Here is a 101,962-nt window from a genome sequence, read left to right on the forward strand (position 1 = left end):
CTTTCTCTTTAACCAGTGGGGTTTTTTTTGTTGTTTATTTTTTTACCAGCTTCTTTACCAGCTGGATTTGTCCTGGTCACTTATTTCATTAATAATTTCCCTAAGGTTCTAGATTTCCTTTCCCCGGAAATGCCTCGCATTTCTAGAGAGTATAATGAATGATTATACTGTACATTCATATCCAACTTGAACTATTGTATTATGTTCTCAATTAGGATCTTTTTTCATTACAAATATTTAATTTATGTTGGCACCATTTAATAAATAAACCATGCCTTTCAAGTACCTACTCATCCACATTAATTTTAAAATCATTTTTATCTAACTGCAAGAAAGAAATCTTACTGGGATTCATAAAGGAATTGCCTTGAATCTGTATCTTTTTTTCTCCTTCATCAGTCTCAGCACAGTTATTGTTCAGGGTTTTTTCGCTGTTACAAAGAAGCAATTTTGGTCTTTTGTTCATTTTCTCTATTATAAATGTATTTTCTTATTTTAATTAAATCAGACTTTTAATAATTAAGAGTGAATTAAAAGTTATGAAATCTGTAAGAGATTCTACTCCCCAGCAGATTGGGAGGAGGCAGATTAGCAGAGCACAGTGGTAGCAGTTATTGAAAAAATAGTTGTCAATGTTAATAGGTCAATGAGTTGAGACTTCACCAAACCAAAATTAATTATCCCTCTGCCTTGTTAGCCTAGAAATTAAAACATGTATGTGTAACTAAGTCTAAAGTTAATCAGTATATTCACCCTTCTATCGATAATATGGGACCTTAAAACACTTTTTTTTTTTTTAAGTAAGCTCTTAGACCCAATGTGGGGCTTGAACTCACAACCCCAGGATCAAGAGTTGCATGCTCTTCAGACTGAGCCAGCCAGGCTCCCCTAGGATCTTAGAATGATTTAATGCAATCCCTTTGAGATAACATGGTAGAAAAATACAAAAACAGAAAGTAAAAAGGATAGTACCAATAACTCAAGGCATAATTATTATTGAACTTTTGCTGTATTTTTGCCAGGTTTTTTTTTCCCCTGCTGAATTTACTTTATGACCCATGGTATTTTCTTCCAGTAGAAACAGGTCAGTTCCTGCTTAAAGTATCTCAGACTGTCTCTTCATGCATTCTGTTTAGTGAAGAATTGTATGATAACCCAAACCCTGAGTTCAGTGTTACATATTTACATTAAAAAGATGTTATTCACAGTGAGAAATAGGGAGATGCCAAGAACATGTCCTTTCCAGGCACATGTCTAGTGAGAAGGGACTTTTTAAAACTTTCTTCACACTTTATCTAATCCCTGTTTCTTCAATATTTTAACCTCTGAATATTTATTTTATATTCTTTGTAAGCTTAGAGTTACTGTTCTGTTAGCCTTAATTTCTTTTCATATACAAAATATCACCACTTTCTATATAGCATTCAGTGAACTAGCCAATTCCAAATCAAAGCACACACTTCACTTATAAAAATGTCAAATTATAAAAATGTTATAAAAACTGAATGATACAAATAACCAAGTAGGATTAAGAGTAGAAAAGGATTAAGATTGGCTCAGTCGGTTAAGCATCTGACTCTTGGTTTCCGTTCAGGTCATGATCTCACAGTTCATGAGATCAAGCCCCACATTGGGCTCCACATTGACAGCAGGGAGCCTGTTTGGGATTGTCTTTCTCCCTCTCTCTCTGCCCCTCTCCTGTTCCTATACGTGCACGCACACACACTCTCTCTCAAAAAAAACAAAAAAGCTGGAAGTGTAAAAGGACTTGGAACATTTGTATAACAATAACTACCACCACCAACAAAAGCAAACTTTCCTCCATATTTCTCAAGATGTTACCTAGATCGGTAAGAACTTTTTGACATGTGATACCAGAATTCACAGATAACTTCTGATTTTTCCATTTACGCAAATCTCTGTGAAAGGTGTTAGAATTTTCTTCCTAGATATTCTGATTCCTAGCAAAGTTTTTGCTACATGTAATGGCATAGCCTTACAAGTTATTTTTTATCCTAATATGAAGTATAAAATATTCTACTTTCTTAAAAAATTAACTTTTGTGGTTTTTTGTTAAGATAATTTCATTTTATTAAGTTTTTATTTTAATTCCAGTATTCTTAACATATAGTGTTATATTAGTTTCAGATGTACAGTATAGTGATTCAGCAATTCTGTACATCATTACTCAGTGCTCATCATGATAAGTGAACTTTTAATTCCCTTCACCTGTTTCATCCATCCCTTACCCACTTCCCCTCTGATAGGCTTTATTTTAAGTGAGTACCCTCAGTTAAAGTTATTTTTTTCCAATAAGAACATGTTTTACCTGAAGCATACTTCTCAATACATGATCTAAAATACATATATGCACCACAGGAACTAGGATAAAAAAAGTAACTCTCATTTAGTGGAGGAAGGAAATAACAAAGAAAAATCAGAAATAAATAAAATAGAGACCAGAATAAACAATAACTTAACTTTTCAAGTAATGATCAGTTTTCCAAAAAATAAACAAAATTGGCAATGATTTAACTACATTAAGAAAAAAAGAGAAAAGACTCAAAAACCAGTATGAGAAAACACAGAAATACATAGTGTGATAATAGATTACTATAAACAATTATATACTAACAAATCATGTAACTTAGGGAAAAAAGCAGATAATTCCTAAAAATGTACGAGTTAACACGACTGAGTCATGAATCTTGAGTCCAAGAAATAGGAAATCTTCTTATACCAATAATAAGAATGAAAATTGAATTTGAAATCAAAAATCTCCCAGCACAGAAAAGCCCAAGACCATATGATTTCATTGGTGAATTCTACCAAACATTAAAGAAAATAACTAATGACAATTTTTCTCAAAATCTTACAAATAGTGAAATAGAGGGAACACATTCAAAATCATTCCATGAAGCCAGTACTATTCTGATACCAAAGCAGGATAAAAACAAAACAAGAACAAAAAAAGGGTAGTTCATCTGATAGAAGCATTGCTACTTGCACATAATTTCAAAAAGTCATGATACTAAATATATATAATGAAAGACAGTTGTCTGTTGTCCCATTCTCTTCTGTTCCTAGTTATACTTCCTGGGAGCAGCAACCTTCAACTTCTGTAGTTACTTTCCTAGGTATTCACCTCCACACTTATAGGTAATATGCTTTTACTAGTGTTTCTTGATTTATCAATGATAGAAATTATCTATTGATTTTTGTCATCATTGTAGATAAGAACATAACTCCTAACCACCACCATCTCACTACCTACCTTCATCCTTCCAACATATTTATAATTTTTTGTTAGAAATCAGTGCTCACATTATTATGATCTAGATACTGTTTTCTACAACTGTGATCATCTAACTTTTTTCCTTAGAATTAATAATAGCTTTTTTAGCCTGCTTTTAAATGTAACATTTTTTCTGCAAATGTGCTAGTACTTGCCAGTAATGGTTTTTGGGGTGCTAAGATACATAAGTTCCTTTTTCTTTTTAAGTTAGAGAATTTTTTTTTAATTGAAGTATAGTTGATGTACAATGTTATATTAGTTCCAGGTGTGTGGAGAATTCTGTTCTGGAGCCCTCCATTGTCCTGCTTCAGTCTATACTGAGGCTTTCCTAGAAATTGTGTGCCACTTTCATCCATCCTAAGGTCACTACTGTGGGTTGGATTCATTCTTTTTTTTTTTTTTTAATCCCACGTCATCTTTATTTTAGATTCATTCTTTTTTTTCCCACCCCAAAGCACATCTTCCAGTAGTTTTCTAAGAAAGGGTATATGTTAATACTTGCATGTATGTTAACCCTTGCACACCTGCCAAAGACTTTCTCTTACCCAAGTACTGACATCATGTGAGCCAGGCAGGGTAAAAGAGTTAAGGATTCTATAACTTTCTACCCAAGTCCTGTTTTTCCTGGTGTTACCTGAGTTGTGAAACTTCAGTCTTACCAATACGAGCAGCTGTATTCTGGTTGCACAATCCTCATCTCTGTCTATACCAGTTTCATATTTGGAATATTCATATAGCCAAAACTATCAAAGACAACAATATTTGATCAAAGCATCCTTTGTCTACCAATTGTTATTATATCATTTGATAACAGTGGTCAAATTAGAGACTTGATTTCACCTTCTCTACATTTCACCTAATCAGTGAATTTTAGAACACTGAGATGGTTCCAGTTAGAATGAACACAGTCTAATTATATTACTATTTTAAAATTTATTATTCTTTAATAAAGTTAAGAACTCAGGTTGATAAAAAATTTTAAGCTCATTTAAATAAATCATTAAAAGCCAAGTTTCAGTATAGTAATATAATTCTGGTTGTACAAGTTCCTCCTGAAACATTCAGGCCTCTGTTTTCTTTGTCAGTAATGGGCTGGGTATTAGGTCAGGATGAGTGCCAGTTTGATACTTTAGGAATTTTTTGTTTTTTACTTTAGGAAATTTATGAAGTGTAATAGTTACAGTATGGAATGCTAAATGGAGAGTATTGGGATTATTGAAAAATAGCAAATGTTTGGTGGTCACATATTTTTTGTTAGCACCATTCAGCTGCCTACCACTCAGTTGTGTAACATGTCTATCATTTTTTTTCTGTTGTAGATTGCCATACTTTGGCATACTGTTGTCAACTTAGTAGTAATCTTTGGTGGGGGAAATAGTAAATAGTACATTAAAGTTCATAATTGGTAGTTGTTAATTTTTAAAAAATTCATATTGATTTTAATAAGTGTCCTGAAATCAGAAACATTGAAATTTGAAAAAAATATGTTGCCTAGAAATGATATAACACAATTGTTATATCAGTCTTCAGTCACACACACATAACAAAACCCCGTGAATGAGTGGTCAGAAAGAGGGAGGATATTACTGTAGGTATGTGAAGCACAAATTTGTCTAAACCCTCTGTGTGTGTTTTTTTCTACCCTCACTTAGTTGTTCACCTGGTATAGAATTGAAAGTTTTCCTTTGAAACTAACAAGGTTGTTACACACTGAGCTGATGACTTGCCTGCTATCATATTTCTTCTTTCCTAAATTGTTCAGTTTTGCATTTTTTAAACTTCATATAAATGGCACCCTACTTTACTCTTTCACAACTTGTTTTGACATTACGTTTCATGTAGCTGTAGTCGATTCATTTTCACTCATGTTGTTTTCCCTGGCATGTTGTATACCACAGTTTATCCATCCTGCTGGTTAGTGATGGACATCAGCAACAATGCTGCTGTGAACACTCCTCGGTTTGCTTTTAGGTGTACATGTACAGGAGCTTCTCTAGGATAATGGTTGTCAGAGATGTTGGTTTTAAAATTTGACATTTCCACCCTAACTGCAGTGCAATACAATCCAGTTCAAATGCTGACCATCTGTATTTAGTGGCAGACTCCACTAGAACTAAGTCTTCCGTAAAACTGTCCTTACTTCAGATGTCAGTCACAAGTGGTTCCCCAAGATGCCCATACCTGTGACCAACTGCTTACAAATTCAGAGGTTCCCACGAACCCCCTCAGTTTCAATAATTCACTAGAACAACACCCAGAACTCGAAAAGCACTGTACTTAAAATTAGTTTTATTACAAAGGACATACATAGAATGCAGTCCTGGGAGGGTCCTGAACAGACCATGTCTTCCCTCCATGAAGTCTGGAGGCATCACCCTTACAGCACATCATTGCGTTCACCAATCAGTAAGCTCCCTTGAGCTGTAGTGTCCAGTGTTTATTGGGGTTTTATTAAGGAGGTGCAATTGATTAAATCATTGGACATGTGATTGAACTCATTCTTAACCCTTCTCCCGGGTGGAGCAACTGAAAGTCCTAGCCGTCTAATCACGTACATGGTTTTCTGGTGACCAGCCCCAATTTTGAAACTATGTAGGGGCCCACCATGAGTCACCTTTTAGCATAACAAAGTCACTCCTGTCATTTAGGACATTCCAAGGGTTTTTGAAACTCTTTGCTGGGACAAAACCAAATGTATTCTTTATATAGGATCCCTTTAATCACCCTTCAAATTTAAGACCGTAAAGAACTTTTGTTAATGAGGATTGTATCTCCTGTACCTAGTTAAAATCAAGAAATTTTTAAACATATTAATTTTTCATTTAGAAATAGAAACACATCCATCATATTGACATAAGTAATATTTTAATGAAGAATAACTATTTCCCAAAAAAGTGCTGTTGTTTTCTATTACTGCATATCAGGTTAATAGAAATCAGGTGTGGGGCACCCTGGGTGGCTCACTTGGTTGACTTGTGATTTCAGCTCAGGTCATGATCTCACAGTTCATGAGTTCAAGCCCAGTATCAGGCTCTGCGCTGACAGCATGTTTATTTTTGAGAGAGAGACAGAGTGCAACCAGGGGAGGGGCAGAGAGAGAGCAGGAGACACAGAATCTGAAGCAGTTTCCAGGCTCTGATCTGTCAGCACAGAGCCCGATGCAGGGTTTGAACTCAAGAACCACAAGATCGTGACCTGAGCCAAGTCGGACACTTAACTGACTGAGCCACCAAGGCACCCCTAAAAAAATAAACAAACATTTAATAAATAGATAAATAAACAAACTTAAAAAAAAAAAAGAAGTGAATTCTCACACCTGCTTCTGCATTTAGTCTTCTGCAGTATTTGTTGTTTTGGTTGAAGAATATGAAGATAATATGACCTCACAGATATGTAGGTGAAAAAGAGGACCTGCTGACACCTTGAAATGCTCTTAAGGACTCCCAGAAGTTTTCGGATTACACTTTGTGAATTGCTTCTTGAGTATTTATACCTAGAGAATGGAATTACTAGGTCAGAAGATAATGCACATCTTCAACCGTACTAGATAATGCCTAGTTGTTTTCTAAAGTGACAGTACCAGTTTACACAGTCACCGGAAGTATATGAGAGTTCCACTTGCTCTGGCACCTTTTTAAGCATTTGATATTGTCAGACTTTAATATTTTTTGATCTGAGAGGTATGGAAAAATATTTCATTGTAGTCTTAAATTTGTGTTTTTGTTTTCCATATGGCTAGGTTCTGTTTGAATACTGTAGATTGCCTCACTGATTTGAAATACCATTATTAACATCTGCAAAATCTTGGGGACTTTTGGTCTTTTTTCTCACTCTGGTATTCCATTGTTTATTTTTTTGTCGATAACTACAGTTTTAAATTGCCTATTATTTACTATCCTCTCTCTTATTAATAAAACCTAAATTTAATTGAGTGATATTACCCAGCTAATTATAATTGCTATAATTATTGAATAAATTATAATATTTAATAGTGCCAGTTTTCTTCCTCCAGTAACTTTCTCATAATTTCCTTGATTGTTTCTTTTCCATATAACCTTTAGTATTATTTTTGTCAATTTCAAGATTGAATCAACTTTAGAGGCTTAATGTAGGACAATTTTAAATATTCACCATAATAAGTATTCCTCAAAAATAAAGTATGCTCATTCCCTCTTTCAGCAAGTCTTTTATGACCTTCAGAGTTTTTAGAAGTCTTCCTATCAGCCCAGACCATTTCTTCAGTTTATTCTTATGTATTTTATATTTTTCGTTGCAATAGTGAACAAATTATTTTCATTTTTAAGAGTTTATAAATTTATGAAGATAAAACTTAAGGTAATAAAAATATAAACTGATAAATTCCTCCACATTCCTAAACCACCTAGTATTCTTTTCTCCATAGACAACTAACGTTATCAATTTCTTTTAAAGATAATTTCAGGGTGCCTGGGTGGCTCCGTCTGAGTTTGGCCCAGGTCATGATCTTGCAGTTTGTGAGTTCGAGCCCCACATCAGGCTCTGTGCTGACAGTTCAGAGCCTAGAGTTTGCTTTGGATTCTGTATCTCCTTCTCTCTGCCCCTACCCTGCTCACACTTTGTTTCTCTCTCTCTCTCTCTCAAAAATAAGTTAACATTAAAACAAATTTTTAAAGATAATTTATGCACATTTAGCCACTTTTATGCTTCTGTTTTTATTCTGGAAAGTTCCAAAATATATGAAAATAGAATACTATAATGAGTCCCCAAGTACCCATTTTCAAGCTTCAGCAGTTATTAACTGGATAATTTTAAAGCAAGTAACCCAGATATTATATCACTCTTTGTTTTGTGTGTGTGTGTGTGTGTGTGTGTGTGAAATCAACTATTGATTTTAAATCAACTTTATTGAGAATGCAACCTAGGAAAAAGAGATGAAATATATGAATTAGGTGTTAAGAAACATGAAAAATAAAGGTGTAGAAGTTTAAACACAGGTAACTAAAATTTCTATTCCAAGGAAATAGAACAATGCCACAACAATATTCAGAGATAAAGTTGCAGAAAATTTCACAAAAATGTCAAAGATACCAAACCTTAAATACAAGTCCATGAAATATTTACACTAGAACATTATAATGAAAATGCAGAACACCAGAGATGAAGAGATTTTAAAAGCTGTCAGAGAAAAAAGATTTGCCCTTAAATGAGTGACAATTATATTGGAGGTGATTTCTTAACAGGAGCAGTGGGTCACAGGAAGTAGTGGGATAGTATCTTAAGAGAGCTGAGAAAATAGCAGTCAGTCTAGAATTTTATACCCAGGAAAATTTAACCTATACAGGATGTCTTTCAAAAAAAAATAGAATTTGTCATTCAATTGTAAAAGATTTAAAACTTCCCCTTTAGGTTCAGGGAAAAGACCAAGGCACCTGCCATTATCACTTATATTTGACATATGTTAGAACTTCTAGCCTGCGCAGTAAGGCAAGCACAAGAAATAAATGGTATAATAATTGGAAAAAAGAAACATGCTGAAAATCATTATAATATGCCCTTCCTCATTCAGAAAAGTTATGATTGTTCATGAAGACAAATTATTAGAATCAATAGAAGCATAGCAAGGTTGCTGGCAGTCAGTGTACAGAAATCAGTTTCAATGAAAGTCATTTTGCCTAACAATTGAGTGTATTCATGCCAATGTCAGACTGCCTGGCTTTGAATTCCAACAAACACTTCCTAGCTTTCTGTCCTTGGGCACATTATTTAACTTACACTTTTTCCCCTAATTTAAAATAAGGGAATCTTATAGGGATATGATGATTAAGTGGATCAATATATATCTAAAGCACTTAGATAAGTGTCTGGTTCCTAATAAGTGTTACAGATAAATATTGTCATTATCATGAACACCACTTTAAACATTAGCAGTGAATAAAATACAACTTTTTAAAAAGATAATGTGTAGTGATTTAAAAATTATGACAAACTTAGAATAAATCCTTTGTTTTTTTAATGTTTGTTTACTTTTGAGAGAGAGAGAGAGCAAGGGAGGGGCACAGAGAAGGAGACAGAGGATCCAAGCAGGCTCCAAGATGTCAGCACAGAGCCTCACGTGGGACTCAAACACCATGAACCATGAGATCATGACCTGAGCTGAAGTTGGACATTTAACTGACTCAGCCACCCAGGCACCCCAGAACTTACAATAAATTCTTTAAAACATGTTATACCCTTGTGGAAAAAAGAAATCTTTATTGAAAGATATAAAGGACATGAATAAATAGGAAGATAGCCCATGTTCAAGAGAGGAAGACTCATAAAACAATATCATTGATCAGTAGTAGATCAGTGAAATTCCAATTAAAACCTAAACAAGATTTCTTATTAGACAAACTTATTTTACATGTATTTATTTATTTATTTATTTATTTACATCCAAGTTAGTTAGCATATAGTGCAACACTGATTTCAGGAGTAGATTCTTTAATGCCCCTTATCCATGTAGCCCATCCCCCTCCCACAGCCCCTCTAGCAACCCTCTGTTTGTTCTCTATATTTAAGAGTCTCTTATGTTTTAGACAAACTTATTTTAAAATATGTATGTAAGAGCAAAGGTGTTTCAAAAAACAAGATTTGTTTTTTATTTTCTTTTGGTTTTATCCTAACATATATCAAGATTTATTATTGTGTGGTGTTGGTGCAGGAATGCAGAAAGACACCAATAAAACAGATCAGAGAGCCTAGAAATCATACATATGTGGAAAGTTGATTAATGTCAGAGATACCAGAGATAAATAGGGAAAGGAAAGATTTTTCTAATGCTACCATGGTTTGATACTCATATGGAAAAATTGAGCCCTTCTTACCTCAGACTAACATGAATTTCAGGTTATTTAAGGACTTGAAGGTAAAAGGCAAAACTATAAAACTTTTCATAGAAGAGAATAGAGAGGATATTCTTTATGATCTTGGGGAGAATTATTAAAGTTTATCAAAAGCAAAAACAAAATATAAGGAAAAAGTGCATAAATTCAACCACATTAAATATTTTTCAAAAAAGTGAAAAGATAAGTTTAAAAAGTGAGGGGAAATTATTTGCAACAAATATGATTGATGAAGTGCTCATATCTCAAAAAGATTTTTTTGGGGGGGCGCCTGGGTGGCTCAGTCAGTTAAGCGGCCGACTTCGGCTCAGGTCATGATCTCACGGTCCATGAGTTCAAGCCCTGCATCGGGCTCTGTGCTGACAGCTCAGAGCCTGGAGCCTGTTTCAGATTCTGTGTCTCCCTCTTTCTCTGACCCTCCCCACATTCATGCTCTGTGTCTCTCTGTCTCAAAAATAAATAAACGTTAAGAAAAATTAAAAAAAAAAAAGATTTTTTTTTGGCAAATACATAGAGTAGAATAAATAGCCTCATAAAAAAGTGGGTAAAAAACATGAACAGGCATTTCACGGGTTTGAAAACACAAATGACCAATAAATATACACAGTCTTATGAAAAATCAGACAAATGCAAACTAACCACAGTGAGATAGCATTTGCAGATATTGAATCGGCAGGAATTAAAGTCTGGGCCAGTATTATGTGAGTTGAGAATATGGAACAACTGGAACTCTCCTACACTGCTGGTGTTAAGATAAGAATCCAGTATAATAAAAGGTTGAGAAATTAAACTACACAAAAATTAAAATTTTGCTATGGGATACAAATGCCATAAATGAAATTAAGACAAAAATATTGCAACCTTTATTATGACAGACAAAAACTAATATCTCTGTGTATAAAATCCTTACAAATCATTAAAAACCATCTTATTTGTAAAAAAGAAAAAATGGAGAAAAAGATAGGAGGAACAAGTGACAGGAAAAAAATGACTCAACCTCACTAGTAATGAAAGAAATGCAAATTAAAACCACAAGATTTTGTTTTTGTTGTTGGCTAAAATAAGTTTGATAAATACTACTAAAAATATCTTCAAAGAGAATATTCTCTTATTTCCCTTATAGAAGTAAACATTAAAACAATAATGTTTTAGTGTTGAATTATTAAGAGACTGAGAAAGGACCACCTGAAATCAGGATTATGAAGTCACAGCAATCAGGGAAGAGTGGGGCAGATTGGTCAAGAGTATCAAATGTAAACAGGCCAAGTAAGTTATGAGCCAGAAGTGTGCTTACGTGAGTGAGAGACTGATGTGAAAAAGGTAACTGAAGATTGCTGTTGAGGTGGAGTTGGAAATCAAAGTAGATTGAGGAGGAAGTAAGGTGATCTAGATAAAGACATGTATAACCCTGGTAGAATCCTATTTTGGTTTTGAAATGATCAGGTTTGAGCCTGTTTAAATGCTGTTGGGCAAGATGCAGAGAAGCAAAGTGAGTAGGGATTCACTCACTTTGAAATTCATAATACAGTAGAGAGATAATTGAGACAATGGGAGTATGGGAGAAAGAGCCCTGAAATGGAAATCATAAGACCTAGTTTTTATTGTCCCAATTAGTTGTGTTGCTTCATCTCTGACAGGGGTTGGCAAACTCTTTCTGTAAAGGGCTAGGTAGTAAATATTTTAGTCTGTGGGCCCCAGAGTGTCTGTCACATTTACTCAGCTATGCTTTTCTAATAGTAAAGCAGCCATAGACAATAGATAAATTGGTGTGGCTGTGTCCCGGTAAAATTTACTTACCATGGACCCTTAAATTTGAGTTGCAGATAATTTTTTAAGCAACAAATACTATTCCTGACTTTTTTCCAGTCATTTAAATTTCAGTCCCTATGAAAACTAATAGTGGGCCAGCATTTGCCAATCCCTGATCTGTAAAATGAAAGATACGACAAAAATGTATTTTATTTCTCCATTGTATAGTCTTAACTAAGGGATTCTTGGCTTAATTTCACTAAGTGTGTATGCAGTTTATCATATGTGTGATCTGATTTAACCATTTGCTTATCAAATAATTCTTAGTCTGAACCATTTAGAACTCTGCAGAAGAACTCAGAAATTACTTTTGTGACTTAAGTTCTGAGAGTATTCTTTATTCATCAGGAACTCTTTCTTGAGATTACTAGAAGAGGAATGAATGATCTTTGCCATATCTGCATATCATCATTACAGTAACTTCTGTAATATTCTAAAGTAGACTTATTTTTTACTTGAGTATATTTTGGGATGGAAAATGAATAGGAAGTCAGTATTATTTGGCACAAATAGAAGGTAAGTGTAAAAATAAGTTAGAACAGTATTATTTGCCAGAAAATCCTGAAACTGAGGCATTGCTTTTGTTGTTGTTAAAGATCAGCAAAGTTTTAGAGATTTTAAAGATAAATTAATAACAAGCTGATTCATACAAAAGTTTGAAAGAGAACTAAAAAAAACTTTCTCATTAATGCTTTTGTGTATCTGCAGTCATCCTGAGTTACCTTGTATAAAGGACTCAACTGATAGCAGTTGAGTCTCATTAAAGAAACTCTAAGGCTAAGTTTTTCACTTGAAACAGGTTCTGTTATTAAGACTCTTTGACTGGGGCGCCTGGGTGGCGCAGTCGGTTAAGCGTCCGACTTCAGCCAGGTCACGATCTTGCGGTCCGTGGGTTCGAGCCCCGCGTCAGGCTCTGGGCTGAAGGCTCGGAGCATGGAGCCTGTTTCCGATTCTGTGTCTCCCTCTCTCTCTGCCCCTCCCCCGTTCATGCTCTGTCTCTCTCTGTCCCAAAAATAAATAAACGTTAAAAAAAAAATTAAAAAAAAAAAAAAGACTCTTTGACAATCAAGTTAAAGATTTTGCAGGTTTATTTAGTAATCTCTAATCTCCCAAACATGCAAGTCCTTAATGTTTGATGATGGTCTTCGGAAACCCAATACAAATATTCTTCTAAAATGGACTTCAAGAGGATCAAATATTTAGCCTATTTGACATAAAAAGTATCTATTCTTTGGCCATTACTTGTCCCTGAAAAATGTAATACAATTCATAATGCACACAGAGTAACACACTGCAGAAGTTAGTGAATTGTTGGAGGTTAGTTGAGTAGTTGCTAGTATTAGAGAGCTATTAAGAGCTAGTATTAGAACCAACATCACTTGACTTCTAAGCTGGTTATCTTTGCAGTCCTGTGTTTCTTGACAAATAGTGTAACTTGGTTCCATAGGATAGACTTTAGGAATGTACAAATAGTTAATTGTGTCCATTATAGCATACAGGTGCTACAACCATGTGAAATATTATTGATATTATCAGCCTCAGAGAAGTTAGGCATTTTGCCTAATATAACATTGTTAATTAATGGTAGAACCAAAATTTGAAACATTATGATTTTTTTGCCTTTCTAAGTAAAATTCATTCTTCATCTAAAACTTCATCTAAGTTTTCCCTTACAAGCTGAAACACTCTTTTACTCCCAAGAAATTCCCAAGCCCTTTTCTTTTTTCCCTTTAACTTGCCTTTATACCTTTTATTTCTTGACTTTTGCCCTTGTGAGCACCGCCAGCCCACTGTTACAGGGAAGCAGAGATAAAGGAAACAAAGGCATTCTTATTTAATTGAAAAGGTAGTGCTCCTGATATTTAGCAATTTGCTATAAATTTTTGGTGTTCGTTACCAATTTCTCTGTCGCTTCCTCTTTCCTAAGATGTTTTTAAAAAAAAAAAATCATGTCTATGAGATAATCATAGTCTATTGAGAGAATCACTTGATTTTTCTTTTTTAGTGTATAGGCAAAATACTTTTAAAAGGTTTATGTAGTAAATGAGATGTACATATTTCCTATTGATAAATCTCCCTTGCATTTCTGGGGTGAACTCAGATGGTTTGTGATATATTAATATCGTTTTTACTTTAATTTTTTTTATTTTTTAAGTTTATTTGAGAGAGAGAGAGAGCACGAGCAGGGGAGGGGCAGAGAGAGAATCCCAAGCAAGCTCCACATTCCGTGCTGAACCCAACATGGGGCTCGATCTCACAATTGTGAGATCATCACCTGAACTGAAATCAGGAGTTGTATGCTTAACCAACTGAACCATCCAGGAGCCCCATAATATCATTTTTACTTTTAGAATCAGTTTGTAACTTCTAATTTAATTTCTTCTTGACAGTACTAAGATGATGAATTCTTGTAATTCCTTCTTAAATCAGTTTTAATAATTTTTTCCTAGAATGTATTATTTTGTATAATCTTTAAGTGTGTTAGCTTAACATTGATCATAATATACATACTTATTTTTTAAGTGTTTATTTATTTACTTTTGAGAGAGAGAGCATGAGTGGGAGAGAGGCAGAGAGAGAATCCCAAGCAAGATTCACACTGTCAGCATAGAACCCGATGTGGTTCTTGATCTAACAAACCACGAGATTATGACCTGAGTGAAAATCAAGAGTCAGACACTCAACCATTTGCATACATATGTAAAAACATATCCTGTTATATACTACAGAACAGGATATGTTTATGGGACTGTGAATATGAATATAAAGATTTATATGAATTTGTTATCACTTTAATATGGCTAAGTTGTTTAGGCTGAAGTTTTTCAAGTATTATTCCTACTTGAAAAATTGCTGGGTGCAACTTAATAAAGAACATTGAAGGGCGCCTGGGTGGCTTAGTCGGTTAAGCGTCCAACTTCAGATGCTCAGGTCATGATCTCACAGCTTGTGGATTTGAGCCCCACATCAGGCTCTGTGCTGACGGCTCAGAGCCTGGAGCGTGCTTCACATTCTTTGTCTCCGTTTCTCTCTGCTCCTCCCCTGCTCATACTCTTCTCTGTCTCTCAAAAATAAACAAACATTAAAAAAAAATTTTTTTTAAAGAACATCGAATACCATTGTGCCCTGAATATTCATTTTTCACTACAGTTTTTAACTTAGCTAATTTGTGACTTAGTGTTATCCTAAGCACTAAGGAACAAAACCAGTGAATTTCAGAGACCCACTTTATTAGTAAATTGTACTAGAGGAACATTGTATAAGAAACCATACAGCTAAAATAGTATCCACCTTTCCTGAAAATACAATTTAACTATAGTTAAAGGCAGTATTGAGGATTGTTGCAGCACTTGGCCCTTCAAGTATATTCAAGTGATGGTAGTATCCCTTTGTGTACAGTAGGTATAGGTCACGATTAATTGACAAGTTTTCTTGTAATTTAAGTCATTAAATAAATTATTCTTCCTTTTCCCCCTTACCAGATGAACATGGCTATCTTGACAACTATCTCTCAGGCTGGTATATCTTGGCAGCAGTATTTCTTTTGTTGTTGCTTTAAAGATTTTATTTTTACATAATCTCTGCACCCAACACAGGGCTCAAACTCACAATGCCAAGATAAAGAGTCACGTGCTCTACCAACTGAGTTAGCCAGGTGCCCTGACTCAAGATAGTGTATCTTGTGGGTGTTCTTGTTAGGTGACAACACCACTGGTGTCTATCAGTGAAGCTAGATGAGAGAAAGGCTGATATTCTGTTTCTAGAGATTTCTGTCTATTCAGATTCCCTATTCTGATCCATGTTTGGGAGATTGTAAGATTATCTCCCATAAAGGGTGGAGTGGGGATTGAAGGGAAAATCTTTTGTGAACCTTCTGTAGAAGTTTATCCTTTATGATCCTTCTGTAGAATTTTGGCAGCTCTTAATGTAGATTATGAGCTAAGTTGGAACTAAGCAGTTAATAGCTATCAGGAGGTCCATGAACCATATTATGAAATGGTATGAAAAAATCCATGTCTACATATATTTCTGTGTGTAGACTCCATAACTTTCCTTCAATACCTAGTATGAGTTCTACTTGAAAGGTTAAGAATTAACTGTATGTGTTGGGTGGGAGGGGAGGGAGGGTTGGAGAGAGAAAGAAGGGAGGAAAAGAAATCTGTTATAGTATGACAATATATGAGGTCTTAATCCATTTATAGAGTGATACTATGGAACATTAGCCAATGATTGACTGTTTAGGCAGTCCACTGTAGGGATAGTCCTGTAGTAGTTGATTTACAACTTTAGGTTTTTCCCACAGGCAGAGATTCTGATTTAGAGAATTCATTCTGTTCACAGAAGTGTATAGACAAAATGCTTTTTTTTTTTTTTATAACTTTTTTTTTTTTTTTAATTTATTTTTGGGACAGAGCGAGACAGAGCATGAACGGGGGAGGGGCAGAGAGAGAGGGAGACACAGAATCGGAAACAGGCTCCAGGCTCCGAGCCATCAGCCCAGAGCCCGACGCGGGGCTCGAACTCACGGACCATGAGATCGTGACCTGGCTGAAGTCGGACACTTAACCGACTGCGCCACCCAGGCGCCCCACAAAATGCTTTTTAAAAACATAGTATTTGGCAAGAATTTTACCAAATGTTAATAAAAAATTGTTGTTCAGAGGTGACTGGGTGGCTCAGTCGGTTGAGCATCTGGTGTCAGCTCAGGTAATGACTCACAGTCCGTGAGTTTGAGCTCCACATTGGGCTCACTGCCGTCAGCATAGAGCCTGCTTCAGATCCTCTGTCTCCTTCTCTCTCTGTCCCTACCCCATCAAAATTAAATAAACATTTTTTTAAAATTGTATGGAAGTTATTAAACTTTTCAGGAACACACACTTTTAGTTACCCCATTACAGTTTTACAAATTACAGAGAAAAGGTTTATTAGAAGCTACAAAATAAATATTTAAAACATTATGTAAAAGCTAAAGCTGTTAATTTTTTATTTTGTGTGACCTGACAAATTGTGATTGGAACCTGTTGTGAGTGTGACCAAGACAGTGTGTTCAATTCCATGTAAGAAATTTTAAAGTTTTGGGGCGCCTGGGTGGCGCAGTCGGTTAAGCGTCCGACTTCAGCCAGGTCACGATCTCGCGGTCCGGGAGTTTGAGCCCCGCGTCAGGCTCTGGGCTGATGGCTCAGAGCCTGGAGCCTGTTTCCAATTCTGTGTCTCCCTCTCTCTCTGCCCCTCCCCCGTTCATGCTCTGTCTCTCTCTGTCTTAAAAATAAATAAACGTTTGGAAAAAAAAAAAATTAAAAAAAAAAAAAGAAATTTTAAAGTTTTACTGCCATTGCCTCTTACTTATTAATTGACCTTTTGTTTAATAATTTCGGGTTGATTTTAGGCCACCAACAAAATGGAAATGAAAGATATTGCTAAACACAAGACACTATGGAAAATGAACTCAACCAGTGAGCCTTTATTACTTGCTGGTGTAGAAGTCAGTCCTTTGAAGAAATTCACTATTCCCAAGATCAGGAGGGCAGCTGGGAAAGGTAAATTTACTATTTCCAAGGAAGACGGGGTTATTTCATAACTATTACTGCATTTTTCTGATTCTTAGTTTGTGTTCATCTTCTGTTTTGACTATATAAAATTAGATGAAGTCATGCCTTTAATTCCTTAAACACACATGTACCTTTGGTTCACACACAATGAAACAGACATGTCTCCTATCCCTTTCACTAAGTACACTTAAAATTGCTGGACATTATACACAAAACAAATAGAAGACTTTGGAAGGTGTAGAGAAGATGGACCACTTAAAAACCCTGGGACTCAAGGAATGTCACTGCAGTAAGTTCTCTGGATTTTATGTTTTTGTTTCCTCCATGTCTCAGATCATATGCCAACAGTCCAGGAATACCAGCTGGAATAGACACAGAAAGCCCCAAGAAAAGTGTCTTCTCCCTTGAAAAGGACTAGGAAGGGCACATCCTAGAAAAATAGAAACTTATTTGACAGTATATCCCTTACTCCTACAAAAAACTAGGGGGAAAAATATAGCCGGTACACCTTTGTTAGCAAAAGCTAAGTGGAGGGCTTAGACTTCTATCCACTCCTCTCCCCTTCATGGCAGTAACAGGTTCCCCTCCCTGGCATCCCCTCCCCTGCAGTGTCAGTGGTTTTCCATCCCTGCCCTGTGGTGATGAGCCACCCCTTCTCATTTGGAATAGAGTCCATGAAGACCAAGTATGGAGCCTGGACTGCTATCACACCTGTCAGTTACAAAACACCTGTCCCTTTCCCACATTGTCATTGGAGGCTGAGTCAGGAGGAGTGACTTCTACCCCTTTCTCATGGTAACAAAGCACCCCCCCCCACACACACACAGTGTTGTTGGAGACTCTGTAGGGAGCCAGGACTTCAGTCCAATCTGGTGGTAAAGAAATCAGTCCCTCCCTTTTCTTACTGGCAGTTTCCCCTGTTAGCTCAATTTCAGTAGAGGCTTGGTAAAACCCAAGATTAAATATGATCCAGAATATCTTAACAATATCCAAAATGACCAAAATAAAATTTTTTGAAATCACTCATTTTCTACCAACCAGGAAAAATGTCAACTTGAATGAGACAAAGTAATCCATAGATGCCAATACTCTGATGAAACAGATGTTGGAATTAATCTGACAAGGCTCTTAAGGCAGCCATTATAATGGTGTTTCAGTAAGCAACTATGAACACTCTTGAAACAAATGAAAAAATAGAAAATCTCAAAAAAATGCAAAATGTAATAAAGAACCAAGTAGAAATTTTGGAACTGAAAAATACAATAATCAAAATAAAAACTCAAAGGATGGATCCAGAGAAGAGTTGAGAAGAAGACATTGGAAATAGTCAGTGAATTTGAAGATAATAACAATAGAAATTACTCAGTCTGAATGACACGGGAGAACGTACACATGCACACACACAAAAAAATACCAGAGCTTCAGGAATGTGTGGAACAATAATATAAGATTTAACATCTTTGTCCTCAGTGTCCCCAAAGAAGAAGAGAAAGAGTGTAGAAAAGTACTTGAAGGAATATTGGCTAAAAAATTTCCCAAATTTGGCAAAGGGCATAAACCTGCATAGTCAAAAGGCTGAAGGTTCCATAAACCCAAAAAGTCCATGCTATAGCATAGCATAATCAAACTTCTGAAGACTAAGGACAGAAAAATCTTGAAAGCAACTAGAGCAACCACATATCTATAAGGGAAAAAAATTTTTTTAAGTAAACTCTATGCCCAACAGGGGGCTTGAGCTCATGACTCCCAAGAGTAAGAGTCATGTGCTTCAACCAACTGAGCCAGCCAGGTGCCCCTATAGGGGAAAATTTTTTTGAATGACAGAAGATTTCTCATTAGAAACCATGGAGCCTAGAGGAGGTGGCATAATATTTAAGTATAGAAGGAGAAGAACTGTCAACCCATAGTTCTGTCCCTGGCAAAAATATCCTTCAGGAATAGAAATGAAGTAGACATTTTCAGATGAAGTAAATTAAAATTTTTTCATCAACACATGGCTGAAAGAATGGCTGAACAAAGTTCTCTAAACAAAGCAACAGAAGAAGGAAGCTGGGAACATTAGGAATTAAGGAAAGATTCAAAATACAGGGAAATATAATGAGCCATCCTTCTCTTGAGTTTTATAATTATGTTTGACAGTTGGAAAAAAAGTTGTAACATTCTCTGATGTGATTCTCAGTGTATATAGAGGAAATAATTATAAAGTGAGATGTTACCATTGGAAGGAACTGGGTGAATGGGAATATAGGTGCTCTCTGTATTATATATTACAACTACATGTGAATCTGCAGTTACATCAGAATTAAAAGATTTTTATAAAAATAGATCAAAATGGATTTTTTTAAATGTTTTAAATGTTTCCTGACCCATAGGAAGTCAGGAAAATGAAATCAAGAATTGAACAGTGGAGGAAAAAACAGATAAATGGCAGGCTTAAGCCCTAACATACCAATTATATTAAGTGTAAATGATATATACCAATTAAAAAAACGGGTTGACACAATATATTTTTATTTATTTATTTTTAATATGAAATTTATTGTCTCATTGGTTTCCATACAACACCCAGTGCTCATCCCAACAGGTGCCCTCCTCAATACCCATCACCCACCCTACCCTCCCTTCTACCCCCCATCAACCCTCAGATTGTTCTCAGTTTTCAAGAGTCTCCTATGGTTTGGCTCCCTCCCTCTCTAACTTTTTTAGAGTCAGTGGGGGAGTTCTCCTCCCCCATGGTCTTCTGTTAAGTTTCTCAGGATCCACATAAGAGTGAAAACATATGGTATCTGTCTTTCTCTGTGTGACTTATTTCACTTAGCATAACATTCTCCAGTTCCATCCATGTTGCTACAAAAGGCCATATTTCATTCTTTCTCATTGCCACGTAGTATTCCATTGTGTATATAAACCACAATTTGTTTATCCATTCATCAGTTGATAGACATTTAGGCTCTTCCCATAATTTGGCTCTTGTTAAAAGTGCTGCTGTAAACATTGGGGTACAGGTGCCCCTATGCATCAGCACTCCTGTATCCCTTGGGTAAATTCCTAGCAGTGCTATTGCTGGGTCATAGGGTAGATCTATTTTTAATTTTTTGAGCAAGCTCCACACTGTTTTCCAGAATGGCTGCACCAGTTTGCATTCCCACCAACAGTGCAAGAGGGTCCTGTTTCTCCACATCCTCTCTAGCATCTATAGTCTCCTGATGTGTTCATTTTGGCCACTCTGACTGGTGTGAGGTGGTATCTGAGTATGGTTTTGATTTGTATTTCCCTGATGAGGAGCAACGTTGAGCATCTTTTCATGTGCCTGTTGGCCATCTGGATGTCTTCTCTAGAGAAGTGTCTATTCGTGTTTTCTGCCCATTTCTTCACTGGATTATGTGTTTTTCGGGTGTGGAGTTTGGTGAGTTCTTTATAGATTTTGGATACTAGCCCTTTGTCCGATATGTCATTTGGAAGTATCTTTTCCCATTCCATCGATTGCCTTTTAGTTTTGTTGATTGTTTCCTTTGTAGTGCAGAAGCTTATTATCTTCATGAGGTCCCAATAGTTCATTTTTGCTTTTAATTCCCTTGCCTTTGGAGATGTGTCAACTACGAAATTGGTGCGGCTGAGGTCAGGGAGGTTTTTTTCCTGCTTTTTCTTCTAGGGTTTTTATGGTTTCCTGTCTCACATTCAGGTCCTTTATCCATTTTGAGTTTATTTTTGTGAATGGTATAAGAAAGTGGTCTAGTTTCATTCTTCTGCATGTTGCTGTCCAGTTCTCCCAGCACCATTTGTTAAAGAGACTGTCTTTTTTCCATTGGATAGTCTTTCCTGCTTTGTCAAAGATTAGGTTGGCCATACTTTGGTGGGTCCAATTCTGGAGTCTCTATTCTATTCCATTGGTCTATGTGTGTCTATTGTTTTTGTGCCAATACCATGCTGTCTTGATGATTACAGCTTTTTAGTAGAGGCTAATGTCTGGGATTGTGATGCCTTCTGCTTTGGTCTTCTTCTTCAAAATTACTTTGGCTATTCAGGGCCTTTTGTGGTTCCATACAAATTTTAGGATTGCTTGTTCTAGCTTCAAGAAGAATGCTGGTGCAATTTTGATTGGGATTGCATTGAATGTGTAGATAGCTTTGGGTGGTATTGACATTTTAACAATATTTATTCTTCCAATCCATGAGCGTGGAATGTTTTTCCATTTCTTTATATCTTCTTCAATTTCCTTCCTTAGCTTTCTATAGTTTTCAGCATACAGATCTTTTACATCTTTGGTTAGGTTTATTCCTAGGTATTTTATGATTCTTGGTGCAATTGTGAATGGGATTAGTTTCTTTATTTGTCTTTCTGTTGCTTCGTTATTAGTGTATAAGAATGCAACTGATTTCTGTACATTGATTTTGTATCCTGCGACTTTGCTGAATTCATACATCAGTTCTAGTAGACTTTTGGTGGAGTCTGTCGGGTTTTCCATCTATAATATCATGTCATCTGCAAAAAGTGAAAGCTTAACTTCATCTTTGCCAATTTTGATGCCTTTGATTTCCTTTTGTTATCTGATTGCTGATGCTAGTACTTCCAACACTATGTTAAACAACAGCGGTGAAGGTGGACATCCCTTCGTGTTCCTGATCTCAGGGGGAAAGCTCTCAGTTTTTCCCCATTGAGAATGATATTAGCTGTGGGCTTTTCATAAATGGCTTTTATGATGTTCAAGTATGTTCCTTCTATCCCGACTTTCTCAAGGGTTTTTATTAAGAAAGGATGCTGAATTTTGTCAAATGCTTTTTCTGCATCAATTGACAAGATCATATGGTTCTTTTCTTTTCTTTTATTAATGTGATGTATCACATTGATTGATTTGCGAATATTGAACCAGCCTTGCAGCCCAGGAATGAATCCCATTTGATCATGGTGAATAATTCTTTTTATATGCTGTTGAATTTGATTTTCTAGTATCTTACTGAGAATTTTTGCATCCATATTCATCAGGGATATTGGCCTGTAGTTCTCTTTTTTTGCTGGGTCTCTGTCTGGTTTAGGAATCAAAGTAATGCTGGCTTCAGAGAATGAGTCTGGAAGTTTTCCTTCCCTTTCTATTTTCTGGAACAGCTTGAGAAGGATAGGTATTATCTCTGCTTTAAATGTCTGGTAGAATTCCCCAGGGAAACCATCTGGTCCTGGACTCTTATTTGTTGGGAGATTTTTGATAACTGATTCAATTTCTTCACTGATTATGGGTCTGTTCAAGTTTTCTATTTCTTCCTGTTTGAGTTTTGGAAGTGTGTGGGTGCTTAGGAATTTGTCCATTTCTTCCAGGTTGTCCAGTTTGTTGGCATATAATTTTTTATAGTATTCCCTGATAATTGCTTGTATTTCTGAGGGATTGGTCATAATAATTCCATTTTCATTTATGATTTTATCTATTTGGGTCATCTCCCTTTTCTTTTTGAGAAGCCTGGCTAGAGGTTTATCAATTTTGTTTATTTTTTCAAAAAAACCAACTCTTGGTTTCGTTGATCTGCTCTACAGTTTTTTTATATTCTATATTGTTTATTTATGCTCTGATCTTTATTATTTCTCTTCTTCTGCTGGGTTTGGGGTGTCTTTGCTGTTCTGCCTCTGTTTCCTTTAGGTGTGCTGTTAGATTTTGTATTTGGGATTTTTCTTGTTTCTTGAGATAGGCCTGGATTGTAATGTATTTTCCTCTCAGGACCTCCTTCGCTGCATCCCAAAGCATTTGAATTGTTGTATTTTCATTTTCATTTGTTTCCATATATTTTTTAATTTCTTCTCTAATTGCCTGGTTGACCCATTCATTCTTTAGTAGGGTGTTCTTTAACCTCCATGCTTTTGGAGGTTTTCCAGACTTTTTTCTTGTGGTTGATTTCAAGCTTCATAGCATTGTGGTCTGAAAATGTGCATGGTATGATCTCAATTCTTTTATACTTATGAAGGGCTGTTTTGTGACCCAGTATGTGATCTATCTTGGAGAATGTTCCATGTGCACTTGAGAAGAAAGAAACAAGGGCCCTGAATGATACAATATATTTTTTCTTTTTTTTGATACAATATATTTTTTAAGATGACTTAAGTATATAATGTTGATAAATCCACTGCAAATATAGTGATACACATTTTTTAAAGTAACATAGGCAGAAAGGCCATGGAAACAGCCAAAATAAAGCAAGACTAGCTTTATTCATATCAGATAAAGCAGAATTCTGAGAAAAAAAAATTACCAGGAACAAAGAGGGATGTTGCATAATGATGAGAGAAAGGGTCAATCTACCCATAAGACATAGCAAACCTTAATGTGTATACATCAAACAACAGAGCTTCAGTATGCATGAATCAAAATTGTTAGAAGTTAAAGAAGAAATGGACAAATTCAGATTTATAGCTGGAGACTTTAGTATACCTGTGTCAACAATTGGTAGAACTGAACTATTAAGGCAGAAAATCAGCAAAGATACAGAAGAACTTGACACCATCAAACAACAGAATCTAATTGACATTTATACATGACTTCACCCAACAACAGCAGAGGAGATATTCTTTTCAAACGCTCATTTGACACTAATCAAGATAGACAATATGTTGGGCCCTGAAACACATCTCCCCATATTTAAAGAATTGAAGTCATACAGAATATGTTCTTGGACCATATGCAAAGTAGAAATTCATAGAAAGTAATAGGTCTCAAGACACATGGAAAATAACACATTTCTAAATATTCATGAGATTTCAAGAGAAATAAAATGCATTGAATCAAAATGAAAACGCAACATAGCAGAATTTTAGGGACACAGCTAAAGCATTGCTAACAAATTTATAGCACTGAATACTTAACATTAGAAAATAGAAAGGGTTTCATATGATCTAGTAATTCCACAACTGGGTATTTATCCAAAGAATACAAAAACACTAATTCAGAAACCTGTATGTTTATTGAAGTTAACTCACAATAGCTAAATTATGGAAGCAGCCCAAATGTCCATTGATAGATGAATGGATAAAGAAGACGTGGAATACTCTCTCTCTCTCTCTCTCTCTCTCTCTCTCTCTCACACACACACACACACACACACACACACAGTGGAATACTATTCAGCCATAAAAAAGAATGAAATCGACATTTGCAACAACTTGGATGGATCTAGAGAGTGTAATGCTAAGCAATATAAGTCAGAGAAAGACAAATACCATGTGATTTCACTCATGTGAAATTGAAGAAAATTAATGAACAAAATTAAAAAGAGACAAGCCAGTGGGGCACCTGGGTGGCTCAATTGGGTAAGTGTCCGACTTTGGCTCAGGTCATGAATCTCCATTTAGGAGTTTGAGCCTCCTGTCTGGCTCTGTGCAGACAGCTCAGAGCCTGGAGCCTGCTTCAGATTCTCTGTTTCCTCTCTGCTCCTTCTCTGCTCATACTCTGTCTCTCTCAAAAATAAACAAACACTGAAAAAATTATTAAAAAAAGAGAGAGAGAGACAAGCCAAAACCAGACTCTTAACTATAGAGAACTGATGGTTACCAGAGGGGAAGTGGGTAGAGAGATGGGTGAAATAGGTGAAGGGGAGTTAAGAGTACATTTATCTTGAGGAGCACTGAGTAACGTATAGAATTGTTGAATCACTATATTGTACACCTGAAACTATATGTTAACACTGTGTGTTAACTGTTCTGGAATTAAATTTTTTAAAAATAGGAATGATTTCATAACCAACTTCAGCTTCCACCTTAAGAAAATAAGAACAGAATAACAAGCCCAAAACAAGCAAAGAAGGAAAATCAATGAAAAATAAGTTGGTTGATTGAAAAAATAAAAAACTTGACAAACCTTTAGCAAGACTGACAGAAGGGACAAATATTACAAATTACCACTATCAGGAATGAAATGGGGTATCATTTCTGACCCACAGCATTAAAGGTTAATAAGGGAATATTATGAACAGATCTACTTACATAAACATAGATGAAATAGACCCATTTGTCAGAAACTACAAAGTAACAAAACATTGTTGGAAAAGAAGTCTCCAGACCCAGATGGTTTCACTGGAGAATTCTAAACATTTAATTAATTAATTATTAATTTAATTATTAATTTAATTATTTTATTTTTGAGAGAGAGTGAACACAAGCTGGGGAGGAGCAGAGACAGAGGGGGACAGAGGATATGAAGTGAGCTCTGCACTGGCAGCAGTGGGCACAACGCAGGGCTCAAACTCATGAACCATGAGATCATGACCTGAGCCGAAGTAGGACACTCAACCGACTGAGCCACGCAGATGCCCCAGAATGCTATACATTTAAAAAAGAGTTAATACAAATTCCACAGAACCTCTTCCAGAAAATAGAAAATAATTTTATGATATTACAAGCAGACAAATGCAATACAAAAAAAGAACAACACTTGCCAATATCCATCATGAATATTGGTGCAGAAATCTTATACAAAATATAAGCGAATTCAACAGCACTGTATATAAAATGAATTAGACCAGAGTACCAAAGAAAATTTATTTGAGGGATGCAAGCCTGGTTTTGTATTTGAAAGTGAATCTATATTTGCAGGATAGAGAACAATTGCATAATCATATTAATTAATGCAAAGAAAGCATTTGACAAGTTTCAACACTCATGACAAAGACCCAGCAGACTAAGAACAGGGCAATTTCCTCAACTTGATAAGGAGTATATTAAAAATGACTGTAGCTAACATCACACTTAATGATGAACAACAAGTTTTCTCTGTAAGAGAAGAAGGCAAGAACATTCTCATTTACCATTCTTATGAACATAGTGCTGGAAATTGTAGCCAGTGCAAAAAGTGAATGAAATTGATTTAAAAACAAGAAAAGGGGGCGCCTGGGTGGCGCAGTCGGTTAAGCGTCCGACTTCAGCCAGGTCACGATCTCACGGTCCGTGAGTTCGAGCCCCGCGTCGGGCTCTGGGCTGATGGCTCAGAGCCTGGAGCCTGTTTCTGATTCTGTGTCTCCCTCTCTCTCTGCCCCTCGCCCGTTCATGCTCTGTCTCTCTCTGTCCCAAAATAAACATTGAAAAAAAATTTTTTTTTAAAAATAAAAACAAGAAAAGAAGAAATAAAAAAAAAGAAGAAATAAAATTTTCTGTTTGAAGATAACGTAGGGAAACCCAAGGAATTTAAAAAAAAAAAAAAAAAAGTCCCCAACTAGTAAGTCCAGCAAGGTCACTGGATGCATGATTAAAATAGAAAAATCATAGAAGCAACTAAGTGTCCATAGATGGTTGAATGGATAAAGAAGATGGAGTAGATGTACACACACACACATACACACAGGAACATTAGCCATAAAAAAGAATAAAATCTTGCCATTTGTGACAACATGGATGGACCTAGAGGGTATTATACTGTGTGAAATAACTTAGAAAAACACAAATACCATATGATTTCACTTAACATGTGGAATCTAAAAAACAGAACAAGTGAACAAGAAAAAAGCAGAAATAGACTCATAAATACAGAAAAGAAACTAAGGGTAGCCAGAGGGGAGAGAAGTTGGGGGAATGGGCAAAATAAGTGAAGGAGATTAGGAAGTACAAACTTCCAGTTATAAGTTAAGTCATGGGAATGAGAAATACAGTCTAGGGGATATAATTAATAATATTGTAGTGACTTTGGATGGTGACATATGGTAACTATACTTATTGTGGTGAGCATTTTGTAAAGTATATAATTGTTGAATCACTATGTTGTATACCTGAAACTAATATATTATTGTATACCAACTCAGCTATGTCTCAATTTTTAAAAAATGGAAAAAATCAGTTAAATTTTTATAGATTAGCAAGGAGCACGTGAAAATTAACACGAATATCAAACATAATGCCATTTATAATAGCTCAAAACATGAAATACATATGTAGAAGTCTAACAAAAACATGTATGGTGTTTTTTGCTTTAAACAATAAATGCTGATGAAAGAAGTCAAAGAGAATCTGTTACTGGGGAAGTGTACTTACATTCATGGATTAGAAGACTCAGCATAATGAAGATGTCAGTTCTCCACAAATTTAGATTTATTGCCATTTCTCTCAAAATCCCAGCAAGTCTTTTTGTAAATAAATTTATTCTCAAATTTGCATGAAAAGGCAAAGAAACTAGAATAGCTTACACAATTTTGAAGTAGAAACACAAAGTGTAATTACTCTGCTCAATACTAAAAGCTTACTCTGTAGCTACAGTAATCAAGACAGCATAGCATTGGCAGAAGAATAGACATGAGTGGAACAGAATAGAGACTCCAGAAATAAACCCGCATTAATACACTTGTTTGATTTTCTTTCAGTTAATTTTTATGAAAGTATATTCAATGGAGGAAAGGTAGTCTTTTCATCAGATATTGCTGGAGCAATTGGACAGCATCCATAGGCAAGAAAATGAACTTCTCCCTACTTCACACAAAACATAATTACAGTTGAATCATGGGTGGGGCCTGGCTGGCTCATTTTGTAGATCATGCGACTCTTGATCTTAAGATTGTGAGTTCAAGCCCCAAACTGGGTGTAGAGATTACTTGAAACTAAAATCGTGGAAAAAGAATCATGGGTTTAAATGGAAAATGTGAAACTAAAATTTCTAGAAGAAATCTGAAGAATCTAGAATAGTTCTCAGAAGTGATGTCAAAAGCACAAGGTATATAAATTTGAGCCCCACACTGGGTATAGAGATTACTAAAAAAAAATAAATAAACTTTAAAAAAAAAAAAGGAAAAGTTGATAAATTGGCTTCATCACAACTAGAAATTTTTGTAAAAGACTGTTAGGTAAGTGAAAATACAAGCTTAGTGGGAAAAAAGGTAGGGTTTTGTTTTTTTGTTTTAAGTATAGTTGACACACAATGTTACATTAGTTTCAGGTGTACAGCATAGTGATTCAACAAGTCTACATTATGCTGTGCTCCCGACAAGTGTAGCTACTATCTGTCACCATACAATGTTCAACACTGTTAAGTACCATTGACTATATTCCCTATGCTGTACCTTTTCTCCCCATGACTTATTTATTCCATAATGGGAAACCCATATCTGCTACTCCCCTTTACCCATTTTGCTCTTCCTTCCACCCCCCTTCCCTCAGGCAACCATCAGTTTTTCTATTTATGGGTCTGATTTTTACTTTTTGTTTTTTATTTTCCACATATAAGTGAAATCATATGGTATTTGTTTTTTCTCTTTCTGACTTATTTCATGTAGCATAATATCCTCTAGGTCCATCCATGTTGTTGCAAATGGCAAGATCTTATCCTTTTTTGTGACTAATATTAAATTGTAAATATATATACCACAGCTTTTTTTAAAAATTTTTAATGGTTTTTTTTTTTTTGAAAGAGAGACAGAGCGTGAGCTGGGGAAGGGCAGAGGAGACACAGAATCTAAAGCAGCTCCAGGCTATGAGCTGTCATCACAGAGCCCGACGTGGGGCTGGAACCCATGAGCTGTGAGATCATGACGTGAGCCGAAGTCAGACACTCAACCGACTGAGCCACCCAAGCACCCCTATATACCACATCTTTATTCACTCATCTATCATTGGACACTTGGGCTTCTTCCATACCTTGGCTATTGTAAATAATGATGCGCTAAACATAGGGGTTCATGTGTCTTTTCACATTTGTGTTTTCATTTTGGGGGGTAAAAACCCAGTAGTGGAATTACTGAATCGTATGGTATTTCTGTTTTTAATTTTTTGAAGAACTAACATTCCCACCAACAGTGCACAAGGGTTCCTTTTTCTCCACATCCTCGTCAACACTTGTAAATCATGTATCTGAGAAGAACTCAGATCTTGAGCATGTAAAGTGCTTTGCAAATTCAATAGTAAGAAAAAGACATTCCAATAGTAAGGAAAAAAACATGAACAGACATTTCACTAAAGAGGATGTACAGACAGCAAATGAGCATATAAAAAGATGTTCAACATCATAGCCATTAAGGAAATGGAAACCACAATAAGATACCACTACTCATTTGATGAAACAGCTAAAATTAAAAGAGTAACAATGCCAAATGTTAGCAAAGATGTGGAGAAACCAAATCAGTCATATAACCAGCGGAAATGTAAGATAGCTCAGCCACTCTTTGAAAAACAGTTTGATAGTTTCTTAAAAACACCAAACGTGCAATTATCATATAACCCAGAAATTGCACTTTTGGGCATATCCCAGAGAAGTGAAAACTTAGGTCCACACAAAAACCATACACAAATGTTCATAGCAGCCTTATTTGGAATAGCCAAAAATTGGCTACCACCTAGGTTTACAGTGAGTGGATGGTTAGACTATGGTACATCCATACCATGGAATACTTAGCAATAAAAAGAAACCATCTACTGAAATAACAACTTAGTTGGATCTCAAAGGGATTATCTTGAATGAAAAAAGCCAATGTCCATAGGTCACAAATACAAAATTCTACTTAACAAAACATTCTTGAAATGACAAAGGTATAGAATATGGAGAACAGATGAGTAGTTTTCAAGACTTAGAGGCAGAGAAGGGGAATAGGGTTATCAGTATGATTCTGTTTATAAAACAGTAAGGGAGATCTTTGTGGTGATGAATCTTGATTATAGTGGTTGCCATGAATCTATACATATGGTAAAATTACATAGAACTATACACACAAATACAAGTATATGTAAAACTGATAAAATCTTAAGATCTGTGGATTGTACCAATATTATTTTTCTGGTTTTGATATTATATGTCATTGTGTAGATGTACAAAGATGTAATTTTAAAGTCAAATAACGACTTGCCCTTTTCTTTATCTTTAGCTTACTTGTCACCTTGTTGCACCAACACTAGAGAGTATAGTTTCATACATGATACTCTTAACCAGTGCCGGCTTGATGTAGGCTGTGATCTGCAATCATCATGGCAGTTTGGGGATACAAAACTGGTTCACAATGAGGATCTGGAAAAAAAATTTACTTCTAAGAGGTAAGTTATTATGACCTATAAGTTGAGATTTTTTTTTCATTTTTACTATAAAGTTTTATATAAATTAGTAATTTCTACCATTTGAGATTTGGTAAGTACCACTAAAAAAATAAGTACAGAGATTATTTATTCATTATTTTATTGGCTTCTCATGGCCTTGTGTAATAGTGAAGAGCTAAGTGTGATATTTTGGTTAATAAATTTTACAGGTTAACGTAGCCAGATTTCAGACACATGTAGTTTTTTAATCCTGATAAATTTTTCAGAAGCATATATCAGCACATTTATTGAGCAGCCATTGTATAGATTCTTTGTGCCTCCTGGATAATATAAAACAGCAGTTAAAGAATTCAGAAAAATGGGGGCACCTGGGTGGCTCAGTCGGTTGAGCATCTGACTTCGGCTCAGGTCGTGATCTCACAGCTTGTGAGTTTGAACCCCGAGTCAGGTGCTGACAGCTCAGAGCCTGGAGCCTGCTTCAGAATCTGTGTCTCCCTCTCTCTCTACTCTTCCCCCCACTTGTGTCCTCTTTTTCAAAAATAAACAAACATTAAAAAATTTTAAAAAAGAATTTAGAAAAATAACTTTTTTTTCCTTGACTCAACCATTCAGAGACTTAGTTGATGTTTTAATTTGGCAAGATTATATCTGGCTATTTCCAGCTATTCCACTAGAGCCACTATTTTTTTTCTTCTGAAAAACTTTTGAGTGTAGTTAACACATAGTATTTACATTAGTTTCAGGTATACAACTATTTCTGATACTAATTTTTCAAAAGTACTACTTGTACTTTTTGGGAAGGCATAATCCATTATGTTGTTTTGATAAGAAAGAAGAAAAGCATATGCAATTTCTCATTATAAACATTTTGCATTTATAGGTCTAGATCTTATGTGAATACAATACAGCTTTTTCATTTTCTGAATTTTTCTCCTTTATCAATTTGCATTTAATGTAAAACCTAACTGTAGTTTGATGCAAGACCCATACTTAGAACTCATTTTGGAATGTTTTTTGTTTCTTTTTTTGTTTTAAAATTAATTACTCTTGGGGCGCCTGGGTGGCGCAGTCGGTTAAGCGTCCGACTTCAGCCAGGTCACGATCTCGCGGTCCGTGAGTTCGAGCCCCGCATCGGGCTCTGGGCTGATGGCTCAGAGCCTGGAGCCTGTTTCTGATTCTGTGTCTCCCTCTCTCTCTGCCCCTCCCCCGTTCATGCTCTGTCTCTCTCTGTCCCGAAAATAAATAAACGTTGAAAAAAAAAATTTTTTTTAAATAAATAAATAAAATAAAATTAATTACTCTTGACTTAAACATACATACCCCCTGGTATCACTTTGAGAGAATTGGTGGGAATGACAGATATAGTTGATAGCATATTCTTTCATCTAGGCACCACAGTTTTGAGCAAAAGTAGAATGGACTGGATATATCCTGCCACTTTTAAATTGAAGTAATAGTTTGATCAAAAATTAATTCCTGGTATTGCTCTTTGATTTTGGTTCTTCTAGGCTTTTTAAAATTTTACCCTTTTTTGTAATGCCCCCCTGCCCAACACTTAATTTACAACCTCTTAAAGTTAGCAGAGAAATTAGAACCATGCAACAAGACATGTAAGAACATTGCAAATAACCAACAATATAGATTTATTGGTTTCTTAGGTATTTGCCCAATTAGACAAACTCATTTGTTTCCCATAGTACTTTATACTCATTTTTCTTACTACAAATATTGGTTTTGTGAGATTCTCCTGTATTGTGAGTTTTATCTCATTTGTGTTTATGTCCATAGCATGAAACTGGCAACACAGTGGACACTTAATTGTTAAATTAAGTTAAATTTTTCTTTCTTTTTTTTTTTAAGTGGAATTTTCACCAATTTGCATATCATCCTTGCACAGGGGGCCATACTAATCTTCTCTGTATCATTCCAGTTTTAGTGTATGTGCTGCTGAAGTGAGCACAAATTTTTATTTCATATTTTAAAACTCCATAGGTTTTAAAGGGCCCTTAATTAACCTTAAGGCACAAGTGGGAATAAAATAAAAGGAAAAATAAATAAGAATGGTTAGCAGAAATCAAAAAGAATGAAATCTTGCCATTTACAACTACGTGGATGGAACTGGAAGGTATTATGCTAAGTGAAATTAGTCAGAGAAAGACAAATGACTTCACTCATATGAGGACTTTAAGATACAAAACAGATGAACATAAGGGAAGGGAAGCAAAAATAATAAAAAACAGGGAGGGGAACAAAACGTAAGAGACTCCTAAATATGGAAAACAAACAGAGGGTTACTGGAGGGGTTATTGGAGGGGGATGGGCTAAATGGGTAAGGGGCATTAAGGAATCTACTTCAGAAATCATTGTTGTACTATATGCTAACTAACTTGGATGTAAATTAAAACAATAAAAATAAACTTTAAAAAAGAATGGTTAGCAGAAGAAAATAATAGAATGAAAAGAAAAAGTATAGTAACATTGACTGCTTCTGGCTTTTCTTTTTATCACTCACCTTGGAGGAGTTAATATGTCTATGGGCTCAGCAAAAGCAAGTATCTCCAAAAGGACACTACTTTCCACTTCTTATCTCCATTCCATCTATCACTTCTTAAATCTGAAATAGGTGAAAGCGTTAATAATCTAAACATCTATGTATTCGATCATTCATTAAACATCTGAGTGCCTATTGTGTCAGACACGATTTTTGATACCCTCAGAGAAAATGAGTGTTTGTTCCTCAGCCTTAAAGAGTTCACATTCTAGTTTAGAACACATACAGCTAAATATAAAATACAGCGTTATCATAAACATACAGGTGCACAGATGAGGGACTGATTATTCTTAAGAATTTTTTTATTTTTTTTTATGAATTTTTTTTTTCAACGTTTATTTATTTTTGGGACAGAGAGAGACAGAGCATGAACGGGGAAGGGGCAGAGAGAGAGGGAGACACAGAATCGGAAACAGGCTCCAGGCTCTGAGCCATCAGCCCAGAGCCCGACGCGGGGCTCGAACTCACGGACCGCGAGATCGTGACCTGGCTGAAGTCGGACGCTTAACCGACTGCGCCACCCAGGCGCCCCTATTCTTAAGAATTTTAAGAGATGCTTTAAAGAATTAAACTTGAGCTGGTATTAATGGGTAAAAGAGAAACTGAATTATTCTTAAGGCCATTGCCTTATTTGTATCAGTTTGACCCTTTTTGTTTTAATATTACTTACTTTTAAACATTTCAAATTTATTGAAAGGATGTCATTTTAAAGATTGTCAGTACCCAACTTAATGTTATTGTTGAATTAGTACTTGACATCTCCATTTCTGTTTCACCCCAGATGTAGTCTGAGCCGTCCGTGGTTTACTTCATTTACTTTAACGGTAATTGATTCCAAGGGTGGGCTACTAAATCAGTTTGGGTCAGTAACACACTGAAGATGTGTTGACGTGGGGGTCTCTAGGAAAGAGAAGCCAATCTGATGTGAACAAGGAAGCATTTTGCTTAAGCTACTGATAGCACCACTGAGGTAATAAAGAGACTAGTGTTAGGACGACCCTAAAGCTGAGGACAGCAGGACAAAGAGATGGAAAAAACCTGGATCCTTGATGACATCTGGAGCCACAGAACCCATCAACCCTGATAAAAGCTGCAAGATTTCTGAATTTCTTGTTATAAGAAGTCAACTTATGTTTAAGCCGGTTTGAACAAGTTTCTGTGCTTGATGCCAACAGCATTCCAGCTGATACTGAATTTCGTACTGGGACAGGGGTACTTGCAAGTAAGAGATTGTATACTATGGATTTAACTTGGAGAGAGGGCAGTAAGGGTGCCAACTTGAGATGTTGGTGATATTCCCTTATACTTTGGGGCATAACCATTTGCTTCCTGAGGCTGTGGTTTGGAAGGAAATTATACAGAAATTTGAGGATATTGAAGTGCCCTGACCGTGTCCTACTTAGATCCAAAAGACCTTAAACATTCAGATTGCAGATTTGGTAAGAAAGGTTGTTTCTTCATGTGGTTTCACAGGTCAGCCTCATAAAATTAGATTGAGGTAAAGAATTCATCTTTTCTGAAGTTAGTTTGAATTTCGGATTAGAAAAGAGATTTAACAGGAGATAAGTATGCTATAGAGCACATACTTTCAACCTTCCCGATACCTTCTTTAAGTATTTTCTACTGGGTAAATGGAAACTACTCAGGTTTATACAGTAAAGGTATTTTTTATTTTTTTATTTTTTATTTTTTTATTTTTTAATTTTTTTTTTAACGTTTATTTATTTTTGAGACAGAGAGAGATAGAGCATGAACAGGGGAGGGGCAGAGAGAGAGGGAGACACAGTATCTGAAACAGGCTCCAGGCTCTGGGCTGTCAGCACAGAGCCCGACGCGGGGCTCAAACCCATGGACCGTGAGATCATGACCTGAGCTGAAGTCGGATGCTTAACCGACTGAGCCACCCAGGCGCCCCAGTAAAGGTATTTTTTAAATGCAATGGGGGAGGAAATGGATAGTTTCTAATTGGAATGCAGTAGGTAAAGGCCATTCCAAATTCAGAGCCTTGGAAGATGGGAAGATTTAGAGGCTTGTTGCCAGGAGACAAAGTCCTAATTGCAACCATTGTCTAACCGTGATCTTGCTATGGTTACTAGCCTTTAGAATTTTGAGGGTAAAGAATACTAGCTGCTTCTTTTCAAAAGGACATACTGTGTGCTAAGGGCCAGTTAACACTGACCACTGCTGTATCATTGTTTACTTTTCTGAATTTAATTGTAGTTACCCTATTTTTTTCCTTTTACCGATGTATTTTGGGTGTAGATAATAATCTTATAGCTGTATTACCTTAATGGATGTTAACTATAGGGATCTATATCCAGACCTGTTGGAAATGAAGGCGTGTTAGTCAGATCATGGATCTGAAGTTAGATGCAGTAACTGGATGACATTTTGGCTTGTTCCCTTTTTGTGAGGTAGGTTGAAGTGTTTTGTGTGAGCCTAAGCATTTTTGAAAGTATATGTGTTAGAAGAAGGGTGTGTGCAAAGGGTAACCAAGTTAGTAGACTATAGTCTTTCTAACAATTCTAAATCATCTTACATAATTCAAACTATTTTTTTGTCCTATTCTCCTTTATTGGTTTACTGATGTACAGGCCTGGTCTGTATGGTTCACTAGGATACTGTATGAGACCTGCCTGGAAATCCTGAGATGAAGGCAGTGTCTCTATTAAGGACCGCAAGCAAGGAAGCTATAGGTCTAGTTGCTGCTTGGCAGCCTTCTTAAGACTTAGAGGAGCCAAAGATAAAAGTAAAGCTATAGACAGCAGTAAGGAGAGTCAAAGCAAAGAAACTTGAATCCTTAATATTTTGGGGGAACTGAGTAAATTCAGAATCTGCCTTCAGTAGGCAGCACAGTACATCCCCAAAAATGCCCACATCTTGATTCTTAGAATCTGTGAATATGTTATTTTACATAACAACAAAGACTTTGCAGATCTGATTGCGATCACAAACCTGCAGATGGGCGATTACCTTGGATTACCTGCGTGAGCGCAGTTTCGAGATATGAGCTCTTAGAAATGTAAGAGGAAGGCAGAATGGGTCAGAGAGGAGACAGGAAAAATTTCAGAGGGATTCAGCCTGCTTTTCCTGGCTTTCAAGATGGAGGAAAGGTGTTATGACTCAAGGAATGCTGGTAACTTCTAGAACCTGGGAGCAGCATTCAGCAAACAGCTAGAAAGGAAATAGGATGTTAGTGCTCCGTCTGCAAGTAAATTTTGCCAACAAGTGAAGAGATCCTCCCCCAGAGCCTGAGACAGGAACACAGTTCAAATGCCACCTTTATTTTAACCTGATGAGACCTACATTGGACTTACGTCTTACTTAACTATAAAATAAACTTGATTTGTTTTAATCCACTGAGTCTGTGGTAATTTGTTCTAGCAGCAATAGAAAACTAATACCTGCCTTTATCATCTCCAGACTTGTGTGAGTTAGAAATTTTTTCCAGGGCTCCTGGGTGGCTCAGTGGGTTAACCATCCGACTCTTGATTTTGGCTTAGGTCATGATCTCAGAGTTTGTGGGATTGACCCCCACTTGAGATTCTCTCTCTCCCTCTCACACTGCCCCTCCCCCACTCACACTCTCAAAATAAATATTAAAAAATTTTCCCTCTAGCTTTATTGAAATATGATTAATATATAACATTGTGTAAATTTAAAGTATATAATGTGATGATTTAATACATAGGTTATGAAATGTTTACCACAGTAAGGTTAGTTAACTCCTCTTTTACCTCACATCATAAACCATTTTGTTTTGTTTTTATGGTGAGAATATTAAAGCTCTTTTCTCATAGCAACTTTCAAATATATAATACAATATTGTTAACTGTAGTCACCATGCTGTCCCATAGATCCTCCAAACTTATTAATCTTTTAACTGAAAGTTTGTACCCTTGACCAACATCTCCCCATTTCCCCTACACCCTAGGCCTGGCAACTCCCATTCTATTCTCTGTTTCTATGAATTTGATGTTTTTAGATTCCACATGTAAGTCAGATCAAATGGTATTTGTCTTTCTCTGACTTACTTCACTTAACATAATGCCCTCAAGGTCCATTCTTATGTCACAAACTGAAGGATTTCCTTTGTTTTATTGGTGAATAGTATTCTATGGTGTGGGTGTGTGGGTGTACCCCATATTTATCAATTCATGTGTTGATGGATACTTAAGTTGTTTCCATGTCTTGGCTATTGTGAGTAATGCTGCAGTGAACATGGTGGATACAGATATCTCTCTAAGATAGCAAGCTCATCTCCTTCAGATACATACCCAGAAGTGGGATTGCTTGATCATATAGTAGTTCTATTTTTAATGTTTTGTGGAATCTCCATACTGGTTTCCATAGTGACTGCACCAATTTATGTTCCCATTAACAATGCATCAGGGTTCCATTTCCTCCACATCCTCACCAGCACTCTTTATCTTGTCTTTTTGAGAATAGCCATTCTAACAGATATTAGACAGTGTCTCATTGGGTTTTGATATGCATTTCCCTGATGCTTAGTGATGTTGAGCACCTACCTTTTCATGTACTTGTTGGCCATTAGTAGATTTTCTTTAGGAAAATGTCCATTAAAGTTCTATGCCCATTTAAAAAAAATTTTTTTTAATGTTTATTTATGTTTGACAGAGAGAGAGAGAGACAGAGACAGAGCATCAGTGGGGGAGGGGCAGAGAGAGAGAGGGGGACACAGAATCTGAAGCAGGCTCCAGGCTCTGAGCTGTCAGCACAGAGCCCGATGCAGGGCTCGATCTCATGAACCTCGAGATCATTACCTGAGCTCAAGTCAGATGTTTAACTGACTGAGCCACCCAGGCGCCCCGCCCATTTTTTAATCAGATTGTGTTTTTGCTTTTGAGTTGTTACGTACCTTATGTATTTTAGGATATTAACCCCTTACTAGATACATGGCTTGTAAATATTTTCTCCTACTCCGTAGGTTGTCTTTTCCTTTTGTTGGTTCTTTCTGCTGTGCAGAGTATTTTAGTTTGATATAGTCCCACTTCTTTATTTTGCTTTTGTTGCCTTTGCTTTTGGAGTTAGATGCAAAAAATCATGGCCAAGACTGATGTCTAGGAGCTTACTGCTTATGTTTTCTTCTGGGAGATTTATGGTTTCAGGTCTTACAGTCAGGTCTTTTATCTGTTTTGAGTTAATTTTTATGAGTGGTGTAAGAAAGTAGTCTATTTTGCATATAGCTGTCCAGTTTTCCCAACACCATTTATTGAAGAGACTGTCCTTTTCCCATTGTATGTTCTTGACTCCTTTGTCATAAATCAACTGACCACATATGCCTGGGTTTATTTCCAGACTCTATTCTGTTCCATTGATTTATATGTCTGTTTTTATGCTAGTACCATGCTGTGTTGATTACTATAACTTTATATTATCATTGAAATCAGGGAGCGTTGTGCTTCCAGCTTTGTTCTTCTCTCTCACGATTACTTTGACTATTTGGGGTCTTTGTGGTTCTATATAAGTTTTAGGATTATTTATTCTATTTCTATGAAAAATGCCATTGAAATTTCGGTAGGGATTGCATTGAATTGTAGATTGCCTTGGGTTGTATGGACATTTTAAAAATGTTAATTTTTCTAATTTCATGAGCGTGGAATATCTTTTTACTTGTGAGTTCTTCACTTTGTCTTAATAGTGACAATAGTGTCTTAATAGTTTTCAGTGTACAGGTCTTTCCCCTCCTTGATTAAATTTATTTCTAGGTATTTTCTTCTTTATAATGTAGTTGTAAATGGGATTTTTAAAAAAGATTTTATTTATTTTTTATTTTCATTAGAGAGCATGTGAGCAGGGGAGGGGCAGAGGAAGAGAGAGAGAATCTTTTTTTTTTTTCAATATATGAAATTTATTGTCAAATTGGTTTCCATACGACACCCAGTGCTCATCCCAAAAGGTGCCCTCCTCAATACCCACCACCCTCCCTCCCCTCCCTCCCACCCCCCATCAACCCTCAGTTTGTTCTCAGTTTTTAAGAGTGAGAGAGAGAGAATCTTAAGCAGGCTCCATGCTCAGCACAGAGCCCCGCACTGGGCTCCATCTCACAACCATAAGATCATGATCTGGGCCAAAATCAAGAGTTAGATGCTTATCTGACTGAGTCACCCAGGCACCCCTCTTCTCTTCCTGATAGTTGTTTTTAGCTTATAGAAGTGTAACAATTTTCCGTATATTGATTTTGTGTCCTGCAACTTTGCTGAATTCATTTATTAGTTCTGAGAGTTTTTTGGTGGAGTCTTTAGGATATTCTGTATATAATATCAAGCCATCTGCAAATGTGACAGTTCCAATTTGGATGCCTTCTTTTCCAATTTGGATGCCTTTTATCTCTTTTTCTTGCCTAATTCTTCTAGGTAGGACTTCAATACTATGTTGAATGTGTAGAGACAGTTTGAATTCTTAGGGCAAATTCTTTTTTTTTATTAAAAAAAAATTTTTAACGTTTTTTATTTATTTTTGAGACAGAGAGAGACAGAGCATGAACGGGGGAGGGGCAGAGAGAGAGGGAGACACAGAATCGGAAGCAGGCTCCAGGCTCTGAACCATCAGCCCAGAGCCCGACGCGGGGCTCGAACTCACGGACCGCGAGATCGTGACCTGAGCTGAAGTCGGACGCTTAACCGACTGAGCCACCCAGGCGCCCCAGTAGGGCAAATTCTTTGTCTCCATTTCTTTGTGCCAGTTATTAGAGGTTTACTATATACCTTTGGTGGAGTCATGTTTCCCTGATTCTTCATAATCCTCATAGCTTTGCGTAGGTGTCTGTGAATTTGAAGAAGTGGTCACCTCTTCCAGACTTTATACATTGAACGTTGGTAAGTGTAGACCTCACCTGCAAGTGGGGGCAGGGTACCACGGCTTATGGTAGCTGCAGATCTGAGGGGGGTGGATGGCAACTCATTGGATTAGGTCTTGGCCTGCAGAGTATTGGCAGTTTTGTGGTCCTTGGTGAGTGTTGCCAGACATTCACATAACCTGCATGAGCTCTTGGGGTTCTCAGTGTCTTCCCCTGGTCTGTCAACTAGGGACCAGAGCAAGCAGCAGTAGTGGCCTGAGTCTGTCATGCGCACACACTCAGTTGCAGGTGCCTATGTTGTAACAGGGGTCAGCTGCTGACACACGTAATGGTGGAAGTCAGGACAGGCAGCACAGGCCAGCCACCAGCATGTGTACTGGCAGCTGGATCTGGCTGTGTTCACTACCATGTTGGTTGGATCTTGCCCTGGACACATAGCAATGTGGAGGTCAGTGATGGAGATTGGGCCAGAGGGTATGCCCGTGCATAGTTGGGAGTGGCTATAGGCCAGCGACAGAAGACAGGGCTTAATCTGGCCCCACATGCAGCCGTAGGAGCCTTCACTATGGATGTGGTCTGATGTGGCTGCAGGATCTCTGCATGGTGTGCACACAGCATTTTAGGCTGGTGACAGCTGTTTACCCAGCAGCATATAAGTACACAACTGGAGGGGGCTTGCCCTGAGCACCTGCATGTTGGTGAATGTCAGCTGCAGGAGTCTGCATGGGTGTGTTACACTCTCGGAGCCAGAGGGTCTTTGGCTGGCTGCTGGCAGAAAGTGGGTAGAGAGACTTGGGCAGCTGGTGTCAGCAAATATAAATAGGTGGGTCTGAAACTAGTGAAATTTGCAGGGGTATGCCACAGCTTTGTGGCCGTTGGTTTCTTCAGTAGTGAAAGCTGCTAGTGTTTGCTGAACAAGTCAGTAGGAAGGTGGTTGCTCCTGTTGTATGGCTGCTACGGGTAGCCTCTGCTTTTCTTCCTTGTTCCCAGCAGTCTCTATATGTGTCAGCTTTGCCATTCTCTGGTTGGGTAAAACCAAAGCAGATCCTTGATCCTTCGTGAAGTGCCCCAGAGGGGTAGGGAAGCTGGTTACTCACCTCACTCTCACTTTTCTGGTGAGGGGAACTCTTTTTTACCTGGGAAATACCCTTTTGGGACCGAGCAATGCCAGCTTGATTTGTGTGCTGATACAGGCAAACTGAAGCTGTTCGTCCTTCCCTTTTTGTGCAATTACTCTCAGGTTTTTTTGTGCCACCATGTTGCTGCAGTTTCTTAAGTGAACGCCAAAGCTCTGCCAGAGCTGTTTTTGTTTGTAGGTAGCTGTGTAATTGTTGATCTTTTCTTAGGAGGCCAGAGGGTGGGGTCTGCTACTCCACTGTCTTTGTGACATCACTACCCTTGAATCAAAGATGTACTTCTGGGGGCGCCTGGGTGGCGCAGTCGGTTAAGTGTCCGACTTCAGCCAGGTCACGATCTCGCAGTCCGTGGGTTCGAGCCCCGTGTCGGGCTCTGGGCTGATGGCTCGGAGCCTGGAGCCTGTTTCCGATTCTGTGTCTCCCTCTCTCTCTGCCCCTCCCCCGTTCATGCTCTGTCTCTCTCTGTCCCAAAAATAAATAAACGTTGAAAAAAAAAATTTAAAAAAAAAAGAAGATGTACTTCTGTAAACTTAGTTAAATCCCCATTTTTCTTAGTTTGACTATGCTTCATTTCATGTATTCTGCTTTTTGCCAGCTAGACATTGATCACCTGTCAGCAATCTGATGGATTTGAAAACATTTAAATTCTTTTTCCAGCCCTCCAAAACCAGTTACTTCATTTTATTTAAGTATTTCCTAAAGCACATACTTAACTGAATACTCTCATTCTCTCCTCCACATACCCTAGTAGCTAAGTAAATAGCATTGTTTTATTTCCACTTAAACTTTGAGATAATGATATACTTAAAGTATTTCATTTACTCAAAAAAATTCACTACCTATTATATACACGGTATCTTGGAATCTATTCTGTATAATGTAATTAACTGTGACTTGGGCATTCTGTCTGAGGCACCTATACCTTGTACTCTGTAGTAGTTAATTTCAGTAGATAAACATCATGGTAGCACACCATCAGTTCTAAGTTCATGGTCTTCCAAAAGATATCCAGATCATATCTTGTTTCTACCACTCATTTGTTGTGCTGTGTTAACTTATACATCTCTATCCATGTGAATTTTCTTAGCTAATAAGTCTTTTACATTTATTTAATTAATGTATAATCAAATAGTGGCTAAAAAAATAATGATCAACCCACAACCAAGAGTATATCTGCAGATTTAACATTTGACTACTGAGTTGTTTTTGAACTTTGCACTTCAGAGCTTTAAGTATGTGTAGGGTACAGGGGCTGACAGATTGTGACACTTCTTCCTCATCAGCATTGTGGCATAAAAACAGAAGAAAATATTTCTGGAAAATTATTCTTAACTGTTAGGTATTTTTTATATTTAAGATAATATAAATATCATGTTGGCATAGAATCTGCCTGCTTCTTGGTAATGATGCAGGCAGGCTGGGTTCTCGACCCTGGAGAGGGGTCCTGCAGGACCATCCAAGAGGATGCTTGGCTTTGGGCAGGATGGAAATCAAATGTCAGCCAGGAAGTGAAAAAAAGAGTTTATTGAATAGCATTAAGTAACAGGCAGAATACAGCAGATGGAGAATGAGTCTCATCCCTTGGGGTTAGCATTTATACTGGAAAGAGGTAGAAGGTATATTTTCTTACAGGAGTCCAGGGTAGGATTTAATCAAAGGCAAGTGACAGGTGAATAATAGGTGTTATTTTCTGATCATCGAAGGTAAGGATTTTTTTTTTCATGTGTTTATTTATTCTGAGAGAGAGAGCACAAGCAGGGGAGGGGCAGAGAGGGAGAGAGAGAATCCCTAGCAGACTCCACACCGCCAGCACAGAGCCCGATGTGGGGCTTGAACTCACCAATTGTCATGACCTGAGCCAAAACCAAGAGTCAGACACTTCACCAACTGAGTCACCCAGGCACCTCAAAGGTAAGGATTTTGATGCCAAAATTTGGCGAAGGTTTGTTTGAAGCTAATGTCCTGGAATGTGTTTAGGATCTGAGTCTCAGATGTAATCAGATGTTTGGGGGCCTAGGACAAAACTCCTAGAATGATTAACCTTCTTGTTTCCCACTTAGGGTGGGAACATAGCTTCTTTGGTTTATTGAGATGCAAAAATATAGAACATGAGTAAATGGGGCCTCACAGAAAAACAGCAGAGGCAGATCCTTTCTAAAAATGGGGTCTCATAGGGCGCCTGGGTGGCTCAGTCAGTTGAGTGTCTGACTTCGGCTCGGGTCTTAATCTCACAGTTTGTGAGTTCGAGCCCCACATCGGGCTCTGTGCTGCCAGCTCCGAGACTGGAGCCTGCTTCGGATTCTGTGTCTCCCTCTCCCTCTGCCCCTCCCCCACTCATGCTCTGTCTCTCTCTCTCTCTCTCTGTCAAAAATAAATAAACATTAAAAAAAATGGGGTCTCTTCAGCTTCTCTCTCTCAGTAATAAGTCCCATTGTATGTATTGGATCTTTATATTCTTATTTGATTACATGTTACTACAAACACAAAAGACTATTCAAATTTATTTAACCTGTGGTATTTCAAATGGAAGTCTTGAGACTCAGAGCTTCTGTCATTTAATAAATTGACATAGCTCCTAGTGTCTGATAACTCTGAAGAGCCAGCCTTTTAAAAAACTTCTAAAGACAATGGAAAAATAATCCAATTTAAAAATGGGCAGAACACATGAACAGACACTTCTCTAAAGAGGACATATAGCTGGCCAACAGACAGATGAAAAGATGCCCAACATCACTCATCATCCGGGAAATGCAAATCAAAACTACAATTGAGATATCACCACACACCTATCAGAATGGCTAATATCAACAACACAAGAAACAGGTGTTGGCAAGGATGTGGAGAAAGGAGAACCCTCTTGCACTGTTGGTGGGAATGTAAATTGATGCAGCCACTCTGAAAAAAATGGTATGGGGGTTCCTCAGAAAGTTACAAATAGACCTACCCTACAATCCAGCAATTGCACTACTAGATATTTACCCAAAGAATAGGAAAACATTAATTCAGATGGGTATATGCAGGCTTTGCTTATTGCTTACAACAACCAAACTATGGAAGCAGCCCAAGTATCCATTGAAAGATGAGTGGATAAACAAGATATGGTGTATATACAATGGAATATTACTCAGCCAAAAGAGTGAAGTCTTGCCATTTGCAGCAACATGGATGGATCTAGAGAGTATAAAGCTAAGCAAATTAAGTCAAGTCAGAGAAATGATACCATAGAATTTCATTCATAATGTGGAATTTAAGAAATAAAGGAACAAATAAAAAAAAAAAGACAAACCAAAAAACAGACTCTGAACTATAGAGAACAAAAACCAGAGGGGAGGTGGTGGGGGGATGGGTTAAATAGGCAAAGGAAATTAAGAGAACACTCATCTGAGGTGCCTGGGTGGCTTGGTCCAGTTAAATGTCCGACTCTTGATTTCGACTCAGGTCATGATCTTATCTGCATCAGGCTGCACACTGAGTGTGGAACCTGCTTGAGATTCTCTCCCCTACCCCTCTCTCTGACCCTCCCCCACATGTACGCATGTGTGCACATATACTCTCTCAAAATAAATAAATAAACATTTTTTAAATGAGTACACTTATCTTGATGAACACTGAGTAATACATGAAATTTATGAATCGCTATATTGTACAGCTGAAACTAATACAGCACTATATATTAACTACAGTGGAATTAAATTATTTTTTAAAAACTTCCATAGACTAATTTTCTATTGCTCACCTTTATCTAAATCATATGTAATCCTAAATGTTTTTCAAATGTAATTTTGAAAACATGTATTGAAAACAAGAAAGTATTTACCAGTATTATAGCTAATACAAGTGGGGCCTCAGTGGCTCAGTCAGTTGAACGTCTGACTCTTGATTTCGGCTCAGGTCATGATCCCAAGGTCATGGGATTAAGCCCCATGTCGAACGTGGAGCCTGGTTATGATTCTCTCTCTCCCCCTCTCTCTCTAAAATAAAAAACAACAATAACAAAATAACAAATACAAAACTTGGGAATATTTTCTACTTTATAAAGGTTTTTAGAGTCCTGGGTCAAATCTTTACTAGGTTATATTTTTACATTTTAGTCAGACCTTTAAGAGGATATAATGTTAAGCTGATACTATCACTAGGTAACACAAAGAATTATTCGACCCAAAATGTCAATGGTGTGTGCCACTTCTGCGAAACCCTGCTCTAGGGTTTACGCAGTATACCTTCATATAACGTTATATTCGTGTGTAGTGTTAAGAACCTTGCAACAATGAACATTTCCTTCCTTCCTCCCATCCTTTGTGCTGTTGTTGTTAGTACGCCCATGTGGGAATTCCTTCTAGGTGTGCTCAGAAAGCTTATGATGTTCCAGATTCTAGGAAAAACCAGTTGAGAAATTGGGAAAACAAAAAAGTAATTCTTCTGTGAGAATTAAACCTTATCAACATGGAGATCTTAGTGTTTCATAGAATTACTGATACCAAGTTGAAAGCAAGAGCAGGAGATGATGATACATGGAGTTGAAAGTTAAGGTTGCCATTTCCAGGATCTGGGACAGAGTGGTCATGATATAATCAGTCAGTCTTGCTTGTAACTGTTGCCATGTGTTTTCTGGTCCTGTGTAATGTAAACAGTTATTCATACAAATAAAATCAACATCAATATGCCAGTGTGCTTGGTATACTTTGTACAGACTCTGTGAGTGCCATTCCAGAGAACTGTTGGGAGCATGTGGTATTCAAGAATAATTTTCTTTTTGTGGTATACACATTACTTTTTAGGTTCTGAGGTTCTCCACTGTGATGATCATTTGGAATCCCACTTCCATTCTATTCTAGTGATCAAACCTCTTTATTATATCACCTGATTTGGCAGTTGTTGCTGCTGCTACATCTGAACAAGCCATATAAAATTCCCTTTCTAATCTGCCAATTGGGAGATACAAGTTTTCTATGTTTAAGTAGTTCTTGTTGCAGAGTACAGTCAAAATTGCAAGAATGTATATACTTCAGGGGCACCTGGGTGGCTCAGTGGGTTAGGCGCCTGACTTTGGCTTGGGTCATGATCTCGTGGTTCATAAGTTTAAGCCCCACGTCGGGCTCTGTGCTGACAGCTCAGAGCCTGGAGCCTGCTTCCAATTCTGTGTCCCCCTCTCTCTCTGCCCCTCCCCAGCTCACACTCTGTCTGTCTCTCTCTCTCTCTCAAAAATGAATTTAAAAATTAAAAAATTATAAAAAAAATGTATGTACTTAAGATTACAGTTTTGAGTAGGATTCATAATTTTCTTACTTCTGTGATAGTACACTATAATCAAATCCTAGATTATTTTTTCCAGCTGTTATCTGAATCCCTGAGAAATAGAGAATGTCCCTAATAATTTACCATACATGTGTCTCTATATGTATTTAGGAAATGCATGTTAAAGGATCTTTATAAAAAAAGAAAAATGTATGTTCTTTCGTCCATAGCACAAATAGGTGAGACTTTGAGCTCTGGAACTTAACAGACAAGAGTTCCCATATATAATTACAACTCTGTCACCTTGCTGCTTTGGCAAGTTTAATTCTCTGAACTTCATATTCCTCATTTTTAAAATGAGTATAACAGGGGCTAGGGAGACTAGGGAAAAAATGGCATAACAACAGCAATTAAAAAATAACAATAGTCAATTGCTCAAGGGTTCAGAAAAAAATTACGAAAATGCATGTAAAAGTTAAGTCTTAACATATTGGGCATATTAGCAGCATTCAAGAAATGTTAGCCCTTATTATCACTGGGCTATACGGAATGTAGTCCATAATCCTGGATGAGTAGTTATCTACTTCATGAATTCTTTCCTTAGATGATTTTCAGCCTAACTTGTTACAGTAGAATAGTGGTGCTTCTTAAATTCTTTTTTTAAATGTTTATTTTTGAGAGACAGACAGAGTGCCAGCAGGGGAGGGGCAGAGAGAGAGGGAGACACAGAATCCAAAGCAGGCTCCAGGCTCTGAGCTGTCAGCACAGAGCCCAACGCAGGGCTCAAACCTATAGACCGTGAGATCATGACCTGAGCCGAACTCGGACACTCAGCCGACTGAGCCACCCAGGCACCCCAGAATAGTGGTGCTTCTGAATGTTATCAGTGATTCTCTTGCTTTCTAACTGCAGTAAGTCGAAATGTTTATTTTCTCCTTGAAAATTCTGTCAATATTCTCACTTAACTTACACACAGTTTGTTTTGCTTTAGGTCAGAGATGCGTGAGAGTGGAAGACATGGCAGAGAACTTGAAGAACATTTCTGCTTTTTAGCACTTACTCAGAATGATGTGGCTGAAATATATCAAAATGGGATAAGTACCAGAGCATCTACATTCAAGATACTAGGAAATCCTCTTCTTGGAATTTATGTATTTAGACATGTTGACATTGCTTTGAATTATGCTCACAGTAAAAGCATTACTGTAGAAAGTATTATAATTTTTAAGGTAAGTAGCATAAAACAAATACTAAATGTTATGTTTAGTTGCTTTAAATTGACCCAAACATATTCTCCTTTCAGTCTGAATCATTAGTGTTCTTAAGTTGCATTATATAAAATAAATCATACGTATATTACTGTCATCATCGTCATTTGAAATTTTCCCCTATTTCTGACTTTAGTTGGGTATGCAGCATAAAACAAAACTCCCAAGTAAGCAAATTCAGCCTGTATCATCTTTGTCTTTATTTTTTTCTCTGTCTTAAATGACACTTTTCTCTTTCTTCCTTTTGTTTAGACCATAATTAATACCACAGTGCTTTAAGTGTTTTTTTCACAAAACATTGGTTACAGAATTCTGACTTAAGCTAAAGTTACTAAACTCCTACTGTTAATTTTTTTTAGGTTTTTATTTATTTATTTTTGAGAGAGAGACAGAGAGCACAGAAGGGGCAGAGAGAGAGGGACAGAGAATCCTAAGCAGGCTCTACACTGTCAGCACAGAGCCCGATGTGAGGCTCAGACTCACAAACTGTGAGATCATGACCTGAGCCAAACACTTGACCAGCTGAGCCACCCAGGTGCCCCACTAAACTCCTACTCTTTTAGTTAATAGCATTACACAATGTTAATTTCTTTTTGTTTTATTTTTTAATTGAAGTATAGTTGACACAGTGTTGCATTAATTGCAGATTACAACATAGCAGTGTTTAGTTTTGCCATGTTTATCTAAGGTTTAACATTTGGAAAAACTGGATACACGTATATATAGGACCTCTGAACTAGTTTCAAAACTAGCAACTTTTCTGAAAGTCTAAAATTACTCAAAATTGAAAAAAATAATGGGGCGCCTGGGTGGCGCAGTCGGTTAAGCGTCCGACTTCAGCCAGGTCACGATCTCGCGGTCCGTGAGTTCGAGCCCCGCGTCAGGCTCTGGGCTGATGGCTCAGAGCCTGGAGCCTGTTTCCGATTCTGTGTCTCCCTCTCTGTCTGCCCCTCCCCCGTTCATGCTCTGTCTATCTCTGTCCCAAAAATAAATAAACGTTGAAAAAAAAAATTTTTTTTTAAAAAATTGAAAAAAATAAGTCTTTCCAAAGCTTAAGCATCAACAAATTGGTTAAGATAGACTTTTATGGTTAAATTTAGCTTTGCCAGGACTACTAAAATCAGAGTAGGTAGTCAGGATCCTCAGATTTGTAATATAGGATGTGTGTACACATAAAACCAATGCTTCCTTTGGAATAATTCCTTATGTGCTTAGGCCTCGAATATTATCAAATTAATAAAGCATAATTTATTTTTATATTAAAACAATACATCCTGATTTTAGAAAATCTGGCGCATACTAAGAAGCTCCAAAGAACTCATTAATAACCAGTTAATTTTTTTGTATATCTATACCTAGTCTTCTGTTTATGTGTGCAAATATGCATGTATAATTGTAATTAAAATGTATTCTTTACATACTATATCACTTTTTTCACTGATTATAAGGTAAACATTTTTAATTGCATTAAATAAGTATTTTTCTCTAATAACCTTTTGAGTAACTACCCAGTATTCTACTATATAGCCCTACCATTATTTGCACAACAAATTTTAAAATTTGGGGATATAAGTTACTTGTTTTTTTGTTTGTTTTTGTGTTTTACATACTACTTTGATCATCCTTGTAGGTATATTTTTATGCCTGTGATTATTTGCTGTGGATTAATTGGTTAATTCCTACCTAGGAGTAAGATTAGGAGCTGTAAAAGCTTTTGATATGTAATGCCCAGTTACCCTGAGAAAGGTTGTACTGATTGACATTTCTATCCACAGTGTGTCAGAACATCTGTTATATATAGTATACTTTTTTAAAAAAATCTTTGCCAGTCTTATATGTAATAGTTTCTCATTGATGATTCAGTTATTTTTGCAGTCACTGCTGAGTTTAAACATTCTGCATATATTCATTAATAATATTTAGTGAGTTGGCTATATCCTTTGCCGTTTTGGTGTTTTCTTTTTTTTCTATTTGATTTGTAGACATTATCAATTCATTAAAGCATATTGTGTGAGCTAGGCTTTTCTCTGGACAATATTTTATCACTTAATGTTTTCTTTTTTTTTTTTTTAATTTTTTTTTTTTTCAACGTTTATTTATTTTTGGGACAGAGAGAGACAGAGCATGAACGGGGGAGGGGCAGAGAGAGAGGGAGACACAGAATCGGAAACAGGCTCCAGGCTCCGAGCCATCAGCCCAGAGCCTGACGCGGGGCTCGAACTCACGGACCGCGAGATCGTGACCTGGCTGAAGTCGGACGCTTAACCGACTGCGCCACCCAGGCGCCCCTGTTTTCTTTTTTAAAAAATAAACTTTTCCAATTTGTAATAAATTTAAATGTACAGAAAAGTTACAAAGAAAATACAGAAAGTTCCTGTATACAGTTCACTCAGCATCCCCCTATTGTTAGCATTTCACATCACTATGACACATTTGTCAAAACTAAGAAACTAATATTGTATTTGTCAGTTATATTTCAGTAAAAAAGTAAAAGATAATAAAAAGACTAACAGAGACTAACATTGGTACAGTACCATTAACTAGGCTACAGACTACCTTTTGCCAGTTTTTCTATTGTTTTCTCTTCTAGTACCCAAATGCAAGATACCACATTACATTTAGTTTTTTAAATTATGAATGAATGTATTATTATATTTAAAAATAACAATAATAGAATTGCTGAATTTAAATGTTTATTTATTTTGAGAGAGAGAGAGAGAGCAGAAGTGGGGCAGAGAAAGAGATTGGCAAGTAGGCTCCACGCTAAGTACAGAGCCCAACACAGGGCTCATTCCCATGACTATGAGATGATGACCTGAGCCAAAATCAAGAGTTGGACACTTAACTGACTTGGGCCACCCAGGCACCCCTTGAATTCCTGACTTCAAATAAAATGTGTACTTTTTGTCATATGAATTATATGTTCATCCACCTTTTATCAGTTAATTGTATTCGTTTTTTTAATTTTATACTTGTTTTGTTTTCCATACATGACCACATAAATGTTTCTTTGTATATCCTACTCAATGCCAATATCTTCCCTGATCCAAATTAATATATTGTGTATATGCTACATCTTAGTCTTATATTGTGTATGTTTTATACATAAAGGAATTGATTCACATAATTTCTGGGGCTGGCAAGTATGAAATCCATAAGGCAAGATTTCTATGCTGAAGTCTTGATGAAAAGTTTCTTCTCTGAGATACTTCCCTTTTTACTCTTAAGGCCTTTAGCCAGTTAAATGAGGCTCACCCACATTATCCAGGGTAATGTACTTAAAGTGAACTGATTTTTCATCTGGGATTTTTTTTATCATCTCAACAAAATACCTTCATAGCAGCATCTATACTAATGTTCAATCAAACATCCAGACACTATACCCTAGCCAAATTGATCTATAAAATTTACTATGACATATGCTATCTATAAATTATTATTAAAATATATTTCCCAGGGCACCTGGGTGGCCCAGTCAGTTGAGCATCCAACTCTTGATTTCAGCTCAGGTCATGATCCCAGGGTCATGGGATCAAGCCCCATGTTGGGCTCCATGCTGAGCGTGGAGACTGCTTGGGATTTCTCTCTCTCTGTCTCTGTCTCTCTCTCTCTCTCTCTCTCTCTCTCTTTCTCTCTCTCTCTCCCTCCCTCCCTCCCTCCCTCCCTCTCCCCCCGCCGTTGCTCTCCCCCACTTGTGTACTCTCTTTATATAAAATTAATTAATTAAGAATCCTTAAGATTTGTTGGTAAACAGTGATATTTAATTTTTAATTTTTTAATTTTAATTCCAGTATAGTTAACATACAGTGTTATATTAGTTTAAGCTGTACAATATAGTCATTCATAAGTTTCATATATTATTCAGTTCTCATCAAGGTAAGTGTACTCTTAATCCCTTTCACCTATTTCACCAACCGCCCTCCCCCACCTCCCCTCTTGTAACCATCTATTCTCTATAGTTCAGAGTCTGGGGTGGTTTTTTATTTTTTTATTTTTTTTTTATGTTTATTTGTTTTTGAGAGAGAGACAGAGCATGAGTGGGAGAGGGGCAGTGAGAGAGGGAGACACAGAATCTAAAGCAAGCTCTAGGCTCTGAGCTGTCAGCACAGAGCCTGATGTGGGGCTCAAACCCACAGACCAGGAGATTAGGACCTGAGCCAAAGTCAGACACTTAACTGACTGACTCGCTCAGGCACCCCCAGAGTCTGTTTTTTGGTTTGCCTTCCTCTCTCTTTTTTTTAACTAGACTCCACACCCAATATGGGGCTTGAACTCATGACCCTGAGGTCAAGAGTTGCATGTTCTACCAGCTGAACCAGCCAAATGCCTGTCTCTTTTTTCCCTTTGTTCATTTGTTTTGTTTCTTAAATTCCACATGTGAGTGAAGTTCTTTGGTATCTTTCTTTGACTGGCTTATTTCATTTAGCATTATACTGTCTAGATTAATCCGTGTTGTGGCAAATGGCAAGATTTCATGCTTTTTAATGGCTGATACTATTCCATTGTATATGTATATATATCACATCTTCTTTATCCATTCATCTTTCAATGGACACTTGGGCTGCTTCATAGTTTGGCTGTTATAAATAATACTGCTATAAAATAAGGGTGCATATATCCCTTTGAATTAGTGTTTTCATATTTTTTGGGTAAATGCCCAGTAGTGTGATGGCTGGATCATAGGGTAGGTCTATTTTTAATTTTTTGAGGAACCTCTATACTGTTTTCCAGAATGGCTTCATCAGTTTGTACTCCCACCAACAGTGCACGAAGATTCCTTTTGCTCCACATCCGCACCAGCACTTGTTGTTTCTTGAGTTTTTTATTTTAACCATTCTGACAGTTGTGAGGTGATATCTCCTTGTGGTTTTGATTTGTGTTGCCCTGGTTATGAGTGATGTTGAGCATCTTTTCATCTGTCTGTTAGCCACCTGTATGTCTTCTTTGGAGAAAAGTCTGTTCGTGGCTTCTGCCCATTTTTTAAAAGTTCTTATTTAAATTCCATTTAGTTAACATACAGTGTAATGTTAGTTTCAGGTGTACCATTTAGTGATTCAACAACTTCCATGCAACAGCCAGTGCTCACCACATGAGCACTCCTTAATGCTCATGCTCCTTAATCCCCACCACCTATTTAACCCATCCTCCCACCCACCTCCACTCTGGTAACCATCAGTTTGTTCTCTATAGGTAGCAGTCTAGGGGCACCTGGCTGGCTCAGTCAATTTAAGTGTCTGACTCTTGGTTTCGGTTCAGGTCATGATCTCATAGTTCATGGAATTGAGCCCCACACCGGGCTCCAAGCTGACAGCACAGAGCCTGCTTGGGATTGTCTCTCTCCCTCTCTCTCTGCTCCTCCCCTGTTCACTCTCTCTGTCTCTCTCTCTCTCAAAATAAATAAATAAATAAAACTAAACATTTTTTTAAAAAAAGAGTCTGTTTCTTGTCTTTCCTCTCCCCCCTCCCCCGCCATGGTCATTTTTGTTTTCTTAAATTCTACATATGAGTGAAATCATATACTATTTGTCTTTCTTTGACTTATTTCACTTAGTATAATACTCTCTAGCTCTATCCATATCATTGCAAATAGCAAGATATCATTCTTTTTTATGGCTGAGTAATATTCCTGTGTGTGTGTGTGTGTGTGTGTGTGTGTGTGTGTGTGTGTGTGTACACCTCCTCTTCTTTATTCATTCATTAGTCGATGCACATTTGAGCTCTTTCCATGATTTGGCTATTGTAGATAATGCCTCTGTACATCAGGGTGCATATATCCCTTTGAATCAGTCTTTTTTTAATTCTTTGGGTAAATACCTAATAATGAAATTGCTGGATTATAGGGTAGTTCTGTTTTTAACTTTCTGAGGAACCTCCGTACTGCTTTCAAGAGTGGTTGTACCCATTTGCATTCCTACCAATGGTTTAAGAGGGTTCTCCTTTTACTGCATCCTTGCCAACACCTGTTGTTGTTTGTGTTTTTGATTTTAGCCATTCTGACGTGTGAGTTAATATCTTGTAGTTTTGATTTTCATTTCACTGATGATGAGTGATGATGAGCATCTTTTGATGTGTCTGTTGGCCATGTGTATGTCTTCTTTGGAATGTCTATTCACATCTTCTGCCCATTTTTTAACTGGATTGTTTGTTTTTTGGGGGTTGAGTTTTAGAAGTTCTTTATATATTTTGGATACTAATCCTTTATCGGGTATGTTACATGCAAATATTTTCCCCCACTCAGTAGGTTGTCTTTTAGTATACTCATTTGTTTTTGATGTACAAATGTTTTGTAATATTTTACAGTTTTATGCTTTAGGTTTATGGATTCATGGCACATATGCTTAGAAAACAATTCTCACTTTGAGATTAGATAAATACTGACTTTCTACAGTGTTTGCATTATTTAAATATTTAACCGGTTTGGCATTTATTTTGGTGTATATATTAAGGTAATTTAATTCTTTCAATTGTTTTATATTTATTATATGTTTTCGTTTCACTTATTTCAAATGGTACTTTTAACATTATACTGTATTTTTTATAGATGCTTGGACTTACCTGGGGCTTTTTATTTTGTTCTTTTTCCCCACTGCCTTTTTTTGTGGTAATACCATCCTTTAAAAAAAATACTTAATACTGAGTCACGTGGGTGGCTCAGTGGGTTAAGCGTCCAACTTTGACTCAGGTCATGATCGCACATTTCGTGGGTTCGAGCCCCATGTCAGCAGACAGCCCGCTTTGGATCCTCTGTCTCCCTCTCTCTCTGTGCCTCCCCCGCTCATGCTTTCTCTCTCACTCTGTCAAAAATAGGTAAATATTTAAAAAAAAATTTAAATATATTTAATATCTTTGAAGTGCAAGTCGCCTGCCCTGTTCCATAATTCTGTTATCTCTGACCCAAAACTTTCTTCTAAAAACATTTTTTTGAAATTTTCTGGGCTGTTGTTTGTTAGTATCCCAAATAAGTTTTTAGACTAAAATTCATTTCTACAAATAGGTTTTCTAAAATTTTACTTACAGGTATTATAGTCCTAAGTTTAATTTAGAAGGGGAATTGATACGAATACAGTAAGTCATCTTATTCATCTGGGATATGGATTATCCATTTGTATTTCTTCCCTTAAAAAAGACAGCTTTAATTTATGTTCTGTATAGGAGTTTAAAATGTTCTAATATATTTTTATGACCTGCTTTTTGCCTTTTTTTTAGGTTCTCTTTGGAAAAGTGAAGAAAATTCGGCCTTCGTTGGATAAAAACAAAGTTTCTTTGGATCCTTCTCCTAACTTTGATTGCCACATGTCAAGAAGTATACCTTCTCTGAAAGATGCCATTGAGTTACAAGCCTACAATTCAGCAGTATGTTAACTTTTGGGTTCATATGACTACTTGAAAGTGACATGCTTCACACTATATGATACACAACTTAAAACAGCTTCTTGAAATATTAAATGAAAATCCCTTATTTTATTCAATATAGTAAGACATTAAATAAATAATGAAAGCTCTTTAATATTTGTGATTTGGGAATATAGTAAAGAAGTTTCCAAATTTGCATTTAACCTTGTTCAAAATACAGTGGCTGCTTTCTTTTATTTAGTTGTTCCATAGATTAATTCCTAACTTGCAAAACATGCCAACTTTTTTATAACAAGCTATTTTGAAATCACAATAGGAGAAAAGGCTTATATGTTCATCATTACATGTGAAACAGTAATTTTCCATCATAAATTGCTGAGATACTTAGTAGACCTTTCCTCTTCTGTAGAATATTAAATTATATGTGGTAAACATTGCATATCATCATCTATATGACTAAATGAAGATAAATTTTCTAGAAGTATGTATATGCTCCCACATGTAAAATGTAGCAAGCAATTATTATTTTCCTAATTAACTTTCTCTTCCAAATAAAACTTAGGGGTTAACAGCATATGCAAAACATTGAACTTTTTTTAATTTTTTTTTTTTCTTTTTGAGAGAGTGAATATGAGGGGAGGTGGCAGAGAGAACGGGACAGAAGATCTGACGGGGATTCCACACTGACAGCAGAGAGCCCGACGCGGGGCTCGAACTCACAAACCGTGAGATCATGACCTGAGCTGAAGTTGAACGCTTAACCGACTGAGCCACCCAGGCACCCCTAAAACGTTGAACTTTTAATGGAAAAAAATCTTTTTTAAAAAACAAAGTTTCTGGGGCACCTGGGTGGTTCAGTTGGGTAAACGTCCGACTTCAGCTCAGGTCATGATCTCACCATTTATGGGTTCAAGCTCCTCATTGGGCTCTGTGCTGACAGTTCATAGCCTGAAGCCTGCTTCAGATTCTGTGTCTCCCTCTCTCCCCTCACACTCTGCCCCTCCCCCGCTCACGCTCTGTTTCTGTCTGTCTCAAAAATAAATAAAACATTTTAAAATTTTCTTTAAAAAAGAAGAAAAAATAAAAACAGACTGTTTATGCTGCTGCCCACACTAATAACATACCAAAGAAAATATGTGTGGTTGGGAGAAAAAATTTATACCTTCAAAAAAACTAGAGTTAAAGAATGTGGGGAGAAGAAGTGGGTATATGGAAGCAGGTGAATAAATAACAAACATGAAGTTAGTTACATAGCTTTTTAAAATATGAGCTTATTCATTTCTGCTAACACTAATTAGTTTAAAATGTTTTTTTTCCTTTGTTTTTCAGGTATACTTCTATGAATACAATGTTCTTTCAAAGCCAGTAGATAAACCTAGGCATTGTCTTCCATATGCAACAGTAACTGTAAAATTTATTGGCCAAAAAGTAGGTAGTGGACACCTTATTACATCTTTGAGGTTCCTTTCAACAGGATTTCCTAAGAGGGCTGGTAAGATACAGACATTATTATGCTTCCGTAGCATGTGTGCTGGTAGTAGAACTTCTGAATATTATTTTCTAATACGTTATCAATCTGTAAGCAAAATAGTTATGCTTTAACTTTTTAATTTTATGTATCTGGAATTATACTACAGATGTTTTTGTGACTCCTTTTGCTCAGTATTATCTTCGTGTGATTCTTCTTTTTTTTTTTGAAGTTTATTTATTTTTAGAGAGAGTGACTAGATAGAGCACAAGCAGGGGAGGGACAGAGAGTGAGACACAGAATCTGATGCAGCCTCCACACTCTGAGCTGGTCAGCACAGGGCCCACTGTAGGGCTCTAACCCATGAACCGTGAGATCATGACCTGAGTCAAAGCCAGATGCTTAACCGACTGAGCCACCCAGGTGTCCCATTTGTATGATTCTTCTATGCTGATATGTATACCTGAGTTTCTTCATGTATATGTATTCACACACACACATTATTCTGTTTTTTGACTACACACTATTCCTCTGGGGATGTTTGGATACTTGCCAGTTTTCTTCATATTCCAGACATTGCTGTTTTAAACATTTATGTAAGTGTCTCAGTGCATATGGGCAAGAGTTTTGGTATAGAGTAATATAATGTCTACATCAGAAATGTACAACTTAATCCAAAGATAATATCAACTAGTTTTCAAAAGTGGTTGCATCAGGTTACATAATTACTCTCTATCTTTGCCAACACATACACTTTTTAAAAAAATGTCTGTTTCTGCCAGCTCAGTGAGTGTGATATGTTATCATCATCGTTTCAAAAAGAAACTATACTCTTGAAAAGCCATCATATCCCTTTCCCCTCAGGCCTGCCCCTAAGCAGTCGCTAATCTGCCTTCTGTCTCTTAGTACGACTGACCCTTGAACAACACAGAGGTTAGAGGTGCCAACACCCACGCAGTCGCAATCTATGTTTAACTTGTAACTCCCTGAAAACTTCACTACTAATAGCCTAGTGTTCACTGGAAGCCTTACCCAGAACATAAACATTGATTAATGTGTACATTGTATGTTATATATTCTATATACTGTATTCTTACAGTAATATCTAACTTTTTCTTAATTTTTATTGGCATTTCTAGGCTATGTGGTTCATTTGTGAGATTTTTTAAATTGTGGCAAATCTCCAAAAAATTCTCCAATATATTACATGAAAAAAATTCCATTTATGAGTGAACCCATGTAGTTCAAACCCATATTTTTCAAGGGTCAACTGTATTTGCCAATTCTGGGCATTTCATATAAGGGAATTCATAAATACGTGAAGCAAAGTGGCCTTTCATGAGTAGTGACTTTCATTTAACTGTTCTTAAGGTTCTTGCATGTATTAATACTTCATTCCTTTTTATGGCATAATATTACATTAAATAGAAACTATATCAGTTGAGGACATTTGGGTTGTTTCCATCTTTTAGCAATTATGAATAATCTTGCTATGAATGTTTTTGGACAAATTTTGGTACAGACCTGTGTTCTCATTTCTCTTGGGGTATATAGTTGGGAGTGGAATTGCTGGGTCATATGATAACACTGTTATCACTTGAAGAATTGCCAAACTGTTTTCCGAAGTGGCTGCACCAGTGACATTTACACCAGTAGTGTACGAGTGCTAGGATTTTCCACTTCCTATGTTATTATCTTACTTTTTGTTTATAGCTACCCTGGTGGAGGAAGTAAATGTTTTCAGGGTGTAAGTTTTATGCTTCTTTTGTTAAATTTATTTCAAGTATTGTATTTTTGGATACCTTTGTAAGTAGAGTTTGCTCAATTTCACTTTTTATGTTCCTCTTTGAAGTATATAGCAATAGTGTTATTTTTGTGTATTGATCTTGTAAATGATCTTGCTGATCTCATTATTAGTTCTAATAGTTTTTCAGTGATTTCTTTAGGATTTTCTATATGAAAGATCAAGTCATTTACAAATAGAGTTAGTTTTACTTCTTCCTTCCCAGTCTGGGTGTCTTTTATTTCTTTTGGTTGCCTAATAGCCCTGGCTAGGACCTCCAGTTGAATGTTTAATAGAAATGGTAGGAGTGGACATTCTTACCTTATTTGTAAACTTAGGGGAACGTATTCATCCCTCACCAGTAAGTATGATGTTAGCTATGGAGTTTTTTGATATCTTTTATCATGAGGAAATTCCTTTCTATTCTTAGTTTGTTGAATGTTTTTATCATGAAAGGGTAGTAATTTTGTCAGATCCTTTTGCTGCATCTATCAAGATGATCACATGATTTTTAGTATTCACTGTATTACTGTGCTGTGTCACACTAATTGATTTTCAGATATTAAGTAAACTTTGCATTTTTCAGGTAAATTCCATTTGGTCATGGTATGTGATTCCTATTATATGTTGGTGGAATCAGTTTACTAAATTTTTGAAGATTTTCATGTCTATATTTATAAGATACATTAATCTGTAGCATTCTTGTGATGTTTTGGTATCAGAGTAATACTGGTCTCATAGAATAAGTTCGAAAGGGTTTCCTTTTCTTCCATTTTTTGGAAAGAGTTTGTGAAGAATTGACATTAATACGTCTTTATACATTTGATAGACTTGACTATTAAAGCCATTCAGGCTTTTTTGGGGGGGGGGTAGTTTTTTTATCACTAAGTCAGTTTCTTCACTTACTGTCATTCAGATTTTCTGTTTCTTCTTGCATCAGTTTTAGTGGTTTGTGTCTTTGTAGGAATTTGTCCATTTCATCTAACTTACCTAATTTATTAGCATCCTGTCGTTCCTAGTATTTCTTTATAGTCCTTTTTATTTTTGTAAAGCCAGTAGTAGTATCCTCTCTTTAACTTATTGTTCTACTAATTTCAGTCTTCCTTCTTTATTTTCTTGGTCAGCTTGGCTAAAGTTTTGTCAGTTTTGTTATCTTTTTCAAAGAACCAACTTTTTTGGTTTCATTATTATTTTTTCTATATTTCTGTTCTCTCTTTTATTATTTCCCTCCTTTTTGCTTTAGGTTTAGTTTACTCTTCTCTTTCTTGTGTCTTAAGGTGGAAGGTTATGGTATTGATCTTGCTTCTTTGATAATGTACATATTTACAGCTATAAATATCCCTGGTTGTTTTTTTTTTTTTCTTTTTGAGACATAGAGAGACAGAGCATGAACAGGGGAGGGGCAGAGAGAGAGGGAGACACAGAATCTGAAGCAGGCTCCAGGCTCTGAGCTGTCAGCACAGAGCCCTATGTGAGGCTCAAACTCACAAGCCCTGAACCAAAGTTGGAGGCTTAACCAGCTGAGCCATCCAGGCGCCCCTGAAAGTACTGTTTTAACTGCATCCCATAAGTTTTGGTATGTTGTGTCTTCATTCTCATTCATCTCAAAGTATTTTCTAATTTCCCTTTGATTTCTTATTTAATCCATTGGTTTTTTAGAAAGTGTTTTATTTCACTTATGTGTACATGTGAATTTCCCCCACATTTTTTCTGCTACTGATTTCTAATTTTATTCCATTGTAATTGGAGAATATAATTTGTATTATCTTTATCCTTTTAAATTTATTGACCCTCTCATGTGGTCTGTCCTGAAGAATGTTCCATGTATACCTGAGAAGAGGGGAAGTTTTGTTTTTGTTGGGTAGAGTGTTCTGTAAATGTCTGTTAGACCTAGCTGATTTGAAGTTTGCTCAATTTTCTGTTTTCTTGATGAGCTTCTGCCTAGTCATTCTATCCACATTATCCCTCAGCCAGATGGCTTAAAATGGAGGCAATAAAATAAGGATCTTTCCTTACTTTTTACTCTCACCCATCCATAATCTTATAGCTAATTACTTTAATCAAAGAATGATGGATAGTAACTAGACTTACTGTGATATCAGTTTGCAGTGTATTCAATATTGAATCACTATGTTGCACATCAGAAACTAATTAATATAATACTGTACATCAATTATACCTCAATTGAAAAAAAGGAAAAAAAGCAATAAACAATGATGCCTTTCAGGATGATAAAGTTTGAGGAACACCTGTATTATGCCCAAAGTCAAGGCCACATGTGTTGGCTATCAGTGTACTCCTCTCCCTCCAGAGTAGTCTAGATCTTTGCTATCCAGTACAATAGCCTTTAGTCAGATGTGGCTATTTAAACCTAAATCAGTTAAAATTAATAAAAATTTTAATTCCTCATTCACACCACCCCTTGTTCATGTACTTGCCCACATTTCAAGTGCTCAGTAACTACATGTGGCTATTGGCTACTGTACTGGATAGCATAAAGAACATTTCCATCATCACAGAATACATGGTGCTGATAACTATTTGGTAGTTTGCTTTGTGATTGTAATTTCATTTTCTTACAGTTTCTTATATTATGAAGATGTTGGGTTTTTTGTTCTCCTTTTTTCATGTGTTGTTTGGTGAGACTGCTAAAAACGGGAATAAATTTAAAGGGCCTTCATCCAGTTTAAGCAAATAATGTAACCTAGTGATTAAGGTTCTGCTGCTTATAAATTATGATCTTGGGCAAATAATTCTTTACTTCCTTATCAATAAAATGGGAATGTTATGAAGATTAAATTAGTTAATGTGTATAAGGCATCAGAAAAACCATACCTGGCATTCCCATTAAGTACTTTATTAATTAATATTATGTATATGTTAATATGCATTTACCATACATTTATGAAATTCAGGTTATTAAACTGATTTAAGTTTCTTTTCCCATGTTGCTTTGTATTAATTTGTCTTAATCTTTTTTTTTTTAAGTCTATTTATTTTGAGAGAGAGAGAGACTGTGTGTGAGCAGGGGAAGGGCAGAGAGAGAGGAGAGGGAAAATCCCAAGCAGGGTCCACACTGTTAGTTCACTCATGGTGTAGAGCCCAGCACAGGGCTTGAACCAAAAAATCCGTGAGATCATGACATGCGCCGAAATGAGGAGTCAGACACTTAACTGACTGAGTCACCTAGACACCCCTGTCTTAATCTTTGTAACAGCTCCATAACATTATTTTTCTAGTGTATTTGTATAGTACATACATACAGTACTTTTATAATTCTTGATATGCCGTATTTATTTAACCAGTCCCATTTTTTCAAGTTTACTTATTTTGAGAGAGAGTACAAGCAGGGGAGGGGCAGAGACGGGGGGAGAGGATCGAAAGCAGGCTCCATGCAGTCAGCGCAGAGCCCGATGCGGGGCTCAAACCCATGGGATCATGACCTGAGCCGAAATCAAGAGTCAGAGGCTTAACTGACTGTACCCTGCAGGCACCCCTACCCAGTCTCATTTTTAAAATTTTTTTTATTTGAGGAATGCCTGGGGGGCTCAGTCAGTTAAGCATCTTACTGTTGATTTCAGCTGAGGTCATGATCTCACCATTGTGAGCTTGAGTCCCATGTCAGGCTCTATACTGGGCATGGAGCCTGCTTAAGATTCTCTCTCTCTCCCTCTCCCTCTGTCACTCCCCTGCTTCTGCTCTCTCAAATATTTTAATTTGCCTATAGGTGACACACAATGTTACATTAGTTTCAGGTGTACAACATAGTGATCCAGCTCTTCTCTATAGCATTCTATGCTCTCCACAAGTGTAGCTACCATCTGTTACCATGTAACGCTGTTACAATATCATCGACTGTATTCCGCCTGCTGTGCCTTTTACTCCCTTGACATATTCATTCTATAACTGGAAGCTTGTGTGTCTCTTTATGTGCCAGTAACATACTGTTTTGATTACTGTAGCTTTGTAGTAGATCTTGAAATCTTAACCAGTCTCATATTGATAGGTTTCTGGCTTCCAGCTGTCTTGGATTATGGTACTAAAAATCCTTGTGGATATATTATTTATGCAAGTATATCAGAATAATGAATGCATAAAAATGGATTTACTGGAGGGGCACCTGGGTGACTGTTAGTTGAGCATCTGACTTCAGCTCAGGTTATGATCTTGTGGTTCACGAGTTCAAGCCCCACACGAGGCTCACTGCTGTCATCCTGTCAGCACAAAGCCTGCTTTAGATCCTCTGTTCCCCTCTCTCTTTGCCCCTCCCCTGCTTGTGCTCTCTCAAAAAATAAATAAAACATTTTTAAAAATAGATTTACTGGATATTATGTATTACATTTTGCTGAAAACTGTAGATTTACTTCCCAGGAAATTAGTACTGGTTCATACTCCCATGAACAGTATAAGAGTGTTTATTACATCTGCAGAATATTAATTATTCTTTGTAGTCTTTGCCAGTCTAAGCAGTTTTTAAATATGGCTCTGTTTATTTAGTGGAGTCGGACATCTTTTTGTGTTTGTTGACAATTTTTATTTGTGATTTTCCTGTTCTTACACTTGCTCACATTTCTATTGCAGTATCTGTTTATTAATCTTTTAAATGTGTCTGTATACTCTTTATGCACGCTAATATATGTGTAATGATGTACAAAGCTTGCTCATTCAGAAAATACTTCGTACCAGTTTGTCCAAGTTTTGTTTATCATGAGTTTTGACCTACTAAGGTATTTAATTTACATGTAATTGACATCATTTCTTAATTTCTAGTTTTCTGATCTCCAGACATTCTTAAAAAGTACTTTTCTACCTCAGGATTATAAAACCATCTCTCTGTCTTTTCTTCTAATACTTTCATGGTTTTATTTTTTTTTCAATGAATTTTATTTTGGAGTGAGTATAGGGATCCACCTTTTCTTCTGTCCACTGCAGCTCCTCCTCTTAAGAAATATATCTGTGTTATGGTCAGATTTTTACTATAGCTTATTATAATTAAAAAGTACAGTTACAGGTGCACCTTGGTGGCTCAGTTGATTAAGCATCCGACTTTGGCTCAGGTTATGATCTCACAGTTCATGAATTCCAGCCCTGCATCGGACTCTTTTGCAATGTTGACGCAAAGACTGCTTGGGATTCTTCCTCTTTGCCTCTCTCTACCTGTCCCCCACTTGCACTCTCTCTCTCAAAATAAATAAATAAACTTTAAAATGTATATAATTACAAGTTATAGAATTTAGAAATCTTCAACAAAGCTATCTTTCGATATATCGTGAAAAAGAATCTCATGGTACTTCCCAGTAATATGATTATAGTTTCGTATATGTCATAAATCTCACAATTTCTCATCATCAATTTGTTTTAATAAAGACATTTTTATGGTGTTATCTATGAATTCTTTATGAATGGCTTACTTGGTAAATATGCATTCTTATAAGTTCCTTTGTTATATGTAGTTATTTGTGAAATTTTAGGAATAAATTTCTATAAATTATAAGAGAAAATTTGCTTTCATTGTCAAGATTTTTGTTTGTATATATTATTTGCAGGAATACTTATTTTAGTGGAACAGGGGTAGTGCTTTGCTTTTGCTCCTGGGAAGGATTTTTTGGGTCCTTTTTGATCTGTTTCCCCACCTCATTCCCATTTCCTTCCTGTTTTCTTTCTCAAGGTAACAGTAGATAAAAGGGGGAGACAATTTTGCCTATTAATATGTAGATTCTATTATTAAGTATCTGAATATACAAAATTAATATAAGAAATACCTAGTCTTTGAGCAACATGTTTTTATTCCTTTTTAATTGTTCTATTCTTTGTATTTGTCACAATTCAAAAAAATTTATGGTAAATACTTTCTTAGTAAGGCCTCTAGGACACAGTTTCCTGGTACATCATTTATATTTTATTGGTTTGTCTTTCATCCTCTTCTCACCTTGCTTTTTCTGAGACAAATACTTTAATCATCATTAGGCTATTTATCGAACTTTCATTTAAAACCACTTACGACTGGGGTGCCTGAGTGGCTCAGTTGGTTAAGCATCCAACTTCAGCTCAGGTCATGATCTCATGGTTTGTGAGTTCGAGTCCCACATCGGGCCTATGCTGACAGCTCGGAGCCTAGAGCCTGCTTTGGATTCTGTGTCTCCCTCTCTCTCTGCCCCTCCCCCATTCATGCTCTGTCTCTCTGTCTCTCTCTCTCAAAAATAAATAAGCATTAAAAGAAAAAAAGAAAAAACCACCTATGACAGTTTATTTGAATTAAGGGTTGAATGTAGAAACCCTTTCCTTCCTATTTTTTCTTAATTTTCTTATTATTTCTACAGAAAGAACCTGCTCTCTGAATAACTGTACAGTTGCCAAAAGAATTGGAAAAGGAAAAGATGCTACTGTCATCTTTGAACATTTCAGGAAACCTGTAGATCCATTTGTTCAGGAAAACTGTTCTTGCGGCGCACTAAATTCAGAGATAAATCCTTCCAACACAAATATTTCTAATTCCTATGGAAATGTGAAAAATGGAAACATTTCTATATATGAAACATACGGTGGACAGATGGAGCACAATTTAGCAGAATGTGGAGACACTTCTTGTATATATGATTCAGGTCTTTCATTTATTCCCAGTGATACCAGAGAAAGTGTTAATGGTGACCCCATGTTAAATTTGGCACATCTCAAAAATACTTTAAGTGGTCTTTCTGCTGCTTTCCCCCTTCATAACAATACTGGCTCAAGCACAGTTATTACTTCAAAACTCATTAAAGACCCAAGACTGATGAGGAGAGAAGAAAGCATAGGAAAACATAATAATATTACAGATTTAAATGAGATTTTGCCACTTGAGAAGAGTTTAGATTTTGTGAATTCAGAAATAAATCTATCATCCATGCCAAATAATTCTGCCTCCTCATCTGAAGTTGTGCCTGGTGATCATTCTGTTCTTACTAATTGTTTGGATGCCCCTAGCTTCAAAATTTCTTTTGATGGTTCACAATCTCAAGCTCACAACTTGGACTTTAACAACTATGATTATACAATTCCCAGTAAAATTACCCCAGCAGGACAGTGTAAGGGCCAAGATAATTTTTCCTTTCCAATGTGTTTGCCAAATGTAGTTTCAGAAGTTGAGAACCAAAAACACAATGAGGAAGAAGCCCAGAGATCTGAACTGAGAAGCAACATCCCACTTTTAATTGAAGAAAACAGTGAAGCATATAACTCTTATGAATCAGTGAATATTTGTACAAAAGGGCACAGTAATCACATCTCTCTGGAGTCATGGTCTTCTAATTTAGAAACTGTATCTCAGACTGGTCAGCAAATGTCTACAGCTTTTCCTCTCCAAAGGAAAGAAAGCATACATGAGTACACCCAAAATATTGGAGAAATGAGAGACTTCACTGGCCCCGAAGATAATTCCAAACATGGAGAAAAGCAGGTTTTGTGGAAGGAAATTGATTTTACTAAGGAAGCAAAAGTCAGTCCAGTAGATAATTATATTTCTTTGTACCAAGAATACAAAGAGGATGAGAGTCTTGATTCTTATGGGAAAAATTGTGATCAAATATTAATTGCTCAAGAATTAGAAATACAAAAATCTTCCACATCTACCACAAAGGATGAATATGAGCTAGATCATCTAAGTTTGGAATTACAAAGAGTGGAGAGCCTTTCACAGAAGCATCCTCAACTCTCTTTAGATTATGAAGATAACCTTCATACAAGTTTTGCAATTTCTCAAAAACTAATGGAACTAAAACTGGGAAAACCAAATCAAAACTGTGTTAGCATTGTGACTGATGCTTTCCAGGAAGCAAAAGACATTCCCCAGGTCAAAGAACTGCCAATTGATGCAATTATTTCATCTCATGACATTAAACCAACTCATGACAACTCAGATTATAACATAACTGGAGAATATGTATGTGTCCATGGAAGAAAGGAAAATGACCCAGTGTCATTAGAGAACATACAAAGAGAATGTGGAGAAACTTTTCAAATTGATGAAGGTCATACTCTGTTCTGTAATGCAGAGTTGCACAGTGATACACACCTGAATATTGATTTCAGAGAACAAGGAGATAATGATAAAGAAAATGAAAATGAGGCTAAAGAGGAAGCCATTGCCTTGTCTACAGAAAGCAGAGAAAATATATATGGAGAGGAGAAGCAGGGTTTTCATACAAACCAAAGTTACACCAACATAGATGAAAGAAGGGAGAATAAAAATTACAACAATGTAGAAATTCTTAGTTCTGAAGAATGTTGTACACTTAATTTGAGTTCGGGGGAAAGACATGTGTCAACAGAAGCTACATTGTTAGAAAATGAAGACACTATGACTGCCACACAACAAAAAGATGCTCCAAATACTGGCAGGACTGTAGAGCATTTGGCTTACACAGCATTTCCCAAAGTTGAAGTGTCTTCAGAACATGAAGCCTCAAGTACTGCAGTGCAGACAGCTGGTGCTACGGTGCCTACATTGGGCACAAATCGTGAAGATCACCAAAGATACCAGATTAAAGAAACTTGTTCTTCTGAGAGTCTAGATTTTGGGTTGTTAGTAAAACATAGGGTTTCTGATTGTGAAATGGATATGGATAACAATAAATTACATGACTCATTTCATCAGTCAGTAAGTGATACTTCAGTTCTTCAGAGTTTCAAATTGGAAAATAAGATTGAAGTAGGATTGGAACAGTGTGATGATGCTTTTCTAATTCAACAACATAGCCATAGAAATGATCCATGTGAAGAATTTAGGGCCATATATGAAACTCTGAAGTCTCGTATTGATTGGGAAGGTCTACTAGGAAGCAATAATGGAGAGAGGGAAGTTTTGAAAAGCTCCAGAAGAAACGAGAATAGTGATCAGCATTACCCTAAGAAAAGTATTTGTTTTTATCCCTCTACACAAAAAAACAAAGGAGAGCTCAATCCAATTTTACTTCCAGATTTACAAATTAGAATCACTAATACATTTATGCCAGGATTCAATCCCACTTTTGAATCCCTTGCATTGAAAGATAATTTTTGCAAATACATAACTAAAACCACAGGACCAGAAATAAATGAGGAGGGGAAAGTGTCAGGATTTGAAATGTATTCCCACTGCTCTGGTGAAAATTCAGGTTATCCATGTGAAGATGAATTTGGTAATAGAAGGCAAGAATCAGGACTAGTGAATAAGTCTGAAATTGCTCTTTCTCTTGATGTGAGTCATAATACACAAGTGAATCATGTGTCTGAAAAACAAAACAGTGGACCTTTGCCTACTGAACCTTCTAATGTCACAGCATTAAATAATGAAAGCAGATGTTCCTTGACAGGGTCAAAAACTGATTGTAATGATATTACAAGTAAAAAGGACACACAATCAAGAATTAGCAAAAGAAAGCGACATATGCCTTTTAGGGACCAGAACACACCACATAAGGATTTAAGAGGTCATGAAATTTATGGGAAGAAGAGGAGACTAACCAGTCTAGACTCTTCTGAACATTTTTCTTCATTATCCCAAGGACGAATTAAAACCTTTTCAAAGTCGGAAAAACACATCAGGAGTGTCCTTGATATTCTAAATAGTGAAGCATCTTTATGCAAAAGCAAACGTCTTTCCAGAAGACTTGACAGAGCTGTTCTTCATTTAAAAAAAGCTCATAGAAGAGTTCACACGTCTTTGCAACTTATAGCTAAAGTAGGAGAAAAAAGAAAAGGCCCATTACCAAAATCATATGCAGTAATATGCAATAATTTCTGGGAAAGTTGTGACCTTCAAGGTTATAGCTCTGTGTCTGAAAGAAGATATTATTCCACTAAACATTTTTTGTCAAAAAGAAAATACGGCAAACCAGGAGAGAAAAGAGCTTTGGGATTTGAAGTGGATAAATCATTAACTCATGTATCAAAGCCCAAGTCTTACAAAGCAAGTAGAGCGAGAATCGCAGAATGCATTTCTAAGAGAAATATGGCCAGCAGTGTCTCCAGAAGTCACACCACCATTCATGTAAGGGAATTTTGTGATCTCGAGTATCCTGAGTCACAGTTAGCCCTGTGCTCCACATCCCAAAGTGCCAGTCATTCCGCTTATAACAAGAGCCGGGTGAGAAATCGAAGATCATCAGAACTTCAGCTGTTTTCTGGAAAAACTGGATGTCTATTTTCCCCAGCCTGCCCAGATGCGAAAATAACTGAAAAAGAAAATCAAGTTGGCATAAAGTTTTTATCAAACATTAATAAATATGAAAATCCTGAGAACCACTCAGCACACAATAATATTAAGGATGCAGAAAACAATTCCGAGACTAATAAAGTAATAAATAAGAGTAATTCAGTATCATTAAGTTGCATAAAAGAAGACAAAGTAAGTTTTAGCACAGACACAAGTTATACTGCAACCTGTATAACACACACAAAGGTAAAAACTGACATAGTTATTTCAGTTTTAGAATCAGATATCAAGCACCTTTTAAATGTTGATATCTGCACACCAGATAACCTTATTTTATCTGATTGTAAAGGCAACCTGGAAGTAAATTTGCCTGTAGAAGAACGGACAGCTGCTAATCAGAGCTCCAAACCAGGCACTGTTCCAGAAAACTTCATTAAGGACCCATTAAATCTAACTCTGATAACACACAAAAATTCTGACAGTATTCCTCAATTGTTATCAACCACAGCAGTGACAGACAGTGAAGGAGAATCTTCAGAATCTTATTTGGATAAACAGAGAGTTTTTGCTGTAGATTCTTTTACAACATCCACCAATGTACCACACTGCCAGCCAGGATGTGGTGGAAAGGAACTTCTAAAGACAGAACAATGTTCTTCAAGTAATTGCTTCCATATAGATGGGAATGAATCACATGTTCTTGAGGATTCTGAGTTGGGTCTCAGATTAGTAACTGAAGAAAGTAAAAGTTGTAGGAAAAATACAATGAAGGAACTATTTTCCAATGATAGTTATTTGCTCTTAAAAGATAATATGAAGGGTTCTTCAAAAAAGTGTATGGCAAATAAAGACATTTGGGACAGAAAAATGTGGAAAGTTAAACAAGCAGAAAAAGCAAGAGATTCACTTCACAAAAAAAGCATGACTGAAGGATGCACTGTTAAGACTCAGTTCAAAAATCAAAAGAACAAGATCTTAGAAGAATCCTCCTACTTAAGCAAGAAAACAATTAAAAATAACTTGATTGATTCTCATCTAAACGTTGAAAACATTACTGAGGCAGTCGCTTTGAATAACCCAGTTTCTAATCCTCTTAACAAAAGAGAGAAAGAAGGGGGAGTTAAAGTTAGTAATGACCCTCAGTCTGACTCTGCATTGCATTCGGAAATAGCCTGTAATTCCAAACCAGGCATTATAGGAATGAATCATATTCCTGTTTTACATACTGACTCTCAAACTTCCGAAGTCTCTACTCCTGAGAAGAAGCCTGCATCATACATGAATGGAGTAAAAGAGAAACATTGCTCAGCTAATCATTCAGCTCTTACAGCCAGGCTAGCTCAGATTTTGAGAAGGGCAGATGAAACATCATCTTTGCAGATTCTACTGGAAGAAACTAAGGCCTGTCAAAGTATTCTCCCTTTATTTGTTGAAGCTTTTGAAAGAAACCAAGAATGTTCTCTCGAACAAATCCTGATTTCAAGAGAACTATTAGTAGAACAAAACCTGTGGAATAATTGCAGACACAAATTAAAGCCATGTGCTGTTGACTCCTTGGTAGAACTCCAAATGATGATGGAAACTATTCAATTCATTGAAAACAAAAAAAGGCTCTTAGGAGGTGAACCAACCTACCGAAGCTTGCTTTGGTATGATGAAACACTGTACAGTGAGCTGCTTGGTAGACCACGTGGATTTCAACAACAATCCAACTTCTATCCTGCTTTTCAAGGAAGATTGAAGTATAATGCATTCTGTGAGTTACAAAACTATCATGATCAGTTAATTGAATTATTTGAGGAAACCAAAAGGGAAAATAATTCATACTATGCATTCTTAAAATACAAACGACAGATTAATGAGTGTGAAGCAGTAATGAAGCGTTGTTCTGATTGCTTTGACTTTTCTCTTTCTGTTCCATTTACCTGTGGAGTTAACTTTGGAGATAGTTTAGGAGACCTAGAAACCTTAAGAAAAAGTACTTTAAAGCTGATTGGTATGTATGGGGACTCTCCTAAAGTTGATTCCTATCCAGGAAAACAAGACCATTTGTGGATTATCATAGAAATGATCACCTCTAAAGTTAATTTTATTAAGAGCAGTGAGGCAGTAAGTATTAAAATATCTCTTTATGGTCTGGAACATATCTTTTTTGATGCTGCAAAAAGTCTTATTTGGAAAGAGAAGAGAGAATCTTTCAGCAAAATATACTCGGGAGAGAAGAATAGAGAAATGCTACTCAAAATGAATCAGTGTGCTTTTTCTAAGTTGAAAAAGATATATGATACATTGTCTAAGGATTTAAGCAGTGAACAAATTTCTAATACTGCGCTTGAGAATATGGAGATTGCTTCCAGAAAGTCAGATGATCTAATAAACAAAACACCAGTTACCCTAGAAAACTGTGGGTTTAACAGTACTTTGCTTTCACACCCAGATATCTGTTGTATTAGCGAAATACTAGATCAAGCTGAATTTGCAGACTCTAAGAAATTACAGGACCTCACTTTGAGATGTACCGAACACCTAGAAATTTTAAAAAAATACTTTCAGATGCTGCAAGAAGAGAACATAGATAACATTTTTATCACAGAAGAAAACGTTTTGGACATGGTGAAAAACCACAATCATGGGGCCATAATTTTAAAGCCTGCAGCCATTGAAACCTATATTGAAATTGTCATGCTTTCAGAAACCATTCACTTTCTTAAAAACTCAATGGCAAAGAAACTAGACAAACAGAGGTTTCGAGGTATGCTTTGGTTTGATTTGTCACTTCTTCCTGAGCTGGTTCACTGCCAGGAAAAAATGGCTTCTTTTTCATTTCTTAAAGATAACTCAACAGATTGCCTTTGGAAAGTCATAGAGACTGCTATTTCTGAACTTAAGAAAGATCTGGATATTATTTACAAATATAGTGAAGCTGTTAATTGCTCATACGCTCTTCATTTGCTCTCAAGAGAACTTCAGGAACTTACAGAAATACAAAAACTTCTAAAGAACTCTCAGTATTCCGTTTCCACATATATTGACTTTGTGCCATGTATAGCATCCATAAATTACGGAAGCACAATGACAGAGTTGGAATACAGCCACAACCAGTTTTCTGCACTGCTCAAAAATATAATGGCTGCCCCTCGGAAAGATTTTGGGAAAATGGCCCATATTATGAAAGTCATGAAAACTATTGAACATATGAAGATAATATGTACTAAAAATGCTGAATTAACCATTTCCTTTGTTTTGTGCCAAATGCTACATAACAGAAAGAAGACTTCCCAACTGCAGGGAAAAGAAAAAACGAATGTGCATGTAAAACCTAGGAAAGATAGCAATAAATCTAGTATTTATATGAAGGTGCCCTCAATTTCAGATTGCATAATGAAAACTGTTTCAAATTCTTCTGAAAAACGATCTATCACTGTAGACAAATGTGGAGACCCTCAAAAACGACAGAAAAACACTACTGTTTCCAGCTGTAAAAAACAAAAGGTAACAAATGTTTTAAAACAAAAGCCTATGTAAGTATTATTTTTGAGAACAAGTCTACTCTTCAAACAAGTAGTTTGCAGATTGGTAAAAATTGAGAATGCTTTGAACATTACCTTGCAAAATGAATTTACTAACTATAGAATTGGATTAGGGGTGCCTGGCTGGTTTAGTCGGTGGAGCATTCACCAACGGTGGAGCCCCATAATGGGCATAGAGCTTACTTTAAAAAAAAGAATTGGATTAAACAGTTTTTATTATCTTTATAATAAAGTGAAATGTTTCTCTATATGAGAAATACCTTGCAAATACTTATTTTTAAACGTACAATTAAATTTTTTAATTTGGAAAACATTTCTTGGAAGAATGTAAATTTGTATAACTTCTTAAGGAATAGTCCAATGTGAATGTGAGTAAGTTAGTAATTTATTGAGTAACTCCTATATAACAAGGCTATACTTGATGTAGTAAGTATTAAAAATTGGCTAATGGAACCTGTGTTCTTGACCATTATCATCCACATGGAAAAATAGGACAGATTTTTTTTCTTAACTTTAGAGAGAGCATGCGAGGGAGGGAGAGGGTCAGAGGAGGGGCGGGGGGAGAGAGAGAGAGAGAGAAAGAGAATTTCAAGCAGGCTCCACGTTGACGTGGGACTCAATTTCACTACCATGAGATCATCATGACCTGAGCCAAAATCAAGAGTCCGACGCTCAACTGACTGAGCCACCCATCCACCCCAGGACAGATATTTTTAAATAGATGATTATAAAGGAGTTGCAAGAAGTCCTACATAAACAAGTTTTATTTAACAAATTATAGAAAATATTTATTTTATACCTGGCACTGTTGTAATAAATGCACAAATATTAACTCTTTATTCTTCACAAAATCTTTATGATGTAGGTACTGTTATTACCTTATGTAAAGGTATGAAAACAGACACATAGAAAGGTTGAGTCACTTTCCCAGGGTTACAGAGTTAGTAAATGGATATAAAACCAGGCAGTCTAGCTCCAGAGCCCATAATAAACTGATACTTGCCTCTACTCTACCCTCAGAGGCTTCTCTTAAAATAATTTTGTGGGAATTTCAGTTCAGAAGAGAAACCTATATGCAAAATGAAAATGGGATTTTTTTCTCAGCTTACTGTAATTGTATTTGTTAGTTAAACTAATTCTAGACACCAGGAAACCAATCATTTATTTCACTGTGTTTATAGGAAAATGCTTAATAAACAACCAGTTTGTAAGCATACATCCAAAACAACAGTAATACTCCACATCAAGAGTAAAATGAGAATAATAAAAAGGTGTTGTAAGTATTGAGAAGAAAAGTAACAACAAAAAAATTGTGTTTTTTAATTTCATGGAAGAGCATAGGCCAAAGCGTTGCCTTAAATTAGGAAAAAATGGTATTTGATGAAGATTAAAATGAAGAGGGGGTATCTAAGTTATGGAAAATAATATGAGCAAAGATACAATGTTTATTGACATTATTTGAGAAATGAGTTTCAAATTAAGTCTGGAACAAAAATTTAATTTAGTGGACAAGTAGTAAACTAAAGATGGAGACAAATATTGTTTCAGATTATAGAATGTCTTAAATATAGGCAAAAAGAGTTTGAACTTCATTCTGTATTGAAGCATAACATCCTGTGAAATGTGTTTTTCAGTGATTTAAAAGGTAGAGATTCTGAGGACAGTTGGGAGTAGCAAGTCACCCAAGGCTTACAAGAGGGTGCTGTCTGACAGACTGAAAAAAGAAAGTCCAGGGGCGCCTGGTTGACTCAGTGTGTGAAGCATCCAACTCTTGATTTCGGCTCAGGTCATGATCTCATGGTTCATAAGATGGAGCCCCATGTCGGGCTCTGCACTGGCAGCACAGAGCCAGTTTGGGATTTCTCTGTCCCTCTCTCTGCCCCTTCCCCACTTACGCTCTCTCTCAAAATAAATAAACTTAAAGAAAGTCCATATCTGGCAATTATTTAACAATGGAGCTTAAAAACCGGTTTACTAAAAAGAGTATGTATTTAAAAAAAAAGGCAGTGATAAATGGACCCCAAGATTTGTTGTGAGATATGGGGATAAAAAAATATTGTAAATTGTTTATTTCAAAGTTTCTCCAAACATTTAAGACATAATGGGAAGTCCAACAGAATCACTGGTTTTTGAAGGTAGGAGGATCATTAGTGAATGTTGTTTTAGACAGTGCATTTTAGATGATGACCAAACAAGCAATTGTAAATACCTGTGATGAAAATATATATGTATTGTATTTTATAACATTGCCAATGTCGGTTCTCTTTGTAACTTTTAAACACAGGTTGACATAAAAGATGCCACAAAAATCAACAGAGAAAAGGCAACATTCAAGGATTCCAGGTAGGTTGCCAGCAGACCTACGTGAAGAAAAACTAAACAGAACTAAGCGCGTACTAAGGAACAATACTAAGACATTTGTTTACATACCTCTATTGGATCATACATGTAACTTAAAGGACAAGAGTAAATTTAGGAGGGGGAGAATAAGGTTTCAGATTATACAGTGCTTTATTAAGTTTTAAAGACTTTGAACTTCGGGGCGCCTGGGTGGCGCAGTCGGTTAAGCGTCCGACTTCAGCCAGGTCACGATCTCGCGGTCCGGGAGTTCGAGCCCCGCGTCAGGCTCTGGGCTGATGGCTCAGAGCCTGGAGCCTGTTTCCGATTCTGTGTCTCCCTCTCTCTCTGCCCCTCCCCCGTTCATGCTCTGTCTCTCTCTGTCCCAAAAATAAATAAACGTCGAAAAAAAAAAAAAAAAACAAGACTTTGAACTTCATTCTGTAAGTATTGAAGGGTAATATCCTGTGAAATGTATTTTTTAAGTGATTTAAAGATAAGGAAGTTCTGAGTAGAGATAGAAGTAGTAAGTTAGAGAAGAGTGATTTTTTTTTAGAGGAAGAAAGTAAAATTCATACTTGACAGACATTACTTAAAGAATTGATGGGGATTAGTAGCTGGTTGGCTAAAAAAGGAGATGAAATAATATAACAAGTGATTAGATTGAGTTTTTTAAACTTGTAATTGTTACAGACCAATGAGATTTCAAAATTGGTTAAAAGATAGAAATTGCTGACTTATATTACTAAGAATTTGGTCATAAACACGCATACGTATATTATAAATACACAACTGTTTTCATGAAAGGATGCTTTAAAACCTTTAATGAATTATTTTTATTATTTTTGAACTGAATTATTTTTATGAAAAATTCACTACACTGTTTATATTTTTTCATTTTGACATGAAATGGTCCCACTGGACATGTGGACTGTCTCTTATTTCATTCAGCTCTGTAATATTTTCAGTTTATGACAAGCTTCATTTTTTTTCCATGTTTTTTTTTCTGTTTTATGAAGGAGAATGAGTAATATGGAATACAAAAGATTAGCATTCTCATTTCTGTCTTACTTGGTTTTGCTTTTTTCAATACACATTTTATTTACTACATTTCTAGAATCGTTTTCTAGACTCTTGAAATAATTGCATAGTGGCATAAAGATGAATAGGTTTGTAAAGGGTTAACATAAACCACTTCTATAATCATCTTAGTTTTGGTAACTAAATCTAGGTGGTATTTGCTACTCAGAGAATCGAACTTTGTCTCACATAGCAGAAAATAAGTTCAAAGATAAGTTTAATACAGGGTGCTGTCTTCATGGAAGAATATCCTCTAAGAGAGTACATAAAAGAATGACCATACAGGCTGCTGTCAATCTATAGGGTTGAGACATTACTGAAACTTCATTGGAAATGTGATAAAGTCCAAACTGTAGTCTCTGCAAAATGTCAAAGTGTTACATGGGATTGGATGATGATGTAGGTTGTCACTCAGCTGCCTTTGAGAGAAGCTGGATTAAGTAAACTACGAGGCTTTTAGTTTCATGAATTGGATATATAAATTCCAGGCCAAAAATTAATTTCTCTTGACTGGAGAGCAGTGATTACTTTTTTCTTTTCAACATGTTCTTTTCCACATGCAATTCAAAGAATTTGATGAGACACCAAAAAAATATAATTATCCTGGGGACCTATATTAGCTATCTGACTCTAGACATTTCCCTAGTGGATACTTCCTTCAGCCTGCTTGAAATTGTCTAAATTTAGGTAGAAATGTCAAGGATATTAAATTGGCATGGTATTCTGGAGGTCTGTGTTTCCTATTCTCAACCTTGAGCAGACAAAATACCTTAGTAGCTCCTGATGACAGTAGGTGGTCTTTTGGCAGGGGCAGGGCACAGCTGGTAGTTTCATCAGTTGCATATAACCATTTACAAGTAACGAAGATCATCAACAGTTGGAGGTATATGTATGCAAAACTACAGTAAAATATTGGACATAGTTGCCTACTTCTAAACACCTCTGCTAGGAATTGTCCAGTGCATAAAGTAATTACAATATTGACCACACTATATATATTTCAAAATATATTAGAAATACATTTGAAATGTGGAATATTATCACCGTCAGCAGGAAAAGTAGCTAAATTCAAGGCAAGGGAGTAAAACTGGGTAAATAAGTTACATATATACTGCTGATAGAGAAAATGTAAATCTTAAGAATTCTTCTGAATAAAAATTTCAAATACATGTTTATATTAAAATTGGGGACTCCATATATTTAAAGTTGTTTGTATATATGTGTTACACTTAATAGGACTACAAGATCTCATCTCGAAAGTGAAAGTGAAATAGGACCGAGTTCATCTGACAATCTGAAAAGAAACCATGTATCTCCAAAAAAGGCTGAAATGGAAAGATCACTACTTGGCTCACTTTTACCTTTAAAGAACTTAAAAGACACTTGCATATCAAAGTCAGAGGGCAAAATAGATTTAACTAATATTTCATCTCATACTTCAGAAGATTTCACTGGACAACAGGGAAACTTAAGTAGCATGAAGAAAAGGGATGTGAATTTTAGTGCTGCTGAAACAAAGAGTGATAAGAAAGATTGTTGTTTTGTGAGTTGTGAACAAAAAAGTGTAGACGGCATATTTAGGGACATCCCTGCCAATTTAGAAACAAGTAACACTGTCTTTGAACTTCAAGATCATGAAATATTAAATTCATCTATTAAAAATTCTGCATGCACCAATCCTTCAGAATCCAAATTTATCCAGGACAAATTTCCTGTTCTTCAAGTAAATAAAAGACAGCCTGCAAAAACTGAGTTAAAAGGAAAATGCATGAAGGATACATTCAGTCCCAATACTATACCTGTTGGAGCATCTGGGAACATAACCCTCAGTGTAAATCAAACCACAGAACACTCTTTTTCTGAACAACAGAATAATGAAAATTCCAAAGTCCTAACTCAGAATGCTGCAGCGTGTTGGAACGAATTTCCACAGTCTGCATGTACCCCAATATATAATTCTTCTCAGCACCCGTTTGGAACTTCATATCCTTACTACGCATGGTGTGTTTATCATTACAGCAACAGCAGTGGCAGCTCCATTACCCAGACATACCATGGGATAACATCATATGAAGTACAGCCGCCTCCTTCTGCGATGTTGACTGCAATTGCAAGTACCGTCCAAAATGCACATTCTAATCTTTTGTACTCTCAATATTCTGGTTACTTTTCTGGGGAGCCACAAGCAAACGACTTGGTGCCAGTGAATGGGCATTTTCAATCTCAAATGCCTGTTTCTTATCATTTTCAGCAGCCGATTTTTTCACAGTATGCTCCCCATCAAGTGTTCCCACAAGCTGCATACCCTTACCCTCGTGATTCAGGTGTGCTTCCACAAGTTCCTTGGACTTACGGTGAGTTTTATAAGTTTTAACGTTCACTTTATTGAGTTTTTACTTTTATTTTTGTACATTTATGTAAATGGAATTTACAACAGATGGTGATATATATAGCAGTCATTTTTCTGTGTAGATTTGTAGTCTTGTTCCTATCTTCGGCAGTTGAATTATGTTGTCACATGGGAATCTGGCTGCCAAAGACTGGTAATATCACAAATATGTCCTTTAGTAAAACCCAACTTTGGGAAATAGTTAAGTAAGTTATAGTTAATCCACACTGCAAAATACAATGCAACAATCACAGAGTTTATAAACATTTTCAATGGCAGTTTTAAAAACTATGTCATATAAATATACCTGTGTAAATAAATGACTAAGGGTGCCTGGGTGTCTCAGTCGATTAAGCATCTGACTCTTGATTTTGGCTCAGGTCATGATCCCAGGGTCCTGGGATCTAGCACCATGTCGGGCACCATGCTGACAGCATGGAGCCTGCTTGAGATTCTCTCTCTCCCTGTCTCTCTCTCTCTCTCTCTCTCTCTCTCTCTGCCTCTCCCCTACTCATGCCCATACTTGCTCTCTCTTAAAAATAAGTAGACTTAAAAAAATGCCTAGAAATACTGAAATGAAATGCAACAACATTTTAATTTGTTTGCTTCTGCATAATAAATCAGGGGATTGTGGAGAGTGCTTTTTATATTTTCTAGATTTCCTACTGTGAAAATACATTATATTGATAAGTGGAGGAAAAAAAGAGTAAAAAACCAATTTGGCAAAGAAATTTCAATCTGATAAAGCAACCTTTCTCTTTTTTTTTTTTTTTAAGAGAGAGAGAGTGAGCTGGGTAGAGGGGCAGAAGGAAAGAGAGAATCTTAAGCAGGCTTTATGCTCAGCATGGAGCATGATGCTGGGCTGGATCCCATGACCCTCAGATCATGACCTGAGCCAAAATCAAGAGTTGGGACATTGAATCACCTAAGCCACCTAGTCGCCCCTCTTTCTCTTGGTATTCTAATACAATATTTGGGCATACGTGAAACGACTTAGTAATTTGCCACTAGAAATTGTAATTTTTTTCTCTTAAGCACAATTCTATTTATAAAATATCATAATTAGGGGTGCCTGGTTGGCTCAGTTGGTTTAGCATCTGACTTCGGCTCAGGTCATGATCTCAAGGTTCTCATGAATTCAAACCCCGTGTCAGGCTCTGTGCTGACAGCTCGAAGCCTGGAGCCTGCTTCAGATTCTGGGTCTCCCTCTGTCTCTGCCCCTTCCCCACTCGCACTCTGTCTCTCTCAAAAATAAACATTAAAAAAAATTTTAATATCATAATTAGAACATAAATGTTTAAAATTAAATTAAAATTTATATACACCAGTATTAAATCAAATTTTAAAAACAATTATTAATAATTCTGCAAAAACTACAATTATCCACTAACACCCCAGTAGTCTACCATCAGAGGTAATGTGTATCATAAGTAAAGTTAACAATCTTTTAAGGTCTTAAATAGAGAAATGTAAGAGAATTTTTTTCAAATTAAAAAGTCATTTCCCAGGTCTCCTGGCTAGCTAGTCAGAAGAGTATGCGACTCTTGATCCCAGGGGCATGAGTTCAAGCCCCATGTTGGCTATGTAGAGATTACTAAAAATAAGTAAACTTCAAAAAAATGATAATAGGGGCACCTGGGTGGCTCAGTCAGTTAAGCGTCTGACTCTTGATTTTGGCTGAGGTCATGATCTCATGGTTTGTGAGATCAAGCCCTGAATCTGGCTCTGTGCTGACAGCATGGAGCCTGCTTCGGATTCTCTCTCTGCCCTCCGCCTCGTGCCCTTTCTCTCTCAAAATAAACATTTAACCAAAAAAAGAAATTTTTTTTGTTTAAAAAAAATCATTGGAGTTACTACTGACACTGTGACCTGTAGGATAAAATTCAAATATTTTAGCTTGGAATGCAGGGTCCTTCACAGTATATGCAGCCTCATCTCCCACCACTTCTACCTTTGTGTTGAGGCCCCATTGAACTTCTTGCTGTTCTCCCATATGACAGTTCCTCTTGTACTATTTGTGCACGTTTCTCACATGATACAGCATGTGAGTATTATATGGTATTCTAATTATCTCTGTGTCTTTCCCTTCCCACCTGGCCCACCAAATGAATTTAAACAGGACTGGAAATTGTTCATCTAAAACAGAACCTGAAGAAAAACTATACAGGAGAGGAGAAAGAAATAGGAATGGAAGTGGGGAAGTATATGACTGCCCTTTTTCCTTTTTTTTTTTTAAATTTATTTTGAGAAGAAGTGCACACGTGCTAGGGAGGGGCAGAGAGAGGGAGAGAGAGAATCCCAAGCAGGCTCTGCACCATCATCACACAGCCAGACGCAGGGCTCCATCCCACGTGAGACCATGACCCAAGCTGAAATCAAGAGTTAGTCACTCACCGGACTGAACCACCCAGGTGCCCCATGTGCTTTTTCCTTTTTGATTAACTTGATGTGCTGCCGCTCCTGTAAGGCTAAACACCCAACCTATAGTAGATGTGGCAAACCTACAAATTAAAGTAGAAATTTTCATTTCAGAAGAAGAAAATCTTGAATACAATTGTTTCACAGAGGTTCTCAGTTTGAGCTTTCTTGTGTTCTTAAATAAAAAGATCTCTCTAGAATCAAGTCCAGCTTTGATTCTCAAAAATCTTAATTGTTAACCTGCTTAGTTATATTAATCAAGTGAAAATAAAAGGAAAAGAAACAATTATTGAAAAGCAACTCTAACAGTGTTAGGCAATAAGCACAACACTCAGTTTTCCTGAGTGCAAATAATCTAGAGATCACCTCTCAGGCTTTCAGGAACTACCTCCTTCTAAAGGTGTGAAAATCCTTGTGACTCATTTATTGATGTTTTTGCTCATGGTGCTTGTATTCAGCACCATAAATGGAACTAAGGGAAGGGGCCAAGTGAGCCCTGTGTGCAAGGCACAGTGAATCCTTTACTCCATTTAAATCTCCCAGAATACCTACGAGGGATGAAGAGATGTTACTGTTCTTTACAGATAAGGAAAGTACTTCTTTTTTTTTTTTTTTTTTAATTTTTTTTTTCAACGTTTATTTATTTTTGGGACAGAGAGAGACAGAGCATGAACAGGGGAGGGGCAGAGAGAGAGGGAGACACAGAATCGGAAACAGGCTCCAGGCTCTGAGCCATCAGTCCAGAGCCTGACGCGGGGCTCGAACTCACGGACCGCGAGATCGTGACCTGGCTGAAGTCGGACGCTTAACCGACTGCGCCACCCAGGCGCCCCGGAAAGTACTTCTTGAAGAGCCTTAAATAACTTTTTCAGGATCCCATGGCTATCAAAGGGCAGATGTGCAGTTTGAACTCTAATATCTTGGTTCTAACTTAACTCAGGTCTTCCACTAAACTATTGTGTGCCATTAGTCTGTATTGTTAACTTATCTCAAATCTTTGTGGTTTTTCTTCCAGTTCCATGGCAACAAGAACCGTTTCAGCCAGGACAATGAAAAAAAAGTCTTCTGTCTACTGAAATAAAGGGGATTTAACAAGTTTTTCCAAGCATTTTTTACTTAACTTTTTTTATATATGTAAATGTGGTAGGAAATATAAACCATATAGCCCTTTATAAAATGTTTAAATGTAACAGCGTATCATAGAATGCAATTGGAAAATTTCTGACATCTAAAATACCAAAATTAGTTCCGTTCAATATTTTAGTGAACTGTACTAGGCTATTTTCAATACCTATATTTTCAATAGGCTAGTATTTTCAATAGGTTAATGTTTCAATATCAGAAACATTAACAGTATTTTGAAATTTATATTTTGAAGTGTTTCTATCACAACTGGTAACAGCTTATATAAAGATTCTTTTGAGATTAGTCTAATGGAGTAAGGAGAGTAAATGTAACATTTAATATGATTAAAGTTAAGCAATAGTAGTAAAATCTTTAAAATAAGATTTTTGTAAAGTCTGATATTTTTTGATATATTGTTTATGGTAACATTGTGCCATTTACCTTAGATTAAAAAAGGATTTTTTTACTTTAATTGATCGATCAAACCAATAATTTTATAATTCTTGATACTTCATATAATTTACAATTCTGTGTCTAATGCAACAAATTCCTTTAATTTCAATATTTTCAATTTTTACTTACAATCTATATTTTAATAGGGAATTTGGTTTGCATATTTTCTGTGTTTGTCCTTGAGTAGAGATTTTTTAAGTTTTTATGTTTGAAGTAGTTTTATATCATATTGAAATTAAAGCACATTTAGCACCTTTTCTAGTGAGCCCTTTCCACAAGATTATTTCTTTTGTATTGTATTTCACAATTCAAACTTTTTTTAAAAGTGATTTTGTAGCAAATAATAAGGGCTAATTTCTTTAGCTTATGCCATTAGTTTAGTTGTATTTTAGTGATTTAAATAATGCAGCACATAGAGTTTTTTAATCCTGTGGTCATAGATTTTTTTTTTCTTTTTCCAGCACTCCACAAAAGCAAAAAATGTCTCAGTAATAATCATCGTAGAACAGGGGTGTAGTGTATAACTATGGTCTTCAGCACTCTCTCTGACATCCATTCCTGTTTTCTGTAAGATTGCAGCTAGAAAGATCCCTCTCGACCTGACCTTTCCCCAAGTGCTAGTGGGCCCAAAAAACGTGACACAGACTTTGCATTGACTAAATCTAATAAACAGACAGCAGAGCCTCAGAGTTTTCTCAGACTTTTTATGTGAGCAAACTTTTTATGCTGTCTAGCACAGGCCTCCAAAAAGAGTATAATTCAGCCAAATTTATCGTAGAATAACTAATTTTTCAATTTAGAAAAACAGTAAGAACTCCCAGGGTAAGCCTCCCAGAGTAACCAAATAGGAGAGAATTCAGATTACTTAGGGTTCTTTTCTAACAAGGGGAAACTAAAGAGGAAAAGTCCAGCCAAGACTGCAACTGAAAGAAAGAAGGAATCTGGAGACTACAGAATTAAAGTAATATCAAAATAATACAGGTGGGGGAAGGTGGGTGTTGCCCATACAGTTGTTTTATTTGAAAATAGTCTAAAATTCTGAACTCCTGAACAGGTATTAAAACAGTAATACTAACACTTATTCAAAAAATGACTTTGTCTCAGTCATTTGATTTATGCTTGGTTATTGAAAGATGTTACAAATTTATTACTAAAAATGTCTCTATTAGGTAAACAAGAAGTTAAATGTTAAAAGGATGCTTTCTTTAAACAACATTCAGATTCTGTTGATACTGTCTTGTGATATTTTTATTTCATGAGTTTTAATTTCTTCCAAAAAAATGAAAAACACATATCTAAACATTCAGTTACATTTTAAAATCTGCACTTTGAAACAGAGCATAAAAACTGTAGCATTTTCTTTTTTCTCCCTCTCAAATACGTGCTTTGGTCCTAAAAGTAAAAGAGCAAATTAAAATTTGAGCAAACATTGTAAACAAACAAAAAATGCTGCTTATTTGTCAATATTATTGTTTTTTGGAACTTAAGAGTTATCTGAATAAACTGAATTCCTTCTAGTTTCAGTGTTTTGGGTTTTTTTTTTCCTATTTTGTTTCTTGACTAATGAGCAAATACATGGTTGGTCCTTGGCTTACACATGCCCATTACATGAAAAACAACCCACAAAGAACTGGCTGAATTAGATGGCTGAAGTGCTGGAGCCCTCCATCCACTGCAGCTGGTTTTGCCTTTATCACCTTCCTTCCTTTCCCCTCAGTCTACAAACTTCTTTCCTGCCTGGAGTTTCATAGGATAAACCAGAGTCCCTGCCTTCATGCAGTTCTCCTGCTGTTCAAGAGACACAAGTAATAAACGTGTGTTTATCACATCATGAGAAGTAATATGGAAGAAACAAAGTAATGGAATGGAGAATGACTGGATGACACGTATGTAAGCTGAAATATTCAGTGAGGTAATCAACCTAATTTCTATATTCTTACGTTTTAATTATATCACTCTGCCTTCCATTGATGTAAAAGTGCCTCTACAACCTAAGTTCTGAATCTAGCCAAAGATAAGACTCTACCTCCATTTCACCAATGAGAAGATTCCCAAAAGTGTTGTTTAGTGAACTTAAATAAATATATAAACTTTTTAGAGATATAGATACATGTTTAAATACCAATTGGATATTATATAAAAATATTTAAAATGCTTTTTTTAGCTCATTTTGTAGAACCGTTTTCATTGTATCCTGTCATGTATCTTCGACATCAATGTCTTTGCCATCATTAGAGCCAATGACAGAATTTTCCAAGGCAGATCGTCCTTACTTACAAGTTGTTTGAGGTGTATGCTTTTTAAATCTGTGTACATATCAAAATTACTTTTCACTGAGGTCATTTCAGGCTAATTTCTTCCCCAAAGACATTCTTGAAAGTAATGACTTAAGTCTTTGCAATAGAGTAAGGCTCCATACATACTCCTTTTTTGTTTTAATGTTTGTTTATGACAGAGACAGAGCACAAGCAGGGGAGGATCAGAGAGAGAGGGAGACACAATCTGAAGCAGGCTCCAGGCTCTGAGCTGTCAGCACAAAGCCCGATGGCAGGGCTCAAACCCACGAACCATGAGATCATGACCTGAGCCAAAGTTGGACGCTTAACCAACTGAGCCACCCAGGCACCACATAACATACTCCCTTTGATGGGTGTAATTTTATTTTATTTTTTTTTAATTTTTTTTTAATGTTTTTTATTTATTTTTGAGACAGAGAGAGAGCATGAACGGGGGAGGGGCAGAGAGAGAGGGAGACACAGAATCGGAAGCAGGCTCCAGGCTCTGAGCCATCAGCCCAGAGCCCGACGTGGGGCTCGAACTCACGGACCGCGAGATCGTGACCTGAGCCGAAGTCGGACGCTTAACCGACTGAGCCACCCAGGCGCCCCGATGGGTGTAATTTTAGGGGAAAAAATATGTTCAGGTATATGTGGCATTTTAAAACTATTAAATTTTTTTTTTACAAGCATAGTTTGATTTCAATGTTTACGATATTGACAGTGCTTGAGTACCATGATAAACTCCCAGTTTTTCATGCAGCTTAAAAAATAGCATATTGTGGAGGAAGAAAATTAAATTATCTCTGATGAATATAATTGTAAGAGCAGTGACTACAGATTCTTAGCTAATGACAAGAAACTGAGAAAGTAAGAAGTTGTTGCTTAGTAATGCAATGTGGAAATAAGATTTAAAAGAACTTGTTAGAAATTAAGACGAAAATTCTGTAAGGTTATAAATCCTACTCATTTCTTGAGGTGTAAACTCTGCTGCCTGCTTTATTGTTACTATCTTATTTCTGAATCTTGTAACCATTAAAGAACCCCTCTGGTTCTTTAATTTGTAAGAAGCTTCCTCTGAAATATTCTATGGAACTCTTAATCTCTTAATACATTGCATTCTAATTTGTCACAAGAAGCTGCATATATCTTGGGATTTGTAACTTCTTTCATTTTTAAAGTGTATTTTCCTTTATTTGATAAGAATAATACTTAGGTCTATGACAGGTTCATTTTTTTATGTGAAAACATTTGTTTTGAGAAAACTAGTCAATTGAACATGTTTGGTTAAGGATTTCATTCACATTTAGTCAGCAATTACTGATCATGTGACTTGTGCTAAAAGTATGCTATTCTGTTTGTGCATGCATCAACTAATCTTTATGTCAATCCCATGAAGGAAAGCATTATTTGCGTATTTCATAATGAATTCATTCAGAGGACCCTTCAAGATATTTTCATACCTCAGGTCGTCTTTGTGAACGTCAGTTAAAAGTTTCCAGTATTGTTGGATTAAAAGAATGTAAGATCTGTCTTAAATTTCTCTTCTTTGACATGTTACTTGCATTTTTAATTCCATACATCAATTTGTGTACCTAATACATAATCCCTTTTAAATTTTGAATTACAGAATATGCAGAAAGCATTACAGTAATCTTAGATTTTTGCATGTTCAATTAAAAAATAATTGCTCTATGTGCATACAAATAATTATAATCCTTTGGCTAATATTATTTTAGTTATATTAAGAAGTGAGTGTGTTTTTCATGTTGGAAGTTCTGCTAAGTCAAGTAATTGATGACTCCTAATCCACTGATTCCCAACCAAGGTGTTTTAAAACCATGTCTGAATATTAATGAGAATATTACTACTGAATTGTAAAGTTAAAAAATGGTTAGAGTGGTAAATTTTGTTATGTATTTCACAATTTAAAAATAAAAATAAAAAGGAAGAGTCCTGCCAGGAATACTTTAACCAGGGATATGTTCTATAGGATGTGCTTGTACTTCCCTTCACTCCTGTGGTAAACCAAGGGTTCGGCCAACAGATAATGCCAAGTTACTATGCCAGATTGAGATCTTGTCAAGGATGTTAAGTCTCTTGTTCCTCTTCATTGACTTAAATCATTCCATAGGAGACTGATGGTGTGATGTGTATCCCTCTTACTTCCCCATATTGCATAGACCCACACACATAATGTCAGTGGAATGCTTTAAGTTATGCATTCATGTGTGTCTCCTCTGTCTAAAGACCTCTTGGGGCTCCTGGGTGGCTCAGTCAGTTCAGCATCTGACCCTTGATTTCGGCTCAGGTCATAACGCGGTGTCGTGGGATCAAACCCAACATCACAGTTTGTGCTGAGCATGGAGCCTGCTTGAGATTCTCCCTCTTCCTCTCTCTGCCCCTCTCCCACTGATGCTGTCTCTTTCTCTCTCTCTTTCTAAAAATAAAGACATCTCAACTTTTCAACATGTATAACTCAAAAAAGATTGTTCAAGACTCATCTTTGGGTTGCCTTACTCTTACAAGTATTCCTAAATCCCAGTAGGATGAATTATATAGTCTTCCTCTTAAGACCTATTAACACCAAGCAGAAGCATTTTTCACATTATTTACCTCACTTTGTTTTAATGGCTGGTTTCTTGCATGCGTCTCCCACTCTTACAAAGACTGTAAGCTCCTTTCAAGCCAGAAATGTCTCATTGATTCTTTAATTCCAAATGTCCAGCATATGGCTGAGCTCAGCAATAAAAGATGCATGATACACATTTGCTATTTGTAACTTGGAGTATATTTATACTGAGTGGAATGGATTTTCATTTTGTCTTTAGGAAAGCAAGAAAATTTTTGTCATTCCCACCCTCAAATCTTGGGGTTGGTTTGGTTTTTTTTACTACGACTGACATCTAAAGGGAGCACCCATGGGGTGCCTGGCTGGCTCAGTCAGTAGTGCATGAAACTCTTGATCTTGGGGTTATGGGTTCAAGCCCCACACTGGGAGTAGAGACTACTTAAAAAAAAAATAAGGGCACCTGGCTGGGTTAGTCGATAGAGCATGCAACTCTTGATCCTCGGGGTTGTGAGTCCAAGCCCCACATTGGGTGTGGAGATTACTTAAAAAATAAAATCTTTTTTTTTAGAGTTTAAAAAATTTTTTTCCATTTATTTTTGAGAGACAGAGAGAGCACAAGTGGGGAGGGGCTGAGAGAGAAGGAGACAGAATCCGAAGCAGGCTCCAGGCTCTGAGCTGTCAGCACAGAGCGTGTGACGTGGGGCTCGAACTCACAAACTGTGAGATCATGACCTGAGCTGAAGTCAGATGATTAACCGACTGAGCCACCCAGGCGCCCCAAGAAATAAAATCTTTAAAAAAATCTTTTAAAAAAAAGTAACACCCAGGATATTCACTAACAGATTGTTTTTACTTTGCCATTTGATGAGTACTCACAGAAGGTTGTAGGAGAAAGATCAGGAACCCAAAAAGCAGGGTGCCAATGTTTTGCCCTGAAAAATTGGTGGAAGACCACACAAGTAACACAGCGGGCTCAGCAGGCTGTATGTGTGCATTTGCAATAGATGACATACTTGAAACATTACTTTGATTGATTTTGTATAGTTGACCTGTGAGAAAGGTTTGAGGATGGGTATAGGTCCAGAAAACTATCACAGAAGTAAATAGTCTTGGGATAGCTTTGAAAAGGTGAGAGGGAAGGAAGGTAGAGAGCCAGCCTCCCATAGGGGGTATGGACCAGAAAAGGCTTCAGGACAGCATCTGAAGAGAAAAAGTGGGGACAAAGTCAGTTTTGAAGAAAGTGCCACCCATCTCCAGAACTTTCACATTTTGCAAACAAACCTTAAACCCATTCAACAACTCCCCCTTTCCCCTGTCTCTTCCAGTTCCTGGCAACCACCATTCTACTTTGTCTCTGTGATTTTGACTCCTCTAGATACCTCAGAAATGGGAGTCTTACAATGTTTGTCCTTTTTTTGACTGACTTATTTCACTTAGCATAATGGCCTCGAAGTCCATCCATGTTGTAGCATGTGTCACAATTTATTTCCTCCTTAAGGCTGAACATACCATTGTATGTAATACATTTTCTTTGTCCATTCATCCCTTGAACATTTGGGTTGCCTCCATTTTTTGGCTATGATGAATAATGCTGCTATGGATATTAGTGCACAAATATCTCAAAACTGCTTTTAATTGTTTTGGATGTAGGGGCACCTGGGTGGCTCAGTTGGTTGAGAGTCCGACTTCAGCTCAGGTCATGATCTTGGGGTTCATAAGTTCGAGCCCTGGGGCTCTGTGCTGACGGCTCAGAGCCTGGAGCCAGCTTCAGATTCTGTGTCTCCCTCTCTCTCTCTGCCCCTCCCCTGCTCATGCTCAGTCTCTCTCTCTCTCTCTCTCTCTCTCTCAAGAATAAACATTAAAAAAACTTTTTTAATAGTTTTGGATGTATACCCAGAAGTGATACTGATGAATCACATTGTAATTCTATTTTTAATTTTCCAAGGACCTACCATAATGTTTTCTATAGTGGCTCCACTATTTTATACTCCCACTAGCAGTGCAAGAGGATTTCAATTTCTCCATATCCTCACCAACACTTGTTATTGCTGGATTGTTTGTTTATAGTAGCCATCCTAATGGATATATGATATATCGTTGTGGTTTTGATTTTCATTTCCCCAATACCGCTGCTGTGCTTTTAATGCCCCAAATTCACTATATACATATATATCTTGATATATTTTCAGCCAGTGGAATATTGGGAAAAAATATGTCCCCCACACTTGATTTATAAAAAATCTTATGACATTCCAAATGCATAGACAGAACATTATGGTGTCAAAAATAGGATAGGTGTGTTGATATCACAGCTAATACTCAATGTGAACCTTTTTCTCCACTATTGCATGTTTGTCCTAAAGGTTTTTTTCCCACATTCATCTTTCATGTGTAGCCCTTGGTTTTCCTGGAATGTCATGAGTGCCATGCCAGATGAGAGCATATTGAAGAAAATTGTAGATAGACAAGATAACTACTGTTGTAGACTCTAAGTCTAAAGTTCTCTTTTGGCCAGCAAAAGAGCAGACTCAGGATTAAAACGAGAGATGGCTAATGTCTAGGAAAAGACAAGAGCCTTGAATAAGGGTCCTTGCCCCGTATTTATTCAGATCAGAAGGCTTGCAAATGTGATGGGCATGTACAAAGGGCAAAGAAACTAGGAACATTAACTTGGGGATGTGAGGGGGGAAAGGGGATTTTGAAGATATACTGTGTTTGGGGTTTGGGTCAATATAAAACAAAATCCAGGCGCCGGGCAGATGGGTAGATGGTTGTTAACAGCAGACCGGAGGCGCCATGCCTGTTTATCTTTGCCAGCCTTGGGGATGAGACAGCTAGGGGGAATAACGTCAGGGTTAATAAGGCACCTTTTATTTTGTTAATCATCTCTGCTCCGGGATGCTTTGTCTGCAGCACAGTGGTCCATGGTCCACCAATTTACCTAACCTGGCCGTATTCTATGAAAGTAGCTTTTCTCCTATAGTAGTAAATTTGGGGTGCTTTCACCCTGAATATCTAATCTTGTTATTCCTATATATTGGGCACCTTTGTGACATTTCTATTTCAGGCCTTTGCCTCTCGCTCTCTATTTTTGGGGGTCAGCACCCACTCCTTATTTTGGGGTGCCCTTGCACCTCCCTATTCCTGGCACCTTTGTGCCTCCCTATTCTTGGGGTGCCTTTGCACCCCCCTATTCTTGGAGTGTCAATCTGGTTTACCCAAACTCAGGTGTGAGCATTTTATGGCTTGGTATTTCTTTCTTTTTTTAAAAAAATTTTTTTTAACGTTTATTCATTTTTTGATAGAGACAGAGCATGAGTGGGGGAGGGGCAGAGAGAGAGGGAGACACAGAATCCGAAGCAGGCTCCAAGCTCTGAACTGAGAGCACAGAGCCCGACATGGGGCTCTAACTCACAAACCGCGAGATCATGACCTGAGCTGAAGTTGGACGCTTAAACGCACCCCATGGCTTTGTATTTCTTTATGCCTTGTTAACCCATTGGTGTAAGCCCGGGGGATTCCTAAGCTTATCCCCCACAAACTACTATGTACAAAACTACTGTTTATTGAAACCATTTTGTTTGGTGATCAGAAAGCCATGTTTTAAGCATTTTACATTCAAACATGATAGCTTCTTGTTTGTACATGGGTAATTAATCATATTTTGTTACATTTCTAGGAAATTGGAGATTTGGGGTTGGGATGTGCATTATAATTTTTCCTATTTAAAGAATTGGAAAATGGGCTCCTATGGTTGCAGAATGACCTTGTTTTCAGGTAAAGGTTACTGATTTTACCTCTATTTGGATCTGAAGAACAACAAAAAAAATTTTTGAAACAGTCACAAACTTATAGAAAAGTTGAAAAAACTTTTACTTTTGGGCTGTTTAAGGGTAAGTTACTGACTTGACGCCTCACCACTCCTTGAATACTTCAGTGTGTGTTTCCTATAAAGAAGGAAATTCTCCTACATAACAGTATGATCATTAAAATCAGGAAATTAACACCAATACCTTACTACCGTCGAATCCTTAGACCCCATGTAATTCTCACCATTTGTCCCAGTAGTGGGTCTTACAGCAAAAGGATCTAGGCTAGAACCACATATTGTATTTCATGGCCAGTTCTCTTTAGTCTGGAATGTTTCATCGGGGTTTCCTTGATATTTATACCTTGACACATTGGAAATTTATAAATTAATTTATACAGTGTCCCTCAGTTTGAATTTGTGTGGTGTTTCCCCGTGATTACATCTTTGGCTAGACCCCAGTGTTTCACGTTGAACAAACATATACTAAGAACTAATAAGCTAAAATGTACACATAGGAATAAGAAATGATTTAAGTCCCAAAAATCACAAAAAGGAAAACAAAATGGATTTGACAACAGTTTCTATTCAAAGAACTTCACAGAGAGATGACAGAATGAGGGAAATTACTTGACACAAATAAAACTAGGGATTAACATATACAACATACTCCCGGAAATAAAACAAAACAAGAATATTGAGCCTGCTGCGATTTGAACAGGCAAATCACAGAAGAGGAAGCCCAAATGGCCAACAAATGTATAATGAGATATTCAAACTAACTACTAGAGACAAAATGCAAATTATAATGAAATACCACTTCATTCTCATCAGAATTGCAAAAAAAAAAACCCAAAAATCAGAAAGGGAGATAAGATCATTAGAGAGATAGGTCAACTATGGTGCATTCATACAGTGGAATACTATATATTAAAATTTAGGGGCACCTGGGTGGCTCAGTCAGTTGAGTGTCCAACTTTGGCTCAGGTCGTGATCTCATGGTTTGTGAGTTTGAGCCCCATATCGGACTCTGTGCTGACAGCTCGGAGCCTGGAGCCTGCTTCAGATTCTGTGTCTCTGTCTCTGCCCCTCCCCCACTCATGCTCTGTCTCTCTCTCAAAAATCAGTAAACATTTAAAAAATATTTTATAAAAAAAAAGTTAGAAGCGGGGCGTCCTGGTGGCTCAGTTGGTTAAGTGACCAACTCTTGATTTCGGCTCAGATCATGATCTTACGGTTGAGAGAGCCCCATGTCAGGCTTTGCACTGACAACACAGAGCCTATCTCAGATTCTCTCACTCCCTCTCTCTCTGCCCTCCCCCACTCACGCTCTCTCTGGTCTCTCTTAAACTTTTAAAAATGTTGAAAAGAAAACTTAGAAGCTAAATACAGTAATGGTCATCATTTAGTGAAGTTGGAAATAAATGCATAGCACAATTCAAATATGCACGTAAGACATAATACTGTATCTTTTACATGGATAATTTAAGGATATATGTCAAATACATTAAAGAATATTGTTCAAAGGAGAGAAACAAGATCCTGTATCCAGGATGAAAGGGGAAAACAAGGATTTTGCACAGACATGTTGACAATGTACTGTAAAATAAAAGGATTAAGTATACCTATGCATCTGAAAATCAAAAGAAAGTGGGCAGCTAATTTCCACAGCAAACTATGAAAAGATATAAATTACATCCATGAATTTAAAAAATTATGTAACTATAGCAACTTTAACTACTTTTTAAAGTGTTAAGATGACAATAAGTTAAATATAGTTGTAACCAAGACAGTAAATGTCATAAGTTCACCTGTCAAAAGATGTATTAAGATAAAAACTTACTGTGTTGCACGGTTCCATAACTAATTCCATGACAGTAAATAGGTATATTGCAATTCATTTCAATTCTGACACTTAGCACAACCCCTACAAGTGAAGTGCAAAATCCTTCACAAGACTGTCCCCACTTCAGGCTGCAGCCACAAATTTCAAGTGTATCCCAAGCAGGCTACAAATTCAGGGGTTCCCAATGACCCTTTCAGTTTCAATAATTTGCTTGAACAACTCACAAAATTCACTGAAACATGACGGTTACAATTATAGTTTGATGATAAAGGATACAGATGAGGAACAACCAAACTAAGAAATGTGCAGAGAAGTTCCTTGCCAATGGATGGGTATCCAGAGCTTCTCTGCCCTCTCTCCATGTGGCACCCAGGCACCTCACCTCCCTGCACACCGATGTACTCACCAACTCGGAATGTCTACAGAGTTTCAATATCCAGAGTTTTTATTGGGGTTTTATTACATAGACATTTTAATCAAATAATTGATCACATGGTTGAGCTCAATCTGAAGCTCCAACCTCCTCTGAGGTCAGGCTGGCCCAAAGTTGGCTAACCTGTCATATGACATGTGTTTTGGGTGACCAATTCCCATCCTGTAGCTATTTTGGGGCCAACCATGAGTCACCTCATTAGTATAACAAATATACTCCTATCATGCTCCTATGGGTCTGTTCAAATTTTCTGTTTCTTCTTGTTTCAATTTTGGTAGTTTATATGTTTCTAGTAATTTGTCCATTTCTTCCAGATTGACCATTTTATTGGCATATAATTGCTTGTAATGTTCTCTTATTATTTTTTGTATTTCTGCTGTGTTGTTTGTGATCTCTCCTCTTTCATTCTTGATTTTATTTGGGTTCTTTCCTTTTTCTTTTTGATCAAACCAGCTAGGGGTTTATCAATTTTGTTAATTCTTTCGAAGAACTATCTTCTGGTTTCATTGGTCTGTTCTACTGTTTTCTTAGTTTTGATAGCATTAATTTCTGCTCTAATCTTTATTGTTTCCTGTCTTCTGCTGGTTTTGGGTTTTATTTGCTGTTCTTTCTCCAGCTCTTTAAGGTGTAAGTTTAGGTTGTGTATCTGAGACTTTTCTTCCTTCTCTAGGAGGGCCTGGATTGTTATATACTTCCCTCTTATGACCACCTTTGCTGCGTCCCAGAGGTTTTGGGCTTTGGTGTTACCATTTTCATTGGCTTCTATGTACTTTTTAATTTCCTCCTTAACTTCTTGGTTAGCCCATTCATATTATGCCACTGTTGCATAAAAAAGATGTTATAAGTGGAAAGATAAACTTCACAGTTTAATATAGGACAAAGATTTACCAATTGTCCTGTAGAAAAGAAAACTGGTGATAATATTAACAATCAAAATTACATTAAGATAAAATTTGAGAGTAATAAGTTATTATAAAGTTAATATTATGAAGTCATAACATATTAATGTACTATATACAACATTAATGTGTACTTTTTTCTTTTTTTTTTTTTGTTATGTTTTCTTTATTTTTGAGAGAGGGACAGAGTGCAAGCAGGGCAGTGGGGCAGAGCCAGAGGGAGAGAGAGAGGGAGACACAGAATCCAAAGCAGGCTCCAGGCTCTGAGCTGTCAGCACAGAGCCTGATGCAGGGCTCAAACTCACAAAACGCGAGATCATGACCTGAGCCGAAGTCAGACACTTAACGAACTAAGCCATCCAGGAGTCCCATTAATGTATACTTTAAATTAGAAAACCTTTTAGGAAAAGAATTTTAAAAACCCAGAAATAGACAAAAAATGATTATTATGAGAGATTTTTCACTTTATTGGCCTGTGATAGATTTAGTAGATTTAAATAAGGCCATAGAAGAAATGAAAAGATGACAGATAGATAGATGATAGATAGTATTACCCAGAGTAACTTTTGCTTGTCTGGCTTTCTGTGTTATCAATGGCTTTTTGTGTAGAAACATGGAACATTTTCATGTGATTTAATCCCTAAGTATTCATTGACTCATAGATTGTTCCTGAATACTCTCAAATGTTCTCCCATGTTTTTATTTTACATTTATCTCCAAAGGCAGCTCTCAAAATCAGCATCTCAAGCACTTTCAAGTGAAATCTTTTGCTTCTGTCAATATTTCATATATTTATTTATTGTATTTAATTCTTATCCACAGTATCTTGTTTTTCTATGCTCACTGTTGTAAGACATAATCCCCGCATTAATGTCTTCCCCTTCGATTACTACTTTGTGGTCATTTGTATCCATTACTTCCATTTTTGATTACTTGGGGCCACTCCAGTTTCCAGTTTCCAATCATTCATAGCATTTGAATATATTTAATGTTTATTTATTTATTTTATTTTTGAGAGAGAGAGAAAGACAGAGTACAAGCAGGGGAGGAGTAGACAGATAGGGAGACATAGAATCTGAAGCAGGCTCCAGGCTCTGAGCTGTCAGCACAGAGCCAGACACAGGGCTCGAACCCACAAACCACGAGATCATGACCTGAGCCCAAGTCAGACACTTAACTGACTGAGCTACCTAGGTTCCCCGAATCGCTCACAGCTTTTAGATCATGACTCAGAGTTTATCTCAACACCACTTTTTAAATAATTTTATTATTTTTTAATTTATCCATTCTGAGAGAAACAGTGTGCACAAGCAGGTGAGGGCAGAGAGAGGGGGAGAGAGAGAGAATCCCAAGCAGGCTCTGTGCTATCAGCACAGAGCCCAATGTAGGGTTTGAACCCAAGAACCCTAAGATCATGATCTGAGCCAAAACCAAGAGTCAGGTGCTTAACTGACTGAACTACCCAAGGACCCCAATAATTTTATTATTTTTATTTGTTTTTTAAATTTTTTTTTTTTTAGCGTTTATTTATTTTTGAGACAGAGAGAGACAGAGCATGAACGGGGGAGGGTCACAGAGAGAGGGAGACACAGAATCTGAAACAGGCTCCAGGCTCTGAGCTGTCAGCACAGAGCCCGACGCGGGGCTCGAACCCACCGACCGCGAGATCGTGACCTGAGCCGAAGTCGGATGCTTAACCGACCGAGCCACCCAGGCGCCCCAATTTTATTATTTTTAAAATGAAAAATAATCTATACAAATTTTGACATTTACTCCCTACCTTGCCAGTCAGCATCAGCATTAATAAATGTACCAGTGTGTTTCTTAGTTACTCACCGTATTTTTACATCTAAATTTGTTTCAAGGATCATGTGAGAGAACATGCATAAGTGAACTTAGGGTAGATCTACCCTCTGTGTTTCTGAACACACTCTCCTTTGCCTACTCAACAGTCATTATCTCTAGTTAGAAATGCATTTCTTTGATGTTGACCAAACTCCAATTTTGTTCAGATAACTGTATGGAGAGCCCTTGAAATAGGGGGAAAATACATCCCTATTACAGACCTAGGGAATTATTCATAATTAAGCCAGTCATAGTAACCTAGTTTGGGAGAAAAATGAAAAAAGCACAAATGTAAATTAAAAACTCATCGAGATGCCATTTCTCACCTATCATAGTGGCACAATTTTAAAAGCTTGACCAGGTACTCTGTTGGAGAAGCTGCAGGGAACGAGCACTCTCATACACTGTGGGAATGTTATGTGGTACAATCTCTGTACAGCAGAAGTTGTCGATATGTGAGGAAACTACATATGCCTTTGTAACCAGTAACCTTACTTTCAGGAATTTATCCGGATGATAAATCTCCAATAATATAAAAATGCAAATGTATTGTTTGTCATCGCAAAATTTGGGAAATTACCTAAATTCCCATTTAGGCATAGCTGAATAAACTATGTCGCATACACCAGTGGAGGAATATACATTTGTAAACAATGAACACAATCTTTATGAACCAATGAAGAGTGTTTTCTGTGAAATATTAAATTGAAAAAAGCAGAGTACAAAAGAATACCTAACGTATTACCTTTTGGATAAGAAAGAAGGGGATAAGAAAGAAAGAAAGAAAGAAAGAAAGAAAGAAAGAAATACACGCATATTTTTGTATAAAAGAACACTGGAAAAAGCAGAAAACAATGAACCTGGTTACTATAGAGAGAACAGGGTGAAAGGGGGAAGGGAAAGAAGGACATTTTCCCAAATTCACCTTTCTGGATAAATTTTACTTTTGGAAGCTTGTGTAACGTTCTACATATCAAAAAGAAAATTAAATCAAGAAGCATGGGAGTAAAACTATAGGCAAGCAGATACAAAATTAATTGTTAAATGAATAATATACCCATACTGAAATAAAGAGTGGAGAGAGACCAAACTAAAGTAACTTGAACACAGCACTTTGGCTGTAAACAATTCTAAAAGGGATTTTATTGAATCTAAGATGTCACTGACTGTAAGATGGGATTTGATTTCAAATGTGTTACAGTATGAAAAAAAAAACAGTATCTTAGAATCAATGGATATGATATAATCTGGGAAAATGCATATTAGATGAATAATCCAGATAACTCAAGAGTATTAGAATAAGCACCAAAAACTTCCTTGGGCGTCAGGGTGAGGGCTCTTCTGAGGTTTATGATAAATAAAAGTAGAGTATATGTATATTAGGGGGATGACGATTATTGTTTGATTGGTACAGAGTTTCTTTTTAGGGGTGATGAAAAAGCTCCGGAGGTGAGAGTGGTGAGAGTTGCCTAATATTGTGAATGTACTTAATGCCATGGAATTGTATGCTTAAAGATGGTTAAAATGGGGGCACCTGACTGGCTCAGTCCATAGAATATGCAGCTCTTGATCTCAAGGCCTTGAGTTCAAGACCCACAATGGGCAAAGAGCTTAATTTACTTTTTAATTTTTTTTAATAATTTATTGTCAAGTTAGCTAACATACAGTGTATACGATGTGCTCAAAGAGCTTATTTAAAAAAAAAACAAAAAACAAAATCAGGGGTACCTGGGTGGCTCAGTCAGTTAAACGTTGGACTCTTGATTTTGGCTCAGGTCATGATTTCACAGTTCATGGAATTGAGCCCTGCATTGGGCTCCCCGGGGATAGTGCAGAGCCTGCTGGGAATTCTCTCTCCCTCTTTCTCTGCTCCTCCCCCCACTCACGCACCTGCATACTCTCTTTCTCTCAAAAATAAACATTTTGAAAAACAAACAAACAAAAAACACTCTAAAAATGGTTTAAGTGGTAAATCATATATTTTACCACAATAGCAAAAATCACAAAAAAAATTATATTGCAAGGAGATCTATAGAAATTATTTGGGTATATGAAATAAACAATAAAGTATTCTTGAAATCTTGGGGCAGATGAGACTCTTTCAACAGATTTAAGCAAATTACTGACAGGATAATGACAGAGTATGACACAGATATTGGAGGCGGTAGGCTCCGGCTACCTAGCTTCATTTCCCAGCTCCAACTGAGTGACCTGGGGCCAGTAACTGATTTTCTCTCCCTCAGGATCCTCATTTGGTTAATTAGAACAGTAATCATAGCACTTACTTCATAGGGTTGTAATGAAGGGAACAAATGAGGTAGTAATTTAAGTACTTAGAGTACTGCCTGAAATAAATACTCTTACCACAACCAAAAAAATGTTTAAATTTTTGTATCCAAGTAACACACTTTGTAAAATATTTGAAATATGTATATCAGACAGTCTATAAATCGGTAATAAGGAAATGAAAAACCCAATAAAATAACGAACACTCAAGGGGCACCTGGGTGGCTCGGTCAGTTAAACTTCTGGCTTTGGCTCTGGTCATGAACTCACAGTCCTTGCAGTTGAGCCTCTCAACGGTTCTGTGCTAACAGCTCACAGCCTGGAGCCTGATTCTGATTCTGCGTCTCCCTCTCTCTGACCCTCCCCTGCTCGTGCTCTGTCCTTCTCTCTCCAAAATAAACATTAAAAAAAATAATAACAATGAACACCCAATTCACATACACAATCTAAATGTCAAAAAATATGAAAAATTGCTCAACTTCACTAATTGTCAGAAAAAATCAGATTATTTTCTACCTATCATTTAGTCAAAGCATAAAATGAGTAGTATCTGGATGTATCTGCCAGGTTTGTGTTTAGATGTAACAAAACCTCCAAGTGAAGCTTAAACAAATATGAAGCTTGTTTTTTGTTTTTTGTTTTCTCACTCATAATACGTTTGGAAATAGACAGTCCAGAGCTGCTATTCTGGTTTCTCATTGTCATTAGGAACCCAAGTTCTTTTTATCTTTCTTCTTAGCTACCCCTAACATGTGGTCTTTCATCTCTTGCTTTTTTTCTACTGGCTTCAAAATGGCTGTTCCATCTCCTAAAATGAGTTCCAGGCAAGAGCACTTTGAGTTTACTCCCTTACAAGCTTTCCTGTGCAGCCCCTCTCAGCTACTTCTACTTATATCTCTTGCCAAAATTACACCACATACCCACTCCTAGGTATTTTTTTAAGCAGGGCATTTTTTTTACTCCAAACAGAATTGTACAGTGGATATTAGCTAGACTACAGCAATCTCTGCTATACCAGTGTTAGCTAGTATGAAAACTATGGTATCCAAATCATAATGACAAGAACTGTGATATTTTTATTAATAGTTTATTAATAGCAATGTGTAGTTTTTAAATTTAAATAAGGCATTTCCAATTTGACTTTATGTTTGTAATTTCATCATAATTGATGGAGATTCTGACACAGAATTCCCTGTGTCAATTTCAACAATATCATCTTCACATTCTGATCATCAGGGTTTTTTTTAACTAGAAGTAAAGATACTTATTTAATCTTTTGAGAGAATTATGGTGGTTTATAAGAATATTTTTTAGAACAATACAGTGTATAATTTTAAATGTAGCATAAAACTTCCTACAATATTACAAAATATAAATATAAAGGATTCATATTAAAACCATTTAAATCAAGAAAATTATCAATATTTATATATTTTAAAAGAACCTAGAGGTGCCTGGGTGGTTAAGCGTCCGACTTCAGCTCAGGCCATGATCTCGTGGTCCGTGAGTTCGAGCTCCGCGGCGGGGTCTGTGCTGACATCTCAGAGCCTGGAGCCTGTTTCCGATTCTGTGTCTCCCTCTCTCTCTGACCCTCCCCCACTCATGTTCTGTGTCTCTCTGTCTCAGAAATAATTAAACATTAAAAAAACTAAAAAAATTTTTAAAAATAAAAGAACCTAGTCAGTTGTGTAAGAACAAATATTACATGTAATATTATTTTTTCAAGTTTGTTTATTTTGAGAGAGAGAGCAGGCAGGGAAAGGGCAGAGAGAGAGAGAGGAAGAGACTGAGAATCCCAGGCAGCCTCCATGTTTGGCACAAAGTCAGACACAAGGCTCTGAACCCATGAACCATGAGATCATGACCTGAGCCAAATGCAAGAGTCAGACGCCCAACTGACTGAGCCACCCAGGTGCCCTATATCTAACATGTAATTTTTTTTAACGTTTATTTATTTTTGAGACAGAGAGACAGAGTGTGAGAGGAGAAGGGGCAAAGAGAGAGGGAGACACAGAATCTGAAACAGGCTCCAGGCTCTGTGCTGAAGCCCAACTCAGGCCTTAACTCCAGAACTATGAGATCATGACCTAGGCCAAAGTCAGATGTTTAACCGACTGAGCCACCCAGGCACCCAAACATGTAATTTTAAGGCAAAGGATCTGCTGAAGTCAATGATTTTAAAATTCTTTGATCAAAAGGAAAAAGGTAGGAACGCCTGGGTGGCTTAGTTGGTTAACTGAATAACTCCAGCTCAGGTCATCTTCTTGGGGTTCATGAGCTGGAGCCCCACATCGGGCTCTGGGCTGACAGCTCAGAACCTGGAGCCTGCTTCAGATTCTGTGTCTTCCTCTCTCTCTGTTTCTCTCCCCCCTCCCCCAGCCCTCTCTCTCAAAAATGAATAAACATTAAAAAAACTTTTAGGGGCACCTGGGTGGCTCAGTCAGTTGAGCATCTGACTTGAGCTCAGGTCACAATCTTACAGTTTGTGGATTTCAGCCCTGCATCAGGCTCTGGGCTAAAGGCTCAGAGCCTGGAGCCTGCTTTGGACTCTGTGTCTCCCTCTCTCTCTGTCCCTTGCCCACTCACACTTTGTCTCTCTCTGTCTCAAAAATAAACATTAAAAAATTTTAATAAAAATGAAAATATTAATTAATTAATTTAGGGGCACCTGCGTGGCTCAGTCAGTTAAGCCTCGGACTCCTGATTTCAGCTCGGGTCATGATCTCACAGTTGCTGAGTTTGAACCCTGCATTGGGCTCTGCCCTGTGAGTGCAGAGCCTGCTTGGGATTCTTTCTCTCTCCTCCTCTCTCTGCCCCTCCCCTGCTCTCTCTTTCAAAATAAATAAACTTAAAAATTTTTTTTTAATTTTTCTAAAGGAAAGAGGCTGGCAAATAAAAACAAGAACATTTCTGGTAAACAAATTTAGAACTGGCTTGCAAACTTAAGATTAAATGCAGTTTTACATGGCGAGTAATTAGCAAGGATTAAGAGGTTGATGGTTATTTTCTGCAGGATGAAACACACAACATATACATACATACATACATACATACATACATACATATGTGACAGAGAAAAGTGCAAAGAAAGAAAGATGTTTAAGGATTATGGCTTTTATTTTTAATTAAGATGCCTTTACAACCAAAATACCAAAAACTGATATTGCACTCACCAAGTCTCCTGACTGGTCTGCCAATGTCCAGCCTTCCCTACTCCTGTCAGACTGCTGAGGTCATAGAACAGAAAGTACAGGAATGGCAGCAAGACAGACTTGGGTATTCATTCCTACTCCACCAGTTATTATCTGTGTGACTTGGACGTGTTTTTAAACCCCTACGTGTCTGTTTCTTTATGTGTAAAATGGAGGATAATAGGATTATTGGAGGATTAAATGAGAAGATACAAGTGAAATGCATGGTCTCTAGGAAGGACTCAAAAAAGCATTCGTTTTTCCTTGACAGCATAACTTGACTGAACTTTTCGGAAGCACTCTTTTCACAAACTCTCTTCCCTACCCCCAACTCTAAGAACATTCTCTCACATTAACTCCAAACACTTTTGCTTGCACTTCAAGTACTTGCCTCCCCAAACACTATCCATGGTTCCCATTTCTCCTCTGGGTATGTTTTTCTATGCTCAATCCATTTTCTCTAGGAACTTTGAAAATAACCACTCACATTTGCAATCTGAGCGTTCCAGGTTTGGCTGAAACTCAGCCTCCTTTAAGCCTTTATACATAATAGACTAACGTCCTCAGATACTGCAACATCTACTGCAATCATACACGTGTCCCTTCTCTTCAGTATTGTTTCATCACCTTTTCATGTTTTGTTCTTTAATGGGTCTAGTACTATTTACAAGTCACTTGAGATCAAGATTTCCTCCAGCCTGATTTCCCATCATATGACCTATTTCTGTTGAAAGAAGTAGCTTTCCAGACCACATTTCACACATGTGTTCTCTACCAAAAATAATAATAACAATTATATATGTATGTATATATATGTATGTACATATATATGTATATATATGTATGTATGTATATACATATGTGTGCATAATTATGTATGTGTGTATATATATATATGTATATAGTGTATACATATATATATGTATATAGTGTATATATATATATATATATATATATATATATATCTGTAATTTTTTTCCTCTTCTCCAGGCAACTTCAAGGTTTTGCTTGGGGAGAAGGTTCAAACTTCAGTTCATATACCACCTTCCCTTATTAAAAAAATTTTTTTTAAGTTTGTTTATTTATTCTGAAGGAGAGAGAGAGCATGAGTAGGGGAGGGACAGGTAGGGAGAGAGAGAATCCTGAGCAGACCCCATGCTGTCAGCGCAGAGCCCAACATAGGGCTCGAATTCACCAA

At 36.7% G+C, this 101,962-nt stretch overlaps 1 protein-coding gene and 1 non-coding gene across 2 annotated transcripts; one reads left to right on the forward strand and one right to left on the reverse strand.

Annotated features, from left to right (window-relative positions):
• The first annotated feature begins 17,365 nt into the window (after nt 1-17,365).
• Nucleotides 17,366-81,083, forward strand: TEX15 (testis expressed 15, meiosis and synapsis associated). Its single transcript, XM_047090825.1, has 9 exons — nt 17,366-17,504; nt 30,326-30,491; nt 47,225-47,462; nt 54,708-54,854; nt 56,184-56,346; nt 64,426-71,768; nt 74,091-74,149; nt 76,460-77,577; nt 81,046-81,083. Exons 1-9 carry the CDS (start codon nt 17,366-17,368, stop codon nt 81,081-81,083), a joined length of 9,411 nt encoding a protein of 3,136 aa, XP_046946781.1.
• LOC124521400 (U6 spliceosomal RNA) lies at nt 32,344-32,451 on the reverse strand. Its single transcript, XR_006964495.1, has one exon. It is a non-coding gene; the product is annotated as a U6 spliceosomal RNA (small nuclear RNA).
• Nucleotides 81,084-101,962: the final 20,879 nt, after the last annotated feature.

Source organism: Lynx rufus, unplaced genomic scaffold (genome assembly GCF_022079265.1).
Source record: "Lynx rufus isolate CCGP_SWC_20201006 ecotype Redwood Valley unplaced genomic scaffold, mLynRuf1.p SCAF_3, whole genome shotgun sequence".
NCBI lineage: Eukaryota > Metazoa > Chordata > Mammalia > Carnivora > Felidae > Lynx > Lynx rufus.

Bases quoted from the DNA above. Each gene is read 5' to 3' on its own strand.
- TEX15 (XM_047090825.1), top strand. From the start codon at position 17,366: ATGGAAATGAAAGATATTGCTAAACACAAGACACTATGGAAAATGAAC. The intron at 30,492-47,224 runs GTAAGTTATTAT...GTTTTGCTTTAG, and splicing joins AAAAAATTTACTTCTAAGAG to GTCAGAGATGCGTGAGAGTG. The intron at 54,855-56,183 runs GTATGTTAACTT...TTTGTTTTTCAG, and splicing joins TACAAGCCTACAATTCAGCA to GTATACTTCTATGAATACAA.